Genomic DNA, 144,179 nt, shown 5'->3' with positions numbered 1-144,179 from the left:
ATAGGCCTTTTGTTTTGTTAAAATTCTGCATATCAGGAGCACAGATCTCATTGCCACATATTGGCCACAATATCCTCTTTATAGCTACAAATATCTCTTTCATAAGTATCTTCTAATTACCATTATTCTGCTTGATGAATATGTGAAAGCGGTGACACATACATTATTAGCATGCAACTGTAAAAGTTGGAAACCAATGTGCTGCTGATTTTTCCCCTCACTCCTTAGGAAGGGTCTTCTAGTTCATAGCAGCCACAAGGTGTGTATTACATATCTAAATTCTTTTGCTAATTACTAAAAAAAAAAATAAAAAAATCAACAAACAAAATACCGTGCATTAGCTAAGAAATGAAGCTGTATGTTTCAAGAATCATACAGTTCATTTAAGATACTGCTGACCCAGATTTGTATTTCTGTACTGAATTGCTTCAAGTGAGTAATGCACAGTCTATTTATAGGATCATTATTAAATCGGCACTTGCATGGTTTAAAACCCTTTTGCACTAGATTCACAAGGGAGACTCAGGCAGTCTTGCCACACAGTGGGCAGCAAGCTTGGGTTAATGTTCGCAGGAGTGGTAGTCTCAAGTAGTTTTCCAAAAGGAGTAACTGATTTTGAGATGCAGATAGAGCTTGTTCTAAAATGGAAACTCATCTGACCTATTTTGGACTTCTTTTGGGTGAGACGAAATATACCCCTAGGTGCCTCTTTTCCACATTTCATTTTCCATGGTTGGCTTATTGAAACCGTAAGTTTTCAACATTTGTAGTTAGTTTATATAAGCCCCACCCCAGGGTCCAAATAGGAGGTGGGAAGTGGCAGTGTTGCAGTGCAGTATCCTCAGTTTGTTGAAGATGGCAGTCACCAGACGTACCGGGGCATGTTTCAGTGATTATTTTAGTATATGCAGTTTTCTGCTATCTTTTAAATAATGTAATTGCTAGAGCAGTCATCATGGCAAACATGAAGGCGATCCTTCTGAGGGGCCTCTGAAGGCTGCATTCTTTGGAAATGATGGAAGCTAGGTGCTTAACTTCTCTGAAAGATTCAGTGAGTAAAATATATATTTTTAAAAAATCTAAATAACAGTGTTATTTTCACATGTAAACAACACACCTTGAAAGTTTGCCAACTTTCACTTCGAAGGCAGAAGCAAAAAAAAATCAGAGACAGCTGGCATATATAGGTTTGCCAAACTAATCTTGTGGGGCAATAGTCATAAGAAATGGAGTTAGGATGGAGTGTACTAGTCCTGGCTTGGTTTTGCTTCCATTCTTCCTTCCAACCTACTTTTGCTCATAAGCTGAAACATTGTTTGAGGCAGAGGCTGTGTTCCATGTCCATGGAGTGTGACATTATGTGTCATGGGGCTCCCATATTGACTAAAGTCTTCCAGCTGAATCATCACTTATGCAGGTAATGGTCATACATAAAATACCAGTATCTGAACAACATATTTGCTATTCTAGCTTTGCCTGTCAGTTCAAATCCGCTTTTACTTTTTGTTTTGCTATTTAATGTTACCTTTAGATTTAAGTGCATTTTTCCAGCAGCTATGCAGTGATTTCAGTGCATTAACACATTTTCAATATGAAACAGCACAAGAAGCAGATTCAGAATACATCCCTTAGAAGAAAGTACTGAGTAGGTAAATATAATTTGAGAACCTTTTTCAAGGGTTTGTCTATATCCTTGAGGGAATGAATTAAAATAAATGCCCCCTAACTCTAATGACTCCCTAACTGTATCAAGAAGAATAGGGTCAACCTTAAGTATCTTGTGCTCGAGTTGAAATTTGATTGCACTGACCTATACAGTACAGTTAACAAAAATATTTTAATTTTTATTATTGTTGGTGTTGTTATTCATGAAAGTGTTAGAGTTGTCACTTCAAAGGCAAAATGCTACTAAACACACTGAGAGCAGACAGAAATGTTGTTAACATAATGAATACACACTCAGAGGCAGCCACTTTTTACCAACATTAAATCCTTAGATGCTTTTATAACTATAAACAAAATTATTATTAATAATAGTATTAATAATTATTGTTACAATAGCTATATTTTTTGACCGTAACATCCATTTCACCAATACAGAAGAATGTGCAGAACTATGTACATTCAAGGACCTGTTTTTTGAGAGCTGAGACATTTTGAATTGAAACATCTAAGGAAGCAAATGTCAGGATGGAGAGAAAAAAAAAAACAACTAATCTGCTACAATTCAGCTTCTTCATAATTGGAAAATACGTATTCAGTGATGTCAGACATTTGTACCCGCACTGTTTTCTCTGAATGGCGAGGCTTTATTTAACATGCCCACGTATAACTGACTTGGTGAGGACCTTCTTCCCTGACCTGTGGTCTTCCAAGGCCTGAGATGGGATATCTTTAACCCTATTTAAAGGGAGCTGCATATCTGATGCAGTTTAAGTTCAGCAGAAGTCCAAGAGACAAAAATAGGTAAAATGAGATGGAAATCTTCACAGGAAAAATGTAATACCTCATGTACAAACACATCCAAATGCACTCTGAAACTTCAGTTACTGGAATTCTGGTGTCAAATGTCTTTGTATTGCTGGGAATCATATACTCTTCTGTTCAACAGCAGTCTCAGAAGAGGATGCAGAAACAAGCAACACGTATTATTAAAATACAGAGAAAGGGACTGAGTCAGTACTCCAAAGCAATGTCCATGGATGTGGTTAGAACACACCTCAGAAGTCATGTCTCCAGTCCACTCAGTCTGGAGCATCTGAAATTCCTTCTCACACTGGATGGTGTTTCAGGAAACAACAGCAAAAGGCCAGAGCTGGGTGAGACTGTGGCCATCCCAATGAGGTCTGCAGGCTGAATCCGGAGCTGCCTGGCCGAGACCAGATATGCAGCTGACATGAGTGTCCAGTTCAGCCTTCACTGCTGGAGCAATGCCAGTGCTGGTGCTTTCATTTTGGGGATTTTTTTCTCTTGAAAAAATTACAGTCACAATAAAGATAAAAAGGAGTGTTTGTTTGCCTTTGTGTGTGTGTGAATGCATGCAACTACTGAGACGGTTAAAAAGATTAGATGCAGAATAAGTAAATGTTGCCCTTTCTAAAATTTCACACATAATTTAAAGCTATAAATTTCCATGAAAAATATTTTATTCACTTTGTGAACCATAAACAATTTATACGATAATGGGTCCTCTGAAATGAAAACACTTTTTCTGTAGGTAGACTGTCACGGTGATTGTGTGATCTATATATATACAAAGTGGTTAACAAAATAAGCACACTTGTTTATCAAAACATTATGCAGAGTTATCTGCTGTAAAAGGCATTCCTGTTTTTTTTTTCTTATTTTGTGTAATAACTTAATACCAAAATATTATTAGATACATCAAAAACACCCGCAGGTACATTTTCTGCAAGTCAAGAGTATTTTAAATGCATTGTGTTGTATTTGTGAAAAGGGATGATTTCACAAACTGATGCTAAAAACATTATTTTTAAATACTGTGTCACAAAGGAAAAAATGAAGACACACATCATGACTGTGGCTGAATAATTACATTTGTGGCACAAACTTAAAGAAGTCAGAAAAGTCACAGATAGGACACACTTTTCACTTCTCACTTTTCCTGACTTGTTGGTTTCTATCTCATCCTTGATACTATCTAAATGCTGTTTCAGCCTGTGAATTGAATTTTCTTTTAATTTGAGCAGATCATATATTCATTTGTTGACACTCTATCTTCATCAACCAATGCATTATGCCAGGCAGCTTCATCTCCTCCTGAAAGATAACCTTGGATTATGTCATGGCTCAATTCTTCATTGCCCCTACAGGGATAATGAATTCGCGCATGTAAGAGGATCATTTACCAATGGGGGTGGGATGCTGTTTTGAGCATATCATTTCCATCTGCCACAGGATGATTCCATTTGCAAAAATCGATCTCCTGGAGGAGGATTTCTTAGCTATGGTAAGCACGTTGTAAGCACAGGGTAGCAGAGCGTGTCATCTGACAGGAGAGGAAGAAAGGATCACGTTGCTGCTGCTGCCCCCAGAAAATCAATGGTTTTGGGGAAAGGTTTGCATCTCTTCACACCGAGGCTGGAGAAAGAAGCAAGAACAAGATAAACAAGCCCTTCCTTCTTGTGGCAAGGGATTGCAGCTTAGCAGGGCTTAGAGGAGGAAGGTACCCACATATTGGGGTGGTACCATGCAAATACAAGCATAGTTAAATCACTTCTGACAATGTTCAGCCCCAACTGCGACAAACTCTGTTAGATGCTGAAGCAGGCACTGCTGTGAGATGACCTCTTTTAAACAGCTTTAGGATTCAGCTTAATGGCTCCCAGAAAAGAACTGAACTAGTATTTAATTAGTGTGAATAAAATTATACATTTCATCAGCTGTAAACAATAGTAATCACACATATCACAATGAAAAATTATGCACTTCAAGCAACTTGTGTGGAGTGGAGTTTGGCAAGAGGGAGTGCAGATGGATGCCTAAGTACTCTGTGGGGGTTCCCAGGGTAGACCAGGAACAGACACATCCCAGTTTGATCACTGCAAGCTTTAGATTGCCACGGGCATCAATAAACAAGGTAAAGTAGATCTTTCATATTACATCAGTTATCATACGCCAGCAAGACTAAATTATGCACAAGGCAAAAGGAATCACAGTGGTAGCTGAGCAACTTAGAGACCGTGAGTATTTGCATCTCCTAACAAAATTTGCCAGAATGGCATCCCCTCCTGTTCCACTGTTGTCCCCCACTTAGTCATGAGAGGCAAGACAGTGGTGAGTTTGCAAGAACAGGACAAGACTGACTTCTAGAGTGGCTATGGATGCATCTAGCTCAAAAGTCATGGGGTAAGAACATTTCCAAGGAACTCACCAAGTCCTGTCATTTCTATCTATTCTCAGTGCTGTGGAAAGAACTCCTTCAACATATTTGAACTCATAAACTTTATTTGCTATAAAACTGGTTCTCCACAGACCTGTAGTCAAATCCTTTGGTGCAACTGGGATCATAACTGGTCGTTCCTTTTACTCTTCCGCTCACATTAATTGTAAAAGGAGATTCAGGTGCAATCCTGGTCCTGTGACATACACATATTCATGCAATGTGAGGATAACACAGTGTTTCTGTTTGATGCAAATTACTGATTACAAGCAGACATTTTGTTCAGTGTGTTTTCATCTTCATTTTCAGAGAAACGTGTATTAGTTTTTCCCAAGGTCCACCTTTGCTTATCGCTGTTCAGTATGCATTGTGCCATAGTGTGATCGTATCATCTGTCATAAAGGATAAACTAATATGACAACTTGTGTCCTAATGCAGCTTGACAAGATGAAATTTGGAAAAAATAAACATGATTCTTGCCAATACCCACTGCTCATAATGACTTCAGGTGTACCTCCCTTAATTAATCACTAGCTAGTTATAGTTTCCTGATTAGCTGCCAGAAACTGAGCACAGTATGGGCATTGTGTATCTATGTGACTATGTATCTATATTTTGGACTGGCACACAGACTTACAGGGATATTACCTGTGTATAATGCAGTTCTTAACAGGTTGTTTTAATTATTTTTTCTTGTTCTTGCAGGTAGTAAAAGATATTAATTAACTGGAAATGCTTTTTCTTTTAAAAACACATGAATCAATCTGAATTCTTTGAAACCGCATTATTCTAAGGAGTGTTCATAAATCTTGGAGATATAATTTATTTTTCTAAAGAAATATATTTTATGAACGACAGTTTAAATTTGCACCTGAGACCGTTAAAGTTTCTATGAAGAGAGAATGGATAACAAATTGAATGGATGGACTCTTATTAAGCATAAAATTACTCAACGAGAACCATTCTGAATCAATTAATCATAATGTAACGCGACATTAATTTTCTGGCATTCTCAAAATCAAAAGTAAGTATTTGCATTATTTTTCATCATAACAAATGTAATTACTTTTGTTTACAGCTAATAAAATACATAATTCTAGTCACAGTAATTGAATACTGGCTGCACTTTTTTTCTGGGAGGCATTAAATTGAATCCTAAGGTTGTCTAAAGAAGGTTTTTCTCACAGCAGTGACCTTTCACCTTTTACTCTCCTCCCTACATGCTTTGCATGAGCATGTACGAAAAGGATCAGAAAATCCAATTTATATGACATAGCATGATACTGTGAAACATCTGCAGTTTTAAATAAGGTTTGGTTCCAGGTGCAATGAAGGGAAATAGCATAATCTCTTCTGTTTATCATACTTCATGTGTGACTGTTATAATTGGACTTGTTATTTGAACATATTATTTTGTTAATCAATGTGTTTTGGATTTGTCCCTAAGTTGTCTTATGTAACATTATCAAAACAATCTAAATTCTTGACACCTCACCTGGGTCTGCCAGCTAACAAGACAACAGATTATTCAAGGACAGGCAGGTGAATTTCCCAGGGAACATTAGTCATGATATTACAGGGGGCTGTCTTGACTCCAACAAAAGCATTTTACTTATATTGATTCACCCAGCAAGGAATGATAATTATTAGGGTAGGTAGAAAGATGGTTCCTATCTGTTGTTCCATGGAAACAAATATTTCCAAAGCCCATTTTGAAGATAATTTTCTTCATATTGTTTCAGATTCCAATTAAATTAAAATTTTGAATCATAAAATAGAGAGAGGAAAGAGTTAAAGATGCAAAACACTGAAACTAGCAATCCATTTTGAATTATATTAAAAAAAAAGGTCTGGTTTGGTCAGCTTAACTTATGCCATTTGCTGTAATAAATAACATATAGTGAACAACACAACCTACCCCCTCATGCCTGGCACACATATTGCCAAGGCAGCCTAAGAAAACACCAAAGGCAGCTCTGAGTTCTCTGACCAAAACATGATTCTAGTGCACTAAGCATTCAAAGCCCTCTAAGGTTGGAGATTGAGGCAGTTTTAATTCAAACCATGCCTGGCTTCCCAAGTAAGGGGATCTCTCTGTGCCAGTGAAGGGATCTGTTTCATTAAAGAAGTAAGGCTATCCCTTTTTGAAAGTACAGTACTGTTTTAGATAAACACACCAGTTACAGTATTCAGTGTTTGAATACTTCAGGGAATGTGACAGAAACATTATTTACTTATTTAAAGCAATCAGGAAATGAAATTTTTCTCTTCTAGTGTGGCTTGTACAATAATTCCATTTACATATTTAAATCAAGTTAATTTTCTTCCTCTTCTGTTATGGTGTAAGTTGTTTGGTTTCATTTGTTCCCATATTCTAATATTCCATTTCCCTTGTACTGTTAGTTTGTACGCATAAGTTCAATACTTGTTGCCTTTCGATAGCTCCTCAGTTTATCATAACTGGGGATCTCTTACATCACAGCCAATTTCACTGATTATATGCAATTTACAGAATAGGCAGCTCATCCAGGCTGGATTAGGCTTGGTTGTGGTAATATATCTACATGAGCACTTATTTCTCTTTGCCTCTGCTGGCTGCTTTAAGAGAAAACATATCAACTCCTCACTAGCCAAATCATAGGCTTGGACCTAACTAAACACCAAGATATGCTTTGTGCCCCTTATGATACAACTCTTTGGAGAAATATTTTAGTACACCTGGATATGGCCTAGGCAGCAAGACAATAAAAACTAATGTCTTTTAAGCTTGAGAAAGCATGAAAGAAATGCTGATGTGTACAACAGGTTAAAATTAACCCAGGTACTTACAATGCTATTCCATCAGCACAAAGTTCTTGATTTAGAAGGCCCTGAGGTAGGTGGTTAATTACTTGCTGAATCAGGGTCAGAATGCTTATGAAGAAACCTTTAGTAATTCGGCAGAGCAGAAGTTCAGGGGAAATATGTCACTAGCTTTGAAATGTGTATGAAACTTTTGACAAAATGAACAGAATAATTCCTGTATCAGTGGGAGGTCCACGTATTCATGCCTGTGGCCCACGGGTTATCAGTGGGCTTTTAAAAACGTTCACACGCTGCTCCTCCACCTTTAATTCTTACAAAGCGGGACTGTTTGTGGGAGGATAATATAGGGAGTTTACCTGCGGAGCAGGCAGGTGTGCATTTAAAAGGCGCATAGCAATTAGCTGCTGCTCATCACCAACTTGCTGCAGGTCTCAAGCTGTCTCCAGCCTGACAGGTTTTGGGGGAAGGGGGAGCTATGACATTGTTGTAGATCCCAAGACCTGTTGTGTCAGGGCTGCCCTGGATAGTCTCAGTCTTCTGAGTGGTTGTCCCAGACTGAGTATCCTTCATGATTAGTCATGTGCCAGCAGAGCCTCATCTAAGGCATCCAGCTTCCACTCTGAAGGGAGCAGCTTGGCCTCTCGTGGGGCACCAGCTGGCCCTTTGCCCAGGAGAAAGGTCACTGAGATACTTTTGTTCCATGGGAGCTCTCAAGGAGTGGTAGGGGAGAGGGAAAGGCTCTCAACCCAGGCAACCTGGGCTTTCCCTCTTGACCAAGAGCTCTCTTCCTGCATGGAGACAGCCACCAGGCTGATGGACCATAGCGGGTTATCCACAGGCTTGCTTTCAAGGAACAGTAAAATTAAAGGAATGTGGGTTTTCTGAATTAGCAGTTTTATATATCAGAGTGAAGCACTTCTCTGCAGGTAAGTGACTTGGTAAGTGAGAGAAAGGCACCAGAAAGATGTCAGGAAGAAAGGCCTGGTACACACATGTCACCTACTAGCTCCCATCACCAGTGAAGAGGTCACAGTACTGCTCCACACTGTCTTGGTCAGGAAGGAGGAACAAAGGAAAGCAGGGGAGGTGATCAAGAGCACCTTTGACCTTGCTTCAATCAATACAAGTTTGGTTGCAAAATCAAGGGAGAATTTCTTCCCTAAGGAAGCTGCGTCGGTCATATCCACTGCTCAGCTGATAACTCAGGATCCAGCAGGGTCTTATACTGATTAGCAGAAGATTTAATTTCACCCTGATTAAGAGAGCACAGATGAAGAAGGATGCTGAATAATCCTACAGGCACGTATCAACTCTTAGGCAAACATTCCTTTTAATCTATTGTGGTGAACAACCCATGCACTCAGTTTTTACTCCCTTGACATTTTTTTCTGAAGGGTTCTTTTCCATAAATCTCCAGGCTCTTGCTTTTTACAGTGACATTGGCCCAAATCCAGACAACAAACAACCTTGCTGCTGCTGTTCATTAGAACCTATATTTATTTCTTTATACCATCCAACCAGCTCTGTTTTCTTTTGTAAATTTCATACAAAAATATCCTGTAAATATGCTCTTAGTAATGACCAACTTTGATTTTTGGGAATGCAAGTCGTAAATGTTAGTCATAAAAAATATTACTGTTTTGCTAGATTTAAATAACTGTGCATATTTTAATACATTGAGTCATATACAACTGTAATTAAAAGATATATTATCTTCCTCTTGCTGGGAATAGCACTCAGAAATGAGAAGGATAACATTTTCCTCTTGTGAATAACTGTTCAAAAGATTAATTCATGTCAAATGTTGGCTTTTCTGGGGTTGCCTGCAAGAAGCTGAACTCTAACACAGCATGGCATCCATGTGTGTTTACATGTTTCCTATTCCCTAGAACAACCACTGCCACGAGAAAATCGCTGAAATACTTCTGAGCTAATATACATGTGACAGCTGCTTCCAAGGGTTATAAAGGTATGTACTAGTTTATTGAACCCTTTGTTAGATGTAGAGCTATTGTCTGAAAAGTGAAAGAACCAACAACATACAAAAATATGTGGACAGCTGCAACTGATGGAAGCTATCAGCCAAACAGCAAGTTGTTCTCATACAACATTAACATTTACTTAAATGTGGAGGCTTTAAAGATTTCTATCAAAGATTTTACATTTTGCTGAAAGCGGGCTCATAGATAGATACATAGATATATATTACATTGATACATAGATAGATATCATATGTGAGCATAATCAGAACAGTTATCCAAAGACATATTTTCTAATTACAGAGAAGTATACATAATGTAAAGAGAAAAAAATAGACTGCACAATAGGCTTTTGAAGGAATTTCATTGAAGTCCCTTTGACTTTTTATGCTTATCATCATGCTGGTTTGTAAAGAGAAGTAGTTTGGTCCAAATTTAGCACCCTTGTGTCTATTAGATACAGATATGCTTCCTGCATGTCTTAATAAAACAGTGAGGAAGACTTCCAACCTATTTGATGATGGCTACTGAAAAGCTCCAGAATATTTGGAAAAACGTTCCTAATTTCTTCCATTTACAACTATTTATTTAATTTTCCTTTTCTGTTATCAAAAGAAACATAAAACTAAGGAACACGTCCAAGTAATAAACACACACCCAATTTTTAACACCAGAAAGAGTAATATTCACTGGCTCCATGCAGGAAATCTCACTCCGGCAGATGTTTGAGTTGATTGGTAGAGTGGAGTTTTTTGTTCCTTTTTCTTCCTCTGCAACTTTTCCCTTTAACAATAGACATTTTTCCTCATTGCCTTCTTACTCAATTCCCTTCTAGATTTGTCATAGAGGAGTAGCTTGGCTGTATTCAAGGTGCCAGATCATCTGGAGTTTTTCCCAGAAAGGGAATAAAACTCAGCTCCTGACTTCAAGCAGACAGAAAAACACACCTCAATCTAAGTTTCCATCAGACCCTTTTGGGTATAAAACAGTGTGACTCCATAGCAGATGCTATCATAACACTTCTCTCCTGTTGTTTTCCAGGTGGGGAAAGAATGTGAATAAGATTCTTCAGGGAGGTTTCTTCTCAGGTAGACAAAGGGAACAAGTACATTAGCAGTGTAAAACGTTACTGCATCACCCACATTGTGCATCCCATGGTCAGGACCAAACCAAATACCTCTGGGGTCTTGAGAGAGCTCAATAGATTGAGGGCCTTCTCTAGCACAATTTCCCACGTATCTGCAAATTCAGTAAAGCTCTTTATGAGGGTCCACCTCCCTGTTTGTTTCTCCTAAGCAAGCAAAGCATTTGCAAAGACAAATTGCTGCCGGTTGGAGCACTGACGCCAGCAAGGGGTGGAGCAGCTGCTGTGGTTGTGCAAGGCTTTAGGCCATGCCAGTGACAGCAGGGACCAAGGTCACCCCCCGTTCAGCAGAGGCGAGCCCTGGGGCCAGGCCAGGACCACCAGCCAGGAGCTGCAGCCCACAGCAGGCTCTCCTTTCTGTGCTATGGGTTGGTTCAGTCATCATCTCCTCCTCCCTTCCCTCTTTTTAATTAAATACAGAGGGTGACATTTTGGCCTAAAGTCAATAGTTTTTTACCATTGATTTCAATGTGGCAAGAATTTCATCCAAACCCTTCATGCCTCAATAAGGACAATAACACAAAGAACACTATTTTGGAACAGAGAAAGGCACCATATTTGCCAGCTGCTTTGTTTATTGTGTTTGGGGGCTTCATGATGTAGTCGCCCACCCACTTCTTTATTAAATGTTAGTTTGGCATTTGGAAGTTGTATAGGCTGCAATATAATAATAATTAAAAGTTTGTATGCAATTGCCAAAGCTGGTTTTCATTCCTTAGGGAGTATTAATTCTGGTTTAATTTGTTTTTCATCTTCATTGTGCAACAAAACACAGTTTGTTTTTAAAAGGAGGATCAAACTGATACTGAAATATGCGTACATGTGTTGGCAGGCATTTCTTTAGGAGGGCTGCAGCCTATGAACTTGGACTTCAAACAACAAATGTGCAGAGCTCGCATGAACTTGAAGTTGCCCTTTTATTTGTGACATCCATAAACATTTATGATGCTTTGTTTTTAATCCCAGTAAGCCTATGTTGTTACTCTGGGTCTCTTAATAGTGTCTATTTATATTGTGAAATCATGACAACTGTGTTGTCTTCCCATAAAGCCAAAGGTCAAGGGGCTGCTACAGCAAATACTAACACATGTGAATAACTTTACTCGTACGAATAATCAGAGTGATTTTAACAGGGAGGTGTTTTTAGGGTCAGGCTCCCAATATTTTGACATACTTCCTGAAATGTTTTGTAGATAGGAGTCATTGACTTTCATATGGTGATAAAATGCTCTGAACACACACTGACACACACACGCACACACACACACACACAGACACACACACAATGACTAAAAGACAGGAATATGTTTGAAATACACTTAAAATTACAGTTTTACTTGTTAGCTTTCTTTTCCTGGATACAAATAGTGTTGGAAGAGCACTTACTCCAAAGAGATTAAATAGAATTAGTGTCAACGATTTCTATAAGTCAGTCTATATAATATTCCTGCCCTGTGTGTGGAACCACATGTTTGGAGGTCTCAGTATAGTTTTTTGCCTTCATCTTGTGGGAAAGAATGATGGAATTAATTACTATTACAACAGTGATTTATTGCATTTTATAATTTATATTGTGTACAGATCATTGCTATGATGAAATAGGCAAATGTATATGAAAGAACACTCTCTTTAATCATAAGAACAATAAAAATTCATGCTTCCTACAATAAACATTATTCTACTTTTAAGGCTATACCTAACTGTGATACATGTGCTGTGAAAGTAAATAGGAGATAGATACACAAAATTCTAAACATACAAAGTGTACATAAACTTGAAATGTTCAGAATAAGTATCTTGCCTTTTAAAGAAAATTTCTTAGTTGTCTGTTGAGATACTGTGGTGATCCTTGGAAAGGTTTTTATGAATATATTAATCCAGTTTTTCCTGTTGTTTGCACAGATTCCAGCTGTGTTAAAATGCGATTCTTGCAAAAACTTGTCTCAGAAGATCATGTCAGGAACAACTTGGCTTTCTGCTTTTTATTGGAATATTTTCAAGGGTTTGCCATGTTGCATCCTGAACCTTATTCTCAAAATACGTATTCTAAGCCTATGATTTAACTCCTACTGTTAAATTAGATAGAAGCTTTACATACGTTTATTCTTCCTATAAAGGTGGAAATGGAAGAGCTGGACTACACTTGAAAATCTATGAACATCAGTTTTGAAATTTCTAAACATAGTAGCTATTTTCTTCATATTACCTTGCTAAAATATCCTGTTTGAAACATTTCTTTAAGTAATAATGCCGCAAAACTTGCAAAGGCTTTGCAGTCTAGGTGTCATAACCTTCCTGGTAATAAAAGGAATATATTTTCCATTAACACTGATTCATGTGCATGGTCTGTCCAGTGATATGCAATGTCATTTAAGACATTCCATCATTCACTTGCTTGAGCACTCTTCTCTAATCTGATGAGGTACGCAAGGAAGAAACAATGATAGCCAAGGCATTAAAATGTAATCAAGATATGCAAATTCATATTTAAATGTGATTTGCTTGGAAAGAAAAATTAATCTAGGCATGGTCAAATAAACAGTGTGTAATATGGATAATTAATCACCAAATTAGCAACTGTAGTCCCATGAGAAGATTACGTAAATTAAAATTGCCCCCATCAACCGTCACAATTAGACTACTTAATACCAAGCTCTAAACAAAACACAGCCCCTGGTAGCATCACAAAACAAGTGAATCAAACTTAGTGGGTCCCCCTCCAAATTTCACAGACAGGTTTGGTAAGTACTTTATTTTTCCTGATTTACACAAACTTTTTTATTTTCCCACAGACATACCAGGCCCATTGAACAACCTGCAACTTTGAAATGCCATTAATGTTGCTTCACACAAGATTAAACTTCCATTCATACAGTCTAAATCAGCAGTTAAAAGAGTTAGAGGCTAGAGAGTAAATCATCAGCCCTGGGTCTCAGTTCACGTAACAGGAATGGATTCTGCCGGGATTTGTTAGGTGCCTTCCACCCACGTAGAAGTTATGTCTGGAAACTTCAGTTACTACTTTGCACTTATGTTTCAAAAACAGATCAGCTAAGTCCCTATTTTTTTTTTTAACATGGTATTTTCCCATCTATCTAATATTTCCTGAAAATATTTGTTCTACCATTTCTGAAAATAATAAAGAAATTTACTTCCCACTGGTTAATTCAAGCCAATGAGTCCAAGGGTGACTCATGGCCTAGGCTGGGATATGGTACTACCTGACCCATGACACAACATGGTCTGCCCTGAGGCTGGGCATTGCACTATCACCATGTCCCAGCCTGGAATACATAAAACATTGTCCAGCAAGGAAACCTGACTCACAGGTGAACAGAGCTATTCAGCATCTGAAGCACAGCTTCCTTAAGACACCTCAGTAGCTCAGACCTATCCAGTTTAACACCAATAGAACCCGGGGTGAAATATGTTGACTTTCCTGAATACAAATTTTAGACTTTTTTTAATCAAATAGTGTAATATACTGGCTCATGTCTTCATTTATGGTGAAAGCTATTGTTCAAATATCAAAATCAGGAAGGGGTCTGAATTTCTGTCTCCTAATGAACCCCACATCACTAGTTCCATGGGAACAGTCTGTTTGGGGAATGACCTTTCTACAATGTAGGCAAGAAATTCTCAATGCTTCCTTAGCCAAGAAAAGCAAAGCTTTTCACTTTGAGTCTCTGGTTACCTGTCAACATGAGCACTTATGGGTGGAAGACACCTTTGAAAACACAGCATTGTGACAACCTAGCTCAAGGTAGACCTGTCCTGGACTGTCATTGGGAGTGAAAAGAAGTTGAATTTGTGAGAAAGAGGAGTTTGCTGTTATTCTGAATTGTTTATGTTGCTCTGGACAATGATTGGCTTTTATTTGCTCTGTATTTGTACAGAATAAATTGCACTCCTTTTATTTTACTTGAAGTTTTAATTCCTTCTTGTGAAGCTATATGTGCACCCTTTTGGTAAGATTTTCAATAACTTCTTTAAACAGCTACATAACACTTGTGTTTTAAGGCTCTTAAAGCTGCACAATAACAATTTATTTCAGCATAGAATAGCACACCTTTCTACCAGGCAGTTAGCTGACACATTGCATGCAATAGTTTTGAGTTGTGTTATTAATGCAATGATGTACAAGCCTCTTGCAAACTTCACTGTAAGATTTTTTGCTAATATGAATTTTTTCTTTGGACCTGAGTAACTGAATCAAGAATAACCTCAAAGGGGAAACCCCAGTCACAATGTAAGATAAGGATTGTAGAAACTACCATGTAAATTTTTGTCTTCATTGATGTTTAGCCCCAACGGAGAAGTAATTCATCAGTCACATTAGTCACTATTTTCATGGTATAATTTGGCCTGCACCAGAACTTCCAACATTGCCTTGTATATTTTGCAAGCAAAATACACTCAAGGTTTCCACATGCTCCAAAGTATTCTGGAAAATTATGGGTGCACAACTTTTCTCCTGTATGCTATGGAGAAACTGCAGAAAATCAGAATACAGGGAAAAAGAAGTGTGGGACTGCAGCTGGCAAATTTATTGAGCTTTCCTGATCCTGAAGACAAGATGTGGTTTTAGATGCTGACCAAGATCTAAGACAAACAGACAAAAAAGTAAGCAATATTCTGTGATCCCTGGAAGTTCATTGGGCTTGGTATGGACTGTCCCTGGATGTTAAAGTACAGATGGCTGACAGCTATGGGCTTGAGGACTATTAACAAAAGTTATCCCTTAAAAGGCCACAAACAACTGTGAATCAGACTGGAAGGGTACAACAAGGTTTAGGAGCCCCACTTGTGAGCAGCTCCACTGAAATTGCAAAAGCTATTTGCTCAGGAAGGTTATCACCCTTTGTGGCTAAGGTTCAATACAAATCCGTTTTCCCTGAAATGGAAAATTCAGGCATTGCTGGAGCTGCAGATTTATGAGGCAATGGAAACCAATCACAAGCAAATTGTAACCCAAAGTGTTTCCTGGCCTGTACCAGCCACCCTGAATTTCCTCTTATCTGGATAACTCTTTGTCTTGCAATAAACTACATGCTGTCCATGGCTGACTTTCAAAACTAGTAATTCCAGAGGGGGAAGGCCAGGGAGTCCTGATAGAAGTCCTTCAACCACCCATCTAACATGACAGTACCCAGTGCAATTAATCAAGCAATGTCCTTTTCTCACTTAACATGCCCAGTGTTGCTGCAACTGTCACGTGCTAGCAATTACACTCTTAACTACATAGGAATATGATAACTATATGATGGGCTAAGTTATGCTCTATGTTACAACTGATTTAAGTCTGGAAGAATGCTTTTTTTAAGTGACCCTGACTGTCCACTGAGAAAGAGAACCCTTAATACACTGGTTATACAAACATCAGCAACCGATCAAGCTGAGTTATTACCTTTTATATAACTGTTTGTTATAGTTCAACAAAACATAATTCCAAATGAAATAAGAAACCTGCAATAAGGACACAAGGGAACTGGCAAAGTAGATTAACTGGTAAGACAACGATATTGACAGCATTTTCCTAAATTATTTTTAGGAAGATAATGTCATCCAGCACATCTGAGCAGTGTTTTGAGGGAAAATTACTCTAACCAGGGAAATATTTTAATTAAGATAAAATTGTTAGATTGCTCTGCAAGTCTTGAGTTGAGAGTCTTTGCCACAGTATTATTTTTCAAGTAAGAGTATATACAAGTCAAAAAAACCAACCAAACAAACCCAGCAGTAATTACTTACATGAAGAACACACTACCTTGCCAAAAGAGCACAAGTAGGAGTCAGCTGTTTAGTTTATATTTTGTATATCAGAAACACCAGCAGGAATGGGAACACACCAAGAGGAACACATTTCCAAATAGCCTGATTACTGAATCTGATTACTAATGCACATTGAGCATTTTCATCTTTCCAGTGCTCCCATTTTACAATAATAAAGCATCAATGTTGATAGGAAAAGATTGGACCCGATGTCATATCTGGAAACTAATTTAATGGGAAATTGGATAGTGACAAAGTTATGATGATTTATTTTTAACGGCAGATGCCTCATTAGTTATGATTTATTTAAATGACCTTCCTAGTCCTATGGTATTTTCTTCAATGGTATTTTCCTCCTCTCGGCACCCCACCACCTCCAAAATCCTGTACGCTCCAAAAAGAGTGGAAGTTAATACTGCTGCTCAGGTTCCTGATCCTGCAGAACTTTACTCCTGTTGCTTAGACCCACAGATTTCTATGGTCCTGCTCATGTGTGGAAAAGAGGACAAGACAGATCCCTAGATCATTATTGCAAATTTCTACATATCCCTCATAAGACACTCATTATTGGGTATCCTAAGGCAACAAAATAATTTTTGTTCCTTTTGATTCATTTTTTTTCACTTGACTTACTTGGATTTTCAGATTGGTGGTGAAAGTGACATTTTGTTGTTCCTGAAATGAGTTGAATAATCTCCCTGGCTCTCACAGGAATTAAGAATGCCATGTTTGAGTCAGTTTTTAAAGTGCATAGCTTTTGATATTTTTGGATTTCTTCTTCCAAATAAATCAAGTTAATGATTGGTTGTTTAAACAGAGAATCTAAGAAAATAGCTCAGAGAGTAATACCCAGTCTCCATTCAGCAAGAAGAAGGAAAACAAGAGCAATGACAAAAATCTCTCATCTTCATTTCAGGAGCTGGGCTAGCAGCCTCACAGGTAAGCAGGGGCAGAAAGTGTTGGCTTCTCTTCATTGATGTCCCAACTGTTTCCAGAGATATGAATCCAATCCACTGCAATTCAAAGAAGTAGCAGCTTCTAATGTCAAACTACATGACATTTTTCACAACCTGTTTTTCAAAATAAGTCTAGCTTTAATGGTGTCTTTCACCGGTTTTACCCATCTATTGGTCTATCCTGTCAAGGGAATTAAAGTGGATTGAAGTGTGATTGATTTTCCTGAGTTCCTTACACTGATTTCAGAGATGTCTCTGAGAGTGGGGATTTTTGCTATACCAGCCCTTGCATTTTTTCAAAGCTGAAACCCAAACAATATTTCAGCCTTCCTTGAGCAAGCCAGCATTAAAGTAAGTTCTCTGAAATTCATTTGGGTTCTAGTTTGGATTGCAAAAGTAGTATAGGCAAACAATTTGTAACACTTATGAGGGAATGCAGAGCTTAGCAGACAGCTCTTTCTGTACAAGTCCCAAATCTTATTTTTGCTTTTGCTTTTTTTTTTTTGTTTGTTTGTTTGGTTGGTTGGTTTCATTGCCAGTTTCTTATAAATACATTTAGTTGAACATTTTCAAACCTCAATGAGAATAAAAACCAGTTGTCACAGCATTACAAAGAGACTTATATCCCACAATGTTAACCTAATACAACCTGCTTTATGTTCCTGATCCCAGGGGTAGAATACTGATCATTGCCACAAGTCACTGCAGGCTGGAGCAAATGTCTTGCCACAGCTTTAGGTCTGGAAGCTCAAGGCTTCCTTGGCTTCACGTAGTCCCCAGTGAGCACAACTGATCACTCAGCCAATGCAATATTGAACGTGCTGCTTCGCAGTGTGCAGCTGGCTCTAGACACTGATGTACCCTAAACTCCTAATCCAGAGTGCCAGCTGGGTTTAAAGACAATCTAAGTACTTCTGTATCAGAAAGATACATACAGCCTAGAGCTGGGTGATAAGAAGAATGATGTGTCCTAAATCTTGTCTCCTCTAGTGCACTTAGTCCCTTGCCAAATGCTTCAGCAAAAGTGATTCCTGCCTGTATAAAACGATCTCCCAGATCTGCCCCTGAAAGTAGGATCATAAATTCTTCCTTTAAAAAAATGAAATAGAGATGATGTTTTCTCAAATCAGTTCTTGCAAGTTAGATTTATACAGTGGGGGCAGGAAGTCAGGATCCATTTTTTCCACTCCTACCCTGATACACCAGGTTGCAGAGCTGTGTGCTCTCACACAGTCACAGCTTCAACAGACATGATCTTCTTTCCCCATACCCTAATGCTTTGAGAAGGAGAAATCATCAGGATAACAGAAGCAAACTCAGATTTTCCTCTACCTTGGTAAATGTTTGAGCCATTATAGGAAGGAACAGAGTGCTCTAGATCTATTAAGGAAATTGCAAGTGCATTTTCTACAGGGCCTGATGGCCTTGGAATGAGGTCTCAGAGCAATCTGAGTCGAATTCCTGAAATCACATTAAAAAGACTTTGTCATTGGATTTGGACTTAGGTAGGATATAAGATGCTGGCTGCTTTCCAACTCCTTTTGACTAAGTGTCAAAACTTGCATGTGCTTCATCCAAATGTTTTCTTTTGAAAGTTTAGTTTTGACTGTTTGGCTTTGCAGACAGTTCGTCAGATCTTGCCAAAGAAAGATGACCCTTTCCAAGAGTCTAAAAAAAAAAAAGTAGAAAAATTATTACTTGGAAGTATTTATGTCCTCAAAACCTTACAGAGAAGGAATTTTTTAGGTCAAGGTGTTTGAGAACACAGACTTATGAATATTTCTGCCTATATTTATTTACCAAAACCTGAGTATCAGATTCCTTTTTTTTTTTTTCCTGTGGAACCATTGATGATAGCATCTCTTACTTTCCATGAGGTACTGGTTCAACGAGTTTCACTGTTTATCAGCAGTCCTTTTCTTTTTCTCTGCGATTGCCTGAGGTTGCCTACTTCGCATCTCAGGACTCACCTTTGCCACTGAAGAAACTCCCATGAGCAGGAAAATGAGAGTGCATCTCCCAAGCAGAAGCAACATTTGCTTAGAGTGGAGCTCCACGGACCTTTTTTAGGGGCAGTAGGCTTGTCTATGCCCTGTCCCCGACAAATGGTGTACCCCAAGGTCTCTTGCTGCAAGGCAAGTGGCATAGCACTTGCAGAACAATGACTCAGCAGGACAAGTTCCTGTGTTTCTTGAATAAACCTAGCCAAGTTACTCAGAGTGCTGCAGAAAAGATCTACTCATTTCTACATATGAATTGCTCTGGCCTTTTTTCTTAGCTACTGTTTATTAAATCCTGTTGCACAAACAGTAGTTCCGAACAGAACTCCAGTCCTTGCAGTTTTTTGGGTTGCAACAGAAGCAAAAGGAATGTTTAATAAAATTTTGCTATTTTGAGATTCAAGGTGTTGAAAGCAAAATGTGTAGGGGAAAAAAGGTAATTCCAGTGTGCATTTTTTCCAATGACTTGGTGTTAAACCCTGAAACCAAACATGAACTATCCTCTGGTAATTTAATAAGAAATAGATTTAAAGATTTAAAATATTGAAAATAATCTTACCATTCCTTATCACTACAGAAAATGGAGCAACATAATATATTTATGAAACAAAGGAAAACGAAAGGTCTGACAGCACTAATTCTAGCTGAAAAAAAAACCCAGCAGTATAATATAAAACCAACCATGTCAGACTTGAAAGCCAAATTGGTTTGCAGAGCATGCGGAACATCAACTATTAACATTTTATTTATTTATTTTTTTTACATAGAGCTACTTTTCTTGCAAATGGCAAAACCATTAGTGAGCTGCCAAACTATATTTTCCACTTAATTTCAATGTTGAAGAATCTAGACATGACAAAATTTGGGTTATCACTGGAATATATGGAAAACAGGAGCTCGAGGCTCTCATGCCATTTTTTTCCATAATCTTGTCTAATTTGAATAATTATAAACTTCACAGATCTGACAAGGTTCATGTAGGTAAATCACCATGTTATCTGCTTCATCTGTGACCAGTTGAAGCCTGAAAGGTGCACAACTGAACATCAACTTTTTGTCCATCTCCCCTCTTCTGGAAATCATTGAGTTTTGCAATTCTAAGTAAATATAACATTAAGTAAAAATAGTTGTGATGAAATCGAACAGGGGTATCTCCAACCATGAGTTTAACTTTCATACCCAAAAGATTCAGTAACAGATCTATTTGATCTCTTACAGCTTATCTTTTTTTTTTTTTAAAGGAAGAACATTTTTTGAACATGTCTTTATTTTTTGTTAGCTTTAATGAGTCTTGTCTGCAGTTAATCTATCTCCATGTCTCTCACAGTGTGGCTGTGCAGATATAATTGCTTATCTAACAAAGTCATCACACAGTTCTTTCTGTCCTTTCAGCTGGTTGTATTAGAAAGTTCAATTTATAAAATCAAAATATAATATCTTTCCACCCTCCAAAGTTCCTTGAAGAGCACATAGAACTCATCAGCCAAAAGACAGCATTCAAGATGACTTTTCAATCATGGGGAATAAGAAAACTAGCCTCAGGTTTCCTGGAGCTTAAACTGATTTGATGATTATGTTAATCTTTTGCATTACAGTAGTAGCTTAAAGACATGATCACATTTTAGGTTTTTTTAGTGCTGAATATTAGAAAAATATAAGTAAGCTTAGGAACCCTGAGGAATTTGTGCTATACATAAGAAATATCTCATTGTGTGGAAGAATGACTCTGTAAAGTCCCAAGCAGAAATGCTGATGTTTGCAGCATATTTTCTCAAAACAATTTAGCACCCCATTGAATCAGCTCTAAAATTTCCTGGAAACAGTGGGAGGACTCCCATGGACTTCAGTAGGCTGCGGCTTTCACTTCTACATGTGCAAATGCAGGTTTCACTCAAACAAAATGAATCCATAGAGACCACCACTTGCCTCAGAGGGCCCTGCCAAATATGTGTTGTTTAGCAGAGTGGGCTCAGCAGCAATTTTGTCACACTCTGAATCCCCAGAAAGAGACCTCAGTTCCAACTCCAGCTGCACCCTACATTGAGCAATGGGTCACAGCATAAGACTGGCTCCTCATCTCTCTCTAAAGGAATTGAAATGGCTGTGGGAGGGCTTCCCACACCCAAGGATGTTAGCCCGAAAAGGTCAAGTAACAACTACTACCAGATCTGCCAAGGTCCTGTAATGTTTGTCCAATTGTCTTTTGCCAATTCTTATATATTATTTTATTATATTCTGTAGAAGACCTGATTGGGTCTGGGAGGCAGAATAGGGAAAGGGAAAAATTTTATCTACAAATTCTTCTGGAACTTTTCATGTGTAGTTGTTTTTAGGAAAGAGGGTTTGACTCTTAGCAGGATGTGGTTTTCTAGAGCTTCTGAGGGAAACCAGAAGCACCTACATAGAGGGGCTGTTCCCCCACTTTGAACAGGGACATAACACAAAGCAAGCAAAATAGATATATTTCAGGCTTGCTAGTTCATCCTCCCTATCTCCCAGCAGACGTCAAACAAACACCCTTTCGGTTTTGGGAAATATTTGAAGATGAGTATTTGTTTTCATTTTAGACCTTATCCAAAAGCCTTACAGATGCTTTCCAGCTCTTGAAGGACTAATGGTCATAATGAAAGCCTTATATTCACTTCAACAGATGTAGGTCTAAGCATAGGGCAGGATTTTATTTCTAGATCGAGATGTTCATGTTAATTTCTTGTGTCTACATCATTCGGGTTCTTCTCAGGTAGCAATGATTTTGAGAGGGAACATATTACCCCATATGAACCAGTCTAGAAGTAGACTTTCTGTCTGTTTTACTTAAAATGAATCCATCAAGAACACCAAAATTATTTTCAGCATCTACTGTGCTAGGAAGGGTTAACAGTTCTTAAACAGAAACATCAGATGTACCAGGCAAGAAGGATGGGATAAAAGAGAAGGGATGACAGTCAATTCTCTCTCTGCCCAGTGTCTCCCATGAGAGATACAGTGTTTTTCCTGTAATCTGCTTTCTCTTGGGTCAGCAATTTTTCAGTAGCTTCCTGCACTGCAATAGCCACTATTTTTTCCTTCAAATCGGAGGGGAAATCTTATTTTCCTGGGAGGCTTGGCAAGGTGTTTCCTCCTTCACTTGTCTCACCCTTCACTACGAATAATTCCTCCAGCATAGGCACAATCAAGTGTAGATTCTTCTGCTTTTGGGCATCTATTTGTAAACTGGGACAACAGGACAAAGCAGTGGGAGATCGTCTCTTGCCTTTCTTTTTTGTTTTCCTTTTCAAGTGTGAAAGAAGGAGATGTCTGGAAAATAAAAGGACAATGCTTCACTTATTGTTTCTATTATTTCTCTTTATTATTTATACCATGATACTTGAATACCAGGAATTATTATTGACTGCTTGATCCATTCTTATCTGCTGCTTAATCATGCACAACTAGCTGTTGCTGGAGGTATAGAATTTTGGCAGACACTTTGTCTCATCAAATATGGACACTCATATTCATGGCTAGGATATTAGCTTCCCAGTTTTCTTGTCAATGTGTGAACATTGAAGGAACATAGGAGAAGCCAAAACAAGTTTCTACAGTGATAAAATAAAGAAATAGAGCAACTATGAATTAGAATCACAAAAATGACCCCTGGAGGTCATATGGTCCATCCCCTTGCTCAGAGAAGGGCTTTGTCATTAGGCTATATTTCTCAGGGCCTTGTCATTGCAACTTAAAACTATAGTACCACTGTAGGATTTTCCATTTCACTTTGTTTCCCCATCAGATTGAAGAGACATGTATATCAAGTGTCTGGAAATTCATTTGGGGGGTGTGTTAAGAGCATGAGTGGGATGGCTTTGCATTTGCTAGAGGGTGTAAAGGTACTTACATATTCCTTTCCTCTCACAGTTTGGACACCTTTTTTTCACTGTCCCCTTCACCGTGGTTGACATGTGGGACAAGAGTGGGTATAGACACGGAACAAGGGAAATCAGTTCACAAATAGTTATATTTTTTCTTCAAATTCCTCTTCTGCTCTTGAAGTCTTCCTGATTTGCTGTATGTGCAGTTTTAAGTGGAAATGTAGTCTTTTTAAGCCTTCCTTCAGAGAGGTTTACCTGGAATTTATTCCATCTTTCTATGGATGGCATTTTCATTTGAGTTTTTTTTACCAATGCTGCCTTTCCTGCCAAAGTCCTCTGTGTTTATATCAGCTGTTCCCATTCAAGACTGGCAAGCATCTGATTCACTGGTTTTTGTGATTTACGTCAACTGTGTTTTGTCTCTATCTTTCTGTTATGCTGGAGTCAGTAGGAATACATGGAGTGTGTGTGTCTTATGACAGCCATCATAAATATACACCCCCAGACTGACCTTTGCATTTTGATTTTTTTTTTTTTAAGTTTCTGTAGAACCAGGTTCTGAGATCTCTAAAATCCAACTCAGATTATGCAAGTGATGGGACAGACTGGACATAAAATTGATGTAGTTTAGCACTTTCCAGCTTCAAAGCACTTGAAAAATTCTAAAATCTCTGGTTTTGGCACATCAAACATCAGGAATGCTGGGAAACAGTTGTACCACTTGAGTGGTAGCAGATGGTGATGTTAAGTTTGCAGATCACACTGAGCTAGCAGTGAGCCTGATGCCAGGAACACAGAGAAAGCAATGCAGATCCAGCAGAGACAGTTCTGTTACCAGCTCAGCAGATGAGTCATTGTGCCACCAAGAGAGTGATCCACAGGATGATTTCAATTACTCCTGTCCCTGTGCAGCTAAAACAAACAAACAAAAACCTTAGGAATTAGCTTAATTTATAGCAACCCATCAAAGTCAACTGAGTTATTTGCATGTTAAATTTTTAATGATCAGCATGTACATTTTTCTGGATCAAAACTATGTGCTTTCATTTTCACACATTGTGATGTAATTTATTTTGTTTTTTGAGCACCAGTCTCTAAGAAGACCATGATGTAAATATTTGAGTCCCAGTCTCTGTCTCTTCCTCATATTTGTGAGAGAATTTGCCTTTAGCATTTGATTAGCTCAAACTATCTATCCATATTTTTAATCATAGACCTGGACTTGTTAGCTTTTTTTAAGAATATCGAACTAACCATTAACTTCAGAGTCGCAACCATTAGTTTTAAGGCAGATACAAGCTGTTCCCCTAAAATCAGTAGGACTTTCCTTGGAACAGTTAAAAGGCAGAGTTTTATCCCATGCAAGGAGTCGCTTGACAGAGACTTTGATATTGCTAGTTTATAGATGCACCTGTTGTTCTACAATGATTTTACTAATAGCTAAGTGGATATATCAAGTGCTTGCATTTTTTCTAAGAGGAAATTGTGAATTGGCATTCTAGAAATACCACAGTCGGCTCCCTTTGTGAACTAGAGATTAAATAATTCTCATAATGCATTACTAAGAACAAGCAGCTTTTAGAATAATTTTGAAATCCAGAGAAATATAACCTCTAGAAAACATGCTATAAGTCTGTAAGTATGGAAACACCCATGGACTCTTTGCTGTTCCTAAGCAAGTGTGGGTGACAAGTGTACACCTCAAAAAGATACCAATGAAATAAAAACCACACTGAGGGATGTGGGTTGATCTATGGCCCATCATTTGTTCACGTGTGTGTAGGCCTTTCCAAAGAGAGCACAAGGGAAGAAGACAGGACAGTTCTAAGGCAGAAATATATATTTTGTAGGGTGGCTTACTCAAAGACAGGGAGTGGGAAAAGATATTAGTAACTTTACCATGTTAGTAGCTCAGAGAATCAAGAATAACATAAAGATTCTTCCAAAAATCTGATGTTCAAACTGGAAATGAAGGAAGAACAGTATCTTTTTTTCCTGTATTACTCAGGACTGCTTTATTTTTAAAGGACACAGTCCACCAACATTCATGAATATATAACCTTTCTGTTCACTTCACTAGGGGTTGTAAGGTAGTAAGGTAAATGGAGACAAAATTTGGAAATAAAAATCCAATTTACTTTTCAGCAACTTATGCCATTTTTATTGTTATTCAAGAAGTGAAATGACAATGCAGCCACAAAATAAGTTAACAACAGGGAGATTTCAAAAAGCATTGTATAGGAATGTGCAGGTGTTTGAACCCAACCAGCATAGGCAGAGCAACAGGTTTTGGTCTTGCAGCCCTGCATTTCAACACTCATATTTATATATATGCATATGCAAATCAGCCTTTGCATCAACACCAGTCAGACATGCATAGACTTAACAGATACTGTTGCAACTGTGTCACAGGTACTCCAGCTTTCATGCTGTATATGGTAACAAAACAGCTTCCAGCAGGTTTTGAAAAAAAAGAAAAAAATAATAGATACAGGTCAACTCCTTGACTTGAATTTTGCATTGTGCTTTCCTGAAAAAAGTAAGACATCTGTAACTGTTATCAATGGTATACATAAAGATGCTGCAGAATGACTTCTTTCTAGATAGTATCTTGATTTTTGCACTGTGCTAAATAGGAATATTGCATAAATTCCAATTAAATGTGTTGTGCATCTGCTCAGCAACAACGTGGCCATAAGCTATTGAATCAGAAAAATAAAATCCCAGAAGAATAAACAAAAAATCTTACCAATGGATTTTTAGATTTGCCCTTACTTCAAAATTATTGCTTGACTAGCACCCTAGACAATATTTTAATAACTTCCATTTGAAATTGCTCCAGACTTTTTAATATTAGATGCATTCACTGCAGAAATGAATTAGACTGCAGAACGAGATGAGAGGTTAAAGGTTGTGATAATTTATCATATGGACACTACCATTGTGGATTGAAACTGAAAGATGCATTTGCACAAATTTCCATTTATGGTGAAACCACTAAATTCCATCAAGTACTGCATGTAATTTCTGTGCCTCTTCTTACTGAACTTGAACCATAGTATGTATTTCCAGTACTATTTTAATATTGTCCCTAGTACTAATGCAATACAATTTTGGAAAGCAAAGCAACTAGCCAGTGGAAGTATAGTGTACTTGGAGTCAAGGTTCACTTCTCAAGAAATCTAAGCTTTGAAAAACATAAGCACCCAAACAATCAGAAATCTGCTTTTGTACTTGTGATGTTAGCTGTAAAAACATTGGCCTGCTTTTCTTGTAGCAAACTTTCATCTTATCAGTGACAAAAAACACGAGCAATTTTGCTCTTACTCCTGCAGAAATTCTGTAAGTCTTGACCACTTTAAACCATATATTCTTTAAAGGAAAACAATATATTACATAAAAATACAACAAAACAACAGATGTCTTCATCTCAATAATGTAAACTTTGCTATTTGCAAAGAAAATTGGAATGGACTGAACAGTTGGAAGACTATGGTGTTGCTAGTACAAAGCATTTCTTTAGCAGAACCATAGACCTCAGTTAAAGTCAGTAAAATAAAAGGAAGATTGTTACCAAAAAGGTCTCTAAAAAGTCAAGTGATATGAAGTTCACCATTTTGGCATGTGAGTGGAAGGGACAGATGCTCAGGCATAAGCACGCTTAACATATTTGAAAGAATGTTGACCTGAAAAAGCAGAAACAAAAAAATCTTGAATCTATTAAAAACTATGCTGGATGTTTTAAATTCCATTTTTGTTTTGCAGTCCTATAAAATGAGATCTTAATATATATTTTCCTTTTTTTTTTTCTCCTAGAGATCTTGTTTAAGATGATTGTCTTCTGTTCTTCCAGCCTTGTGTCTTAGACGATATTTATATTAATTGTGTTTACTTTTTTTTTTTCAATGCCTTTGAGTCTCATCTATGAGAGCTCCCAAAGATAACGCCTAGTTGTTGAAATGCTGTTTGGTCATTTTCTGAAGAAACTTAGTCTGAAAAATCTAACTATCTTAAACATTTTTTTCATAATTCTGGCTGTATGAGGATAACTGTTCTTTTTGACATTTGTATTTAGAACTGCATATGGCTCACAGTTTGACTCTGGCAACCACAGATTTCTCTTCTTCAAACTCCCCAATGCTTATAAGTTTACTTGTGCATATTGAAGTCACCACTGTTGGTCATATGCTCTCACACAGGATTCTGATTAAATAATGCTACCCGCTATTATTTTTATTGCCTTGCTTAAATTGATAGTCACAGCCAAGCCTATTATAACGGTTTACATAAATGTTTCATTATGAAGATTGAGGAAAGTAACATTAAATACCTCATCCTTCCCTGGATCATAAGTTGTTCGTCCTCCTCTCTTTTTAAGTGGTGGACCTACATCTTCTCTCCTCAGTTTTGCATTTATGAAACTTTGATTTTCCCTTTTATTTCCTCTGCTCATGATGACCCATTTTGCAGCTTGCCCCTCACTTTATTCCCACGTGTTCCTGTTTGCAAGGAGAACTGACCGGTGGGTCATATTTGTCTTCACTGCTTTGGAAGATAGGAGGTTGGTAGTTTTTTAGTGGTCTGTGTTTTACAATGAGGTAATAAAAGCAAAGTTGTTTTATGGTACAATCTAAATGAGCATTAACTCTATAGTTATCAGGGAGGTAGTTAGACAGGATTAGTTCTATAACCATGCCCATAAGTGCCTTTGTTTATCGTATCTCCCCAATAGGATTTTACTATAACACAGGAAAATTTTGTGAGCTCTCTTACAGAAAAAAATACATCGTCTGATATTTGCCAAAAATCCTGTGCTCCCCAGGGGGACTCTACTGGTTTCCAGCAGATACAATTCCATTTTTACTCTGCCTTGGTTTCCATATGTGATAGTTAAAAAATGATGCTGTCAGATTGCTTTGGTCTCAGTGATGGTCCAAAATGTGCAGATGAACAACATTTTTCTCATTCCTACTTGCCCTCTTCCTGCACATGCTGGAATGAAGTTACCTCAAGTGGTCGCGAGAAATATGGGGTGTCCATACTGGGATAATAATAGTTTGCCTTTAAGAAAAAATCTTGAGGCCTTATTGCTGAAAGGAAGATATTTATTGAAGTTGAATTGGATAAGATCTTAAAGTCTGCAATCAAGATGAACACATTTTGCACATATATTAAAAAGCGGTATACATTAAAAATACAATACTCACCTCAGTATTTTCAAATGCTTCCTGAAAATCATGTGCTTAGCATCTGAAAAACAGAAGTGTAAGTCAGATTCTAATAGCAGTGATAATATAAAAAAGCTAATAATAAAATAATGTTTGCCCTATCAAAATAGACAATCTTCTTGTTACTTGTTATTGCAAATCTAAAATTCACAACTTGGAACTGAATTCCGTATTCAGTCTGAAGTAGAAATTACTTCCCTGGTTAAATATTAATCCTCAGTAAATAGTGTGCTACCAACAGAATAGAAATCTGGGGGACAGAAACCCAGTAACAACTGGTGTAATAGCTTTATGTAGGTCAAGAACTGGAAATGACGAGATTGTATATTACATTTGGTCTGTTCTAATAATCCCTGTGTTCTCAGACATGAAATTCACCTAAATCCTTTTTCCGAAGTAATGAATTTGACATAAGGTAGAAGAATGTCTATGTGCAAGAAGGCTTCTAAAGATAGAACTAATAGTATGACAAGAAGTTTATTTATCAGAAATGTTATTTGTGACTTTTATGGGTGCTAGTTGTTAAAAATATTCATTAATTAAAGAAATTTCTTTTTCTGCAAACCATCTGCTGTTCTTTTCCACTGTGCCAAAGAAATCATGGTACAGAAACAGCAATATCACAGGTATTCCTTTGCCAAGAGATGATACCCTCAAGATCAGATATTATGCCATCACTGAGAAGTTCAGTTAGTAAGAAAGATGCTTATTCTTATAATTTGGGTGTTTCCCACATTTTCCTACTTATTTCCTTAAAAACGAGCAGAACTTTAAACTTTTCCATAGGCACCCAGAAATGTTTTACATTGTATGTACAAAGAGGTCTCCTTAAAATTATGTAATTATGTGTGTTTACACTATCTGTTAAATTGATCTGCTATTAATGCAAACTGTGAAGCATTAGTGTCACAGGGATACTTTATAAAGAAGAAAGTTAAGAGGTAGTGCCAAAATCTCATTTTGTTTATGTGTATAAATTTGGGGTAGATCCGTTGGCTTTACCCCTATTTCAGCAGTGAAATGGTAGCAGAATTTGGCTCACAAGTTCTGCTCTGTTGCCCATGGAAGCTGCATTGAACCTCACAAACAAAACAACAGCAATTAAAGCTGCTGACTTTAGAAGTCCAGGTAAAGCAACCTCCATGGAGGAACTGCCATTTAAGGGTAGCTTTTAATAGCTATTATAAAATGTATTTCGTGAACAGAAGCAGGAGAAGCCAGCTTGCAAACCATGAGGAGACATGTCTGTTGAGCAGGTCTCATTGCTCCTTTCCATTAGGTCCCCTGAGGATTTTTTCAATATAATTTCTTTTTTTTTTTTTTTTAAAAATCTTAAAGAGGTTACTGTGAAGTCTGTTACACACTCTCCTCCATCTGACAGCAGGAAGATGAATTTTGGTGGCATATGAGAGACTTGTTTTCTTCACCTTTATAGTCATAGCATGTATCATATGAATGTATAGAGTTGCCTCTTCTTGTTCTTAGGTCATTTCTCTTGATGGCAAAAAACAGGCAGCAAAGTCCAAATCAGCTGTAAGGAAGAGTTAAAGGGTTGAAATATTTATTATGCTTATATACTTAAATTATAAAGCAGGCACATTTATATCTCAGTGCTGCTTTTTTACTTGTTTTGCTTTACGTTGTGAAGTTTTTTTCCACCTAAGTGCATGCTTTTCTGATTGACTTAAGAAGCATCTTCTTTCCTGAGCAGGCTAACTGTTTTTTACTGCTGAGTAATTCACATAAAAAGTTAATTAAGCTTTTGACCTGATGTCCCAGTTGTTTCTTGGCACAGGAGGGGTCTAGGCCACTTAGTTTCCTAGGAAACCAACAAGAAAGTTCCTGTTACTGTTCCAAAGTATTTAAATTTTGCTGATTTTGTACTGCAAAATATCTTGCTATGGTAGCCATATTATTTTCTGATGCTTATACCTTTCACACAAATGGGAAGAGAAGATTCTATTTGCTTCTTTCGCTTGGGAGGTTATAGTTAGTTCTCAGAGACAAGATAGGCCTTTACACTTCTAGTCGTTCTTTAATAGCCAAAGAAATGCTGTGTGATTTTCCTGGTTGAATAGATAATACAGCTTGTTATGCTTTTCTTTTCAATGTACCCATTGAAACAGATATCTCATATTTTGCTCAATGAATCAATCATATAGTTGAGTCAGTAAGATTTTGTATTAAAATCACTTGAACAGTTCACTTTTGAAAACCTGTGTAAAGTAGTATTTTTTGAGGCCAAATTATTTTGTGCTGCATTTTTGTGAACCTCTGAGAAGGTTACTCTGAAGTATCTTCTGCTTTAGGTGAATACTAAAGGAACTCAGCAGATTAATAACAAAAGTAGATTACAGTGTATTTTCTGTAAACTTGCTGAATCAAAACCTCAGCTGTAGCAGGCAGCACCATTGCATTTTGTGGATACCTTCAGTTTACGCTAGCTGAATTTAGCATTCTAGCATCAAAATAATAGAAGCAAGTTTTTCTGATTATCAGATGAATGGGATAATTTATACTTCTTATCTGATTACAGTAAAATTAGAACAATTAAAATAGATTTTGTTCTGGATTTCTTTTAATGCCAGACAAATAGTTAGAGACTATGACTCACCACAAAAATATCATGTAGATTCAGAGTTCTCATGTCTTTAAGATAGTCATCTAGCTCATTTTTTTTGCTAAGTCTGGCTTCAACTGGTCATACCTTTATATAGTTACTATTCATCAGCTGTATCTTGTACAGCTGCATGTCCCTTAATTAGGTTTATATCAATGATATTTGCACATACTCATAGAGAAAAGTTGTACTACATGGAAGAGTCAAGCAGTTGCCAGTAAAATGCATTTTTTAAACCATTGCATTTTAACGAGTTTCCACTTACAGCAACAAATCAGATGAACTGGCATCACTGAATACTGCTCATATGGACTTTGATCTCTTCCAGCAGATACTATTTCTTTGATTAAAGGACATAAGAGAAGGCTTTTTATCTGGATCTGATGAAATAATTAGCTGAAACTTTATTAACTCACATGCCTCAAGATTTCATGTGTTAATGCCAGAATGAAAAGAACTAGTCCTGAGGTATTTACTTTAGAATTGTAGGACTATAAATTTCCTATTGCAGTTCTATACAGTTCATCGGCAGAATAACATTCAGTTGAAAGTCTGTGTTGTAAGGAAGAACTATCGCTATTTGCTATGTTTAACCCTATTTATAATATGTTAAGTCTTTGATTTAACAGATTAGAAGATTACATATATGGAGTCTTTTTACTTGTTCAGGGTCTTTGATCAGCTATAGGCAGGTGTATAACAATGAAGACCTCTGTCTTTCTACACATGTTAGACAAAAGGAGCTGCTCAAGAATCTTTTCCCTGATTAATGACTTCAAGCGGTTCTACAATGAAATAGGCTGTACCTCTGAATGGAGACTGCCTCAATTTATTGAGATTGCAGCAGCATTTGAAAGAGAGGTGATAGGAAGGGAATCTGTGTGTTACTAGTTTTCAGGAGAGGTGATTTATTCTGCATGTAACTGTACTCATGGTCTTAGACAACTGGTGTATGTTTTTATACATAAGTGAACAGGACATGATGAACAGGACAAGTTCTGGGATCTGAATTTATGGTTTATGTTCTCAGGCGTTTTCTTTCCTCTGTGAAAGTGTCTCCCTTTCTCCTTCACTACTGTAGACTGTGTTCAGTCCTAAAATAACTTTAAAATAAGCAGGATTATTGTAGCGTTCATCTTCTGCTATAAATATATCATTCTGGGAAATAAATTCATGTGCTTTACCACCACCATGAAATCCAGGATCTTATGAAACCTCTGCTCACTTTTCCTTGTATGGTTTAAAATACTCTCAGCATGTTCTGCTTAATGAAGATATAATTTGAGGAGAAAATAGACGTCATAAGTGCATGTGTTCTTTAGACAGTGGCCTACATGAACTTTTCTTTGCTAATTGCATGTAAAATCTGCAGATGTTCTGACATTTAATCTTATAATATTCTTAGTGTTACTATTTATTTCTTCCCCTCCACCGTGAGCACCCAATTGTTGTTTTTTATTATGAAGATTCATACTCCAGTATTTATATTTTGTGTTTTATACAGAGATAAGTGGGGGTGGGATATTTTGTCTTGGTGCTGAGCCCTGTAATCCCAAACAGTTACTCAAGATTGGTCTGGCTCTGCTGCTGTCTAATCTCAATTTTAAGTTGGAATGTGAAGCAAGACCAAAAGCTTCATCTTCTCCTATTCCCCAAACACATAAACATCTTCAGCAAAGATACTAAAAAAAAAAAAACAAAAACCCCACACAGTTCTTCAGCTGTTGTTAAAGCATCATTGTCTGTTCATACCAGCAATAAGGGAAGAGTAAAAGGAAGATTAAAGGACTATTCTTCAAAATTCTCTTAAAGATTTGTAAAAGTGTTTCTGGAATGGATCCTTAATACATGCATATTAGGTATGATGATCATTTATGAAAAATCTTACCAAGCCTCTCTTTCTTCAAAAATGCAAGTGTTGAGTAAGCATTAATTTCAGTTTTGTAAAGGAAGTCATCATAATGGAAGCATGTTGAAAAAAGAATGCTGCAGGTATTTATTACCTTTCACAAAAAATGTCTAGTAATAGCTGGTGATATGTTCCCTCACAAAAAGTTTAGTTTTTTAGTCACTTGTAATTTTATTATTAACTTAAATAAACCAGATATTTAGAGGGTTGAGGGATTTTTGTTTCATTCCATTTATTTTTCTTTTCCAATTGGATGAACAACTTCCAAGTTCTGGGGTGCCAGGATAATAGAATGTGAATTTTGGCAAGAAATAAAACAATAGTAAACAGAGTTTGGACTCAGCACGAGTGATGTTGTTTAATGTCAACAGTGACTAAAACTGCCTTCCAAGTGACTGAGGCTTTGTACGTCTGTTCTCCATAAATTTATTGCTGCTTCTTGAAGTCCATTAGTTTAAATTGCATGTCATAAAATTAGTGACTCCTCCTTCTAGCTCACATCACCATTTCCAGAGCAACCTGATGATGCATATTGCAGATGGATTCCCATTTCAGGGCTATTTTCTGTTCATTTCATTTCATTATGCCTGGCCTACCCCTTTTATAACAAAGGAATCTGACAAGTTTTCACACTACTAAATCAAAACAAAAGAGACTGCTAGGTTAATTTTAGCCTCTGTGAGCGGTCTTGGTTTTGAGCACCTCATACTGCAGAGCCAGTGACTACATTTCAGATTCCACATAAGCTGAAGCCAGGGAAATAAGATACCTAGCATTTAAAAATTCAGTTAAACACCATAAATGCAGTATATACAAATACAATAACTATTTCCTTCTGATTTCCCTATTCCCATGTTTTTATAGACTGTGGAAGATGAGAGGAGGGAAAGTCAAAGCTCAGAAACAGTAACTGTAAAGAAGAAAAAGTACAGAGGTCATCTGCTCTTAATGACATGCAGAAAGTTAAGACGTCATACTCTCTTAGGCAATGCAGCTCCAGAGGTGGGGGTTGCAAAACTCTCAGATCTGCTTGGATTCCTCCTCCATTCTCAAGAGGCTTGTACAGAAACACAATCCCAGTGTTTCTCATGTATTTAGTTAAGCTTCCCTTATTGTTAGAGATTAATTTAGGATGAAATTCTGGCCTGGGTGAAGTCAGTGAAATAATTCCCATCAACTGCATGGAACAGAGTGACACAGTATGTGCGGCACAGCCCCCTCTGTTACTTTTCTCATTTTATCTTCAGCACTATCAAAATGTAAATATTTCCCTCTCTTTAATGAGCGTAACTTTCTGGTACAAGTTGTATAATAATATTTGCGCAAAAAACAATCTATAACAGAACGCAATGTGCGGGTTCAAAGACAAAGGTCTCAAAGAGTATCTCTTAATATAACTAGATATGTAAATATATTGTTACCTTAACAAGGCTTTACCTGAATAATAGGAAAAAACCTTATGTAGTGGTCCTTCTAACCTACTGAGCTTCCAGCTTCCCCACAAGGAAAAAAACCTTATGTAGTGGTCCTTCTAACCTACTGAGCTTCCAGCTTCCATGTTTAAATTTGCACAAAAGCAGCTTAAATTTGTTAGGGATCAGAAGAGAAGAACCCTCCTGAAGGCTAAAGCCTCCATGTATTATTGGTATAAAACAACACAATAAAGATGTTTTGAAAGCATACTGCAGTATTGGAAGTGTGAGATTCCACATTTCCCTAAATCCCACCTCCTATTGGGACATGAAATAGAAGTTATCTGTTTCTCCAGGTGGTATATCCAACTCTCCTGTTTCTCAAGCAGAGCAACCTGCTTTCTGCAGCTGCCACACTAGTAACTGGAGCCTCCTCAGACCAAAATTCCTTTTTCCTCAGATAAGAATGTATCTGCTTTGAGTGTAACACTACGGTTTAGAGGGGAAATCTATTGCTGAGGTTACTCTGAAGGCAGTAAATCTGTGAACCACCTGAACTGTCCCCATCTTTGTGATATCTGGGTCAGGGTTTTCCTATGCTATGCCTACCTGAAGAAAAGTTTGAGGTTTTAGGTTGTTTGGTTTTTGCTTCTCATGGCCACATATCACTTTAAACATGCTGGCAAAGTTCAGATTAAAGTTCTTGTCCACTCCAATGGTTTCATTATGCATTTGATGGTCCTATGCTCTCATGTAACCTCTGAAGTCTAACGCATATATTCTAGTGAAATTAGACTATGATTCCTGTATCAGTCAAAACATTTTGCAAGAATTAAAGTTTTCAGTTCCTAGGAGGGATCAGAAAATAACATGTTAGGCCACTCACTGCCTGTCACTATCTGATATGTTAAGGATCAAGGAATAACTTGAAATTCAGGCTTCTCCAGATAAGGCAGGCTGCTTCATGAAACAGTAGCTTCTTTCTTTCTGTGAAAAATGAATTTAATATATTGCTTTAATCTTAGACAGATGAAAGGCTGTTGTACACAGGCCCCACAAATTCAGCAGAATGAGGATAAAATATGGTATTCCCAATCCAATTAATTGAACAGCAGTCAGAGAGTAGATTAAATCAGTAGATTCCAACTGCTTCACTCCTGGATCATCTTTTGCCTTGTTTTACTTTTTTCTTCCCCTTTTAGGTAGCTCATCTACAGGAAAGCAAACTCTTTTTTATAATTTTCTTTAAATCTGACAAGGGAAATCCTGCAGTAATCTGTCATCACCCAACGAAATTACCCCCTTTTCTCTCTAAGATAACACTGAGCAGTGATAATGCATGACTGCTGTCCCACCAAAAGGCAATGCTGGAGTCTGAAGTGGACATAAAGCAGAAGTTTTCACTCAAGAAAAAAGTCTAATAGGGCTGAAAAAGACATCAAAGGTCTCTATTCCACCCACCTGGCCTGTGCCAAGGTCATCTATATCTGAGGTATTTTCATCCCCAGTAACAAAGAATCTACAGTTGTGGCAGGCTATCTTTAGTACAAATGAGTTTGATGGATTTAAGTAATAAACAGCCACATCCCTATTAACACTGTTAGCTCTACTAACATGAGCACTGATCAGCTGAAACATTATTTGCAGCAAATGGGCCCAGTAAGATATTCAAAACATGCCAAATCCTTGGCCAAAACAGCCTGATCATTCTTGGGAAGAGCATACCCTGCATTTCTGCCATTCCTGCTCGACCTGCTGAGGACACGGTTTAATTTGCTTTGCCATGTCTTCTTGCAAACCCCTGCCTTTCTGCTGTTCTTCATGCTGATGTACAACATCCCTACCTCAGGTCTCATTCTCTACTGCTGTTAGGCTGGAGCTGACATTCTGTTCATTCAACATTCATGTTGTGACCCTTAGTAGATGAAGTTTCTACTATATAGGTCATGATGCACAACTGTAAATCTGTGTGGCTTTGCCTGCCTGCAGTCCCATAGAGTTTTATGTAAAGTGTTTTTTCTCAAAAGGAGCCTCAGCCTTTTTCCTTTCACCCATGACATGAAGCTTATCCCCACATGGAAATTAATGCTTCATTGCCATAAAGATGACTCTGTTTCCCTTGGGAATTAAACTCTTAGGAAAGACAATTACAAAAAGGAGTTGCTCATTTCACTCCCAAAGAATGACCTGCAGTATCTACAAAGCCTGGCAGAAGTCCCTTCTATTGTAAACTTAGATTTAAAAAAAAAATAAAAATAAAGTGAAATTTTCAAAAGATTGTCGTTGTCTTAACTTTGTTTTGCTGAAATCAGCAGTAAAGGTCATACTAACCACAGTGAGGACAGAGCTAAGCAAACCCTGACCACTCCTGGAAATCTCATTTACAACTGTTATCACCCTGGAACAATAATGGATAGAAACCAAGCACAAAACAATGGGTTGGGAAGGAGGACACTTTGGGGACTGGAAGCCAGAACTGCGGGGACTTTTCCGCCACCAAAAAATAAAATTAAAAAAAATTCTTAGCATCTCTAGCAGTAAAATCTTCCCTGTAAGCAAAATACAAAATACAGAAGCACATATTCAGGCAGAAGGCCTTCTGAGATCAGGTGAAGTCTGATTAATTACAAACTGATTATGAACTTAAGGATATTACCTGTTGATCCTGATCAGCCTGCTTAGGTACTACACAAAGCTACAGTGTTGGGAAGTTTGAATGTCAAGCAAGAAAGGCAAATATTCTTTGCTCTGATGCAGTTAATTTCACATGCTTGTAAGTTTCCATATAGGCACTTCTAACTAGTTTTGTAATAAAATCCTGGATTTACCAATATTCTCCAAAAGAGCTAATATTTTGTATGCAGCCAATTACATCCAATATCTTTGTATTTCCTTACGATTATTATCTCTCTAATTTGGATCCCTTTCCAAGGGTCTGTGGTATGGTATGTGCAACCTGTTCGTTTTCTGCTGAGGCTGGTTAAGAGCAGCACTTGGCCTCTTTGCCTGGCAATATTTTCGCCCCTGGTCTGGTATCTCTGACAAAAAAAAACCCTGCTTGTCTATATGGCAAAAGAAGTAAATAGACTCCCCTGATTTCCCTGTTCCTCTGTCTGGATTATATGCACTTGATGCACAGGGTTTGTGACAGAAAGTGGAGAAATTCTCTGTCAGAGGATTGTCAAGTATTGATAGTACAGGATTGTTGCTATAGGGAAGAAAAAAAGCCTTGGGCACTAGTAAATCCTATGTGTTGGATTGTTCATACTTACTTTGTAACCTCAACTAACATTTTTCTGTCACTCAGGGTTTTCCTGGTAGTCTTTTTACTTTTTTTCCCTTGAAAATTTTTTGCTTAGTTGCTCTTTAAGCATTTTTTTTTCTTAGGGGAAATTAATTCTTTCTATGATCACATTACAAATTCTAATCAGTTATTATATTTTATGCTAGTTTGCCTTATTTTATGCTAAATTGCATATCTTGTGATTGTGCAGTCAGTCATTTTAAATTGAATCAGGTGCTTTGCTCACTGCCAGGGTTACCAGGCTTCACAAACTCTGAGATTTGTGGCAGGAAGACTGGATCAGCTATCTCTGCAGTCAGGCTGACTCAGGTTCAGGTCTTGGCAGGGTATGTGCTCACACCAGAATACAATATGTTGGCTTTTAGCCTAATTCTGTCCCACACAGAGGAACCCAGGCCCCTGGCAACTCAGAAACTCATGAAATATGAAATGGAAAACAAACAGATTGCCATTGCAATACAACACCAAGAAAGATCCCTAAACAGCAGTATATCCACTTCCGTACAAATGGTAGAAGAAATCTAGGAAAGAGGATTTATGGCTTCCAGTGATAGCACTGGTCAGAGAAAACTTGGTAGGGGGAAGGCAATCAACTGGACAGTATATTATGAAAGTTGCAAGGAACTGTGCCAGTGGCAGCTTAGTACAATATGCTAAGGAGAGCTTAAAGTCAAATCAAATTAGTGCTCTAGTTGCTTTGATGAAGTATGTATGGGTTCATCTGTGTGGAACACCAAATCTGTATAGATTGAAAGCTGGGGCTTCAGCAGGGACAATATAGTGCTGGTTCTATATCACTGATGGCCCAATCAGGAAAGCAGCACTGACTGTAATGTGTAAAGGCAGATCAGGTCGAAGAGGCAGCAAGGGCAGAAAATATAACTTTATTGGATTAATTCAATTACCCCATCCTTACTGGGCAAATGACACAGGGGAGCATGAAGGAGAGTTGAAATGTTTAGGTGCTCTCTGTGACTGCTGACTGAGTGCAAAAGAAGAAATAGCATTCTTAACTTGATGTCAAGATATGTCCAGGATCAGGTTCAGAAATCTGATTTTGGAGGTGTTCTTCTGTAACAGTGGGCATGAGGTTCATAGGTCACTATCCCAGTGGGGTTCTCTACACACCCACCACATCAATTCATGACTTCAAAGTCAACGATGTCAAGATGAGGGAGTTTGTTTAAAAGCACCCAAAAGGGACAATGCTAGAAGGACATGGCGCTGTTCAAGGGAGAAACAGAGGAGTATTTGAAAGGGAGATCTAGGGCTGCTTCCACAGAAGGAATAGCTAAGGACCTTTCACAGGTGGCTTAGAGGAGAAGTGGTGGAGTCAATCGAAGCATGTGTAGAACTGAGAAGGTGGAGGGATGTCAATTGTTCCTCATCTCTCCCAGTCAGGAACTACTGATGGTCAAATGGATGCAGCAGAAAACAGGTTCAAAACAAACAAAAGGATGTGGCTCTTCAGACAACAGAAAGCCACTCTGTCAACTTCCTCACCATCGAGTTTTGTGGGTACAAAAATTTAAACACAGTTAACGGGAAGACTAGTCTTGGAAGAGATAGATTTTGGGGGTTACCCAACATATAGATCGTAGTAGGTTCAGGCAATGTCCTTACCTGAATGTGACTGCAGATGGGAAAACTGTTAAGGAAAAATACCATAAAAGCTTGCTTTATTCTTAGTCTTCTCTAGGTATCTATTTATGGTTACTGTTTTTTTTCACCAGATACAATATTTATTATGCCAGGTAAAACATTACTCAGTTCAGGGAGGCTCAAGGGAGGACCAACAAGTCACAAGGAGAGTTTATCCTGCCCTGTTTTCATAAACAGAATACTGGGCTAGACAAAGGAGAGTTCACAGGGTCTGCACTGCCCCAAAACAGCATGACAATCTATTTTTCAAGCCCATAGTAAAAACTGTTTGCAAATGAATTTAACCCTGCGAATACAAGAAAGCAAATAAATTGAGTCACCTGCTTCTGTGGCTGCTGGCTGAGACCTGACCACAGCTGTTAGAGGCTTTTTGGGTGCCTGGGAGCCCTGATCAGCCCTTCACTCATCGACCCAAGGTTCTCGAGACCCAAATGATACAAAAGTCAGAGAAACAGGCAAGGCAATAGGAGAGATGAAATCCACGCATTTTTACAGGAAAAAAAAAATGTCCTTTTGATGAGTCCACAGTTCTTGTGGGAGAGAAAAGTGGGATAAAATTGCTGACCAGCTGTATGTAAGTCACTGGGCAGACTTACAGAAAGCAGAATTTCTGCAGCTTCAGCGAACTGTGAATCATACAGTGCCAGTCTCTGAATCCAGGGCAATAACATCAAAGATGTTGGTAGTCCCTCAAGAATATTTATTCAACTGGAACAGGAAACGTGAAGACTGTTTCGTGCTGTGATTCAAACCAGTTCATATCAGTATTGCTGCTTAATACAAATATGATGTATAGATCTCACTAGATTTGCCTTGAATTGACAGATATATCAGCATATGTTGTCTTATGGGCCTGACTGCCTTTGAATAGAAGTGACCTTGATAAGGCAAGTGGTCTCTATTTTGTTCTTTGCCTCAAGTATTTTTGACTAACCAAATAAATACAGTCAGCACTATTTTGCATGCAACCTAAGAATCTTAGTATAATTTTAAAAAGGATTAAACCAATAATGTTCTATAGAAATTTAATTTTTGGTTAGAGATTGAGGGCATCAGTGTCCATGCTACAGTGTTTTATATCTATCTTTAGAATTCTAAAGAAGATTATAATTTTCTATTAAGCTTAATGAGAGGGTCCAACAGTCCATAGGAAAGCTCTTTTTTCTTTTAAATTGAAACCTGTTGTGTGTTTCTGAAAAGGATTATTTTACTCAGTTTTCAAATAGCAGACCACACACTAATTTGCTTTCTCAAAAACCCATCTTGCATTGCATGGACTGATGAAACAAACACTGAAAATGAGTATCTACTGCTTGTATATTTTACTTAACTGTTTTGTAAGAAAGCAGCCTGCATAAAAGCCTGACCTTTTGAATTATTTCAAAGACTCAATGGACAAGTTTTATCTGATATTCACATACTTCTAAGAGCTCGTTTCCTTAGTAAGTTAATTATCATTCGAAGTTACAGAAGCATTCAGCAATGAGATTTGGCATGTTCTCTTGGTAATTATGTCATGAATATAATTATCAAACTCAGTGAATGCACACATTTACATTCCCCTTTATGAGAAGGCAAACATCAGTGTCTGGCCATACTTTAGAATGTTATCTGTAGAGCTCTTTTTGTTGTAGCTGTTCAATGCTGCTTTAAGTAAAAAGACCAATTATTAAAAATAATGCATGGCAATAATTGAACCTCTCAAGAAAAATACTTCTTAATTACTGTATGCCTGAACTGGAAAGAAGATAAAGAAAACAAAGCTCTAAATCTGTTTTATAGTACTTTCATCAGATGAAAGGAGTTCCTTATAAAGACTGTGGCCAAAAGTTCCTCTGTAGTCTTTATAATCTTAGCCTTCTCGGGGGCACTGGTGAAACTCACCATAAACTCAGTTACATTCCTGTCAAAATTGTGTGCCAGCAAATATGAAACTCACTTTGTAATGGCCAAAGTTACACTGATTTTGCTTATCTGTGTTTTTTAAAGTGCACTGAGTACCCAAAAGATGTTATCTTTTGCCTCCATTCCAAAGAAGAAACACATTTAGTTTTTAATATACTTTTGTATAGCACATTAGGAATAACCAGAATCCCATGGAAGTAAATGGAAGTGATTTCACTAACTTCAAAGAATTTGGACTAAGTTTGTGGTTTGACAACACTAATGTGAATGTCAAAAAAATTTCCAGCCTTGAATAATAACTTGATGCAACAAAATGGGTACAGAGTGAAAAAAAACGGACTTGTAAGGTCCAAATCCTCTCGCAGCCACTCACACTAATTAGAACCTTATTGTTGAATAGACACATTCATTTCTTTGAGACTACTCAAGCTGTTTACAGTACTCCTCAGCAATAAAGGCAGCAGAATCTCCAAATAAAATTAGTCTGGAGAAAAGAACCTGTTTTTTTGCTTTTATTGAATTAAGTTTCCATAAACATTTATATGAACAACATTTTGTTTTCAGGGATGCCGGCAGGAAGAGAGTCAGAGGAATAATCATTTGGCTAAACTGTCCTTTTACATTGGCAAATTTTGCACTACGTGAATGAACAAACGAATAACATCTATTTTGATTCAATACCAGTTCTTTCAAGGACAGAAAGGTGCATTCATGCTGAAACTACTAGATGTTTTCTCCAAATTTCATCGAATATAATGCTACAGAAAAGCTGAAATACATGTTTACTAGTGATGCGAATGCTGTCCTTCACAGATATGCATTTGTAGTGAACAGAATTTCAAAGCTTTTTTTTTTTTTCCAAAAAGCCAAGGATTTTTGCTGGTACTTATTTCACAGAGATAGCTTGAAAGCGCTTTACACTAGAACTCCAGAGGACTAGATAGGATTTAAAAGACTTAGTGTGGCTTTCAAAATTTGGCTCACAAACACCTCTTTTCCCACTGTCACTAAGGCTTGCTCATAAAAGTGTGTGTTCCTGCGAGGATGTGTACAGTCTAGAGGGATTTTCAAGGATCTATAAGCCAGCTCTGGGAGAGCTTGTACATCAGCTTGGGTCAATGTTGTGCTGTGAAGAGGCACCATAGGTTGAGTAGCTCTGCCAAGGCACCTCTTTGCCCTCAGCAGGGTTTGGTAGTTTAAGCACATGATGGGCAGGCACAGACATGCTGCTCTCAGCTGGGCACCAGTGGTTGCCAGCCTGGGGACCTCACCATCATGCTGAATGAGGTAGAGTGGACTAAGTGACATTTTTTGGGTGATGATGAAGGGCATGTGCCAGAATACATAGGCAGACTTTCTTAGGTCACTAGAGAAAAAAATAACATGTAAGTGAGCAAGGAAGAGTAAGAGAAAGAGCTCTCTGTACCCCATGTTGGCAGGGGCAAAGTGACAATGGACTTTATGAACAATAGTTGACTTGAAGCAGGATGTATCGCGTTCTCACCAGCCCATTTACTTTTAGATCTACTGTTTTCAAAAGACCTCTGTGTTCTTTGAGCTGTAAGTTTTCCATTCTTATTACAATCAGTATTTCATCTACTCAAACTCTTCTGAGCAGTTACCACAAATAAATGCTGATGGCTGCTGAAGAAAAGTCTTGTAAATGTTCATGGAGCTATGTGTTGCTGCAGGGTGTGCCACAGAAACCTAAATCACTGTGGAAAATACATGCATGCCCACACCATTTCCTTAGAGACATGGGCAATCTTGTCTGTGGGCATTTGCATTAGCTTCTTGCAGATGCAACAGTTCTGTCCACAGGGTGCATGCTGTGACATCTTCCACACCAAGTTCACTCTGCTTCTTGCAACCTCAGTCTGGTTGCTCTTCTCAGATTTTCTCTTAACATGCATTCTTGTTACTGCTTGTTTCTGTAAGGTTGTGGTTTAGTAATACAGTAATACAATCATAGAATTATCTTCTTTTATGTCTAGAACTTTCATACTTCTCTGGTTCTGCTGTGTCACCTCCCAATCGCCATTGTTTCTTCAAAGTTGAAACCAGAATTTTCGAAGAATCTTTTTCCCAATACTTAGATCTCAAATTACAAACCAAGATCTGAAATTACAGAACAAATTTGTCCAGCAGGTTACAGAGGTTTCAGAAAAGCATTTTAGTTTTTTTTTTACATGCAGCTGATACCATTCAAAACACTATCCTTTAAGGGAGTGGTATATTTTAAGGAATTCACTGTCATAAGCACAAAACTTGTCCTGGCCAAGCAGAGCTGTTTCAGGAAAAACAAAACAAAACAGAACACCCACCACTCAATTTCAGTTTTTTGCTCTTTCACTTTTTCTCACCACCTTCATTTAATCTCAGTTTTTACTCCTCCTGCTTTTATTCCTGTTTGTATTTACTGATATTTCTTAACAACATCTAGCTGATGTTCTTAGGTGGGATTTAAGAGATGTTTAAAGTAGAAACAATACCTAACGTGACTCTTTATCAAAAAGGAATTCAACAGAGAAGTAATAAAAACTCTTGTTCCACTTATCAGTGCCAGCACCAAGGAATTTTCCTAACAGCTCTTGGTTTGCGGCGAACACTTCTCATCTTACATAAGGCCTGCAAGGCTGATAAACCAATTTTTTTTTTCCGAAATTGCCATTGTAAATTTCCTAAAGATCTGATTTTCTCCTAAGGATTTTTGTGATTTACAGACCACGCGTACCCCCACCTAAAGAACACAGTTCAGTAGCCATTTTCAGAGCATGTTTAGTTCCAGACCCTGCAGCAATGCACATTTCTTCTTGGATTATGCTGAGAAAACAAGAAATGAAGAAAAAAATATAAAGTGCTATAATAACTTTCCTCATATTGACCAAATAAGGATTTCTTTTTTGTCACATAACATCTGCCTCTTTTTATGGAACAGTGACAATTATATGGCTTTTCCTTTGTCTCGACCTGGCTAGGCTATGGTGATTTGCAATGAAAGTGATGTTTATTTATTCATTTTCATTCTGAGAACAGACTGTTCCTATGGCTGAAAGAAATGTTTAAACTGCTTTTGGTTTGCTGTTATTGCTATTGTTTCTTTTATTTCCTGTGTTGTCCTTCATCTGCCACACCAGCTCACTTCTTTAGTTGTTTATTATTCTCTATATGTTTTTCCCTGATGACATACGATTTCATGTCTTATAGTCTATTTTACTACAATTTTTCTCTGTAACAGATAGATGTAAAAAGCATATTTTCTATATTCATCTTAAAGATTCTTTCATAATTTAAAAAGCTAGAAGTTTTGGGTTAAATTTAGCTTATATAGTTGATATATGTCTCTTTTTTTAGTGATGTAAATTAATCCAGTAAAAAGGGAGTGATAAGATCATTTGTTGATTCAAGTGTTAAAAATGCCTGTAACTAAAATGTTAAAAGATCTCCTCATTTGGTTTAAGGCATCTAACTTTTATGATACAGATCTGAAAAGTCAGAACACTTAGTAGGAAAAAAGTACTTACATATTTGCTGAAATATATTATATATATTATACAATATATTCATGTGTATATAATCTGTTTATATATATGTATGTGTATGTATATGGTGAAACATCCTGTTTGAGTATATGCATATGCATATCTGTGTGTATATTCTCATGCTGGGTAAGCATATTTTGGCATATTTCAAACCTGTTTGAAAAACAGACTACAGTTCCTGTACATAAATGTGCCATCTGAGACACAGAAAACAAAAACAGGTTCTGAGCTGCACTTTTTTTTTTAGAAGGAATTAATTTTCTAGTAGTTTTCTTGTCTTCGAAACACAGGCTCCTATTCATGTTATATAAATTTGAATTTAGTTCAAGTCTGGAAAAAATGACTGAAATAAAGACATTTTCTGCTTAATTTGAAACAAGATTTTTTTGTAGCCACAGATTTCTAGGGCACACACTCATGCCCACATAGTCCCAAGTTTTTGTTTATTAGTTTGTTAGGTTTTTTAATAATAGTATAACTGCACACATAAATCCATAACCATAAATATATAGAAAAGGAATATGTCTTTGAATTATGAGTGGCTGGACTTTCCTCAAAAAAAAAGGAGTTTGGAAATATTACTCGGCTGCGTTTGAAATATATTGATTAAATTAGGTATGTCAACACATTCTGAGGTATATATGCAAGTTACCAAATGCTTGTTTTGTTACTAGAAAACCTCATTACCAAAGGAATAAAATAGCTCATAAGTGAATCTCATTATTTGTCTGTCTCCTTCTGCCATGCCAATAACATTTATATTTGCAAATAACATATTCTGATGTGAGGCACGCAGCAGGTGTGTGTGTGATGGGACTACTTCTGTTGGATGTTGATTACTCTCTCTGTAATGTGAAAAGCTTCCTATTCCCACAGCTTTATACAATATATCAATGGTAATGGATTCATAATCACTATCAAGCTTGATAGAGGCTTGACTACCGTGACAGATGTCTTCTCAATTTTCCTGTTGCATATGTTCTTTTCCCTCTGGAACAATGCTTACACAAAATTCCAGTATTAATGTATCTCTTTTATGTTGTTTTGTATCAATTCTTGACTGCAGTGATCAATCTTTTAATTCAGATGAATAGGTAGTTACAACCAAACGCCAAACACATCAGCAGAAATTCAGCAACTGTCATGCAAACTATAGTGACCAGAATTATTGGTCTGTGCTAAAGATAGCACAGGGATGTTATTGCATGTTTATACACCTGAACAGTGTTTCCATTAGCAACAATAATACTCATGTGGTACTTTGTTTTAGCAAAAGGCCATAAATAAATCTATTATTTTTCATGCTTATCATGACATTAGTGGAAATGAGTGTGCAGTAGTGCTGACCAAGTGCTGTCCCATCTTCACCAGGGTAAATTTCTTTAAATACATAAAGAAAACAAAGGAGCTCAATAGTACTCTAAGTCTTTCAAGAAAAATGAAAATAAAGCAATCTCCATGTTTTCTTTCGACAACCATGTTTTTCTTCCCTGAAACCTTTATTTCTCTTTATTTCCTGTGTTGATCATTTGATACTGATTTTCCGGAACACTTCTGTGATCACAAAACAGATGCATTCTACTTAATAGAGGCTCTTTCAGTTCTTGAGCTTGATATTTTTCCCCTTTCTTCACTTTGGGCTCTATCCTTTGTGGTCCAGCTACATAGATCCCAGAGAGCTTCTGCAGGAGTTCAGGAGTTCAGAACACCCAGCTTAGCTTACAGTGTTGATATCCCTGGACGTTCTCCTGGACATGCCCCCTCATCATATGTCCACATACAATTTTTCCCCAAATTATTCACCACTTAGCTGTAGTCTAAGACACTTCTTTTATTGCAACAAACAGCTCTCCTCTGCTGAGAACCTCCTGTGACCTGTGTGGAGTATGGAAGGTTCTGCTATTCATGTTCTCTTGAAGCATGTTACAGAAAGCCTCTCCTCCTTGGGACAAAAAGGGGCTTTATGTTAACATAAGTCTACTTTAGACTAACAGAAAAGTAATGGGAGACAGAGGCTGGTGGGTTCAGCTTTCATAATGAAGGCTATTGTGTTTTTTTCAACAAGTTAAAAGTTACTTGCAAGGAGCTATCCTTTTTAATGTGAATTCATGTTTCTGTTACTCCATGCAATCATAACATCAAAGGAAAGTATGATCCCAAGAGGTTATGATCTACTGCCTTCCTCTGCTACAAAACAGGATCAGCTATACATATTCTGACATATAGTTATCTAATTAGTTAAAAACTTCTACTACTGGCATAACCACAACCTCCTTGTCATGCCTTACCATATTTTCTAATCTTTTCATGTAAGGTTTTTTAATGTCTAACTGTGGCATTTCTTGCTTCAACTTAAATTCATCCTTTCTATTTTTTACCAATTCTGTACATGGATAAATAATTATTCTCTTCCTCTTGGCAAAAAATGTTTACATTCCCTTATTTCCTGACTAGCTCCAGTCTTCTCTCCTTTAGGCTACAAAGAACCAATTATTTTAATCTTCCCCCAAATATCATGTTTATTCTATTATCTGGGAAGTAATAAAAGCACTGAAAGAAATTAAATCTGGTTTCTAAGGTTTTCTATAGCATATATTTTTTCCTTTTATGCGCTTGAATATTTCCACAAGTAACTGATCTCCGGTTATGCATACACAGATAGGTCTGCACCTTCTTTATATTAGTTTGTTCAAGATCGAGTTCCTGGATTGCTGGAAAGCACACATTTAAAGCAACTGCCTTGAAATATTTGTTTGACTGATTGTTACAGGGTTTTCCCTGGGAACTGAAATCAAGCTCATTACTCTTTAATTTCTTGACTCCTTTTAAAAGTTATACAATGTATTTATCGTCACCTAATTTTTCAATCACTTTTCAAAGACAGCAGGTTTGTGATTGTTTCAGACAATGCTTCAAATGTCCTAAAATGAAGCTGATCCAGCACAACTAATTTGAAAATTCCTAAATTATGTGGACTCCTTAACCTGTTTTTTCTTTAGTCTTCCCATCATTTCCCTGTATCAATCTGCTTTAGGTACCACTTCACTGAATTATTAAATGGGAGATTTAGACCATACATCCTCTGTTCTTTGTTTCTGGGTCATATGTACAAATCCAGATACACACCAAGAGAATTCCCAAACCGAGCAGGGAGTTGTCTAGTGAATATAAATAGCTCCAGGGCTAGGCAGTCCTGGTAAAGAGGCAGATGTTGTTCACAGGCTGGGAATTATTTGGGTTACAAGCACCTGAAATCCAGTTCATGTGAGATTTAAGTAGACTTAATCCCTGTACTTCTTTCTTCAGAAAGTCAATTTTTTAATTAAAAACAAAACAAAACCAAAAACAACAACAAATAAAACCCACAAAACAAACAAACAAACAAACAAACAAACAACAGTTTTACCAGTGATCTGTACACAGGTGTAACTTTTTTAGAAATTGTAGTCATTCCAGGGACTGGATAGATAAAAAAACTAAAATGAAAAATTATGAAAACTCTCTGCACTTGGAATGAATACAATATGTTCACTGCTGGTGAGTGTTTTATCAACATTAATTCAAATATGCTGATATTTCCAGATAACTTCAAAACTGGAGAGTCTGTAAACAATCAGGGAAGCTGGGCTTTGAAGTGAACATGGCCCTGAGGATTTTCAGGTAAGCAGGTGAGGTTTGCTATCAACAAATTTTAAGTCTCACACGCAATGAAGGGAAATCAAAGGAGAAGGAAAAGACAGAAAAATTACAATTAAACAATATCCATTTTGTGAAATCAAATTTATTTCCCATCTTTCAGCTTTTCTAGCATTGCTTTTTCGGACCACATGGAGCTGTGACCAGAGGGACCTCAATGTTTTTTGTTTTCCATAGACTCGAGGGAGCTCAAAGTGTCAAAGAACTGCTGGCAAAGCAAATTTCCTCCTGGACCTAGACTTGTCTTCAAATGGGAAAAGGAGATTCAGGCATGGGTTTCAGCTCACAGAGGCCCAGCTCAGAGACGCTGTTGCAGAACAGAAGTAGAAGGGATAGTTGCCAAGATCCAGCACCAGTGTATGACGGAAGTCTGCCAGAGGAGTGTCCAGCCTTGGCAGCTGAACTTTCTCCCCAGTGTTCATTGAGTGGTCACAGCACACCTGGAGCCACCTGAACCATGCTACAGGTCTGCTGCCACTCTAACCTCCTCCCCAATGTTCTTTAGTTACCTTCGGCAAAGTTTCAGAGTGAAACTGGTAAATACCCAAGTGGGAACTTCTCTGTTAATATCTAACCTATGTTTTATCAAGTATAATAAAAAATTTGCCTATAAACTTGAGTCAAGATCAAAGCCTTGATGTCCTTGCTACTATTCAAAGCACAATGGGTCAAATTCAAGCAAGAAGAACCTTAAAAGCTGGCCTGGCACAGTACACTTTTACATATTGAGCTGGGATTTGTAAAACACAATGGTGCCAACACTGGCAGGTCAGGAAGCAGTAAACCAAGTGCCTCTCAGGTTGGACCTACTGAATATACATGACAGACCTGATGGGCCAGTCTTCCAGACCAAAATCCTGGCCTACCAGAGACAGATCTGTCACTTGAGGAAGTGGCAAATTATTCTCAAAATTAATTCAAGTCGTTTAAAGAACTACTCAGAGGCTGCAAGGAGACTTTCCTTCCCCATAACAAGAACCCATCACAAGAGGGACTGTGCATCTGCATAACCTTCCTCCCTCTGCCTCCCCAGATAGGCAAAGTGGCTCTCAACAGGAGGAGTGTTGGTGACATCCCCTCCAGCAGTGAAAAACCAACCACTCAAGCACAAACAAGGATGCTTTCCTCCCCTGGGAATGGCTGCATTCCAGAAAGAAGATTTGAGTTCATACCACCTGAGCCTGTGCATATGTATATACACATAGGGCTACAGGTTGTGACACAGTTTTCATTTAGTTAATGAAATTACAAGCCATACAGTTAATTAAAGGAATATACTAAAAAAAAAAAAAAATCAAATGAATTTCAATGAATTATTCCTCTCATCCATAAAAAGAACATGTTCTTCATTAATACAATCAGACTTTAGTTCCTGCTCAGCTGTAAGAGGGCATGTGCTGTTCATTTCAGATTTTATTTTATCTCTCTGTGTTTCATAATCAGTAATTCATACTTCATTAAGGAATCACTGGCATATTTAAAAGAAGACAGACCAGACTTCAATGTTTGCATTGAGAAACTAGTCTGTTTCATGATTTAATCTGAAATAAGACTGGAAAAAAGTTATCAAGCATAACAGTCAAGACACCACAGACCTTCCACTTTTGCCTGCTATCAGGGATAAAAGATGATCACTGAACTTTTCTACAATGCATCAAATTTAAATTGTAATTAAACTACTGGTTTTAGAATGAGGGAAAATCTACAATGATCCAATGTTTAAGAGACTGCCATGCATGTTGGAAGTATATAAGTGCAGGCTTCCCTGAAGTCACACGCCTATTAACTGAGAGCGTAACTCTTGACACTGGATTGTCCCATTACTTCTTTGTTTCTGATTCACAGCTCCAACAGCTCTCTACATTTAGGGCCCCAACATCAAATGACATACATCAAATGGCATTTTAGAAAGCAAAGAAGGAACAAAGATGCTATGCCATAATTCTGTTACATAGTTTTAACAAGCCCACAAGTGATGTTTTTGTACCTTTCTAAGACTAGAGATTTCAGACTTAAAATGGTAGATTTATTGTCACAAACCATTTAGGATTTATTACAAAAAAAAAGAAAAAGGAAACAAATAAACAAACAAAAAGGCTTTTGGTGTTATAATGATCAGTTCTACACTGTATGAAAAGTAGGTGCCGGCTTTATGTCAAAATTCATGATGCTACATCTAGTGCCTAGGGGTATAGTTCCATGCTGCAATCTCCTTGCTGGCAAAGCTGGTTTGAGAGGTTCCCATCCTGAAAGGTTTTTTCCCACCACCACCCTCCTGAGTTTTCCTTCTTCTCAGTTGTGTTGATTAAGCTGTTTGTGAAGCTGTGCCATAAAATGGTATGAGGGATTAAGCAGTAGCACTGCCCTATAGAGAGCTGCACGTGCTCAGCTGTGGGAATGGGAGTGCAGGATTAAGGTGGGACCTTCTTTAACTAGGATTGTCCCTAATGACAGTGGGAGGGAAGACTAGAACAACAAGTGACAAGCACATGACAGGGAGAGAATTTCATGTATGATTTCATGGTCAGGAGTGTTCGGAGTTTTTTTGTTTAGTTGTTTTTTTTGTTTTTTTCTCTGAGCCTTATTTTGCAGAGATCCATTCTGTGATGTCGTTCACAGCACACCAAGAATGGTAAGGGCTTGAGGGAACAAACAGTACACCCTGATGTGTCAGGAGGAATCCCATAAGCAAATATTGCCACTGATTGTTTCATATGGGGAAACTGCAGGGTAGGCTCCCCGTGGGAAACGGGTGGTGAAGCCAACTGCCTGAGGTAAACCATCAGGAACCAGTAGCACCTCCCTACACCCCACCATCAGGATGCATGGCAGGGAGAGCCCACAGCTCATCTTATACCAGGGTCTTCTGCTTTCTGAGAGTCACCGAGGGCAACAGTGTAGTGGATCATTCTCCTGAACTCAGTTGCCCAAATCCTGCCTGTGTCATATTTTAGTGCGGAGGAGAGGGCTGGGTCTAGCTATTATCAACCTTCTGCGATATTGCCTTGCTGACACAAGCTGTAAAAGTGGTTTTCTAATACAATAGGTGGGTGTTCTTATTATTATGGTGCTTAATCACAGTTTACATGACAGTTTATTGCACTTGGAACTATTATCTCAGATCCATAATTTAAAAGTGCCATATGTTTAGAAAGATTAGATTAGCATTTCATTAAGGCAAGAGATAAGGTGTGAGAGGTTTTTTGGTTGTTTATTTGTCATTTTTAAAATTAATTTGATAAAAATGGTGAAGCAGTACTGAAAAAAAAAAAAAAAAAAGAAACAACACACAAACCTACAAATGTCCATTACAAACTACCTTTAAACCTTTATTCCTCTAACACTTCATTATGGCAAAAATAATATATCATATCATATATCCATGCATTCACCTCCTAGGAGAAAACAAATCTACCAAAAAATTCAAACATAAGAGCTTATAAATGTGTAAGTCAAAATTTTGAACAAATACAACCTAAGTTAACCTAAAAGCCAATAAAAATTGAATAAAATCTAAGAAAATTTTAATTTACATTTAGGAACAGGATGTTGGCATATGACAAATAAAATTGAAAATCCTCATCCTGTTACACTAAAGTTCTATCAAATACCCAAGAGAATAGTGATTGTCTTTCTAATCGCTATTGAAATAAAGTGACAAATCAGACAATTTAATTGATTTGTGGACTCATAATACCTCTGCTTTTCTCTGGGAATATCCAGAATCTTGCTACTTTTCCAGTGAGGTAGCTTAGCAAGATACTAACATAGATGTCACCCTAATTTTTGGAACACCTTTTTGCATACCTGACTATTTTTTTTTTTGAGGCACAGGATGTGATCTCATTAATGAAAACTGGAAAATCCTTCACTGTGAGAGTTGATGGGATACTTTTGCCAAAGATCTCTGTGGAAACAACATCACACCATATTTCACCACAGTTTTACTGAAAACTTTTAGAGGTTATATATTCTGACCTATAGAAAGAGCAATGCGCATGGTGGTACAGCAGTTCCTTCTTCAGAATCAGTCTCACAGAAGAGGGTCTCGCAAGCAGTTGGAAATATCAGCCTTATACTAACTTTCAGAATTTTCTAATGATCTTGGAAATGTCTGAAACCACATGATCCTTTTATCCCACAACTCAGCCAGTTCTGCTCAGCAAAATACTTAAATACACACTTGCCTCTCTCTTTAAAAATGTATAAAAAACACAGGATCTTGGCCTTTCAAAGTCATGGAGATTTTTCCTAGATTCACTAAATCAAGACCTCAGAGAGAATGGAGGAGGAACTAAACCAGAAAGACTTGAATATCAAATTTTCCAGGGTCAAATCTTGCAACCAAAATTCTTTCAATAATTTCAGCAACAATGCATATGGATTATCTCCATATGCACCAAATTTCAGCTTGACTGCTTATAGATTAGAGTCCTTAGGCTTCTTTCAAAGAGCCTCTGACTTGCATTGCAGTTTAATATTTTCTTGCATTAATACATTCAACAACATCTTTAAGCTATTTAAATCCAGATTAGTTTTCTCTTGATCCTTAATTGTATCCTTTCAAAACAAATTTCCATCTGTTCTTCTTTACAGTTTCCAACATCTTATCTTGGGAAAGAAACATAACAAACTGCAGTCTATTTCCTTGATAGTTAAATAAAATAAAATATAACCCCACTTTATAAAACATATCCTTTTCCAAGGTTCAGAGCAGCTGCATTTCCTCCATTATTAAGAGCTTTACAGATGGAAGGCCAAGGCCACTGTGATATTTATTAGACTCCAGTTTTGACAACAGATGAATGGGGCTTTTTCTCACACTCCTCGTTTTAGACACGTAAACTCTTTTTGTGGCTGGACCTAGACCCAAAATGAAACAGTGTCTAAATACAGCAAGCAGAATCTGCTAATTAAGAACAATTACTTATTATTATATTAGTTATTACATGAGATCAGTTAATATATTAAATAATAATTAGTTATACATGGTTCTAAGAAAAACTGTAGGAGCTGAAGAGGGAGTAACCAATACAGAAATGCTGAAGGACAAATCTTAAAGGCCTTTTCCAGCCAAAACAATTCTATGATTTTACGTAGAAGTGCTTAGGGGCAAACCTATGTGGTACAACACAATTCATTTCAGCCTCACATTAGGTTAAATGAGCTTTGATTGGACATTTTACTGACTTAGCATATTGGCTTTTAGTACTGCCGTGACCACAACGAGGAAAATATTCAGGATCCCTGCACTCTCTTGTCTGCTATAGGCTGGCATAGCATGGGTTAACAGAGGGCATAGCAGGATGGTACTGAGTAGCCTCAGCTTCCTCATTCATTTTGGTGAGGTCTTAATTCAGCTGCCCACTGATAATGATCAAAGATTAACATTTCCAGCTGTTGTAACCTAGAGGGCATGGCATGGCTCTGCACAGTTTATGGTGGGCGAAGTCTCATTTTGCTGCCAAGTAGGGAATGTTTTGGAGAGGTGCCCATCTATTATTGCCCTTCCAGGAGGCAAGCACAGAAAGTCTAGAGCACTGAGACTGACTCGGAGTCTGCAGTTTACTGTGACTGATGTCTTATTTATTATGCCTGTAAGAATTCATATTTCCATGGTAATAGGCAAAGTCATGAAAAAATAGTAGTCCTCATATTTCTCTAAGTTTTAACACAAAATTTAGGAGGCAGCAGAATTCCAGAAAAAGAACTACTGAATCTTACTGAAACTGAAAATAATTATAATTAGTATTTTTCCAGCTATCTACAGTGCTTGTCAGGTACATTGTTCTATCTGAAGTACAGATTACAGCATTTAAATAATAGCTTGTCCAATTCCAAAAATAAATGTAGACTATGTTAAATATTTGGCAGAAACCCAGGTAAAACTCATGTGGATATACTATATTCAATCATGAAATTGCATTTCTTGTCAAAAACGCAAAAATTGTGACACAAGTAATTTATTTACTGGTGAATTGATTTTTTTTTTTTTAGTTCCATTCTGAGATATAGGACATAACTGTAACAAACTCTCCATACCTCTGTTTGCCTGGTGTTCAAACCAAAGTTAGTGCTGAAAGCTCAGCAGTTGCCATTCCACTAAAGTTTACTCTGTTACAAGGCTCTGTGTGAAAGGGTGTGGTGTCTGGCTCACAAGTTAGTGAGGTATAGGTCAGTACATTTGCAGCTCAGAATAAAGCAGAAAGCGTTTTGTCATAGTCTTTGAAAACCTATAGAATGTGATGCATAATGAAAAGCAGAAAATATATATGCATAGATCTTCAGCTGATGTAAATAAGCATTTCTCAGAGGAGCTATACTGCAAAGTTTTCTGGCTTTTGTTTTATTTTTAAATTGAGCTGTCAAATGAATCCTTCCTCAAACATATTCAAGTGTTTGAAAAACTGTCTCATTGTATGATGGTCACCTACACAAAGCTCTCCTGTACTTCAAAGTTTACAAAAACTTGATTATGGCACAGATTAAGTCAGTGCTGCCATACAGTGCCAGTATGCCAGTATTGTGTAATAAAGCAGGATGTACAGATACTCAATGTAAATCATCTGGTAAAAGCAAGGACTAGTGAGGTGATAAAGGTTGCTGACGGCAAGTTATTCAGAATAATCAAATCTACAGTGAGCTGTGAAGAGCTGCAGAAAGCTTTCACATTACTAGAGAGACAGGGTGATAAAATTGCAAATGAAATTCAATGTTGATAAAAGCCATGTGCTGAGGAAAAAATAACCCTAACTCTACATTTTCTAGTGATACTTTACCTCTGCTTCACTGATACCAGCTGTCATTTTTCCGGAGATGATCTAATTGATACATATTTAACTAAACTATGAGCAATTGGTCTGTTCTTGTCTTTAGCTTTGAAAGCTGCTGTTTTTCTTTCAGATCTGAGTATCTTATGCTCTCAAGAGCTTGGTGGGTTTTTTTATTGTTTAAACTATACCAGTTGTCTAATGAATTAGTTTTGCTTACAGATCTAATTCCACTTAGCTGCATATACATAATGAGCTCTTCTTGTTATATCCCTTGAAGACATCCTTGTTTTGTCTAGACCCAATCAAGAGCCACTAATGAAATTCATGCATTAATGGTATATACATGTTTTCATAAAATATGGCTGTAAATCCGCATGTTTATATAAAATATCAAGTCTGATGTACTAGAAAGGTTCACACACAGATTTCTTAAGTGGGTTCCCAGCTGAAAATAACATTTTACCCTCTGTAAGTTAAGAATGTAAGTGTTCTGCTGAGAGGAGGAGATATTCCGGAGAAAAGGGGCAGTTAATAGTGCAGTAAAAGAAAGAACAAACTGTCTCTTGAAGCTAATGGGTGTTTCTGCAAAACACAGATTCACAATGTATTGTTCCAGAACAACCCAAGAATAAGAATACACAGTGCCATGTCAGCTGCGCAAGCCACTTAAAGGGGTGGTAATAAAGAGGGTGTTTATGGGAAAAAAGTCTTGTGTGTGCCAAAAAAGCTCTCCAGCCTTCAGCAATACAGTGGAGAGTATAATTTAACCCAAATAGTCCAGGAGAAGCTTATGACAACTCTAAATTTTATTTTACCACATTCAGAAAAGTGATGTTAACATAATTTTGAATAATTCTCTGAAAGTGCCAACTCAGTGCTCAGCAGCAGTCAGAAAGGCAGATAAAATGTTGTGAGTTATTGGGAAAGGACCAGAGGACAAAACAGAGAGCATTGTTAGGCCACTGTACAAATATCTGATGTGCCCATAGCTTGAAAACTATGCACAGTTCTGCTTATCTCATCTTTGATGTCACTCTTTAAGTACAGGGAAGGTTGTCCAGGATGATGAGGGATATGGAAAGGCTACCATTTTAGGAGCAATGAGAACTCACTGCAGAAATGTCTGAGGGAGATAAGGGTACACTGTAGACACATCCATGGAGGACAGATTAAACGTGGAACTCTGGATGCAGCCTTCAGCATGAGAAATCGTTGTATCACTAATTGCTGGAAGCACGAATGATCTTGCTGTGCTCGCCTTGGTTCACTCCTTTCCTAAGCAGACATTGCAGGTGAGTGCTGGAAATGGGCTCCAAGGCCAGGATGGCACCCTGATATTCAGCTAAGCTTTCCTTATGTTAGTGTGGACCCACACCAGTACATTTGGACACAGAGGGACAGGTTTGCTCTCATTTACAAACGGGAAAGTTTGAAATCTAGAGTGCTGGAGAGGGTTTCTGGATCTGTTTCCAGGGTGCTCTAAAAGTGAGAAGTTTAAGCCAGAGAGTACTTGGTCGAAGATCATATGCCTTTATTGCATCACTCTGGTTGGTCAGGTCTTCTTTGTGGATGGCTTTAGGACAAGTTTTGTTCCTCCTGGCTTTTTCAACTAGAAAAGGATCTCTCATGTTCCTTGGACAAAATTTTGGTGCCTTGGTGGGAAATGTTACCTCATTACTGAAGTTTAATGACAGTAGCAGGACTCCAGAAATGAAAATGAGGAGATGAGACTTAGAAACAGACTTAACCCACCTGCAATAACAACTGCCCTCGGAGTGGCCCAAGGATGAAGAGACACAAGAAATCTTTGATGATTCCTAGGAAAACAGCAAGCCTTGTTAGCTAACCAGAAGAAGAATCACTTAGCAGGTGTCTATTTAAAGTGTTGAATGTTTCTAAAAGGAAGCTATGTTTCTTCTTCATGTTAGCTTCAACAATGTGCTACTCTTCGCTACTGTCATTATTAATGTATGCTCTTTGTTCTTCCCAAAAGAGTGAGGTGGTGGGGAGAATGTTTTATATCTGCATTTCCTCCAGCTTTGTGGACTAAAATAGTCCTATTATGCATCATTAACAGACAGCTCCTGGTACACAAGAATAATACATTAACACCTGACCAAAAAAAAAAAGATACGTTAATTACACATCATCTCAGAAAAATTGTCACTGAATTTTACTGTTCGGTAATATAGATGAGCCATTTGGACAAGTAATAATATTCATGAAGTTCTGAGCTCTGTGATTTACACTGTCCCACTGGAGGGGTTTAAAATAAAACACTAAAAAAAAAAACAAACAAACAAAAAAAAAAAAACAGCAGTAATTAAGTAATTAAAGCTTCCAAATGTTGGCGTTTTATTGGTTGTACATCATAGAGAGTTCATTCATGAAACTTTTGGCACTCACATCAGTCAAACTATAGCCTGTGAAATTATTTTACATGTTACACATTTCTTGTTACATTTTTTCCAGGATTTTTGTGTTTTTCTCTTTTCTCTCTGAGGGGGAAGGGAAGCTGGGCCACTCAAGTTGTAGGATATAGGTATGCTAGAAGCATGAATGCAGGACTAACTTGCTCCCTACTCACATCACTGCTGCAATCTGACCTATATAAGGTGGTGAATCCAAGTAGAGACTTAGTTTTGCTTTGTCTGCACAGAACATTGAGACTTTAATGTATTTTACTTTTCTAAGCTTGTTGTTATTTTTTTCTTTACTTTCAAGATCGAATTACAATGAACTAATGCCTTGACTTCTTAAATTAGAAAACAGAATAGTTTCAACAGCACAAAATGCTTAGTCTATGCTAACGTATTTAGAGAGGTCACATTTGCCTGTGCTTAGTCTCTCACACTCGCATGCACATGTCTACACACATTTTGCAAGGACCCAGGAGGAAAATAAAATATTTTTAATTGTATTACCAGACAGCAGGAACAATCTTGTGTCTTTCAGACAGAGGTAAACTCCATAGGCTGACTGAGGTTGAATGGAAGAGAGCTGGCCTTTGTTATGTCTACACTAGAAGTCTGCCTTGGCACGCAACCAGCCACTTCAGGGTTGTGTTCAAACCTTTGCTCCTTTCCCATTAGGGCTGGCTGACTGGTGGGCAATTCCTGCTGTTGGCAGGGGCAGCTCTGGAGGAGGAAGACGTTAGTCACCAGCCCAGCCTGGCACACATCCTGCTGGCCCTTGACCAACAACACAGCTCTGAAGGGTGAACGAGTGGCTTCTGCACCAGCCTGCCCTAGACATCCTGTTCAAGACGAGGTCGAAGGGCTCCAGCCCTCGCCTTGAACCCGGCCACTGCCCATGTGGCAGGAGATGGTGTGTGTTTCCCATCAGCTGCTCTGACCCAGTCCTCTGGGAGTGTAACAGCTCAGGAGCACAAGTTTTAGAGACTTTTACATTTTGACACAAGCCATGCCAAGAGCTCTTGCAAGAGCTCCATGTGAACTAAGCCATCCTGTCTCCTGCCAATGCTTCTTCCAAAGTCAAATTCCCTTCAGATTTTGAAATAACTTGAGATTAAATTCTGTTCTGAATCTTCTGCAGTGAAACAACGGCAGAAATCTTTTGACGGGAAACACAGGGCCACCATTCTCAGGACTGAACTTATGGATCCTGGTCTGAGGCATACTGCTAAATCTTTATTTGCATAACGTAAGGTTCTGGTTAAAATTTAGAAAAATTAGGTAAATTGTAATTCCCAGTCTACTGACTTAAAACAATTAAGCTTTAGAACTTGGATTAACTATTCCTGCTTAAATGTGATCTATTATTACAGCTGTGCTAAGTATTAGTTCTAAAATAAGCATACTGGAATATCCTGAAAACTAATGGACAGTTAAGAATCTTGTTGCTACATAGAAGACAATTCTTATTGTTTTCCCCTTCACATTTGATGACTGAGTATATCTTATTTAAAATAATTTCTTTGGTCAAATTTCCCCAGGTAATAAATTTACCTGGTTTTAACTTCTAAGAAGGACTGCTTAAAAAATTCTTATTTGACAGATTTTTATCTACTATTGTTTTAATAAAAGAACAGGCAGTTATTTCATTCCATCTCTTTTTTCTGTTGCTATGGTGAAATTATTCTATATGACTATGGTGATTACAAGTGTATTCTCATCATAAGATTCATGATACTGCAATTTTAATTTTAAGCAGCATGGCAGTCTTCTTTTGCACCAATAACTTCTTAGTTGTAGACAGAAGAACACAGTAATCTCCTTCTCCAGACTAAAAGACAGTTGCTGACTTTTATACTGTTTATATACTGCAACTTCCCCTCCCCTTCCCAAATGTGCTACAGGATACATTGTGAGCCTTGAAAACTTTGATTTAAATGTCTATAAAGGAACAATGTTTGGAAAGAAAAAGTCTCCAAAACAAATTGCTTGGGGGACGCTAAATCAAATACCCATGGAGGTTAGTGAGAACAACTATTGTGGAGTTCAATAGGCTTTGATTCACGGGGCACAGGCCACTAGTACATGAATGAATAAATGTGGAGGTGATGAAACACATTGAATACATCTTTCTAGAGCAGGCTGAGGTTTGCTTTCAGATGTACCAGCCAGCTGGAATACCACGGAAGAGCCCTCAGGTTCTGCTCACACCCAGTGTTTTAGGAGACACCGCCCTCAGTTGTTATTAAATATACAGTCCCATGGAAGAAGCTTTTAAATGCAAGAAGATGATTAAGAGACAGATTGTGACATTTAGCTACAGGCCTAAAATGGTAACTCTGCCCTTCTCAGGATAGTTCCAGACAGAGCACGGCTGAAGTGGTGAAGTCCATGGTTTCAAGCCCTGTAGTGTGGATGAACTGGTAATCTTCCTGGCATCTGGCTGTGCTTTTTCCTACTCAGGTTTCCAAAAAAAGCAGAATTTAATGCCTTTTTTTTTTTTTCCTTTTCTTGGCTTTTATTTGTACATTGACTCCCAAAGTAAGGGATTTGAGGAATACACACACCGTTAATTCATTTTGCCTGACACAGAGGACTTTCCCCAAGTGTGTGTTGTAATGCTTCTACTGCAGTGTTGAATGGGACAGCATACAGGAGGAAGGAGTTTGTCTCTTTTATTATCAACTTCCTCCATTTTGAGCTAAAACCACAAGAGCTGATGGAATAAATCCTTAGAGCTGTCATTAGGAGAATGATGGGAGTTATTAAATATCATCATTGTCCATCCAAATGAACCACCACCAGAGACAACACCTGCAATCAATTGAACCTTGGAGAGAAAGGAGGAGATGACCAATAGGGTATTTGAGGGAAGACTATAATCTTTTGATTAGATTAATTAGGTATCTCCTAAAAAGGAGACAAGCTGTTCAGACTGCTCTTTTAGAGAGCAGGTGGAAAGAAGTAGAAAAAATTACCAGATTGGATGAAGGCATGAAAAAAATAGTCTTCCAGAAAATAGCATATGTGCTAGAGAGAGAATGTTTGTTTCCTTCCAATCTTAATCACGAGGTACAAAGGACTGTTGGAAAACCACATGTAAAGACTAAGGCATTAGTATTTTTCTTCAAAGTTATGTATGTGTTGCTTGATAAAGTTTGTAGCCTCCTTCAACTATTATGTTGGACCCCTGAACCAAGAATATCCATCATAAGAGAGCTGTGGTAAAGAGTGCTCTGTTTCTGGGAGCCAAAGGCAGGTGATAGATTATTAAAAGGCCTAAAAGAACCTTGGAAAAAAGAAAAGGAAATTAAAGAACCACAAAACTAAAGAAAAGACAGAGAAAGGGACAGAGCTGTAGCCTACTCAAGTCAAAAAAAGGTGTGAAGGTGCATGGGGGTGGGGACCCCAACTCAGTATTGTCCGGCTGAGGATTTCTAACTTATGGTTCCAAATGAAGTCTTTGCAATTCTGTTCTTGTTTCTGACTTGTAGATATATGGATATTTCTTATGTCTATAATTAGCATAGCAAAGCACATGAATGTTCCGATTTGGAGCAATGAGTCTATTTGCATGCTAAAATGCTTTATTTGACAGGGTTTATGGACCCAGTCTAGCAGTACTCGGTGAGGACAATTAAACTCTTTCCCTGACATGAATGAGTAGTGGGTTATGTCTGGTAAAGGTAACTATTTATGCTTCCAAGGCTTTTATGGGAAATAAGCACTGTCCTTTTATGAGGAGGAAGTACAATTATACCATACCAAGAAGCCATGTCCCTCAGGCTTACAGCATTCTTCCCAATGAATGAAGCCTTATAATTACCACTCCTACCTGTGAGAGCTTGCTAATATTGCATGGGTAAGACTCAGAGGTTAATATCTCCCTTTCAAAAAAGCAATAACAACAACAAATAAACCCCTGTGACCAGCCTGTGGCTTAGAAATGATGCTGTGTTCCTAATACTATTACCTTACATGCAAATATTTTCCTCTACTTGGCTGTATGTTGGTTTATTTTTTTCCTTGGTTTGCTCAGCTGCTAACATGAATATGTAGATGGCCTAACACAAACAGCTCAGCTGTCCCTGTAGGCACGTCTCACCACAGCTTCTTAGGTAACAGGATGAGAAGGGGATAAAAACAAAAGTATTTACTCTTTAACAGGCATATTGCTTCACCTGGGAAGATTGAGTAGAGGACTGAGAAACTTTCTTAGTGCTCAACCATGACACCCTTCTGTCCATTTGCCTTGGGCACACAATATTTTACCTCACTGTTTGAAACAGCTCCTTTCAGAAGAGCTACTATTGTGAATAAAGTATAATTTGCACAAACATGTAAGATATAGAATATCTCATATACTTATAGAAGTAGATAAGTGTTATGATTCTGGTCTTCCCTTCTCTTAACTGATTTAAGAGTATTGGGCTAATGCTTTACCCACCCCTCAGCCTAATGAGTAAATTCCACAGGTAGGAAGGCACATTTGGGAAGTTGAGCCAAACTCAACTCATTCTGGTGAACTTGCTTGTTTTTAAAAGCTAGGATTAGTTCTCATTTTATGCACCAGTCCAGAAAAAGCCACAAATATGTGAGAGATCCTGTTGATTTAAACTCTAGTTGTCTTGAAATCTCCAGTTGTGCTTCTCACTTACTGACAGAGACCTACTATGCATGTGCCTTCTAGTGTCACCAAACTGAATGTTTAAACTTACTTTAGAAAAGTTGTCCAGGAAAAGTGTTTTGTTGGTTTCCAAGTGAAAAGATCACAGTATCTGATGGCTGTTGTCTGTGGTAACGTCTCTCCTTTTAGCATAAATCTTCCCCAAGGTTCAAGGAAAAACTGCATTTTCTTTTCCTAGTTTGCCTTTGTCAGTGACGTTTCAGTTTGGTATGATGGTGTAGGATACAAGGCTGAGGGTAGGCATTGGCTTACCAGAAGGACAAACAGGAATGAGGCGGGAATCAGCAGATGTTTCGATGTCCATAACAATAACTGGACCTGCAAGGGCAGTTACAGGTGTGCTACCCATCATAACCCTTTACTGGGAAGTTGCAAAGGGATGAGGAGGCAGGAGACACATCTGCAGCAGCCAGTGCTGCCAGCACAGCCAAGCCCAAAGGGTTTGAGTCCAGGGAAAGGAGATGATGGCTGCTGTCAATAATTGTGATCTTTGTTTGTTCTGTCCCTGGCTTGTCCCACATTCGTCCAAGAAAGTGGATTAATGCGACTGTGCAGCATTTGGCATTTAGTTCCAGCAGGACTAGTTCAGTAAACCACACGGATTTATCAGAAGAGAGGATCAACAAATGTGCTTATAAGTCTTTATGCAGCAGCTGCAAGAGTTGCTATTGGCACCTCTAGTTTGTGATAAGAAGAGAAAAATACCAAGATGAGTCTCAAATTTTAAAAATAATTCAAATAGTATAGAGGATGAGGTCTTAAATCAAATAATCATCAGAGTAAAATGCAGAATACCTGCTCATCAGGGAGGACTGTCTGTTCTCTGGGACAGGAATTTTGTGCAAAATTATGTGTGCAGCAATGATTGCCATAGGCACAATTTAGTATTACATTAAACATTAAATTACTAGAAAACCTAGCTGTCACATTTTGACCTAACAGTGCTTGACTTTGTAACCTTGAAATTTTTAGAATTTCTTTCTGTTTCTCTACTACTGACCTGGAAAGGCCATTCATCCAGAAAAAGTACTTGCAAAAGCATTATAAACTGTTAAACCCTTTTTCAGAAAAAATGTTTTGTGAGACTTAAGTTAAATGCCCATTGCTTTCCATTGATCTGAACACACTGCAGTTTAAAATTTTTTTTTAAAGTCAGAAAATAGATTGTAGGGATAATTTATCTTCCTCATAGATGAGTGTCTTGTCATAGATTTATTTTCCTCTGTTGGGTAGGTTTTCTCCGCTTTGCAAGGTTACGAACACCCACTAAATTTTCCACATCAGTATTAGTCTTTTAAAATACTCTCTAAACCACAGTTTCAACAGCTAATCATATAGTGTCTTATGAAATACCTTCATAGGTTGTGGGAGTTTATAAAAAATCTGTGAAAACTATGAAAAGTAAGAGGCTTCCATACCAGAGGTTCTTTTCTTCCCATTGCTGGCAAACATACCTGGGAAACATAGATCTCATGAGCAAGGATTTAAGAGAGTTAGTTTGCTTCGTGAGAGAAGGTAGGATTTATTTTTTCTCCCGTTCTCGCAAAATTTCCTAGCAAGTTGGTGGCTTTAAAATATTTTTAATAATTGCACTATTAATTCCTAAATTTTATAGTATTTATTACTTTAATTACAATACTTAAATATTTTAAGGGATTTTATTCTTCTCCTGAGGATTGGTTTCTGCAGTGCATGTACCTGTGGCTCATGCAGCTCGTGCTTCAGTAGTGACACTTCATGCTACTTATTTTTCACTTACTGCCAAAGAGTTAGCATGGTGTGAATGGGAATCCCAGTGATGTGTGCCTGCTCCACCACAGTCCCAAAGGAAAGTCAGACACCTGAAAGTCCAGTCCATTTGCTGGATGCCAAATTATCTTCTCAGCCTTTATCTGAAGCAGCGGCAAACCTTCGGGGGTTTCTCTCTGTCGAACACGTGGCGTGATGAGCTAGAGATGAGGGACAAATTTATTTAGTCTGTCTTAGGAAATGCAATGGCAATACCCCAGTTAAGTGTCTCACCCATTTGCTTGCAAGTTCTGACGCTAGTTTTGTCTAAATGGTGTTTCTTTATTTGATCTTTCCTTACAAGAAAGTTTGTTATACAGAAACCATAACTATTTGCCAGTAAAAACATCATAAAACCTCTTCCAAGTGTGTGAAAAGGAGATGCTGGCAGCAATAGGAAGGCTGAAGGTGGAGACAGGCAAAATATAGGATTAAGATTTTCCTTACTGTAATTTATCTCTATGATTCCACTGACATCAATGTGTTAGCAGTAGGGCAACACCATTCCCCATCCCATGGAGCCAGCCTGGCTTTAACCAGGCTCCAGGTCCACCAGAAAAAAATATTTTTAAAGGTAACTAAGCAGAAGAAAAAACATCCCATGATTTAGGGTGAAATTCGCAGCACTGTGCTCCATCAGTGGTGGTGCTGGCAAGTGAAGCAAGCGAGGAGGGTTGATGCCAGTGCCCCAGCAGTGGGACAGGAGAGTGATGAGCTGTAGCATTGCTGAGGGCAGGACAGGCTGCAGCATGGTGCCATGGGGCATCCCTGCAGGGAGCCTCCATTCCTGCAGCCTCTTTCCTCAAGGATGGACACCCAAATCGTCTTTTGGTGGCTGTGCCCTGATTCCTCAGTCTCCCCAGCAGAAATGGATATTGGCATCCCTGTGAGACGGGCAAAAGGCACAGCGAGCTTCCTCATGTCACTTCTTTCATCACTGCAATGCATAATATGCCTTACTGCTAACTGAGCCTGGGCACAGCTTCAAGACAATCGGATTGCCTTTACAATGAGCCACAAGTAAGCAAGTGAAAACCAAAACAAAACAAAAATAAGGGCAACAAAAGCAAAAAACACCCCACAAAAACAAAACAAATAAAACAAAACACGAAACCCAAACATAAACAAACAGAATCAACCAACCCCCCCCCCCCCAAACACACACACAAAAAGTAATATTTAACCTTCCCCTCAGTCAAAACTCCTGCTTCCAGAGTTTTGCAAGGTACTCATTTTTGGGAGGAAAATAGGCGTTTTAATGAAAGGGGTTTTTTTCTAACCTCACCCCGAGAGGCAAGGTGTTACAACCTTGTAACAAAAATAGGTATTATTAGCTATTGTCTAACCCACTTGAAAGGCTCTGGTATATTCCCCCAGTGCAAAGGCTTTATTGAAGACTGCAATAAGAAAACTTTGCAGTTTAAGCATTTTCACCCTTGGGACTTAAACTTCCATTTAGGTTTTTATTTGCTACAAGCCCAAAGAGCCTACAATGTCAGTGCCTGAAGAAATGAGGTTTGAGAGGTGATTATAGTTTTATGTGGAACCAGAGCGGTTATGAATCGGAAGACAGATGCTAAAAACTGAGTCAGATAAAGGTACCTACTTTGCACTTGCAAGATAGCACAACACCTTCTGCTGCGTTGCAATCTTTTAATCTCTGTCAGCACATCTTGTACTACAAAATAAGTGTGGATCATGCATATAGATATATGGGAAATATTTATTTTAAGATGACTACAAACTGCCATACATACATGTAAAACATAATTTAAAAGTTCACCATAAAAGAAGTACTTGAGGATTGCAGAAGCTTAGCAGTCATATGCTATAACTGTCATATGCTAAAAATATCTTGCTATCTTGCTCTGGATGACTTTCTGAATTAATTGAACAGACACCAAAATATAACCTAAACACTAGTAATGTGACTTCTTCTTTCCTTTTTATTTTCTCTCAACCAGTTCCTGTAGATTTATTCAGATGTAAGTTTATCCATCTACTATATTTTGATCACAGATGTATTCAACTTCAGCACCAGGCTTCAAATTCACTACATGACCTAGGCAAGGGTAAGTTAAAAAAGAAGAAAATCTGGAGAAAGGCATGTATTGTATATAGATAATCTCAGGGGCGAGGGATGTATGGCAGCTGCAAGGAAGTCTCTTTCTCTTTGGCTTCTTTTCACATGCACTTAGTTGCAGGCCTGTCTCTCAGAGTGGGGAAACAGCCTGCAGGCAGGATGGTGTGCTCAGGGCTGTTCCGTGAGCATCGCTGTGAACTCAGCCCTCAGTGGAACAGAACCCAGTGAGACCCATGAGCTGGCACAGGGCATTTGAGAATAGGAGGTTTCTGAAGGTGCCTCTTTTAGCTCATGAGAGCTGTATGGGTGGTAAGGCATGGGATGGAAGAAGCTTTGTTCGGCTACAAGAACCCAAAGTAAACTTCCTGGGTGCAAAATTAGCTGATAAGAAGTGATATTTCTATTACTGTTTATCTGATGATCAAGTAAATGTGCTGATCAAGTAAACAGGGAGGTGAGGAGAGTGGGGGGTGTCTGCAGGCATTTCGTGCTGCTTCTACAGATCAGTTCTTTAGAATAAATCTGCATTTAATGGTTGCTGGCACCTTTACTACAAAATCATGCTTGTCCCATCTACAACAGTATTACCTTTATAGCTGATGAGATATTAGGACGTGCACATTCCACTTATCAACAGTTTCTATTTGCTACTAATCGTGTGTTCTGTGCCTCTTTGCTTCTCAGATGCACAAAGAATGCTTACAGATTTGGATGCCTAATCTGAGAAAAGTGCAATGCGTCTCAAAGGTCAGAGAGAAAGATGTCTGTAAGATGTCACCTCTTCCTGCCCACTCATAACAGAAGACAAATGAGAATAAATTAGACTCTCAATCTGGGAAATCTATCTCTGAATCCTTAATTCAAAGTGGGATCCTTCTTGCCTAACTCAAAGTGTCTTTGTCATCGGCCACACACCCTTTCTGATCCCTGGTGAGAAACAGGCATTTCCAAAGCATAGTGCATTTTCTCTTCACAGACTCATTTAAAATGGGTCACATAAATTGCCTTTTAGAAGTGCCTGTTTCTCTCTAATGACTATAAAGGGAGTCTAGACGATTAGCTCAGAGACAGAAGCCTGTGCTGTAGACTTCCAAATGCAGAGTGAGGAATCTCATCCTTGTATCTATAGGACAGTCACTGCATTGGGCAGACCTTACCTTCCATCACCTCTCTCCTCCCAGACCAATTCAGTCATGGCTGTGGATGATAAAAAACAATGGGGTTCACAGATATATATATAAAGTACCACATTATTGTATGAAAAGACCAGTGGCAGTTTACACCGGTGCACTCTGGCTTTAATAAAATATACATTCCTTTGGAGCTGAACTTGGCAAAAGTATCACTAATATGAATGTTCAGTAGCACTTTGTCACACCTTTGATCAGTAGAGTTGCAAACAAGTGTTCTTTGTCCAGAAAGAACAACTCTGTACACATTTTGGAAAAAAAAAAAATTCAATACGAACATTGTCTTTGTTTGCACTAGTATCAGTCCAGACTACTTTATTGATCTCTTACTCCTCAGTTGCAGGATTTCTACCAGGGTAGGTGGGTGTTACAAATCAGCTCTTCATTACAAGGTTCAGAGCTGGTACAAGCATTCACACTTCTGGTGATACATGTGATTTAAATAAAGGTGTTGATGCAATTAAGCATTTGATTAATAGTGTTTATTTTTAAACATACAAATAGTTTTCTGTGTTCAACAGGCATAGTCAGGAAGCATGTGAATAAATACTTTGTTCAGTTGGCATCTGTATTCCCATAAGTAAAGTTAAAAAAAATCCAGACAAGAACACAGTAACCTGGATATGTGGAATCCTTCTAGGGTAAGTTGAGCTTTAGCTAAACAACGGAAATTCATGGAAAAAGGCATTACAGGATGACCTACACACTGACACACATTGCACAGTAGACAGATAGTATATGGATCCAACCAGAGATAGTATAGGGAAGAAAAACTACTAGCTGATACTCTGATATTGTTAGAAAGAAATAGCTCCAGTGGTATGACTCACAATAATCAGTGAATTGCCAGTCTCTGCATAAGCTGTGCACCCCATGCAGATACTGGATATAAAGGAACAGCAGCAGGGATGGAAGACACGACTGAACTGTGTGCAGAGCACACCAGGAGGGTAACATGAAAGCCACAAGGGACGCAGAGTAGTAAAAATGGACCCAGCTGATGCTGTTACCCAGGAGAACACCAAAACTCAATGACAGATATTATGGGAACTAAAGGAAAACTTCTGCTCTCTTCAAGTAGATGCTTTTTGTCATCCTTGAAGAATTATTTGCAGTCAGGTGGACATGAATCATTAATTTTGAAGTGCTGTTCTTGCCAGCTTTCTCTTTCTTGACATCAGCATGTTTTTACACATGTAGGTTTGCAAATCTACTTATTTTTGGTCCCATTCCTTGTGGATTTGGAGGAACTTCTCAGGATGGTAAAGCTTAGAGGCTACAGATGTTTCCAGAACAGAGGGCTCCAGAAGAATTTTGCCATGTTTATTGACCTGCCACATGTATGTTTCAGCCTCTGTCACTTGTACTATATGCTCAGAACAGCAGTATCACTTTAGTTTTCAGAATACAAAGATCTGCAATATTTAATGTAGACCGCCTACATAAGATCTAGCCACATCCTTTCCTGTTGGTAGATGTGATGATGACAAATCAAACATTTTCACTTTCAGAAAGGAGGAATTATTCTGATTAAATAGCATAATACCTAAAAATAAATACATTGAATAGAACAGCTTTTTTTTCTTTTTTTTTTTTTCCAGGATGTTTGTGCTTGCAACCTTTCAGCATGTTGACCTACTGCTTTTGAGCCTCTCACTACACCCAGGATGCAAAGATAAATTCTCAGGTGCATGTGGTTTTTTAAGTATGTCCGGGATCTGATGCCTGCCTTATCTGTTAACTAAGGATAGCTGTGAGAAACTATATTATAACATATGCTTCCCTCCTACAGCAATGCTGACGTAGTTCTGGTGGCTGTTATTTAAGACTGTGATGTTATCACTGGGGTATGGGCGTACCCAAACAAAAGTTAGGTTGTAGCCCTGAGTACATATTTCTTGGTAGAAGCTCTTTTGGGAGTACCCAGGTCACTCATGACCCTCTACAGCCACCTCTCTTGTGTCAGCACAGCTGTTCACACAGATGTGCCGTGAACATGGGATCAGGGCAAGAAATAGGCTTCTCCACAAAGATTTCCTGGCACAATGGGGAGGAAGGGGCAGCTGGAGGGAGGCGGAAGGGCTGGAAATAGGAGAGTGAGGATTTCTTTAAAAGCTCTGTCTGGCCATAGTCTGACCTGCCAGAAGAGATTTAGGGCTTACTCCTGCTGTCACTGAATGAAAAAGGCAGCCTTAAAACTTGGTCCAGTGCTAAGTAAAACCGATCAAATTTAGCAAATTTAATGCATTCTGGATCATATTCTCTGAACAGATGAACCTTTTCTTTTTAGTAACTTGAGAAATTCTCTTTTTAAGTGTAAACAGACAACAATGCAGTGCATGAAAGGTATTTATGTCATAACTATTCTGTCTTCTAGTATTATTCCTTTTTCTCTTAGGTTGTCTCTTTTGGTGTGAAATTAAAGAGAGGCTTGTAAACAGCTGCTGATACATGCAATACGCTACATGCAGAAAGAATGCACATCATGAGTCATCCACACCCTGTTTTGTCATGTTGGTATTTTGCTCAGACTGTGCCCAGACTATATTTTCCTCCCCAACCCTCGCCCCCCACCGCCCCCCCAAAAAAAACTGCTGAAAATGTGAAGTGTTTGCTCAGGCTCTGATCCAACACAATGCTAAAACCCTTTTTAAAGTCAACTGCATCCCAAACAGCCTGTTCCTCTTGGTAATCTAGACCTTGTAATGGAAATTCTAGCAGAGCTGTGACTATTACTAATGCACTTAATACATTAGGAGCTCAATTTTGAATGCCTTGAGCACTTAGTCCCTGTGCTAAAGTGGATCAGAGCTGTGGTGGTGTAGCGTAACAGGGTCAGTCCCATAGTCTTTGTGACCTTTTGTGAGCATTTGAAAGAGATTGCATTTAATGATTTTGAAATGTCAAGGCCCATTTCAGGCAAAAAGAATGAAATCAAATTGGGTTTCTGAACTGTGTAAGCTTTTGAAATGAGTCCACAGACATCCTCAAACATAAGACACTGGGCTGAAATATCATGGAGGCTGAATATATTACATTATAGAATCAGGTCTCAGAGACAGTAATTTCAAAAGCCAGGCCTGAAGAATAATAATGTTACAGCACATGCCTGTCATAATTTGCTTTTTAGTTCATTCTGAATTACCTCAGCACAACGGAGTAATTCATCAGTGCATAAAGCATGCAGAGACTGAAGTGTGAATTATGCATGAAGGATTATTTTGCTCTGATGCTCTACTGGATGTGTATGTTTGTGCAGTGTACACTGGAAAGCTGCACTAACTGCTTGTGATGACTGGGTGTTGGTTTGTGGAATATATGGGTTCTTGTGTTTTTTGAAAGCATAGTCAACTATGATATGATGCTAGTAAGAAAACTGCATCAACAGTATAAATAAATTATAGCTTAAAATATGAATTATGCCATAAATAAATGATCTCTTCTTCCTCACATTCCGCTTCCATAGAAAGCTAGTTAACCAGATGTGTTATTCACTATCCATAGACAGCCTAACCAAACAAGGTTGTTTACTTCACTGACATGGACAGATCCACCAAAGAGTGCAAACTTGTAACGTAACCAGTAATAAAATATGTGTCGATGATAGAAATTTTTGGTTGGTTTTCGCATGCCTCAGGTTTAAATTAAGCTCTCTTGGGATTTAAATTAAAGATGCAGAATCCGACTTTTGAAGAAGGAACCCAAGTTAATCATCATAATAAAAAACAAAAACGAAAAGTCATTTCTGATGTATTATATAATAATCATGTAATAACATGTTAAGATGAAGCTAAGGCTGCGGGCAAGTATTCATTGATGTGAGTGAGTGCCTATTAACTTTTTGAGAACACTAACAATGAAAGGAATAGAAAATACAGGAAATGTAGAATTAAAATGTCACTTATTTAAAAGTTAGCTTGTCCATCTTAATCGTAGGGCTGGTTGAAGCATAGAACTATTGTATGAAATATCTTCAAAAGTTTGCAATTATTTTTATTTTATAAACTCTTTTGGAAATTATATTTTTCTATTATTTTAAAACTATATGAGTGTACTAGTTTATTTGGCAGATTTCTGGGTTTTGTTTCGTTGTCTTGCATTTCACCATTTTCACTTCCACCCTGAAAGTCAAGATGATTCACACAGAGAAGGACAAGACAGCAAATAGATTTTTCTATATTTGGTTGATAAGTGTGTTTACAAATGTGAGACGGTAATTTGCAATTAAAACCATCCTTTTTCAGAAAAGCGTCAAAACACTTTATATAATTCCAACCTTTTGATTATATCTCGAATTAAAAAAAAATCTGTTAGCTTTTCCTGTCATATTTTAAGTCATTATCTTAACCTGAGAATTGGTAATGTCAATTTTGAGGGTAAAACATCTGTGTAAATTTTAAGGAGTGGAAAAGGTTTCAATTTTAGCAGTAAACAAGTTGTGACTTTACCCATTCAGCTGCTATTTTGATTAACCTAATCTGTTTAAAAGAAAGTGATCTATTCTTTATTGAAAATGATACTGACGGCTGTATCTTTTATCTGCTGTGTAGTTTACTCCCAACATTTTAGTCCCAGATATTTATTGGGAAAAATATCCTGAGTCCAATCTATATGGTGCTGGGATCACTGCCAAAGGTAAAATTAATTCATGAAGGAATACATGAGAGATGTTGGAAAAAATAAGAACAGAAACCAGCAGCACTCCCCAGATTCCCGCCCTCAAACCTGCAAGGTGCAGGAAAAAATATCCATGTGATGTGTACCAGTCCATGATGACAACTGCCAGAAATAACTCATTGCTCACATGCTGCCCTCAGGAACACAAGTGTGTTTGAAACACAGCCATTTCCCGAAAGCTCTGGTGCAGTCTCTCACTGCAGGAATCACTGCTGAATGGTCATCCTGCCCATGAAGGTCACTCCAGACCAAGATAAACATCTCAATGCTATAGTGGTAAGGCAGATGGTCTCATACTATTGCCTCTTTCAAGAGTCAGGGTAGGGATTACAGTGAGAAAAAGGGACACAGAGATCATCCCCCACAAATACCCACATCAGCAATTGCCAGCTGTGGTGTTGACTTCCTGAATGGGGACCAGAGATAGAGACTGTTGCGCTGTTTTCACCATCACCCTCAAACTAGCTGCCAGGTCGTTTGAAAAATGCCAGACTCTTGTCTATTTTCACTTATTTAAGGCAAAGCAAGCCCCATCATTTATCATAGCCTTTTCTGGCAGGCCAAGCTACAAGCTCTGGGGTGTGATTTGTTTCACCTGCTTTTAGCTTTCTGAAAGGCATGAGGCTGGTGTGTACTAACTGCTCAGCTTCTCCCCTCCAGTCAATGAATAGAGATGGGCATATCCAGAGACTGATTCCTCCTGCTTATATTAAACATCTGTGATCAGCTGGAGGTACCCCTCTTAGCTCAGATGTGATGTCTAACATTTCCATTCCTATAGACAGGCTGGCTAAATTCCCACTCTTAAAACCCAGACTGGATTTTTAAAACAAACAAACAAAACCCAACATTAAAGCAAACAAAAACCTTCAGCTGATTGAGAGTCCTTGGAAAAACCTGTGTATCTTCTTTATTCCTTGGGTTATTATATTTTGAGAAAATTTCTAAGAATCATTCTGTTATGTAAAAGTTAATAAGTATTATACTTTTAAAAATAAACGTGGTGGAAATAATACTTTGAGTCCTACACTGCTCAGTTGGGCTCTGACAGGGTGTTGGTTATTCTCCAACAGGTCCTCCAGCAAGGACTGACATTAGATGTGGTTGCCCCAGTGCAGAGAAGTCAAGCAGTTTCCTCTTCCCCCCTGCATCTGAGGACAGAGCAATCGTTTGGTTGCAAACACAGAGGAGGTCACTGCTGCTGATTCTGATTCCCATCTGCTCTAGTTAGGCCTATGAGAGGAGCTTGTGGTTGCTCTTGCTAAAGGGATGATGTGAGCTGCTGTACGCTGTGTTCCTGTCCAGTCTCCATGTCCATAATATTTTTATCAGCCACCACTGGAGTGCACGATTCTCCAGCACTTGGGACCCTCAGCACACCAGCCCCTCCATCATTTAAATTCAGAGGTTGCAGCAGTCTTGCGAAAAGATCAATAGGTTTAATAGGTATTTCCTGATGTTTATTAAGTATCAAACAGAACTGAGACATCCACTTATTGTTTATATTTGCTGCCAATATTCCTTGCTTTTTTTTTTAATTATTAAACTGAAGCAGATGTGAGTTAGTCAATGGCAGACTTCTCATTAAAATGATGTTCACTGCCTCTTTTGTGGATTGAGTAGAAAGGCTCTGATAAACACCTCACGTTGTGTCCCCCATCAGTTGCTGTCATTGTTGATAATGAAATACTAATGCTCTGATAATGCAGTTGTAAGTCTAATCTACCTTTTAGGTTTCAACATTACTCACTGAATAAAGTACCACTCTGAGAAACCAGTGTCACTGAGCCATGACAATTTACTCCAGCTGAAGGCCTGCCCCCCCTACTCTTGAGGTAGACTTGGACTAGAAAAAGGGGCTGTCTGGCTCGTACAAGCATACTCTGTAGCCTTTGTCAAAACAGTTTTTATTCTCATCTGATGCAAACCTCAGGCATTATTACAGGGTTTCATGGAACAGATGTTCTTGAATTTGCATAATGACAGACAAACTGCCTTTTCTTTATGAAAGGTCACTAAAAACCAATGTTTCTGTTCAGTCAATCCTGCCTTCGTTAAGCAATTTCAGGACAAAACTGCTTTGTCTTCACTTACTGTTTTCATGACCACTGATTTACATACTTTAATCAAATGAAATTGAGGCCAAATCATTGGCTTATGCCACACCACATGGCTGTCTAGCTTCTCCTAATTCCTAAGCATTTGGCATTCCTGTATGATTGTTCAAATAACAGGATCAAATCCTCAGCTGCTCTAAAACAGAGTAACTGTGGTGACACTGGTGAAGCTCCCCTGCTTGATGCTGGCTAAGAGAACCAGCTTTTCAAGAGAACATCCCAAAACTGGTTGCTTGGCTTCAGTTTAAATTCATTTATTTATTTATTGGGTGAGGTTTTTTTTTTTACTAATAAAATTAAATTTACCTGAAGTTTCTAAGCAGAATCACTATTTCTCATAAAGTTGATTTCTATTTAATGGCATGTAGCCCTGTGCATAAACAAGCTGTTCTTTCCTTTGTGATTTGTATGGACACATCAAACAGCTGATGGGAAAGTTTTAAATCTTCTACGTTGAATGTCTTAATGACAGACAAATTCCATCATGGAGATCCCCAAAGAGAAATGAATGTTTGCCTTCAAGGCAAAACCTGAACTTTGCATTCTAGTCAGCATGCAGCTGGAGCACTATTGAGAAGGATGATAGACAGCAAGAGTCCTCATAGAAGAATTCCAGGAGAGGCAAAAGCAAGATAATTATGGTGCATTTCACTATGCAGTACTGTCAAATCATCCTGAGATGCCTGAGACAGGGCAGGAAAACCCTTTGCCTAAATAGAACATGGACATAAACACAGTTTCAGCCTGTGAAGTCCCTCAGATGATCGAATAATAGAAGGTGAACCACAAAATTCTATAACTTCTTTTCTAGGTAGCATGGTGTCAATTTTCAGTGAGATAAACAGTTTTCCACTACATTTTCTTTCTCTCTGAATTGAGTATTGCTTGTATATTGCTTTTGCTGTATACTACCCAGAACTAGATGATGAGGATGTTAAAAATTATCTGTTGCCTGTATTTCAGGTTGATTTATTACAACTAAAGGAACTAATGGCTGGCTTCCACACGTGCAACTGCACATACACACAGAACAAAGCACATGCTATCAGAATTGGGCAGATATTGCTCAGCCTCTTGAGAGAAGGAAAGAGCAAATTTGGTCCTTGAGTTGCTGGACACTAATTTGGAGGGAACTCTGTTTTAAGCAAAATGGGAAATTGCTGAGAAGGAGATTGAATCTGGACATGCTGTCACACTCACTTTCATCTGACAATTCAACTAGGCTGAGATGAGATGAGAGTACCTCTGCAAGCTAAAGTGGATGCTGTCCCTCAGGGTACACAAACAAAAACCAGCTCATTTTGTTCTTATATTCTTATTTTGTTCTCCACTGGGCCTGGACTTTTTTCTGCTTCTTCCACATCAACCATTGTAGTTTTGGTGATCCCAGCTGGGACAAACAGGGACAATTTGGGGATGGCAGCTGGGTCACCTTGTGCACGGAAGGAGGGGTGGGACACAGCTGCGTCCCAAGTGTAGCTCTGGAAAGGAGGAAATTCAAACAAGTTGGCTGGTTTTTTTCTCAGCCAACAGTAAAAACTGTGGCACGATTATGCATCAGTCAGAGGACTTGAAAATCATGTTCTTTGCTCAAAGACCATATTTTCTATTTTAACAACCCTTTCCATAGCTCTTCAGTTCTCAGACTTGTAAAGTTCACACCAGCAAGGCTCAGAGTGAAGCTCTCTTCCCTGAATTATGCTTTTCTCATCCTTTCACAGCCATTCTTTTCTCCTGACCATCCACCTCTGTTCAAAGAAGGCTCCAAGCAACCTTCTAATTTGATTCTAGGAATAGATGATGAATGCTGCTGAAGCCTAAAACTTTACATGGTTTAGGTTTTAAATCCCTAAAAGGCCCCCACTTCCCTCAACTTCATATCCTGACAGATCATTACAAACAATGACCTTGAATGCAGGTGAGTGATATATATATAACTGTGCGGTGAGGTGCTGCTGGCAAAATATTTTCTTAGGCCAACTTGTGAGATTAGCTCCTGTTCCGGTCCAATACACTAGAATTTGTTAACCTTCAGGAAAAGCTGCAAAGCTACTCAGAGATAAAGAACTCTAGATAATAACAGTATGCGAGACTATGAGTGATAGAGTGAAACTTCCATTGCCTTTTAGCTCCAGAAGACCATGTGAATGTAGCACAGCCATCTTACCTAAAGATGGACAGACTGCAGACAGAGTGAGCCTGACCTTCACGTTGGGAGGTGTGATGGATGCCCACAGACACCCTGCAGCAGTGGGGCTGGCAGGTGGGTAAAGCCAAAGGAGGGGTAACGAAGAGTGGAGGAGGATGGGAAATGCAAAGGAGTAGATTTGCAGCCTAGCCCTTCACAGACAATGTCCATGTCTCTACTGGAAGCGCTGTAGGAGTGACGATGTCTTCCATCCGTGTTCTTTGCACAAGCTGCCATTTATTGGCTTGGTAAGAGATCAGGCTATAGCAGTGACTGGTCAACCCATAGAAAATAATACTATAAATTACTTACACTCCGCTTTGACAAAGAGAGGTGAAGACATATCTATTTACAAGAAAATTCCCAAAATTCCTTAATTCATGCAATATGTATCTTGCTTAATAATATATAAATGCACGTTAAGCCAAGAAACTTAGTACTCAGCAGAATTTTAATATGGGATGATATATAAAGATGTTGTACTGTTTCACAGTCATTTAAGGATAATTTATACCTTTCATAAATTTGGACTGTTTATTCCTTACAGTAAGTACAGGTTGCACTTGTTCTTCAAGTACAAGTTGAATTTGTCTGTGTTACTAATAAAATAGATTCCAATAATAGATCATTGGTTTGCATGATAACACAGGAGGTGGAAAACCTCAGGATTTTCCAGTTTCTGATTTAGGAGGCTGATATAGTAAATGGGAAACTGAAATGAACTTCAAAGTTTTAGATTAAAATATCATTGCCTGTTAAATTATGAGCTACTTTCCCTCCAGTATCTGTTTCCTGATTTTTGTTTTCTATTAGAAGGTTTTTACAAAGTACAATATAGAAAACCTGTGACTACCAGTCCTCCTCACAGATAAAATATTTCATTATGCCATGTTTGCAAGTAGTATCTTCTAGTAGGTCAGCCAATGTTGTTGGAAAAAAAAGATGTGTTTCATTGTTTGGCTTGTCTGTTTTTATTTCTTTAAAACTGTGCAAGTCGACCTAGCAGTAAATGTTATCCATGTTTATAAACTTTGTCATCTTTATACCCTGGAATCCCTACCTTCACTGTAATAAAACAGACATCTCATTTCAGAAATGAAACAATGATGGGAATTAAACCTTTTTATTGATTAACCCTGGTGAACAAAAGAAGATATTCTTCTATTTTGGTGAACTCATTTACATTTATCACTAATGAATTAGTTGTTCTTTAAACATAAGCAAAATTCTCTAACAAGGTAATTTATTTCCAGCATACGGAAAATTGCCATTTTCTGTTGAGTGAAAGAAAACTGAAAGGTATAGTACAGCTAAGTAAAATATTAATCTTTACTATGATTATCATTTTCTTTTATTTCTGGTTTTTAAAAGTACCAAATATAAATGATTTTGTCGGCCTTTGACAACAGAGGAGGCAAAAGGCCAACTCCAGACAACTACACCATAAGAAAACTCTGCTCATATTGTCAGGCTGAAATCTTTCCTAAGCAGAGAAACTATTTTTTTTTTTTTTTTTCCAGGAATGTCCACATATTCTGTCATTCCTGTAATATTAGTCTCTGCCTTCTTTTGATGCCTGAAATTTGACTCTATGCTAGTTTTTAGGTTGGAAGTGCTCACTTCTGAGTGCCAGAAAAATTCTGAAGAATTTAAAAACTGCACTGTCCACTGGTAGAAGAAAATGGAAGTGAAAACAATTCTTTACATATTCACCATATGACACGTGACTTCACAAGTTCAATTTCTGTTGGGCAAATATGAATTTAATTTTCCAGGCTACAATTTTGCAGGATATTAGCTGACTGCAGGCTCCTATTTCAACTGCTGAATCTGTGCCTGTTTTCCACAATGTTGATGTCCCTTAGAAATCAAGCCCCTTTAAAATTGCTGCAAAATGAATTTTAGAAGTTTTGTTTTAGACACACACATGAAAAGTCTTAGAGTTTGCTTCTAATGCACATTAAGATCTAATTTTTAAGCGTCTTTTACAGTTACTAGGAAAAAGACTTACTGTTTCTGCACTGGGATGGGAATGGTATGTGAACGTAACTGAAGCAAAGTCTTTCACCAGTAGCTGTGGAGGCTGGGCAGGATAGATAAAAAGATTTGGCATAAACTGAAATTTGTCACTGCGCTCTTGTTGGATTTGGAGGAGAGTAATCTATGTGACAGGCTTGCCTGGTTACTCATTCTGATAACTGTGACAGCAGGTATATTCAGTCAGGAAATAAAAATGTCATGTCTTAATACTGAAGTCAGAGAGATATAAAGATCATTTTGTAGCATGGTGAAGGGAGAGAGAAAAAGGGAGAGATGTCATGCCACCTGATTAAGATGAGGTGTTTTGCTGGAATTGGTAAACAGATCAATATTGGGGGAGTAAACGGGGCGATGGTACCTGTGACTGATATAGAAATAGTGAAATTAATATACAGGTAAGAGAATTCTAACAATACCCAGGTATGACCAAAAGCACTTGATGAAGACACTCATGAACATGATCCTAGGACAGGAATGTTTCACTTCAGAGTGTTCTCAACGAAAAATCAAAAGAATGTGTATCTTCTATTTCTACGCTCATGGCTGCATTTTTTTTTCCAGGCATCTGAAAAAAAAGATGTACACAAAATATTTAGGGTTTCAGGCACTTTCCCAAAACTTGTAACATAAAAAGTTAAAACATCATTTCTAGCATGCCTGTAGACTTAAAATTATGCATATAGCAAGAAGAATTTGTCATATAATTTGATATTTGAATAAAAAGTAATTTTAAGAACTGGTTGATAGTTGAAACATTATGAAAATGAAAAACTCATATACCCTAAGTATTTGAAATTCAGAAATAAGTGTGTCTGGCAACCTCTTTGTTTATTTCATTAAGTAAGAAATGTTCTTGAATAAATAAAAATGTCAGACTAACTTCTCATGCAAAATTAAACTTAACTAAACCTGAATATACAGAGCAAAACCAGACTATAAAAGCCTCGGTGCCTAGCGTGGGAAGGTTCCATCTATAAAGGTAAAGCTTTCTGTTAATCTTGTACCCAGTGTATGAGTTGTTTGAAATCTAAAACTGGCAGCACAAATAACATTGTGGGCATGTGCTTCTTCTGCAAAAGGAGAGCCTTCCTGAGGCTACTCAGGTCATTTAAACAGAAAGAGATGCCCAAACAGCTGGGTTTTTTTCTTCTTTGAAGAAGTCTAGATTGTGGGAAAAAAAAAAAAAAAAAAAAATCAAGAAAGTCCATCTTTTTCATTTACCTCCTTCACATTTCACCTGTATATAGGTACATTTCTAATACATGTCCATAAACCCTTATTTGAAATCTACTTGTTATTTTGAAGGATGTTTAAATATATTGGTCAGGGAGTTCTTCTGACTTAAGAGATTATTTTGTCCAGTCTGCACTCAATGGCAAAACAGCACATAACAGAATTACAACCGACAATACTGAGAATGGCCAACATGTCACATTTTGTCCCCTTTTTGCTTCCCTGTCCCTGTTTCAACTGCTCTCCTTGGCTGCTGAGATTTTCTATGTTTGCTTATCACCCGAAGGTTAATATTTGTTGACTTGTCCTAAAGTCTGAATACAACCCTGTTAGTTGAAATGGTTTTGGGGAAAAATATCTGCAGTCTATAAATCTTAAAAATGAAAACAACCAACCAACCAACAACAACAACAATATAGTGCAAACAAAAATCAAAAGGCTCACCCAAGTCTTACTGGCATACAACTCAAAATAGAGAAGTGAAAAATGTTAACACTGCAACAGAACAAGCTAAAGAGCTATCTTCAGCTGAACCCTGGGGCAGAATAGTGCATGTAGAAGCAGATACTGTGTCACCTGCTAACATAGCTTTGAATTATTAATCACACTACCTATCTGGGTGCATCTTGAGTCTGTAGTTTGTACGGAAGGGAAATACCAAGATCTATCCCCTAGTCTTTTGCAAAACTGAAAGCATTAGAGAGGAAACAGTTTGCATTAATAGCAAGAACCTGCCGTGACAGCATAGCAAACAATTGCACTCTGCGTGTGAAATGAAAAGAACATCTGATGTGCAGGATTGGTTTTCATGGTTGTTAAGCATTATTTTGGTTAGATATGCTCTCCTGTCCCACAGTGAATAATGAATTTTCCAGTTCCTGATGTGTATGTATAACTAAGTCCAGAACTTCTTGCTCTTATGGTTGATTCAGCACACCAGCAGAATCCAGGTAAATGTCATACAATTTTAACAGCTTGTAGCTGGCTCACTGTGCAGGTCTGACCACACAGTCCCCATCATGGGACTCATCTGGTCATGCATTAAGAGCCTGCAATGAGTAACCTGCAAAAGGAGGTCTAATGTTATGCTGACTGGGTGAAATCATTCTATCTCTATGATGGGGACATGCATCTTTAGCGGATAACATGATACCACAAAATACCCTTAATTGCTATCTGAATATGAAGACAGAATTAATATACAGTTAGAGTGGCATAAATAATATCTGTTGAGTTTTATTGTCTTCTTTTGCACATACAGCCTGTTCCCATGTGAGCAGAGCGTGCTGCTCCAACTTTCAGCCCTAGGTCTAGGTCTGGCAGTGACACTGATTTTTCCTCTGTTGTTTCAATTAGTTTTCTCATTCTCCACCATACCTTGTTATATGGGTTTGTAGGCAACTATTTTGTTTCATGTCATGTCATCATGTTACCCTTTAGAGATGGATAGAGAGATTTTTCATTTATCATACTTCATAAATATGAGGTGATGTTCCATATGTAAAATTATTACCATCTTCTTTTAAAACAAGAGAAACAATAGCAAGATAACTATAGACAAAGGCGCAAAAATGCAACAGATAAGTGTTTTAACATATAACTCATCTTGCTATTGATCAATTGGAGTTTGACATATTAAATAGCAAAACCGAAATGTTTGTTCATGTCTTAGTGTTAACTATTGTCATTTATCAGAACAAAACCAGAAAGCCTTATATACAACGAACAGGGTAGTGATTATTCTATAGCTGTATCAAGAGGTTTGCAACATAACTAATTTAAATGCTAGTAAGGCAAGCATTTTGAAGAATTCTTTTTTTTCAAAAAAATATACAGTCATTGCAGCCATTTTGTTAAGTGAAAAAGGCAGAATGTTCTGCAAGTTACTGCAGAAGTATTTCTACTCTGAAAACAAACAAACACAAACAAACAAACAAACAAACAACAACAACCATACACACACACACACAAAAAAACACCACCAAAAAAAAAACATTCAAACAAGCAGCACTCTGTTCCTGGGCAGTGCATTCTACCCCATATATGCCGGAGTTGCACATATGTGCCTTTATAGACAGATGTACACACTGGGTTTGCAGGCATGACTGTGAATTGAGTAATTCTTCTGGAGTGACAGCAACAAAGCAGATCATTAATTTGCTAATCACAGAGCCAGAAGGTCCACAACTGTGTTCTTCAGTTATACCAAGTTTTTGTTCTTTCTAACCAAGTTCTTAAGAAAAAAAAAAAAAAAAGGCCAGAAGCTAAAAGATCAAACACTGAGGCAGAAGAGGAAAAAAATATAAAGCAGAACTAAAAAGAGGGTACAGTATAATATACTCAAAAATGCACAAGTTCAAGCAGTCCATACATACATGTATGGAACAGGCTACTATAGGTATTGTTTGCATTATGGTTAATCTTTTGAGACCCCTTTTGCTGTGAATGGCTGGTGGCCATCAGTCCCTCTGGATTCAGACTTGCAGTTGTACAGAAAGGAGCAATGTAACTTCTTAAACACAGAGGGTCACCACTTTCTTGTGACTAGTCACATAAGACAAGTGCCACAAAAGACCTGAGAATGGAAGTCTAGGATCAAAATCAAAGTTCTCAAAGCCTTCTTTAAGTTTCTGCCAGTGCTCATAGCACTTAAATACCCACATCTCTGAAGTCTGCACCACTAATATGCTTTGTAAGTATCCATACTTCTGTTACTTGGGGTTCTGTACATATTCATACAAGTCCCAACAGAGCTCGGATGTTTAATCATCTGAGTCGGTAGACACACTCTTTCCTTCTCTTAATCCTCAAATAATGGCCCAGGCTATTCATACCCCTAAGCTGGAATCCCAAGAGGATATAAACAACTTTCAAACAATGTGAAATAAATTTAAGACTTGTCCCTGCCCTCAGAATTTCTTGCTCACACAGGCTGCCTTGTTGGTGTTGTGGATTCCTCCCTGCAACACTTGGGCTTTTCTAGGGACAAGCTGGATTCTGCGTAAGAGCTGGGTGGCTCAAGGGCTTGAAGCCACTCTGGGCAACAACAGCACAGGTTAAATGTCTGGTTCCCTGAGAGAAACAGTACTTGACATAAATGACATTGTTTTATTGGGGAGAAAAATAAAAGCACATGAGATGGTGCACAGTCAGTGCCAGGGTCCAGGTAAGAATCCAGAGGCCTTTGGGGTTCAGGTCTCACTCAGGTGGTGCAGTTACATGTCTTGGTGGCCAGCATTCAAACAAGACAGTTGGCTGAGGAAATGGGTTACTGCAGGAAACAGAAGTGGCCAAGAGGAAGATATGACTCCATGGAATTACAGTATGGCTTTGGTTCAGCTTTCCAGAACTACTCAGTCTCTAACACTGCTTGTGAAGAGCATAAGGATCAGTGCTGACACCTAATTATCAAGAAATCATCATATGATACTTTCAGAGAACTAGCAGATAGACTTTGTAATCTATATCTTCAAAATGAGTACAGGTAGATGCTTAGTTAATGAAAGTTGAAGTGAGATTAGTCTTGGTATTTTTTTATCTTCCCCAAAATCTAGCTATGAAGTAATAATGAGTGGTTTTGACATTGGAAACAGACTTTATGCTCTGAGCTAGATCCTGCTGGTATTAGCATTGCTTTGCTGACTAACTGGAGCTGCATCAATTTAGTCAAACTGAAAATTTGCCTTGATGATTTAGAAAAAGAAGCAGTATCTCCTGATAATCCCTAAATATGGATTACTTGGTAAACAATTCAGTGAGTTTACCAAAAATAATTGTGTAGTTGTTGTGTACTCTGCACACAGTAGCATCTAAAACTTACATGAAATATGGTATGTTAAGGTGTTGCTCGATTATTGAAATCACAAACCATATTTAATTTATTAATGTAACATATGCAAATATGAATGCTAGAGTTTAGCAGAAGATGTAGAGCATGAGTGAGAAAAAAAGAAATCTGTCCCTATATATGTGAATTCACAGAATATATTTGAAGATGATTGTTTTCATACCTTATGAAATTTGTTTCTCACTTTAAAAAAAGATGTGCTGCAATATGCAAAAGATAAATAGGTCATAATGGTGCCTAGAGACCAACTTTGACACTCATTGCAACCTTCAGAGGCAGAAGCATACAAATGTAAGTTTCGTAGATAGAAGCTTATGTTTCTGCTCATCTACCTGAGGGATACAGCTGTCGTGAGTTTTCTTCTGTTGGAGATTTTGTGATACAGACAAAATAGAATTTGCTTTTATGATAACTAAGCTGAAAATGAAAGGTTCAATGTATTCCCTATTTGACAACATATACTTTTAGGAAGTATAAATTACCTCTGCTGAAGGATAACAAGTTGGGGAAATATCCACACTTCCAGCTGGTTGCTGCTGTCTTGCAAACTGTGTTTCTCTGGGGCTCAAAGGTCATACTGAATTGCGTTTTAATGAGGCATTTCACTTCTTATTTGGATCCTGTTGTAGGCAAGTGAAAGAATAAATTGTAATACACATATTAAAATTTAGGTATTTAACTGTGAATTGGAATTTGCTCAAGAACTGTTATAAAATAATTAATAGATTAAAAACATTTTGAAGAAGAAGAGGTTCTCACCTAATGAGCTCCTGATCTGCCTTGGGCAACAAAATACAGCTGTTCTGTAAAATGAGGTTAAAAACTACAGGGCAGAAGGCACACAAAAGGCACCAACCCACCTAGCAGAGTGCTAGGAGGAGAAACAAATGTGGAACTGCTATGTCACATTTCTTATCTTTATAACATCTCCTCTGAAGCTAAGCTCTTCTTTCCATTTGCTGTTGTGTGAATTTCAGAAATCAACATTCACAGACCAAACAAAAATGTGAATTTTAGCATATGAATCATGAATATTTAACTCTTATTTTAATTTTATTTTTCAAGAACATTTGACAATTATTTCACAAGACAGATTTTTCCCTAAGTGAAAACAAAAGCCTGCAACAGCTGAGCTCAGATATCTGATAAGATGACTGCTGACAGAAGCATTCTGGGATGCTCAGACCGCTGTGCAGAAATGCTAGAAGTGTAATTTTTCAGTTGTGATTCTGGATTCACTAAAAAGACAATTTGCAACACATAGGTACCAATGCTTATATAGTGGCATTCTTCACACATGTGTAGATACATAGGTGGAGTAAGGCACACTCCAAAGCTCTTAGAAATCTCCCCAGAATGTGTATTTTGATACAGTGAGGTGCAGAAGCTCATGGCCCAGACAGAGGTTGGATAAGGATGGGTGAAATGGGTGGATGACTCACTGCCTCACTGCTCTATATGGTCCAGTGTAGCTGAGATTCGTGTGAAAGAATTTGCAGGGGAAAACAACTACAGAGTGAAGAGAAGGTGCTGCCCCTACAGAAGACACTGCAGCAGAGCCCCTTGCTATGAACTGAGGAGTTCTTAGGCTCCTACAACACTGCTTTTTTAATTTACCAACTTTCTATTTCTTGTGGTAATTCTATTAGAAACTGAGTGTTGCATGCACTTTTAGGGATGTTTGGGAAATGTGAGCTGAAAATCCATCTCCTTGGGTTAGAAAGCTCTGGTGAGACACTGAGAGAAGTTAAAGAACATAGGAGTTGAATAAACACCTTCTATTTCTGTGCAGTGTTATAAAATACATCTGGAATTACAGGCTAGATTTTTGGTCTAGGCTTTCTGCAGCTTCAGAATGGCACTAAGGGGCTATAAAACTATATTAAAACTGGTTCAGATGAAGCGCTTTTGTAACAAACTTGGTTTTGATTTAACATGAGTAGAAATAAAACTGTCCCTCTGTTCTTTCTGATGCCCAATGGCGTAAGAGGGATGACGAGGCAGTTGGCCTAAACACCAAGGTGGGTAGGAAGAAACCTTTATAAAAGCAATTTTAGCCAGTCAAACAGGAATAATGAAAACCTTTTTGTAGGCAAAGGCTGTCTCACACTCTTGTTAGACTCAGAGACAATTAAAATGCTGTCCATACCATGCAGACAGACCAGCATCTCAGCAGCCGCAGGCAGGGCTAGCGCCTGCTGAGAAGGTACGTCAGCAGAGATCCTTTGCTGCTCCTAAAAAGGCATGTTGTTCATAAAGCTCACAAGTTCATTAGAGTCTCATTCTGGGGCCCTTGAGGTATTTCATCATAAAACCTCCTTAGTGAGCTAGAATAAGTCAATATTGTCAATAGTCATTACCTCTCCACTCCACATGATATATTAATAAGGGAGGAAACAACCGTTGCAGTCATTCAGCTTGGTCTTCTGCCTAAGGCAGGCTGTAGGACTGCCCTGAACTCCTAATATCTCTATGAGCTTTTCACCATAAAAACATAAAGCTATATCAGGCCTCCATTTGGTCAATATATTGTTATTTATTTCTATCAATGCCATATCTGGAAATCATGACTGAGGTGTCAGGCAGTGAACAACAGGGTTTGCGTCATCTCACCAAACTTTTATCTATAGTTTAACATCTGATTTAAAGTGTTGTCAATGGAAAGAGGCAGTGAGTGAGAAGAACATCCAGATAACAATTCATGTTATTCCCGTCTTAGAAAAGAAAGATGAATCATCCTCTGAAAGTGTCTCACTCTCTCTATTAAATTTACAGGGAGTCTGGTTAACTGACCGAACTGAGATTTCTCACTTTTAGAAGGCTCATGTACAGTGAAGTGAGTCTCGTCTAATTGCCTAAAAAACTTACAGTCTAAACAAGGTAGATCACAGATTAGAAGGAAAACAATTATACAAAGCTGAGTCATTATTTACCTAGAGTAATACAATTGCTTTCCCAGGTGATTCTTCCCAATAGATTGCCATCTTTTGGCCCATTCTGCACCTTTAACAGGTTTTATCAAAGAATGTCATGCAGTAAGACCCATGAAACACAGTAAAAAGACTCCTTCAATTTGTCACTTGCACAGTTGGGTAATAAGATGAATAGTTTTCAGAAACATTTTACACAATTTTCAAATATAACTTGTTCCTTTTCAGAAAAAGAAGTGGAACTGAATGAAGTATAATCATTTGTCCAATTTACAGCAATGTTGTTAAATATTTACTATTGCTATGTGGGTACTTCCAAGGCAGTTCCAGTTACATTGGAGATGATGGAAAAAGACTTAATTAATCCTGCTGGCTCTCTGCTTTCTCACAGAATATTTAAATATAAAAGTACAGATTTTTACTGCAGATGACCACCTCATTGTCTCAAGGCCTTATCTGATGTTTACTGAAGTCAAATTGCAAGAAAAAAAAGCCTCAAATTTATTTCACTGAGCTTTAGATAAGAATTTGTGATTCTTCAATAAATTAATTGTTTTCCTTATTTGAAATTAATCCCAAAACTTACAGGGCCAAACTTTCCAAACTGTTGCCTGACTCCTTAAAACATAATTAATCACTTAAATGCAACCTAATAAAAAAAAATTGCATAGACCAGCTTCTTCCTGGGATGTCAAATAAAACCTTTGCTAGACAATACAAATTTATTTGTAGAATGGTAGCGAAATCTAATACTGCTGCTGAATGTGTCATCAAACTACTTTTTTCAGGATTGATAAATAGAAGATTGAAGAAGGAATGCTGAAAAGTATTCATACAAACGTCAAAGATCCAAAATAACTTTATTCATCCACAAAGGTATCTTATCAGTCAGAATGGATGCTCCAGTAAATATGTGTGCTGAAGACATAACTCTATTAATAAAAACAAACAACTTTCAATACTATTACAAGCAAAGGAACAGAAACGTTATCGAGTGAATGATAATATTGTATAAATCAATGATGTGTCCTTGTCTGGAATACTATCATCAACAAAAGAAACTGTAGCAGGAATGGACTTGTGTGGAATACAAATAAGCAGTGTTACTGAAAACATAGAGTTTGTGTACATGAGAATAGAACGGGTATTCTAAAGATAAAATAAAAATTTAAAAATATAATAAAACACCTCAAATACATAACTAATTATTGAAAATATAAATTACTTTGCGGCTTACCTAAAACAAGAATTTGCTTCAGCTGCACTCGTATTTCTGTAACATTTGTTTTCTGTAAATCATCTAGCCACCTCATTCTTGTAAGATTTCTTGTAACAAAAGCTATTTTAATAAATTATATAAACAGAAGTAATTGAAATTATATTGAATATTAAGTTCATTAGTTTTTATCAATAATATAGCTTCAACAGGACACTTAAGAATTGTCTGCATAGTTCATAGTTTAGAGGTAGGGATGTCCAATTGTTTTTGTTTAGTTTTGTTTGGTTTTTTTTTTAAGAGAACTGGCCCTGAGTGAAAGCTTACTTATTCATTACTAGTACAATGCTGAGTGCACGTGAGAGGTCTCTGAGATCACGTAGCTGGCAAACTCATTAAGGAGTATGAAATCAGGTCATTTCAGCGCTGTTTGCTCTGGTGGTCTCTCTGGTCTGAGCATACAAAGCAGCACAATGATGTGTTTGAGTTTACACTGGTTTGCTAACATTGGCTAAATAAGTATCTGGATGTGGAAGTATCAGCATTCATTGCCTCCATCAAACTACAACCCAGGAGCAGTTTGAAGGGTGTCAGCAGCATGGAGGAATTCATTACAGTCCTCTACAATGTTCCTTCCCTCAGCAACCTGTGACGCACAGCTCCTGTTTTTATTTTCTCCTTCCCAGCAGCAAATTCAGAGATAGGCAACCTCTGACCCAAATAAAAGAAACTATTTCTAGCTGTTTGATGGCATTTAGCTACAGTCTTGTGCTGTTGCCCTTAGGCAAGAAGTCTCTCATCTCTCTAGTAAACACTCATCCCTGTCTCCTGAGCTCTCTGGCTGTTGTGTACCTGCCCTGGAGCTACCAGCAGCATCTCAGGCTTCCTCCTCCAGCATCTGATGGAGAAGTGCAGAGACATGGATGTGGGGGCAGCAACACGCCTGCAGAGTACAAAGGAGCTCAGCTGGGTGGGAGAAGCCAGAAGCATCCTCAGACTGCATGAAGTTGGTGCTGGACATCTCTTATAGTAGGTCTTGCCTTTCCAGTACTGGGGAGCAGACACCCCCTGGGAGCTGAGCTATGATTGCTGAAATACAGGTGTTTCTTATACATGCATACATATGTACTTACATACATATATACATACATGTATGACCTCAAGTTGCACCAGGGGAGGTTTAGATGGAATATGAGGAAAAATTCCTTCATGGAAAGGGTTGTCTGGCATTGGAACGGGCTGCCAAGGGAAGTGGGGGAGTCACCATCCCTCCTTTAAAAGATGCGTAGATGAGATTCTTAGGGACATGGTTTAGTGTCAGAGTTAGGTTGGACTCGATGATCTTGAGGGTCGTTTCCAACCAAAATGATTCTATGATTTCACGTGTGTATGTTTATATAGGCATAGCTATGCATTCATACTGATGTATACAAGCTAAAAATTGGGGTTTATACAGAACAGATCTGTTTGTCACCTCCTCTCACAAATCACCAAAAAGGAAGCTAGGAGAATTTAGAAATTGCCACAACATGCTGGGTTTGTTGGGCTGGTTTGAGTTGGTTGGTTGTTTTTTTTCATGAGGTGGTGATTCAGTGTTTCTTTTAGGAGGGTAATAAAGTCTTCTAAACTTGTATTTTATTTTAAAAATAAGGTTAAAACTCCAGTGTTTTAGATCAAATAAAATGTTAACTCATCAAAAAAGGCAGGGCAGCTCTCTCTTATTAGAGTGCCTGGAACACTGTGGTGCACTTTGTGAACTTCAAGGAAAAGCTCGAAGGAAAGCAATTCTCTCTCAAGGATACACAGCCTATGATGTTCACAATATACTATTTAGTTAGCTGGCAATTGGGCTTGTCCCTCAGGTAAAGAGAGCTAGCAGCCAGAGCTGGGCAAACTATGAATTTGGAGGTTCCTGTTGAATCCTTAGCCCCTGGGTATGAGGTGGACCTCTGTAAGAAGTGAGGTCCAAAGAAGGAATAGTTTTTAAGCTGATACCAACACCACCAGCTCTGTAGCGCTCAAGTTACTGTTTCAACAATATCTGAGGGCCAGCCACCTATGAATCTCAGAGCTGGAGCACTGCCTATTGTTCATCTGCTATCAGGTTTCTTTGCTGTCAGGTTTCTGAACTGCACATATGATGGTCAGTAATGATGGAAGTGAGGCTTTAAAATACCTGGTACTAAAGCAATTCATTCAGTAGCCCTATGTTGTACTGTTGTTTTTGAAAACAGTTGCTATTTATGTTTTACATCTGGCTATAAGATCTAAGGTATTCACCCAACTAGTAGCTCATTCTAGTATTGATGGCTCTCAAAAAAAAACACAAAAAACAAAAAACAAAAAACAAAAACAAAAAAAAAAACAAAAACAAAAAAAAAACCAAAACAAAACAAAAAAAACCCAACCAACCAACCAACCAAAAAACCAACAACAACAAACAAAACACCAACCTCATGGAAAAATCTGTAATAAAGGCCAGAATAATATATTATGCTGAAGCATTGTATTTAAACACATAACTGCAAAGGCAGAAACATATTTTTCATGAAGAAGTGGGGTAAACTTCTTGTCTAATACTTCTCTCAATAGTATTTCAAATACTATTTGTTGTATTTTGTGTTATTCTTTTTTCTATGTCTTTCCTAAAGTGTAATTATTTATCAGTGTTTAGAACAGCAATTAAATTGAATTATCTAACGTATTTTGGATGACTGAAGGCCTGACCTGTGTTCCAGGAGTGAGTCACCCTGAGCAGTACAGAAAGAAGGTCGTGCTAGATATAAATATACAATAATGTCATTCTCTTTCTTCCTTGTTAATACAAGCAATTGATTCACTTTTCAGGTATTAGTGTTTCATTTCTGTAGACTCTAAATGTGGTGATTTGCCCTCTTTGACTTCATGGCACTATATTCTGCTGCACAGAATATTATGAAGTATGTAAATATTTAAATGTGCAGAAGATTCTAATTTGCCTGCACTGTGTGCTGAGTGTACATCGATATTGTTATAAAGGAAGGGCAGCATTATATACTCTCACCTGCACACTACTTTGTTTTCTAAATTTTTAGTTGTTTTTTGCTTTTTTTTTAAATCCCTGTTTAATCTGAAGCAAACTCTTAATGACTGAAAGAATATGGCAAGCTGCATAACAATAGTCAGTATCCATGGCAGTTTCCAAATTTGTGTAATTCTCCTGCCACACAGATTCCTTCCTTCCTTTCTCCTCTCATCCCACCAAAATTAAATTTTAAGTACTTCTACTTAATTAAAGTTCATTTCTGAGGACTGACTGCTTGGCTCATCTTCAAAGATGTTAATACATTTAGATCAAAATCTTCCCAGCACGATGGGGATATCATTGAAAAACGAACTTTTAATAAACAAAAACACTCAACCCTTTTTCTAACTTTTGAAATGAATTTAAAAGGCAAAATTGTTCTTTTGCTAATATATATATTTTTTTTCTTTGCTTTTCTTATATTTTTCTTCTTTTTAAAAGAAAAAAAAAACAGGAGAATGCAGAGAAGGAAGGGAGATAGACTCAGGAGTAAATAACAGTTATAAACAAAAACATTTCAAAACATATTTCAGAAAAATAGGGGTGAAAAATTAAAATAAATATCTGTCTTCATTATTTATACAAATAAACAAGCAAATTTTCTGAAAAACTTAAGTGAATTTTAACCTGTTATTGAGCAACATTTCTTATTTCTTCTTGATTTTAGGTTGCTGTGACTGGAAAAGAGTCATAAATTGACCATCAACTATGTCTCCTTTCTAACACAAAACTATGTGGAAACTTGTTTAAATTTTGTTTTGAAACAAATTGAGAAGGGATCTTGATAGCCCTGGAGTGTTCCGTCTTGGCCTTTATCAGGAACAGAATGTCTGCATTTTCCACTCAAAATGACCTTGTTCCATTTTCTTTTTTTTCTTCTTTTTTTTTTTTTTTTTTTGTTTTCAGCGTCCTGCAACAGTAACCTCTGTTCTTCATCAGATCTGACTTTTCCACATCTCAGGCTGGCCAGCTCTGTTCTAAAGACCAGCTCTGCTGGATTGCAAAATTATAAACACCTATACTTGTTTGATTTTCATCTGCTAATATCCTTTTGTTTTTAAAAAGAACATGTTTCTCCTTGTATTGTTGTCTCATAATTCAGTAACTGCCTTTGGCCAGTCATGAGAGCCTTTTGTTGGTTACTTTATTTTGGCAAGGTTTAGAGATGGATGTGAGTAAGAAAGGGCTTCTGTCTCTTCATCTGTTTGCCCCACTTTTTTTTTGTAAAATAAAAGCCATCTGGATTTTATTTTGCACTGAAGAATGTACAGCATGTACAGAATTTGTTTTCCATGTGAAAGACAGCATTCAGTTACAACTGCTTGGGTCGTAAGCCTGCAAATGTTTGTGGCAAAATACCTGGCTTCAAGTTCTGCTTTCTAGAAAGAAATGTGAGCTAAGCCTGATCTTGGGGGTGAAACGGGGGGGTGAGTGGTGGGAATGCCATGTTGGAGAGCCTGAGAGTTTTATATAATCCACACTCAGCCCTGAACTTTATATGGCCCATCTTAATAACATGTAGATTACTATAACCATGTGGCAGTTCTGCTGAGAACAGATCAAAACCTCAAACAAGACATATAATGGCTTTAAGCCAGGTAAAGGAAAAGAAAAACAGCTAAAAATCAACTTGAGAAAAGTATAAATTTAGCCTGTGGTGTACTATGTACTTGACGCATGCTGTCAGAGAGGCTTGTGGTTTGTTATTGTGAATTTCCCTGCTTTGCAAAAACAACTCTCCCAGCAATCCCTGCTGTAGTAATCATCACTATCATCATCATCATCATCATCATTCAGAAAGAACATCTGGTCTCTGTGGGGAATACTGTGGAAATAATATAGGTATGATACATTTTTGTATCTGAATTGTTCTGTGCATATACTTAAGAAAACATACTCAAAAGGTTGATGGTGGGTTACATGGAAAGTGCTGCCTCTCCCCAGGATCACAGCATGGCCCAAGTGAGTAAGAAGGGAAGCATGGTCATATTCTGCCCCTTCCATCCCCAGTGTCCCTCAGCCTGGCAGGCTTTGAGGTACAAAGTGCTCAGTCCTATAAAGGCTTTTACTGAGCTAGCCTCTGCGTTTCCTAACTTTCTAGAGAAGAGACCTCGTTAATGCACCAAGGTACAAGAGTAGCTGATTGTTTGCCCTTGGAGACAGGTCAAAATTCCATTGTCCTGAAACTGAGTCTAAAAACAATTCAAGAAATTATCTGATATTCTGTGAAGTAAGGGATCAAGGTGTGCTGGAGGACCCAAGCAGTAGGCCCATGTTCAATCTGAAAGATTGCTGTATACTCAAGTGTGGCCTGGGCATTTGCATCCAAATTTACCTCTAAAATAAAGCGCTGCTTGCAAGTTTAGGTATGGGGAGGGACAGATGGTTTGACATGTTCCCTTTGTCTCTTGACCTACTTCAATGCTATCCAAGCTAACTCAGAATTAAAAAAAAAAAAAAAAAAAAAAAAGGGAAAGAAATAAAAAAGACATGCAGTTCAAAAAGAAAAATTTCAGAGGTGGAACAAAAATTTCTAAGCTATATGCATGCCTGACATATTTGGACAGACCTGAGGAGAAGCTCAGTAACAGCAGCAGTAAGAACGTGGCAGGCTGAACTCTCCTACACTTACTCCAACTCCTGCTCTACATCTACAAGTTGGGAACAACTTTTGTTTCAGCTATTTGCAGCCACTTAAAATCCAAAGGTTTGGTCTAAACTGAGTGTTTAGCTTTTCCCCTATAATCAAGAGTAAAAAAAGGCACCTCTAGGGAAGGATTCTGAGACAGGTGCCTGGACAAGACAGGGTCTGTTGCTGTCTGGATATTGTCCATAACAAAAATCTTGGCAACTGGCAAGTCCAATTTTTTGAAACACTAAGGAGGGTCCTCTCACAGAGAGATGCACAGGATGCAGGACCCACAAAAGAGTTCAGGAAGTTCAGCTGTTGTTGATTATAAGATTCCTTTTGCTTTTTTTTTTTTTTATTTATTTGTATATCAGCCAACAGCCTTTAAACCTCTTGGTTTTCTTTCAGCTACCACTTAATTGTATGTTGCTGGCACGCATGTTTCACAAACTGTTCACACAACTTGTTTTTCAAACGGCATCACTTGTAAAGCATTGCTTAGATTTCTCTCAGTCCCAGACAGAATGGAAACATTTATCCATACTTCCATTTCTCCCAGATATTATTTAATATATTAATAATCCATTATTTAATGTCATCAATAATTTAATATATATTTTATCTTTCACATATATAATCACAGCTATTATGAGGCCAAATATTTTAAAGATATGTTTGCTATGTCCCTGTGGTGGGTTTCACAAATCGATGCCAAAAAATACTGAGGCAGTTTGTGGGAAGCTACAAAAAGTTCAGCATGCACAGTCTGCTTCATTAGGTCTAAGATTATATTTTGGTTTTAAACTCGAACAGTGCTCACTGAAATGCCATCAATCAAGATAACAAATGAATTTTTAAATGCCATATGTTCTCCAAGTGGAATTTTAATGAGATATTAAAATGCACTTTAAATCTCAGGTTATACATAAATATCAATGTCAAATATCTCAGTGTCATACAAAACATTTGACTAAGTCAAATATCTATATGAGAGTTTATGGGTTGTTTTAATGGGGAATCTCTTTTCTGGTGGAAGATAAATCTAAATAGATTTATCCTTCTGAATAGGGTGTTCCCTTTGTAGAAGCCACTTGTTTTAATACTAATTCATGTCTTTTAACAGTAAACATTGACCTTACAACGACTAAGCTAGAGAGGAGTTCTGCTTTTTCTACTTTTTTTTGAGAAGTTACATGCATTATGTTGTATATAATAGGTTTTCTGTTTGTCTTAGAGCAAATTTGCCATTTATCTTATAGAAGCATCTTCATCTTCCTCAGTCTGAGTGCCAAGTAATAGTACTAACATTCCATTGCTTATTTCAAAGGTGGTGTTATTTATTCACTTGGAGTATTCAAAACCTGTCAGGGGTTGAATTTCCAGCCTGTCACAGGCCTCTCTGTACTGGCTTTGTAACGGCTGGTGGACAGATCTGCTAGTTGTCTCCATGACGTAAGATGGTGGACATGCACCAAGCACAGCTTGCACAGCAACTTGTGTCCTGCTTACAGTCATGGAGGGTGTTTAACGGGGATATCACATTTCCTTCAGTTACCAAAGAGGAGCCAACTGATGCTGTCTTTGCCACACTTATTGTAAGCTCCAATAGACAACTTTGGGAGCTGTACAGCATATTTTTGAATGCAACAACTTATCTTATGAAGACCTTGTAGAAATCATATCAGTCATGGTATTTCAAGTTGTGTTCTTCCTGAGAAATTATGAAAGTAATCATGGGAAATGTTCCAACAGAAGAGGAAATTTTCCCCACCAGCAAGTAGAGTTGGTTGCTCTTGCTCAAATTTTCTCATGTGTTCTTCAAGAGCTCAAATAATGCTGAAAATAAATCTAGGCAGGAGTTTACATGTGCATGTGTATAAAAATATAAAAACAGTATACTCTTAGAATCTGAAAATGCAGTAGTTTTGGCGAAGCTTTATTGGGAAAACTAGCTCTCAGAATCAAGCTGGAATTTCAAGTGGGAAATGAAGGCAGGAGACAAATAGGCTGAAATAATATTTACTAAAATAAAAGATAACTTGGTGCCAAGGCATTCTTTCTGGGTGTGAAAAATCCCAGTTTACATCTGTGGCCTGAATCACAGAAAATTTGCCTCTTCTTGATTGGGGGATTACTTTCTTGGTTTGATTTGGCTTAGGTTGGTTTAAGGAGGGTAAAGGTTATTGGTTTTCTTCATTGAAAACATGTAGCTAGTTGAGATTTAGTCCTAGAGCAGAATAGAAAAAAATAAAAAGAAAAAATAAAATAAAATAAAAGCCTCATACTGGAAAGTTTCATGGAACAGGAAAATTATTTCCTGCTTAGCCTGACTAGTAAGAGCTGGGAAAAGCTCCACAGCTGCTCTGGAGTGTCTCCCTGGTGCTGGGAGTTAAACACATCAGAGGGAAAGGAACGCAGCATGAGTAACAAGATGAATATTCATGCCCTGGATGTGGGTCTTGGAGTCAGCAGAAGCGAGATCCTGCCAGATGTGAGGGTTCAGTCCAGACGAAGAATACTTTCAAAGAATCCTGTGGAATATCTGTTGTGCTCCTACTGACTGAAAGAGTTCATGTCACTTCTAGCTGATGACTCAATAAAACGATTTTGCTTTATATTTGAAAGGAACACAACTGGATCTAGTGTGTGTCTGCAAGCTTGTAGAAGTGAATGAAACCAACTGGAGAGATCATGTAAATATTTTTTCTCCGTCCTCTGGGTAACTATGAAGTGCTTCAGATATCTATGGTGCTTTTTTTTTTCTGGTACTGACACAGCTAGTGCTCCTTGAAACCACTCAGTTCAGTGAAAGCTGTTTACTCGCTTTCTTTACTATGTCCTTGTTATTTATTATTAACCTGTGAGTGTTTTCAGGCTAATAAGATTGAATCTTAGTGTGCACAAAGACATCTCTGAGCAGGCCTCATGGCAGCCGAAAGGGCAGAGCCACCTCAGTCTTTCCCCTCTCCTAATTGTTTCCTGCCCCCTCCACCACCTTCCAAGTGTGTGGGCCTGGAAAGTACTGGCAGTCCCTCAGTTCATTATACATCTGGGCTACACATTATTTACATTACAGTAGCTATACGGCTTCAGTTAGGACTAAGGTTTGTTTTGTTTTGTCTTTTTCTTAGTCACTGCACAAATAAGAATGGAAAGTTTCGGGTCTAAAGAGATCACAGTTGTGAGCCATAAGAGTGGCTATGACAAAAAAAAAGCCTGGGAAAAGTAGGGGGAGATAAAAACAAGAGAGAGTCATGGAACAACTTATCCTTGGTACCATCTCAAGGCATATCAAGGATAAGAGGGTCATTAGAGGCAGTCAACATGGCTTCGCCAAGGGGAAGTCATGCTTCACCAACCTCATAGCCTTTCATGAAGACATAACCAGATGGATAGATTATGTCAAAGCACTGGATGTGGTCCATCTTGATTTCATTAAAGCATTTGACACAGTCTCCCACAGCATTCTTGCAGCTAAACTGAGGAAGTGTGGACTGCATGATCAGATAGTGAGGTGGACTGTGAACTGGCTGAAGGAAAGAAGCCAGAGAATTGTGGTCAATGGGGCAGAGTATGGTTGAACACCTGTATCTAGTGGAGTGCCTCAAGGGTCGGTACTGGGACCAGTACTATTCAATATATTCATCAATGATTTGGATGAGGGAATAGAGTGTACTATCAGCAAGTTTGCTGATGACACCAAACTGGGAGGAGTGGCTCACACGCCAGAAGGCTGTGCTGCCATCCAGAGACCTGGACAGGCTGGAAAGTTGGGTGGGGAAACATTTAATGAAATATAACAAGGGCAAATGTAGAGTATTGCATCTGGGCAGGGACAACCCCAGGTTCCAGTATAAATTGGGGAATGACCTATTAGAGAGCAGTGCAGGGGAAAGGGACCTGGTGGTCCTGCTGGACAGCAGGATAAACAGAAGCTGGCACTGTGCCCTTGTGGCCAGGAAGGCCAATGGCATCCTGGGATGTATTAGAAGGGGGGGTGGTTAGTAGATCAAGAGAGATTCTCCTTCCCCCTCCACTCTGCCCTGGTGAGACCACACTTGGAATATTGTGTCCAGTTCTGTGCCCCTCAGTGCAAGAAGGACAGGGAACTGCTGGAGAGAGTCCAGCGCAGGACAAAAAAGATTATTAAGGCAGTGGAACATCTCCCTTATGAGGAAAGGCTGAGGGAGCTGGGTCTCTTTAGCTTGGAGAAGAAGAGACTAAGGGGTGACCTCATTAATGTTTATAAATATGTAAAGAGTGAGTGTCACAAGGATGAAGCCAGGCTCTTCTCGGTGACAACCCATGATAGGACAAGGGGTAATGGGTACAAACTGGAAGACAGGAGGTTCCACTTAAGTATGAGAAGAAACGTCTTCTCAGTGAGGGTGACAGAGCACTGGAACAGGCTGCCCAGGCAGGTTGTGGAGTCTCTGGAGACATTCAAAACCCACCTGGACACATTCCTGTGTAACCTCATCTAGGTGTTCCTGCTCTGGCAGGGGGATTGGACTAGATGATTTTTTGAGGTCCCTTCTAATCCCTAACATTCTGTGATTCTGTGAAATGAACAAGTACAAGCTTGGCTTTGATCTCAGATCTACTCCTAATAGTGGGATTTTTTAACACATTTGTTAATTTTTAGCTTGCTAAGCTACTATTTTCATGTGAACTGGAATCAGCATCGATGCGAGAATCATCTGATGTGTGTCAGTGGGAGCTGTAAGCAGAACGGAGAGCCACGCTTCACCTAAAAGTGCTGCCTGTCCCATCATTTTTCTTATTCTGGCACAACTGGCAGAGAAACAATGTTTGACTAACTTGGTCTGTAATCTGTCAGACAAAGTGATCTCACGTATTAACTATCCCATTCTGTTTATCTGCATGACAAAAGCCAAAACGGATCAAAAATGTCTCAGGAAGAAGAGGTAAAAGAATTTGGCTTAATGACCTGCCCTCATAATCCTTTCAGTCATAGATAAAGGATCAGAAAAGTACAAATGTGTTCTCAAATAATGCATGGTGAAAAGCTGGTATCACAATGAAGACCTTGATTTTCTCAAATTCTACCTCCAATGCAGTCCACCTTTGAAAAATATTAAATATATCATTGTACACAGACTTTTTAAAAATTATTGGGTTTGTTTTACGACAAACTGAATGAGACTTCTAAAAAGATCCCATTGGCCACTTATTACAGGATCTAAACAGGAACAAATGAAAGTGTAGTGGTTCCATCGGCTGAAAACTTTATGTTTGTATAGACTAGTTCAAGATAAAAGAGAAAGAAATTATACTCACAACATGATTAAAAAAGTTATTTTCCTGGTATAATAAAGACTTAGTGGGATAATTAATATCCTGAAAAATTACTAAGAAGAATACATATTTTTCATTAAGGATGTGGGAAATGTGAGGAAGCGTGATTTGAAATTACAAGGCAAACTTCACGAAATAGGGTTGCCAATGGAAAGGGGAATAAACATGGGGACTACAATGAAGGAAGGGGTAGATCACCATGACTAGATGATCAAGAGGATGAAGTTTTGTGTAAGCTTTTATGCCTGCTTGAGGGATTTTAATACCCATCTTCTCACTGGGAAGAGAAAACAGCACGATCTGGAGAGATGATAATTCTGGGTGTGCGGGAAGCAGTGAGAGGGAAGAATTTGAATAAGGAAGGACTAACTGAGAATAAAAAGATGGTAGGCAACTGAGGTGAAAATCGCTGTGAAATTGCTAGGGTTCATGATCTTTACAAAAGAAGGGAAGGGAATAACAAAAATTCCCGGGAAATTCAAGGTGTAGACTTCAGACATTCAGACACTGGAAGATAAAATCCCAAAAGATACAAGAGACAATTAAAAAAAAAAATAGTAAGGAGATCCAGGACTCAAATATGAGCTATCTCAATATGGAGAGAGGATAAAAAGTATAGGTGGAGCCCTGCTGGCTAAAATCACAGGTTCTTCAATGATCTCAAATTGAATAGTGGCACAGTAAGAAAGCATAAACCAGGCAAAGTAATAAGAATGGGTATGAAAGAAGAGCAGAGGCCTGTGGGGACAAGAGAAGAAAGGGCACTAAACAGAATGTAGTAAAAGGTGAGTCATAGTCATTCAGTAATAAGATCAGTATTAAGAAGAAGAAGAAAAAAGTGACAGATGAATTAAGAAAGCTGAAATGTTTAATTCCTGTTTTGTTCCCTTCCTCAAGAAGAAGGTCAATGGCAATCATGCAGATTATCACATTTAACGTCAGTAACAAGGGAATGAGATCTCAGGTTAGACTAAGGAAAGAAAAGGTATAGAACAGACCAGGCTACAGTATTTACATAACTTGGATTGCTTTAGATCAACAAATTCTGATGAAATTTGCCCTAGGGGACTTAAGACAACTGGCTGAAACAGTCCTCAGGGACATTGTTTGTTATCTTATGTAATCTGAGGAGAGCAGGTGTGGGCCCAGAAGACTGAAAAATGCAAACTTTGAACCAGTTGTAGCTGGAAAATGAAAATAAATGACACTGTTGACCTCAATCAAACATTGGAACTGTTTCTCCAATGTCTAGCAGATTCACCATCACTTAAAATCCAATTTAAACTTAGATGCCTTTTTTGCAAGACCTGCTTCAATTGAAACAGAAATTATAGCGAAATCTGTGAAATTGAGTCTGGAGAATGGAGAATTCTTTACCTGGGAAACTATCAAATATTTGGGGTGTTGTGAAAGAGAAAAATACAAAATCAGTGCAGTTAGTCAATGCTATGAGCTCATCATCCTATCTCCGTGGAAACAACAGTGTTGAAGTAGTAGTCATATAGTACAAGGTGCATTCTAAGATACTTATCATTGTTTAATGCAAAGAAAACTGTAGTGAAGGGTGATTCATCCGAACTGGTAATGCAGTGATTTGGATATGTGGGCACAAAAATACTTAATACCCATCAGTACCTCGCTCTGTTAGAGCCCCTCTTGATTTGCAGAGTCAGTGACTGCACGTTTCTCCATACAAAACATAATAGCAGCATCAGTATCAGCAGACCTGAACTATTTTTCCAAAGAAGATAGTAGATCAACAGTAAATAATTTTTATCTTTTTGAAGATCCAGGTGTTTGCATGTCTTTCTGGTATTTCTGAAATTCCATGAGAAAAATGAAAAAGTTTTTAGAAAACCTCTATGTTTCATGAGAAAAATTTCTTTTTTTTCTCTTTCAATTTTCCAAAGAAATTATTCTTAGAGATCAAGATTGTGTTACTTTAAGAGTTGTTACTCAAAAGCATTCATGTTTTGATGTTCTATCTTTTCAGAAATAACTAGCTATCTACTTGTAGTCAGTAGAAAATCAGAACACTGAAAACCTGGGAAATTACTTCTATACCCCAGAAAACAAATAGAAGTGTTTTGAGGTTTCAGATGCATATTTTTAGCTAAAACCAAAAGATTTCACTGTATGTAACAATGCTGTTGTTCTGTTGAAATGGAAAATCATGTAGAATTTGTAAATTCCCTAGGGTTCATCTTGGGAGCTACCTGGGTGGAAGAAATTACTGTATAGAATGGAGTTGTTTTATCATCTATTTTAGGATTAGAACGGCACTAGGACAAAAAGGGAAAACTTCTGGTAGAACTGTACTATAAGAAAACTGGGTTTTAATAAGACCTTTTAAAATAAATCAGATTTTTTCTTTTTAATGTAACTATCACACAATTTTTAGCCAATCAGAAGGATGAAATGTCCTATTTGTAGAGACAATCATAAAAAAAAAATATGATGATGACGCAAAATCTATTACAGGAGGATTCTGTTATCAGATGTGATTATCTCTGGCTGTACTACAATATTATCATATTTGAAAGGGAAAAAAACAGAATTAAGATCTACATTCTGCTGAAACCATTAGAGTTGCTCATAAATGCATTATCAAATAACCCTCTAAATGGATATTATTTTCACTGGAGAAAGCTGACATGCCCAAGTGTATTGGACATATAACCACATTGTTGTTAAAACACATTATCTAGTTTATGGAGAGCTTTGCATGGTGAATGCATATGTGCTTATCAGCAAAGCATTTGCCTGTTTTCTTCAGCAGGCCTATTTTCTTTATTTGCAATACGTGTGACTAATATTCAGATCCTTTTTCCTTTCAAGCGGTTTACCAACCTGCCAAATGTTTTCTTGCCAGTTTAAGTTTATTGATCTATCATAGTTTTGAGTCCTTCAAGTTTTTTTGGCACTTGAACTGAATTTCTTCCCCTTACCTCAGACAATGCAAGCCACATGAATGCACAGAGCTGACAGAGGTGCTCATGTTTACCTCAACCTACTAAAGCACGTAAATTATTTTATTGGTTTGGGGTTTTTATTGGTCTGCAGCAGAACCATTTTAGCCAGAGAGACTGGCTGACTATACCATGTGTGGCTGAAGTAATTTCCTAAGCAGGGTAGGTCTGCTGTTTGATTATAGCCTTTCCCTGCTTGCCACCAGCAAGACAAAAGGACTGACCTGATTCTCTTTGGAGCACAGAAGCAGATGTAGAGGTCAGCGACCATAACCTACTACCCTGATTGCACATCTCTGCTTCACCCTGTGTCCCCTCTGGCAGTTCTTAGCTGCTGTTTAGTTGGGATCTGGGAATCATCTTATAAAAGCCTGGAAAGTTTCTTTGCTTTCAGAAACTGGTAAATTGTATTATTTTTCAAGCAAACATTTCCAATCATATCTTCCCACAGGCCACAATTCTGTTTCTACTCAAGGCATGGTTTAAATATGTTGTCCAAATCCAACAAACCTATCAGTGTACATTCCTACCTTTCAGCTACCACCTTTTGTTTCATGAAGTACTACTTCATAGCAGAGTTCAGATAAAATATTTAATTTGGCTTAGGTGATTTTCCAAATTATTTTTTTTAGTAATAAAGCCGTCTTGTTCTGATAAAGGCAAATGCAAAAATCTGCATGTTTGCGTGCTTAGTACTTTTTGTATGAACTTCCTTTTACTTGGCTGATGTTTGTATGGCATTATCTAATGTAACCCAAAGGGGAAAACTCCATTATGGGAGAATGCCAACAACTGTAGAGTGAGATAGCAGCTTCCTTCCAGCAGTTTGCTTTGATTCATGAAAGAAAGCTTTAATGTATACATGCTGATCGTGGAGACATCAGAAATATCTTATTCACATTCAAGGGACCACTGCATATTCATAAGAAATAACTATAAAGAAAAAGCACAAAGACGTGTACAATGCAAATGAAAATCAAACTCATAACTGCAAGATCTGCTGACCCCAACCATGGGCAACATGAACAAAATGAAGAAATTCTCATCCACCTTAAAAAACACTATCTAGAAATTCCATATTCTCAGAAGAGTTGTCATTTCCAGTCTTTCATCAGAGTGAGATAATCTATTTACAATGCCATTACACCAGAAGACTCTGTAATGTGTAAAGATTTGCAAGAGATGCAGGTATTCATAACACCCCAAAGTGCTGGATTCTCGGTTGACTTTAGCCAGGCAGGAAAGCCTGAGGCTGTTCATAATACTTAAAGAGAAGGGGAAAAAAATAGACCTGACAAGACAATCTGCATCTCAAAACAGATTCCATGTTTTTTCATCACTGGTCACATATTTCTTAGCCACAATTCCACAATTTCATGTAAGAGACCATGGATCTTTGCTGGAGACATTCTTGCTGGTTTCCAGAATCACTGAAAAGTGTTATCGATTGTTCATGTTCTGAGTGCCTTTATCTGCTCTTTTGGAGGGTTATCCAACGGGCGTAGGTAGGGAAATAGCTAACAAAGACGACTTCTCTGAGTAGTGGGGGAATGGGATTTGTGTAGAGAAGCACAAGTCCTGTGGCAATGCTCTGTTTAAGGGATGATGAGGGAAATATATGAATGACAATGTGCACTCTATTAGAAGAAGACCACCTCCAGAAACTGTCAGTCTTGGGTTAGAAGGCCAGTCTGCAAGATCTCCAGTCCCTACTCATGCCACCACACTCTTTCCCTAGAGAAAGTCCTTTGACATCTGTGCTCTACAATCTTTTGTTTCTTGACTAGACTGAAGCAGATGTTGTGGGCCTGTCAGTCAATCAGTCATTCAGATGCATCATTGCACATACAGTTTCCAACAGGCTGGTAGGCAGCTTGGTTTGTACAGGCACAGAGAGGGAGTTGGTTTCCCAGCACGGCAGGTGGGTAGTACTCACCTGAGGACTCTGAAACAGCCTTTGGAGTTGCCTTTCTCCCTAGACAGATCTCTGATGGCAATTTAAACTGCCCTAATCAACTTTGTGGGACCAGGGACTTATCTCTCAAGTATAGCAGTAATTAAATGAGACATCTAAAGGGGCAAGGGAAAATCTGGCCCAAAAACCTACTGGAGAGGAAGCCAGTATTCACATTCTCTTTATAAACTGTCACCTACTGAGTTGCCTAATTTTCTGGTAAAACAGACACTCCAGTGCTTTCCCATGAATTTACACATTTTATATTTGTAGAATTACTCAACCCCACAAGCCTCTCTGTCCCCATAGTTAGGAAGTTCTACTTGGAGGAAGAATATTCACCTGCAGACGCTACTCTTCAAACCCTGCTCTGAATCATAGTGCTCAAACTGTAGGATCAGTCCTTCACCTATTCATTGATGTGTCTGGATAACATGTCACTGTTCAGAATCTGTTTAGGCTCAAGCTGCTGTTCTTAGATTACACCAGACAGTACATAAAAAACAGTTACTTAGTAATGTAATTTGTCTGGCATACCCACACAAGCCATACTATTATGTACAGCTGCTGATGGCTGAAAACAAAATTATTGACAAATAATCACAGTCCGGATAATAGTGAGAGGTGATGATCTGTTTTCTAAAGGAAAATGTAAATCAGCCTTGTTTACATATAATCAAGCAAAGACCCAGGCTAACCACTGGGCAGTATAATTTTAGATCACCGCATTCAGAAAAACCCAAACACAGTCTTTTACGTGACCATGTCTGAATTTAAAATATAAATAGAGACAGGTATATAGTCTAGCTTTTTCTCTTTTAACCAACTAAATGAATAAATGAAGTTCTTCAGCACAATGCACATGATACCTTTCTGCTAAATGACTTACAGCCATCATAAATTGGTTTGAAACCAAGCTACTTTTTTTTACTTTCCTGAAATGGTTTATTTATTAATCTGCTTAAATATATAACTTTCCATAAAGTCAATGCAAGCATGGTAGTAAAGTGGAAACAAAGCTGTCAATACAATGAACATGGCTAAGAACCTTTACATGAATTTGGTTTTGTTATTGTATTTTCTAACAAACATGCGTTGGGTTCTTTTTGTTTGCCTTGTGGTTCTTGAGCCTTGAGGCTCATATTTTGATGCTTTCTGCAACGTGTCTGGGCAAAAATAATGCTCTAAAAGAGAAAGGCAAGAAGAAAAATTAATAAGTGGGAAGAATGAAGAGGTAAGGTGAAAAGATAGATGTTGATAGATGATTCTGATCGACCAGTGGTCCTTCTCAAAGTAAGTGCCTTTCAGGACAAATACTTCGGTAACTGAAGGCAACCTGGGTCCATAGTGCAGACTAGAGCATGAAGTATAAAAATCATAATTGTTTCTGTTCCTTGAGGAGAGCAGAGGGACTGGACTTTAAGCAAGGCCAAATGTTGGAAGAGGTTGACAGTGGGAACACAAAGTGTTGCAGACCTCTCTTGCTCAGCGCTATTGCCAAACTCTTGACATACGACTCTCTCACAAGGAGGCAGGATGCTCCCACCTCCCAGGATAAGGCTCTATGAAAGGTCCTTGGTACAAGAAAAATTAGCAAAACCCGAGCTATTTTGTGCTTCCCTGCTACTCTCAGTCAGAGAAATATTTATTCACTAAAGTTCCTGCATGCTTTCTTGTAAGCCCCTAATTCTTATTTTAGCATCAGCTTCCAAGGCCAAGAGGTCATTTAGTCCCTCCTTTTTCTTTCCCTTCATTGGCCTCCTGATCCCCTGAAAATGGCCCTTTTGCACACCAATTCAGCTTGGAAATTGCGAGAAATTAAATTTCAATCTCTCACAGAATGGCAGGTGCATCCTTTTCTACTCTGCTGGTGGAAGAATAGCAGCTGCCCTGCCAGAACAATAAAACTACTTTCCAGCTCTCTGTGACTGGCTGTCATTGAACAGCCATGCATAAATATAATCCATGGATATCCCAGGGGTGGCATTTCTAATCTCTTATCAGCTCTGCTGCACACACCAGAATTCGATAAGACACCTAGAAAGATGATTAAAGCTGCTATCAATCTGTCTAAGTAGAAATAATAAGAGCAATCATAATAATATCAATCAATTTATGGAAAATCACTGGCTATATTGTTTTGAGACAGGTTTAATTGCTCATTTCTAAAATTTTTCCTTCTTCTCCTAAAACTAAGGGTGGTTAAGATAGCAGATCTGTATTTTTATATTAACCTGACAGATTTATGTCCTTTTGTATGCCTGAAAAAAAAGCTAAAAATATATTCTAATTACTTAATTTAAAAAAGAAAAATAAAATAAAATAAAAATGAAACCAAATATTTATCCTTCAAAGTAACCTCTTGAGCCCTTTTAAACATTCACACCACTGTGTGCATGCACATCCATATCTGGCCTTTCTCATCCCAAGTGTTTGCAAAGCGGTAGTATATGTAATCCTACTGAAATTATTTTGGGACTTATTAACACTGGAATAGCCTGGTGATCTGCCTGGTTCCATATCCTTTCTCAGACAATGCTCTATGGCAGATGTTCCAGAGGAAAACATTAAATTCCCCACAGTGTACTTGACAATTGTGTAATACTACTGCTCGAGGGGAAATTCTAAACTTTCCCCAGTTGGTAATCAGCTCATATATTGAAGTGTGAGGACAGATAATTGTTGTCCTACCCAGTACAACTGCAAATGGTATTTTTATTCCTGAGCCTTCCTTTCTGAATCCTACTGATTACTTTCTTCCAGTAATAATCTGTGACTGTGAGTTCCCAGGACTAACTTCGTGTTGCATTTGGTTTTGTTCTTGAGGATCTAAATGAGCAGGTTTCAGTTTCATGCAATTTTATGTGCCTTTCTGTTTTTTGTCAGAGGTAGTGTAAAGAGGAGATTCTAGTTTTCCTCGACTATCTTTATAATACGAATCATTTTATACATCTCTATGGCATCCATTTTTACCTTTCCACTCCTCAAAGGAAAAAAGTTTGTATATTAAACAAATAGTTCTGCTCAAAAGCCACACTGTTCAATCTTTCCTTTCAAAAACACCAATAACCTGTAACTATACTTGACCATAGCCTTGCAGAAGTTTCTTTTGAGTACATGAGCAGTGCCAATTGACACTTTTGCATGTCAGATAAGCTCATTCAGAGGAGCAATAGTGGCCGAATAAACTGGTCATTGCCATATTTTCAGATACTGGTCCTATAGATGCAAGTGTTACTGTAAAGTACGCGGAGACATATGCAGCCAGTGAAGCATGTCCCTCTCACTGAAACCAGCTGGCAGCTGAAGGATCAACCTCTCTTCATTGCTGTAGTGCTCAGGGAATCATCAGCAGAGGCTTTCCTTGTACATCTGTGTGAGACTGTGTGACTGCACTATCTTAAACATAGAAGGGATGTCTGGAGCACCTCCAATGAGCCTTTCCATGCCATAAATATATAATTGCTGGTCTCAGATTTCCACATGTTGAAATCTGTTGACTGGAAAAAAGTATAATTTGAATAGATACTTCTGTGGAAAAAATGTGGCCTTCATGGACAAGCTCTAGTGATACTTGTGCAGTAAACAGAAAGTTTTTAAGCTTGGTTATCCAAATTATTCCATTTTGTTTAAGATTTTTTTTTTTAAATTATATATACAGTTCTGTTTTTTTATTATACATGTTTGATGGGAAACCAGAAAGCACAAATTCTCCCTTTCAGAAGGAGAGGAAAAAAAATGTCAGCTCTGTAGATCTTCTTGAGGTATTGAGTAAGGAAGTACGCATGAAGCTTTAAAGGTAGGAGGCATAATGAAGGACCATAGGGAATAGAAGTCAGTGGGGTGCACGGATGCTTCCTTTCAGAATGATACCAAGGGGGTTAATGTCTGGTCTGGTGATAAAATCCTGGCATCTGTTACAGAAAACACAATGAGCATTGTTGTCATTGAGAGAATGGCTCTGTTTTTCCTGGCATGAGTTGCTGTTTTAAAATAGAAAAGAAAAAAAAATCTCACTTTGAAAACTTAAAAATAAAGGGCTATGCCAGAATCGTGCTCTCCACCGTATTTCTAGGAAGTGGGGTTGGTTCATTGTTCTGACAGCATTATTTACATACCTTAAACACAATTGCTGCTGAAATTCACAGCAAACTGTACAGACTTTGACACAGACACCAGCTACTGCATTAAATGTGCATAAGCTCAGAAATACAAGCTAAGAGAAGTCTTCCCAAAGGCTGGCTGCTGGCACAGGGCAGCGGTCTTACTGGGCTTTCTCCTTTGCCAGTGAAGAGCCTGCCTTCCCCAGGGTAAGATTCAGAGCACCTAAATTCAGACTGTCCCTATACAAGCTTCTTTTTTTTTTCTTCCCCATGGGAGAATAGCCCCTAGCTAAAGTTCATCTTTGTGGAATGCCCTTCCAAAGCATGCCAAGTATTCACAGGTGAAATGGGATTACACCCTGCTCTCTTCACTAACCACTTCCCATTTTCCATGTCGTTTTTTCTCCAAAGACCTTCTAGTCCATGGACACTAACAATATATAAAATATATTCTGCTATGGCATAGCACCTCAGTTACACTCAACTAGATTCTGATTTTACTACCTCTTTTCATACCAGAGGCAGTGGAAGTAGACAGCAGGCTTTTCACTTTCCCTGCTAATCGTTCTGCTCATGCTCTGTTGCTGTCTGCTATTTGTTGGCTATCAGCTAAATGAACACAAGGAGGGAGAAAAGGTGAAAACAAACACTTCTTTGACCTTGTTTTTGATGTTGCTGATTCACCTGTTATGAAATTTCAGAAAATAATCTCTGTAGGTACAGAGTAGAGAGATAGCATATGTGACTCCCAGGCTGCATTACTTGCCTCAGAGCAATGCAAAGGCTTATGCTGACTATGAGCACAGCCTGTAATGAAAATAGTGTCTTCTTTCTTATTTCAGACAATTCTGCCAGCCTGAGCCAACTGCAGAAAATCTAAGCTGTTCAGAGGGCGCAACAAACTGAACCTTGTACATCTGGTCAATAACCAAGCATATATGAACCAGTGCAGCCCATGCTCTTTTTACTTCCTGGGAGGTGACAAAGGAACAGAGGTAATAGATGAGGTTAGGATCAGATTCAGGGCACCATAGTGGCTCTGCTATAAGCTTCTTGATCCCAGAGCAATTCAGGTGTTGATGCAGCAAAGAGTTGTTGCATTAAACCATCATGTACAACCACTCCAGCTGTAGCCAAGATATGCCCACACCTCTGGTAAATCTGTGCCTGATTCAGTCAATTCCAAGGTTCACATTGACTGCACTACAGAAAGCAGAGGACCCTTCCATGGTTTGTTGAAGCCAATATCAGACGGCTTATCTAGCTTCCAGCTTGCCTCATTGAAAAGCAATACAGTGGGCCCGATGGGTAAATCAAGAAAAGTTCATCGCATCTCCTTGAAACTGGAAAATGTACTTTTTATATTCTATCAATTCAAAACTGAAATTTCAATTAAACAAGTAATAGGATAAATAAAGAAAAAGTACATTGAGAAAACCCATTAAAAATACTATTTTATATTTCCTTCAATGATTGATTATATTGTAGGTAACAAATTTCATTAAGCTGTAATGCATTTGACAGCACAGATAAGTAACATAATGGCAGAAAGCCTAGTAGTTCAGATTATTCAAAAATAACTTTCAAAAGCCAGGAAGCTCAGAGTTATGATTAAATATAACGGAAATTTCAAATACTATCTGCTTCATCCATTTTTCAATGTACAGATGCATGAATAACCCAGCTATCCTCAAGCCTCTGTGGTTTCACCAGCATTGAAGGAATAACACAGGAGGCACACTTCAGTCCGTTAGCTGAAGGGCACATGGATACCTGAATGTGCTTTGAACAGCTTGGATTCATTTCCAAATTGTCATCTCTGGGCATCATTATTTGCCTCTGAAAACATGGAGCCTATTCCCTCCTACTCCGTGCATCCCGGGACATGCTGCTAGAAGTCAATCCTCACTTTAGTAGTAGCAGAGAACTCTCATAAAATCCCAAATTGCAGAATTCATTAGTTTCACAGTACTGGGTAGGGGATCACAGAGCCTTTGCTGGCAAGGTATGTAATATTAGTACAATATATACAGAAGTTGGTAGTACAATATATAAAGAAGTTGGCATTAGCAATGCAACCAAGGAAAGAAGCTCTTCCAGCCAAGAAGAAGCCTCAGTACATAGCTCTGTCTACCCATTACATAAGTCATGAGGAGCTGGTATCAGCCTCACACCCTATGCCACTTCCAGCACATCTTTTTTTCACAGTGGACAATTTGGAAAATACTGTTTTGGCAAAGGTATCCCCACATGAGCACTTGTGGATGTATTTCAAGCTACTCCTTGCCACCTGAGCACAGCCAGTAAGTACCACGGATCTATGGCTTGCTGCTGGCAGCAGGTCTCCAAAGCTACTACAACATGGTGGAGGTCTCCAGGAAGGTGATCCCCAGCCGAAGAGCCACAGTCAAAGCATTTACAGCATCATTTGTGTAAACAGCAGGGAAATGTCAGTCAGCTTAGTGTGAGTGATCGGCAAAGCAACTTTGATAGGGTTAAGGTGTCAGAGGACTGTGACATGTGCATGGACATTTGCTAGTGAAACACCTTTTTTCTTCCAAATGTATATTCTAATAAAACAGGTCATCACAGAATTAATAGCAAAAATCAGGGAATGTTTGCAGCAATACAGTAGTTCCATTTTCCTCTGAAAGAGGTAACTGATCTTACCTAACCACAGCCTTGCTCAGCCTAGCCATCTGTGACAGGATAGTGAGCAATAAACAATGTACCATTGCATAACGAGCACTTGAGCATTCATTGTAGCTGCACTCCGACTCCTTGCATGGATTCAAACAGCAGTAGCTTTTCAGTGATCAAGTTAGATAAAGACATTACTTTTTTAAAAACTTTTTTTTTAAATCTATGAAAACCATGAGATAGAAAGCCAGAATGGAGACAGGCCATTTTCTGCTAAAGAAAATGGACACAGAGACACCCAAAAGTCCACTCTATTTGCATATACTTTCAAGTAAAGCATTAATATTTTTTTCTTTATATAAATTTCAGTACTAGTTCCCAAACATAAATCACACTTGCTGAAAGTCTAAGTGGGTATGGAGGTCAAAAACTTCTCAGTATATTCAGTCATTGCACATTCTGAAGTCAAAAAGCCCCATAAAAATTTCACCCTCTTCCATTCCTGCCTCCCAATAGAAAAGAATTACTGCCACCAGCTGCACTGCTGGGGATCCCACAGACTGTGATAGTTTTTAGCTCTAGTTTAAGACACAAACCATCTTGACTGGCATTCTTCTGTTCGGGGGGAAAAAAACTTCATGTAAATGTTTACTGAAAGGCAGTCACTGGAATCCTCTCAATGAGAATCCCACCTCTTTGAAATGAGCCATGAGTGGTACACATCAGCAGAACACTTCCAAATATTTTAAAAACTATTCCCATATCACCATTAAGAGCAGAAGAAAGAGTAAGAGAGAGGAGGTCTCTGTCTCCACATGAGTTTAAGATTACAGTGGTTGCAATACCCCTACGTGAGCATCCAGAACAAAATTGATGCACACAAAGGAACCAGTGGCTGTAAGGCAGCACTGGCAGAGGCTCCAGTACTGCCCAGCACTTTCTCAAAGATTATTCTTGCAAGTGTGATTTTGTTTCTGTGATCCTCCTGCCAGCACAAGGAAAAGTTACTGATACCTGTGGATCATTACACATGGGTATCTATTCATGTACATATTTATGGTCCACCAGAGGCATTGAATTGCCTGCTTCTCTGTTAGCACCTAGTCCATGCATTGAGTCTGATAGGCCAAAAAAGTTCTTCTTGGCTATTGGAATGTGAATTAATAAATAGCCATCAAATGTTCTCATAGGCAGTAAGAAAACTCTCAGGCCAGGAAGATGTTACTAAACAAAAACTACAGCTTGAAGCCATATTCATATCCCCATAATTGCTCCTGCACACTAGGAAGCCCCTCCTTTGAACACAGCCTCCCTGATGGGATAGCATTAGATTTTACCTTCAGTGAGATAACCTGGAGGAAAATGTTATAGAACTGTTTTCCTGTTTATTTGATGCAGTTCTCCTTCTTTCTCTCTCATTTTTTTCATGTTCTTTGTTTACTCTTGAGGGAGGATTTGTGTGACTGTGAGGATGATTGAAGCACCGTTTTCTCAATCTTTCCCTGGATAATTTCTTTGTGCTCTGTGCCATCCTTTCTTCCTGTGGCTCTTCCCTTTGTGACAAAAAGCACTGCTAATTGCATAGGTTAGCTTCAAATCCTGGATCAAAGGTTTAGCATTTCAATTTTCTTCTCTTCAGACATTTTATTTTCTTTCTCTCTTTATGGGAAAGTTGCAAAACCACTCACTACAGAATTGAACTCATTTTCCTCTGTAAGTTGAAGAAAAAGGCTAACTGACAAAGGAGTATATTCTTATTTGACTTTATATGGTGTTTTGGGAGGTTGATATGCTGAATTGTATCATTAAAAATGCAGAATTATGGTTGTAAAGGGTGTTTATAGAACACCTCCTGCTGGAAGACACACTGCTGAGAAAGGAAAGGTTGCCACTGTGTCACTTGTACAATTAATGAAAGTGACAAAACTGAACCAACTCGAAGCACGTAGTCTGCTTATTCACCATTCGCTAGGTTAAATGAAAAGATATGTTGTGTTTCTTGCCTGTCAAAAATTTGTACATGCACTCAGAATGGACAGCTGTCATTTTGAAAAGCTGTTCCGGGCTTTTCAGAAAAAAAATTATACTTCAGCTGGCATGAGAGACCTCAATTTCAAACATCAACAAAGGACAACACTTCTGAGAGTGCCTTATTCCTGAAGGGCAGCAAGGACTGGAGTTCCCTGTGCTCTTCTCATCAAGTTCAGCCCCATTTTCTCAGGCGTTAACAGATTTTTTTTCCTTTTAAATTTAAATTTAAAAAAAAAAAAAAAAGGCAGGGGGGAGAAAATAATATTTTAAACCTGGCTTTAATTTTCTTTTGCCTTTGAAAATAAATTTCACCTTTGATTCAGTTTTGGCAGTCAATTTTGCAAAATTGCTTGCATGAATTTTGAAAAAACTGTTTAACACTATACTTTGAGATGCTGGGTTAAAACAATCCCAGATGTAATACTCCTGGAATAAATAAAGTTACACTGAGAGCAAACCCATGAATTGAAAACTGTGTACATTAAAGTAGATATTACTAATACTGTGCTTAAAACTTCATCCAAAGCAAAGAACTTGAACTTAATGACACGGGGGTGGTGAAGATGGAGGCAGATAAAAGCAGAGCTTTCCACAGCATTGTGTTGGAGTGATTTTTTTAATGTACAAACACTATAGAGTTTTCCATTCTCTTAGTACTAGCCAATCAAAAAAGTGCAAAATGGCAGATGACTAAAGCATCCTTAACAACAAGCAACACAGTGTTTGCTCAGTGTCTGCCTTAGCTAATTAAAATAGAAGCTGAAAGAATTAGAAACAGATCCATTACGTGGTTTGCTTTTATGTAAGTTTGACTTATTTGTTTTCAAGCTTAGAGATAAACAGTTAATGACTCAGGAAACTGCCTGTATGTACAGTCTGTTCATGTGATATTTTGTTTCTTGAAAGCTTTTCAAGATTAAAAAAAAAATACCCTTCCTATAGCTACATTTTATCATCAAAGACAATGGGAGTGCAGAATTACAGTTTACTCGCCCACACACTGAAGAAAATTGTATGTCATTCCTGCATCCTGATTGGCTGATGATTGCAAGGGATGGGTATGTTTTCTTTCTCCTTTCTTTTGTTTCTTGCTTTTAGGAAACCTGAATGCCCGCTTTCCTTGGTTTTTGCCACTTGTCCATCTACAACCTCCAATGGGAATTTTTACCAAAGATACTTGGTCACACTCCCAGACCATAGGAAAAGGTTTTGCTATTTTTCTGTTGTCACACAGATTTAAAAACATAAACATCTTTTTTTCTGTTTTTGCTTTTTGAGACAGTGAGTAAAAAGGGCACTGAACAAACACACAGCATTAAAGTAATAAAATATCAATTGAATTTCCTCTGTATTTCAAACTAATTATTTTTTCCACTTTGGTCATACATGAAGCATTTAAAGTGATGCAAATTAGAAGAGGGTTAATATACAAACTATAGCTTCATCTGCCCCTCTTCAAGCAGAAAATCACTCTACCCCCTCAACCACCACTTTCAAGTTCCATAGCTTAGTGTAACCATTTTTTTTTTTTTTTTCCTGCAAGGCATAAAGATAAACCATGCATGAATCAATACATGAATGAATCAGCCTCTGGTCTAGCTTACTGATGTACTCATCATTTATATCCTTGCATAATTTACAGAAATTGAAACTGTAACGGGGCTTTGCATTCAGCTGAATGTGGCTTGTTTACACAGTCCAATGGGGTTTCATGTTCCAGAAAAGCTAATTCTGTAGGGATTGCTCAAGCAGGATGAAAACATCTAAGGCTTTGTGCTAAAATAGATGCAGTTAAGTATCTCGGTGTCCCAGCATTTTAAGCCAAAGCTTGGTAAGATCACCAGCCTCTTGGCTTTGCCACATATGGTCTCATTTAATTCAAAGGGAGTTTTGGCTCCCTAGGCAAAATGTGTTTGGGCCCCAAATTCAAGTAAGCTGAAATATTGGCCACTAACTATCAGAAAGAGTCAGATTTCTCTCAGCGACCTGCAGTTGTTTAAAAATCAGGCACGAATTCTAAGTTGCTTGTCCAGGTTCCTGCAATGCACCCCCCTCACACAGCTGTTCCCCCAGCCCATGAGGTTGTACCTCAGATATCGAGGATTTCAGTCTCTGGAACCACCGCTTCTTAACTGGCTGACTCATGGATCTTAGCCCCTGCCACTAACTTTAAAGAGAATAAGATCTGAAGCCACAAAAAGCAAGTCACGGTAACTATTCTCAACATTTTTTTGAAAAGTCCCCTTTTTATCAGCATGTTCCCTTCTGCTTTCTGTATATTCTCTTGTCATATATCACAAGGACAAGGACTAATGGAAACACAATCGCTGCCAGATTCTCTGAGATCTTCTCCTCAGAGAATGGTGTTCTTCCTCCATTCTTTCCCCTTCCTCACATACACACCCCACAAATTCCCCCAGGCACCCATGGAAACTGGGGGCCCTTATAGACTATCTTCCTCTGCAGTCTCTCTTATTTTGGTTTCCATTGGCCTTTGGCAGGGCAACTCTGTTTATATCATCTCTGTTGGCTGCATTCTCCCAGGGATATGTTTTCTTTATTCTGAATTTTAAAGGATTCCAAGGAAGAATTTGTGTCTCTCAAAAATCCAGTATCTGTTTGAAGTGCTCAGATTTAGCTGTTACAATTACAAAACAGTAGAAGCCCATGTGTGAGGAAAGATTTTTTGGATTGGAAGGATATTTTCACTTTAGTTGTAACTGTCAAAGGGGATTTCACAGCTATCCACATTACATCTCACCCCTGCAGCTGACATCACAGCAACCTTTGCTGCATGAGTAAAAGGAGACTCAGTGAGATATGTTATTAAATTTTGTACAGAGAAGGAACAAAAAATGTATTGCCAGAACCAGTCTAGAGCTCCACATTGACTAACATCTGTATTTAAAGAGAAACATGGGGTTGCGGTCTTAATGAGTTATTGTTATTTCCTAAAGGCACAGATGAAGTGTTTGGTTCTGTGAAAGTCAGAAATCTCAAAACAGCCATGTCCCATTAACACAGCACATCAAACACCCCAGGCTGATTTTCAGTTCAGCTGTAGGCTGAGGATTTACACCACTGACAACAGCCCAGCATCTGGTCACATACAGTCAGGAAATTAATAACTCTGCTTGAACTGAGGAGAGCGAATGTGCAATAAAAACATATCCTGCAAAGGGATCTGCGAGGGGAAACGGGAGGAGAGCTCAGCTCACATGAGAAGAACAAAGCCTGTCTCTCACGTCCGACCACACTCTTCTGCAAAACACAGCACAGGAAAGGGCCTGAGCCTCAAAACATTGCCAGGGAGATATTTCCAGGCCTTGCAGAGTCCAGTCCTGGGCTGCAGCATACTGATGACTATGTTTGGCTTGTCAGTCACCCAAACGCCTACGGTAACTAAGAAGTCAAGACTGCTTGCTCTATGTCTGCTTGTGAAGTAAGAAACTGCACATTTTGTTTGGCCCGGCCAGGTACAGTTTTGGCATTCATTTCTGTAACCACAGATGGATTTTGGAAGCAGTTAAACAACAAGCACGCTTAGAAGGGCTGGGGGGAGAGTACAAGATCCTGAGCTCTCTTGTTATTTCTGATATTCCCAAAGTGGGAAAAAAACAAACAAAGAAAAAACACCAAAAAAAGAAAACAAACAAACAAACAAACAAACAAAAAGTGAGTCTTTTTAACACATTATAATGCAGAGTGGAGGAGCAGAAGGAGCATAAATTCTATTTTGTTTTGTCTTAGTACATTGCCCTCAATGACTTCAGTCTTGCCCACCTGAGGCAGAAAAAAACTCCCCTGAACTGCCTGGAAAGTGTGTTTCCAGAAGGGAAGCAGGACCAGTCAGTCTCCAAGTGGTTTCAACAGAAAATTTACCTACTCTTGCTTAAACATTAAACAGCTTTGCATGGTGACACTTGACTTGAGCTGTTTCAGTGACACAATATACATAGAGATACCACGAGCTTGCCCCTCATGTTTACAGAGGGATGTTTATGTGGTGCAGACATATGCCTTGCTGATATCTTTGGCCACCTGCTGTCTTGCTTTATCTGATTAATATTTTATTGATTTTTCGTGTAATCGGCATATCCATTCACATAGTAATTAAAATCATTTTGTTGTGTGGATATCTGCACTGAGTTGTGACACCTGACCTAGATGGTGATTGTGAATATCTTTTATTCATAATTTTGTGACCTAGAACTAGAATTCTTTTAAAATAATTAGCCATGACAGATGAGTAGTAAATCAGATTACAAACACACACAATAAAACATAAAATGGATTATTTTTTCTCTTACATTGCTGATAAATGGCAAGAAACTTCAGTGTGTTTGGCAGACTGCTCCACTTCCTCTTCTGTATGCTTGTGTGAAACCAAAGGTACATTTTGTATTAATGTAGATATACTGTAACTAAAAATAAATGCATTTTGATCTCACCTTCACCCAGGAGTAAATGAGAGCAAAGCTAAACTTGCGTCTTCAGAGGAATGTAGACAGTTTGCTGAAGGCAGGCAGATAGAAGAGGTGCTTGGACCACTTGGACTAATGGTGCTATTTGTAGAACAAATTCAAAGTGCTCTTAAGTCATTAACCACCTAATTCACCTTGACAGGCTTCAGATCTTTGGTTCCTGTGATAAAAGTAAGAATCTGCTCAAATTTATCTGAGAATTTCAGTTTGCATTTAAATTTCAGTAAACAAATGGTGTAGTCTATATTTTCTTGTAGGTTATCACTATATCTTTTTGTTGACAGAGGTGGGATTGTTCCTTAGATGCAGGTGAGATGTATACTTGTGTACTTTTTTTTTGAGAAATTAGATGTCAGAGTAGAATTAGGTGCTTGAAGGCTTCTAACAGTAAAAGACAGAGGTATGACACACAGCACACTGCAACAAAATCACACTGTGCATGTTTGAAAGAAGGATTTTATTGTACCTGTACAAGCAGAAATCCTTGAAATAACTTTCGAGAGGCTCAGCCTTACAACTAAATTAATGGTTCACTCTATTCCAGCTTTTTTTTAGAATACTAGATAACTATGTTGAATGCACACTTGCTTTCTATATTTGGATTTAGTCTCTGTTGCATGTGACCACACCTGTTGGGTGATCCTACCTGCTGATCCTACATGCCTTCTCACAGGAAGTGTATCTCTGGCTAGCTGACGGATCAGGAGGGAAACTGCCAACCACCACCGGGACTGGGAGCTTTGCCTGCAAGAGATGGGAAAAGCCTTTCCGACCCATGAAATGCAGCACCAAGGAGAGGAGTGGCAGCAGGGCAGAGACCTTCCCTTGCCCCAGTGCTTGGCATCACACTGCAACAGGGAGTCTCTGCCAGCCATGGGGCTGCTGGCTTCACAATAGCCCTTGTCTTCCTTGGGAGTGACAGGAACCACCCAACCACCCCTGTACAGCACAGGGGCAGTGCTCTTGAGTCATCCCGAACTCCATCCTCCCACAGTCCAAATGGTGATGGGAGCCTTGTGAGGTGCCCACAGCCATAGGTTGGAGATGCAGGAAGGTGCAGCCTCCCAAACCACCTCCCTGCTGTGGGCAATGGTGCCTACAACACTCCCTGCTCTCTGTGCAAAGTGCAGCAGACGGTGGTTGTCTGATCTAGCCTCACTGACCTTGCACTGATACGGATATGAAGCAGCCACATGGCCAGGGTGCTGGAAAAGAGGCTTAAAATCTGCTCCCAACTGTTTCCCAGAGGGTGTTTACTTCCTCCCAGCTGACAGGCATGACTGACTGTACAAACACTCCTTTGGTCCTTTGAGGACAAAGTCAAACAAGCAAACCTTCAGCAATAATTTAAGTTTGTGTGACTTTGCTCTCAGACACATTAAGAGTGATTATATGCCTAGTAACTGCCTCTTAGCTGGGAGGTGGCAACAAAGAGCTGGCAGTTCAAAGACTAGTTGGAGTCACCTATTCAGTTATGATAATAACCAGGGTTCAAATGATAACAGACTGTGAAACAGAATTGCCATTAGACTTAACAACAGATGGGTAATTGTTCCCAAATCCCTTCAATACTGAAGAGAGCACCTCAATTATTTTAGACCCAGGCAAAATAACCAGGCTTGAGCTCTTCCAGGCAGGGAGCCTCAGGTATGGATTCAGACAGAAGAGCCATATAACAGGGACCTTTCTGAGAAATGGCTTTACATAGCAGTAGCATCACCATCTGGTACCAGACCCCCCCCCCAGTAGGTCCTTTGCCTTTGTGAATGCTGAGCCCTTTTTGAAGGGGTAACAAAGATGATTAAGGGCATGAAGCATCTCCCTTATGAGGATAGGCTGAGGGAGCTGGGTCTCTTTAGCTTGGAGAAGAGGAGACTGAGGGGTGACCTCATCAATGTTTACAGATATATAAAGGGTGAGTGTCACGGGGATGGAGCCAGGCTCTTCTCGGTGACAACCAATGATAGGACAAGGGGTAATGGGTATAAACTGGAACTTCTCAGTGACGGTGATGGAGCACTGGAACAGGCTGCCCAGGGAGGTTGTCGAGTCTCCTACTCTGGAGGCATTCAAGACCTGCCAGGACACCTTCCTGTGTAGCCTCATCTGGGTGTTCCTGCTCCGTCAGGGGGATTGGACTAGATGATCTTTCGAGATCCCTTCCAATCCCTAACATTCTGTGATTCTGTGAATCACAGGGGAAAGAGGGGTGGGCTAGCCATAAAAAAGGGATCACAAAGCCTCAAAGTGGGAAAGAAATGGAAAAAGAGAGAAAGGAAGACAAGTGGAATGTGGAAGAAAAAGTTGTCCAGAAGAAGAAATAATGGTGCTTGTGGGAGGGTGGACATCTCCCTCCTGCCAGCCCATACCCCTCAGGAGGCAGGAGTGCTGCAGGGAGGAGTGGGATGACTCAGAGCATCCTCTCCATAAGCCAGGACCGAAGGGCGAGCTGCCCTGCACCGTGATGGACAACTGACTGTACAGCATGAGGTGTTGGTGCCTGGATGAGACATAGAGTCAAGGCCCTGTTTACTATGTCTACTCATCAAAACTTTTATCATTTTTATTTCAGAAGAGCAGGATGTGACACCTAGTTTCCTGCCCAGATTTTAACCGGGTCATTAATTCATTTTTCCCCTTCAGTGTAAACACTGTTTTGCTTTGTGGTGGCATTCAGTGCTGCTGGGTGCCCTGAAATGCTACACTGTTGTCCTCCCTGACAGAAGTCAGGATTGAGGAAAATAATTTTATCAAACCCAACTATTTTACTATCATATTTTGGTTGAAAGTGCTTATCCACCCTTATAGATCTACCATCTGCATCTCAGCCTCAATTCTGCAGCAAGACTTTCTGTAATCTCTCTGGTGAAGCCTTGCTACACACAAATTGAATCAAGAGAAGCTTTTATTGATGTGAAATACAATTGAGAGAACATTTCCCAGGCTATATGTCCTAATCAAACGGATTTTCCTTTCAAATTCCCAGCATGATTTAGATTTTTCACGTGTTACTCTACTGCAAAAATTGTTGTCATGCAAGACCAAACCGCATTATGCTTTCAAAACTGCCACTGTGTTGAAAGGAATATGGAATACCAACATCAGAGATAATTCAACTGTAGATAATTCTCTTTTGTGGGAGGAATCGGGTTTTGGCCACCAGTACCCACCGAGCAATCATCCATCTCTGTGATAAAACACAGGACAGTGCATGTATCTGTTTGACAGAGTTTGAACAACCAGTTCTACTTGATCGCAGTTGTTAGTAGTGTGGTGTTCCTAGGCAAATACCTGTTATCCTGTGTTTAATAACCATCAATTTATAGGCCAGATCTTTAACTGGTGCATGTCCGGAGTTCTGTGCTGAGGTTGCTACCTTGTATTACACAAGCTGCTGCCCTGACTTCCTTCATAAGATATTTCAGACAGAGAAGAATATTCATAAATACTTTGCTTGGAAAGCAGAACACTGTCTTCTTTTGACATGAGTGTATGAGAGGGGCAGGGACTGAGGGCAGATAGTGACCAATAGGAAGTATGGTGGTTTATTGTCCTGCATCCAGGCATAGCCAATACAAGCATTTTAAACTTTAAAAGTACTACTTAGCACTGACAAAAGCACCAGGTGTTACCTGACAAAAAGAGATTGGTTTAGAGCTACAGAAACAAGATATATCAAATGCCCTTTTGTTTCCTCCCTTGAAATTAAACACCTCTGGTATAATACTGGGGTTGAAAGATTAACAAAATATCTAGTTGAAGTAGCTGCTTTCGAACCAGAAGTCCATAGTCCTCTGTCTGAGGGCACAAGCCAGCCATATCGCCCAGCACCCTAAATACAGGAATGAGCCACATAGTCACCTTATATGAGTCATTCATGGGTGACTTTGCTTGTGACATTAGATAATTTTTACAAATACACCAGTTAGGACCTGTGGGGCCAGTTATTGGTACCCCTTAGCTGAGTACAGATTGCAGAGCAGGACTTGATGGGCCTGATCAACAAGTCTCTGCACTGATGTAACACCACCAACACTGCTTGTTGTGCATGGATGTACATGAAGGGGCTGCCGGGGGGCTCTGACTTGAGTCAAAAAGGTGTTCAGAAGCAATCCTAAGAAACAAGCAAGGGCTGACTATGCTCCAAGTAAAAGAAAAAGAAAAGAAATTAATGCAGCTGAAATTGTTTTGGGTTTTAAATAGATGTCATTAAATGCAAATTTAGTGATTCCTTTGTTTCCTCCAGAGTATTCAGTTTTTGAATAAACCACAGTGCTTTCTCCCCTCACATTGCTGTCAGAACACTTGTCACAGACCGTGCTGGTCAGCTGGGTCCACTTCCAACCCCTATGTACGCTACTTTATCTGATATTTTTGGGTGCCCTCTTAGCTCAGACAGGTTGCATGAGAAAGGGGGCATCGCAGTATTTCTGGGCTTTGCACCAGGTCAGTGATTTGTTAGTGTTTCAGTCATGCCAGCGTGTGAAATATTCTGTCCCTTCTTTGAGGGAAACCTTATCATAAATTCAATCAATCTGAAAAATTAACCATGGCATAATGTTTTGTAGTCAGCTACAAAGTCCCTTTGGTTAGAAAACAAACACTGAGCTTCACTGCAGGAAAATATAAGTGGTATGAGCAAATACAGTCACCTCCACGGCTCCTGTTCCCACTTGCTCTCCAGCTTTGGTGAGGGCAGGGACACAAATTCCTTCACGTTCCCATTTGCTGGGTGATAAAAGTGCTAATGACGGCAGTGTTGACAAGGCAGGGCCATTTATCAGTCTCTTGCCTGACCTCATTCAGAGCTCAGCTAGAGATGACGCACTGGATGTCACGGGGCCGCTGTCGCCTGCCCTCAGGGGCTGCCAGCTCAGAACCTCTGCAGACCCTCCAATGATTCCAGAGAGGCAGAGCTCTTTCCATGTGCCAGGCACATCAATTTGAGTTGAATATGTGTCACCCAAGCATGACGCATAGTGCTAAAAACGCTGAAGTTGTGCCTCCAACATCACTGCAGCCTTCTTCAATCCCACCTGGTCTTTGTTTTCCTGGGGAAGAAAGTCCACCCTCCTTGGGTAGCTGCAAGAAACCAAGCCCCTACTCTGCTGCTGCTGCTGCTGCTGCTTACATGGTCTTACCCCTTGCAACACAAAGGGGCACACATCAAATTTGTCCCTCTGGGCTGTGTGTAGTATAAATTAAATTAAAAGAAAAAAAGCAGATGGAGCTACTAGTACCATCAAGGTACATGGCATTACCTGACTCTTCTCATCCTAACACCCTGGTTTTCAGCTGTTTATAATTTTGTCAGGCTCTGGGGGAGAGCAGAAAGAAGTTTTCCATGCCAGGTGTCTCCCCACGACTGAGTATTTTATTTAATTATTTTATAGAGTTTCAGTAAAGTGGTTTAGCCATCTCCAAGAATGAAACTGGGGGCAGGGGAAGGAGAGAGGAATGTTGTCAAGGCAACAGTAATCCCATTATTTTCTAACTTCTGAGTGGCTGAGTAGGCAACCTTTATCTTCTTTTCATGCCATTTTTGTACATAATAATAACGTTGGAGACAATTACTCTGATCAGCTTTAAGAAAAGAGCAGGGGTAGTGAAGGGACTGTAAGATGTGCTTTTGCAAACAAAACAAAGTGGCACCTTTGTATTGTTGGCTGCTGGATCTCCTGCTGCTATTTTGAAAACAGGTTTTCAGGACTTAACCACTCTGTTAGTAACATCTCTTTAAATTGCTCTCCATCCGGACAAGATCAAGAAACTCATTTCCCCAGCTTGAAGTGCAATTGACAGCCTCCACGCGTTCTGGTATTGAAATTGTTGAGCATATGTTAGTGTTCAGTAATCATTTCCCTCCAGATTTTATGGCTCATTGTCATTTTTCACACAACAAAATGTTTTAATGAGGAGGAAGGCTCTGCTTTATGTTTTGGGGAATGTCCCTGGGGAGAGGATTTTAATTTCTGCATGATGGGGGAGACTTTTAAATCATATTGCATCAGTTACCATTTGTCAGATAAGATGTGTTCTTACTATAAAATGAGCCTACAGCACATTTGAAAAGTGCACTAAATGAAAGAAAAAAATGGGGAAAAAAAAATGCCTTTCAGGAGTCCTGCTGGATTTGCATGCTTTCCTTTCCATCCTCTAGAGCAAATGCAGCCAGTCTAAAAAATTCAGGTTTGTTTTTTTTGGTTTGGGTTTTTGCTTTGTTTTGTTTTGGTTGGTTGGGGTTGTGTGTGTGTTTTGTTGTTGTTGTGTGGTTTTGGTTTTGTTGATTGTTTGTTTGTTTTTTTCCCATTGTCAAAATCCAGGTCTGTCAATACTAGCAGCACATACAGGAATGTAGATCAGAGATTGTTTTAGGAAAAACAAGCAGAGTGGAATGTGGCAGTCACACTTGAATAGTTCATTTTGTGTTTCCATTCCATTCAGAAAAAAAAATTCCAAATGTATTTTGGTTTTTTTACATGTCTATTGTTTTTCTTTGAGTAATTTCTAGTATTTTAATGCCATTGCTCCATATTTTCATACTGCAAATTGTGGAGGCAACAATTCTGAGTAAATAGACCACTAGATTACGGCAAATGAAATTTCAATTCTGTTCAGGATTTTGCCACTGCACTTCTGGCCTGCATGACAAGCCATTTTATTTCTGTTACTCCATTCCCCAGCCCATGAAATGGGAATGATATATGATCTCACTGATTAAGCACATTGATATCTATGATAAAAGGCTCTGTGGAAAAACTGGGTTTCATTATTTGTATGTATAAAATATATATGAAAGTGTTTGGCTGTACATAAGAAATCTAATGGGCATGAGAAGAGATCAGACATGTTACAGGAGATGTCAATGTTATACATTTTGTTCTTATTCAGATCAAAATGTCTCCAAAAGCAGGAATTTTCCATGGAAAATAAGTAGTCTTTGGCTGCTGCTCATGTTGTCCACCACTCAGCACAGTCTTTAATTTGCCCTGGGTGTTGCCCTGTTGTGCTGCCTCCCACATCATAGGAGCTTGTCACCTTTCTGCTATAGGAAGCTGAGCTCACATTTCTTTTTCAAGTATGTTCTGACAACCCATGCAGCTTTGTGCCTAGATAATATGTGCGTAGGTATTGAATCCTATCCAGCACCGTACACCAATTAAGTAAACGCACTTTGAGAACAGATGTGACATTTTAAAAATCTAAGCAAAACTTATTTCAGCATAACATCAAGCAAAACATTAGCAATGCTATGAAGAATTTCCGAGAATATCAGAGATTATTTTACTACTGCAACAACAGTAACAAAAATAAACCCGTGGCAGGAACAGGAAAACACACTTGTTAAATAACAGCCAAATCGGTGTGAAAATCTGATGAGAAGTTATTGGCTGCAAAGAACTATGTGTGCACACACCACATCACTGCCACAGAGATACAGGATGTTATCAGTACAATGTGAACCTTCGCTCAGCTGTCATTAAACCACAGGCTGTGCTTGCTCTTGTTTAACTAATTCTGAGGTGCATTTCATAGAATCAGCTGTTCTGCCTTATAATTTACACCAACTGTTCTCCACCTGACAGAGTGAACTAAGCCACTTCTTGTCATGTGGCAGCACTAAAGAAACAAAGCCGCACGTGCTTCCTCCTCCTCCCCAGCCCCCTCAAGTATTGCAGTAAGTGCTTAGAGAACTTGGACCCCACACCTGCCAGTGCTTAACTGTGTACTGAATTTTACTCCAGAACTTCCCAGTTTGACCTAGTGAAGGGTTTAATCCTGCCTCTAATTAAATAAATGGCAGGATTCCCACTGGGAGGAAGTTAAATTCTTGTGCCTCTGCAGGAACAGGAATATGCCCACAGAAGTACATGTGATTTTCCTCATTAATCATGCAATAACCAAACCATCTGTTCCAAATAATAACAATAACTAAGTACATCATATTCCCAAGAGGCAGGTATAGTGGTGCAGGCAAGGGTCAGCACAGTTCATGCACTTCTAACACAGCCAGTACAGAGTTTACTTATTGCTGGGCCTGGAAAGCAAACATGGATGCTGTTCATCTGTCATTTTAATTACTAGCATGGGCATGGTGGAGAAATCCACAGCTGTGAAACAGCAGCTGGCAGCTATATTTCCTGCACTACTTCTATCTTCAAAGATGTAAAACACCTGATACTTTTCTCGCTCTTCTAGAAATATAAAGGTGCTTGGCAAAGAGTAACAACAGTCTTGTTATGGCCACACACATATATATGCACATATACTGTGACATCTCTGCAATTACTGAGAAACAGCATCAGACAAAAAATAAACTGAAGTTTTTCAAAATTAGACTGTAAGCAAAACTAGAAATGGGCCATAAATGTCTTCAGCCACAGCCTTCCTTTCTGCATTAGGACAACATTCAAACAAGAAACAACAGGAAGTGTAGCAGCATCAGGCAAGCATTATTGGACTGGAGGAGATGGGCTGTCCATGAATTCTCTTCAGTTTTTGGTCTGACAGTAATTTGCAACAGGCTGAAATGCCCTGGTGTTGCTCTCTTCAAACCTTAGCAATGTATCTGACCTTTTCATACCAATTCTTGTGCAACTTGGATAGCATTAGCTTTAACCGGGCAAGACAAATAAAAGCCAACATACATACATAATTGCAGTCACGTTATCTCTCTTGGATGCTATTGCCCAGGGATTGCCATGGCTTCATTTGCTGAATAGTGAATGAATAGCACTTTTGCAGATTTAGCCTTTGGTTCATGTTACATCTAATTTCTCTGGGTCACAAAGAGTTTATTCTCTATTCTTGAGCTCACCTGCAAAAAGCACGATTTCCTTCCTCCACCACTAAACAGGCACACGCAGGGTAGAGACAGAAGAAACACTGTTGTCATGTCTCCTTGGCTGATTTGCAGAGATCAAGCTGCTAAAAGCAACAGTGCCTCTGCCTTGTTCACACTCCTGCTGAGCAGGTACAGGCAGGGCACAGACCCAGATGTGTCTACCAGGGCACTGCTGTGCACACACAAAAACTCCTCTAGAAATTGAAGCTCTGCCAAAGGGAAACTCAAGGGTCTTTTCACAGTATCTAAGGTGGGGATTAACGCTTGCAATTGCGTGCAGTCTTTAATTTCCTTGGGGCAACATTTCTTATGCCATAAAGGCGTAATTCTGTGGTTTATTTTGCTTCTAGTTACTCAGCATACCTCTCATAAAAAGAGTAATAGAATATTATCTGACTTGCTCTTGCTGTTTTATAGGTCCTATTTTGCCAGCAATGCCTTACTCAGTCTGAAGAGGCTTTCAAAGCACTAGTCAAAAAGGACCATTTTCCACATTTTTTAACCACAAACTTCTCCTTTTGTGTTAATTTTCTAAATGTCTGACTTGGCCCAAATTTTCACATGCAATTCCCAAATCCTCTGTTGCATATCTGACAACAGAACAATTTTTTTCTGAGAATGTGTAAGGATTTTCAGAAAGTCAGGCCTCTTAAACATTGCTTACACTGGATTTAGCCAGAACTGTGATATCTCAAATAATTAAGTGGTTTTGAAAGTATGAGCAAAATTTGTGCTCTTTTTAGTGAGGCTTTTTGATGCTTAGTGCTTAAATAGTGACTTCTTCCCACTGACAGGGCCAGTGGGGTGGCACAGGCAGTAAGTTCCAGAAGAGCTCTGTTCTTGTCTCTCCTTGTTCATAGATCTAGGGCAAATCTCCCTAGATGTGATTTTTCACATCCTCATTTGTGGAGTGATTTCAAATGCATTAAAGAAAAGTGTTCCTCAAAACTGAAATATTAGAAATAGTTTGTTAGCTATGTATCCTTAATCCTTGCCTCCACCAAAAATATTTACTTCAGCTTTGTATCTTGTGACTTGTATATTTGCCCCCAGACAAGCCTCCTCTGACCCTTTCCATAGATACAGCTCAGAAAAATCACCACAGTCCAAAACCATTAGATTTTATATGTAGACACGGTGACTTGAGTAAGATGGGCCTCATCTTCTTTCCAGCAAGGCCAGAGATTGACCTGCCAGTGGCATAGCTGAGCAGGATTTTGCCCTGCACCCACACAAACAGCACCAGGGTCCAAATGTGGAGAAACGAGCAGGGCTTTCTGAGCCAGGGAGATGGCTCCCACCTGAAGCCCCTGCCCATAGAGCTCCTCATCTCTTCCCTGGCCATGTACTCTTGATTGCTCCACTCATGCGCATGCACTTTGCCGCAGATGCCAACAGGAGGATGCACTTGGGATGTCACTGCTGAGGGCCAGCTATCTCCCTGTCACCAGCTGCAGCAGGGACGGGCCGTCTCTGATGCACAGGCAGCATATGCAAGAATATGGACTTTGCTGCTGGGTAAGGGAGGGTCAGATCCAGCCAGCAAAGAGGAAAGGAAAACAAAGTGAGAGGAAGACAGGGTATCCTGGGAAACCACAAACATCGTATCGAATGGTCTCCCAGGGTCATAATACCACCCGTTTGGCCCACTGCCCCAGACATTTCTTCCAGTTGCTCTGGGTGTAATATGGCCCCAAATGCCTGCCTTCTTCTGCTGCCCTGCTGCTTGTCTGCTTTTCCATTGCAATTATTAAAGCCCCAAATTCCCAATCTTTTGTGTAGCTCTTGGGAACCGCTGCTTCATGCTGATATGTTAATTCTCTTGGAAAAAGTTTGCACCATTTAAATCTAATTGGCCTTGGCAAGGATGGACAGACACACTATTGCTGAACTGTCAGCAGCCCACATCGCAGTGACTGGTTCAAACTTCTAGGGTTTAAGTGGTAAAAAAGCTGGATAAAAAACTTTCTGGGACTGTAACAGTTTCCACTGAAACAAGCAGTGGTGGCACAAAGCCTGCTGTGCTGCTCCAAGCTGCACTCTGACTTTTGCTGTTTGACTGCTTGAAATTTTACACAGTCATTACTCAGAACATTTTTTTTTCAAATAATAATTTGAGTAACCACAATGTCTTCATCATGAATTCTTCTGTTAGACATTCACATCTAAGTGAAGCTACTGTAGCAATCTCCACTGAAGCGGAAAGTTACACACAAGTGGGGAAGTGATGCCTGGATGAGCTGAAGTAACTTCCTAAGGTTATGCGTAAAATCCGTGGCTTGATGCACGAAATGAGCTCAGATCTTGCAAGTTGTGGTCCAGTGCTTGCGCCCACACAGATAGTGGTCATGAGTCGTTCTGCCAAACGACAACACTGAACAGGAAAGGACACTTCTCAGAAACAGTGAAACCCAAGCTCAAAAAGGCAAAGAAAACCTCAGCACTGTAGAATCCTTCCATGGATGACGTGGAATTGCACTTGTGCATGCCTAGGATGAAATTCACCCTTGTGAGAATAGCGATCTCCAAGCCAGAACACCCCAGTGAGCTCTCACTGTGAACAAAGTCTCGTGGTAACTGTAGGCAGTGACAAAAAAATCCTTGGCAGCTCTAGCTGAGCTGGAGCCAGCTGTGTCTGCTCCCTTTGCAAAACAAGGGAGGAAGGCAGGGAGGATGTCTGTCAGTAGCTGGTACAGCCACCCCCTGCCCTCCTGGCAGCAGCGAGAGCAGCAAGCTGGCTCTCCACAGCACTCCCCATGTCTTGGTCCAATGTCCATCCTGCCTTTAGCTCTCTTTCTGTCAGGAACACTTTTTTTTTCTTTTTTCTTTTTTCTTTTTTTTTTTTTTTTATTTGTTATTATTATTGGCCAGCATTGCCAAGAAGCCTTGAGCTGGTTCTACAAGGCTGCATTTCAATCCCAAAGAAAGGCATAAGTCTGAGATTTATCTTAGCTTTGGCTCAGGGATAAATCTCACCTGCTGTGTCCAGATGGCCAGTTTCTGCATCCATTGGATCTACTGCAGTTTAAGACAGCATGTCCAAAGACATGTCCAAAGGTAGGATTTGGCCAAAGAGTAAACAAGAGTTCAGTTCATGCACCAGCAGAGATCTTATCTCATGCTTAACTGCCTCTGGGTGACACAAATGTCCCTGTGAAAAGCATCCTGTGCCTGGAAAGCTGCCCTGCTTGAACCCAGAGATCTTTGCTCTGAGGCCACTGTGTTGCGTTGATCCAAGAATCACAGATTTATCTCCTCGGCGTACCAATTCTTGGCAGACCTAACTAGTAAATATACAAGACATAGTATGACACTTGGACAGCTGCTCTGCCATGGACATACCTTAGAGTCATGTTACTGTTCTCTTTCTCAGCTGTGGCAAAAGTGGCCTCAGGAAGTCTAAAGAACAGTATCAGTGATGTTAGTGAGCATGGGGGCCTGCCCAAGGCCTTCAGTAGGACTCCACCCCATCACACTTACAGCAGAGTAAATGCAGTGTGTTTCAAAAAGAAGGACCCAATTTGAAATCACTATATCTTTGAAATTGGGTCCATTTTTTTTGAAACATCCTGTATTTCTCTACTAATTTCTCATCTAACATATTACACAAAAAGTAGAATGACCTCATGGCTTCGTTAGCAGCAACCAAAACAATGATTAAAAAAAAAAAGAAACAAAACAAAACAAACAACAAAAGCACCAAACCAAACAGGAAGAACACTGTAGTGGTTTGTAACTTAATTTCAATTTTAAGGTCACCTGCTATTTTCCGCTAGAGGTGTGAATACTATGAGAAATTTTATATATGAATGTCAAGCCTTTATTAATATGATTTTTATTTTTGAGACACCTTTGGCTCAGAACAATGAACTATTCTGTTTTGAACTTAATTTCCCAAATATTTCTCTAGCACATAGACATAGACCATAGACTATGACTTCTGCATCAGTGAACCATAGACTATGTAACGATATTTGCAACTGGGAGTAATGGCATGCAGATTTGTAGCTCTAGGTTTCTGCTGAGAGAGCGAGAGCTGAATAGCACTTGGCACCAGGTTGGAAATAGGAAGCTGCAAAATCTGGGGTCTTTGGCAAAAGCCTGAAAAAACATAGCAAATGTTAAGAATCCAGGTCAGCTGCACTGGTAGCTCACTGTGTTGCCTTCAGCTGGTCTCTGTCAGCAAACCCACAAGCATCTCACCTGAAATGAGTTTAGTGGTCCACAAACACATATGAACACACACACACAGTATCCAGTAATGCAGCCATAAAATTTACCTAGCAAACTCCGCAACGACTGGCAGGAGATATCTGGCTGCTGCTTGAAAGATTAATGGTAAACCACCAATATCCTTCATGCCTAGCTTCACACAGCTTTGTGTAGTATTTATTATTTATAGGGCAGCTGAGAGAAAATTCTAGCATGATCGACCTCTATTCAGTAAGTGGCACGGTGGAAAAAATTGAAAAGGCCATGTGCACTTCCTGCATGAAAAAAGCCTGTAAGCAAACAATTCGCACCCTAGTAGCTCTCATGCTGCCTATAGGATTCACACAACAGGATAGTGTGAATTTGTTTGTCCAGCAACAATGAGTTATTATCTCTTCAATTCTGACAAGTGTGAAGTGCAAGGATGGAGGTCTGGAAATGGTATCACAAGACATATTTGTGCAATGAAGATTTTAACAGGTACCCATGTGCTGGGCTACGTTACTCCTCAGGTTGCACTCCTCATCTTACACTGAGGAAAAGCAACAACCTTTCACTATGCTGCTTTGAGATTCAGGGAGATGAGGCTGGATGGCTTTTACAAAACATGGCGAATGAAAGTTAAGGACTTGCAGATAGAGTGTTGTTAACCTACCAAAATTGGGACAAATACATCATACATGAAAAAAAGAATAGGAAGGAAAATAGTCCATAAGGACTTGTCTACTCACATAGGTTATACTTATCTAGATTTTATGGAGTCATATGGTATTGTGACATCTTTCTCCTTACATTTGGATGGTTTGTGTATCACTCCTTATCATATCAAAACAATAGTGAGAATATAGGGGAAAATCTGTTGTTAGTAAAAATTTCTCAGTGTTTCCAGGAATGTTCGCCTTTCCTGGAGGGAAAAGTTCCAGCTACTATTTCAGTAACCCATCCTGTCATGCTGTCAGCTTCTTCAGTTTCTCGTTTTAAAAAAGGCAGTAAAACTAGCACTAAAACCTTCTTCAGGACAGAGAGCAGCCATACAGCATAAAACCATAACAAGTGCCTGCTGAGTCAGACCACTGGTCCATTTTGCACAGTATTCTTTTTCAACACTGAAAAAAACCTGATGGTATTTGGGAAGTGCACGTGAGTGAAAATGCATTATATTCTTCTCTCCTTTCTCTTGCTGGGAGTGCAAGAGAACTCCTCCTTGCCTATTGCCTCTAGTATTCACAAATTTGTCTTATCCCTTTCTGAATCTGGTGATAACATCTGGAGCAAGTTCCAGAAGTTTGCTGCCATATGAAAAAAGAAAGCTTTCCTTTTACTAACTTTAAGCTAATCCTCTACTAAATTAGTCAAGTAGCACAGGCCCACAGTTCCACACCATCTTCTTTTCCTCACAAACCTCAACTGTTTTTCAAACTAAACAGTCCCAGATTTTTCAGTCTCTTAAGGCAACTGCTCCATCCTCTTAATCATTGTAGGTGCCTTTCTCTGTGCCTTCTCCACTTTCACTAAATCCTTCCTGAGATGCAGAGACCAGGATCGCACATGGTTCTCAAGATAGAGGCAGATCAGGTTTTGAAGAGCAGAAAATCATGCCCCTGTTCTCAATATCTTTCCTGATTAGCCCAACATTTTGAGAGCTTATTTGGCCACGCTGCACACTGAGTTGATTTTGGCAACAGCAACTCTTAAGATCTCTTTCTTGAGTTGTAATGGCCAGTTTAAAGTTCAGCATCATGTAAGCATGACTTAGATTATTAGATTACTAATGCAAATACGGAAGCATATTTTGATACTATATCTAAAATTAAAATGGAAACCAGCCCTTTTAACAGTCCTTGGAACATGGGTTTATTTCATCCTTTGACAACTTTTATAGCCTAAAATCTGATAACTGTTTTCAACGAAAAAATTCACAAGGAGTCTTAGAAAACTAATTTTGTAAGCTTGTGCTTGGGCATCTGAAGTATAGCGGGTTACAATCAAAAGAGGTCTGCTCACTTTTCAAGACTAAAATTTAAAGCAGACCTCCTCCTAAGCTTGTCAGACTCTTAATACTATTTTTGTATTGATAACTATTGATTGATAACTATTATAAATCCGTTATAAATTTAACATTATTAAATCATTGATAATTGATTGCATTAGGCATTGTACTTCCGGTAACTCATCAGAACTGTCACCACAGATGACATATAAAACAGCTATATTCAATAAATTTTAATATTGGATGTTTTAGCTAAGTTTGACAGATAAATTTCAAGGGTAAGACCAAAACCAAAGCAGGTCATGAGATGAAATTTCCCTTGGTGCTGAAGGTTGCTGTCAAACAATATATTATGGGTCTCACTTTTAAACTATGGCATTGGAGGAAATGCCACCTATTGTAAACTGGAGCTATTTATTACTTTTGCAGATATTTTTACCAGTTCACTGGACTCTTACACATGTGTATGGAAATCGCCTGCCCCTGATTGCTTTTGCTCTGAGTGAGACTGGCAGTTTGGATAAATTTGCTTCTTGTTTTCTACCAGGATGTTTTGGAAGTGCACTAGACAGCAGCCCTGCCGATTCCTACAAAAACAGCATTTACCAGACAGAGGAACTGATGCTTATGGATTTGTGCCAAAAACAATTGACCTGGTTTTCCTGACTGGGTAAATATCACAATATCTGTTGTAAAGAGCCTGGGAGAAGTGTATTCATGTCTTGGTTCTAAACTCTTGTTCATTGGTACTTTTGCCAAAGGGAATGAAAGCTAAATACACAGAATGGTCACTGTAAAAAAACATTGAACATTTGTTCTACACTGTGTAAACTGCTGGAATATTCTTGGTCCTTGCCTCTTCATATGAATTCAGTCTACTGAAATCTCTATGAACTACAGTCACCTGTTTGAAATTGCTGCACAGGCTGGAGAGAAGATCACCCAGTTTACAGCAATGTTATTGGGTTTGATAGCCCCAAAAGGAAACACCTAATCATTTTAATTTCGTATTTCCTTAATCTTGAATAATTTCCTACTTCCCTCTGCAAGTAACAACAACTTGCCTCCTACCTCCCCTGCTGAGAGCCCAAGGAAGCCCAAGATATGTAAGCAAAACTTTGCAGGGAAATCGTCCGGCCTCTGCATCTTCTGCACTGGGACCTTGGACGCTTGTCATTTCAATACTCAAAGAAGGTCATTTTCTACAGCTGGAAACTAATTTCAAAAGCAGGCCTATGCTTGTTCAGTGTTTTCAGACATGCTAGCTTAAAGCTAAGCAGGCAAAGTATTTTTTTCCAGTCCTCTGAGCTTTGAGCTAAAGTGTTTTGCTAGCTAAAGGACTTGATATTAACCCTACCCTAAACAGCTACGAAATCTGAGATGTCTTTTGTCTCGTGATTCATGCAGATACCTGTAGCATTTTAAGCCCAGTAATCAGATTAGAAAATTGACTTGATTGAGATAAAAATGTTGTTTTATTTACCAAAACTGAACTAGGTATCAAAGAGCTGAGTAAAGTTGAAAAGGTAAAGCAAATTACTGCTAAAAGAAGGGTAAAGAACAAAATGTCATTGCAACTCTCTCTTGTATAAATAGAGGGGAAAATGTGAATCCTTCCTGATTTCTGTCTCATCACCTGAGGAGAGGCAGCCATGCTCAGAGCTGTGCTGGATGGCAGCACTCCTTGCTGCTGCTATCATAACAGCATCACTTGCATCAATTCTGCTGTGTGCAAATCTGAGCACACGCGTGCTCTGAAATGACACAAGTGTAATGCCGTCACACTTGATACCCAGGACAAATAGTTCCCTAAGTATTAGCAGGAAAACTTTCATGAGTGAAGGGAAAAAGATTTGGTCAATGTTCATATACTTCAAATGAAGTTTCTTCCCACATATGTAGGTATAGAAACATAGACCTTCTCCCTCCTTCCCAGGAAATTAGCATCTGTGTTCATCACTTTCCACATTCTCAGTTTTCAGGTGTAATCCAGCTACAACCATAGCCTTTGGCTTTTAATTTCCAGAGCGTGCAGACTTTCAGGCCCTCACAGCCTTCCTCCTAACACATCATCACTGCCTGTCAGAGCAGAACCAAACCTACTGTATCAGCCTGGCATTGTTCTCTGTCACTGCACACTTGGCAGGAGGGGAGGAGGAAGGAAGGGAGAGCAGGGAGCTCTGCTGAGGTTGTAGCTGTATGAATATAAAAACCTGAAATCTTCATCTCTCCTAGACTTTGATGGAAAAATGGTTTCTTCTTAGCTCAGGGTTGTCTTCAGCTGGAATTTAAGATGTAGAGACCAGAAAAACAGATCAGGTTTTAAGAAAACAGTTAAAAGACTTAAATGTCATCTGTATTTTAAATATCATGAAGGTGCATCTGCCATTCCCTTCCCTGTCCAGCCCAGTTAACATCTCAGAGTAATTTCTGTGGATTTCATCATGCCAGGATACCTGGTTGTTACGGCTCCTGTTGATGTTTTACCAGCAGGCTGCTGACAGTCAGCTTGTGTTTCTGCCCTGCACAACAATGAAAGCAGATGGTTTGTGGGAATAAAGGACACTGATAGGAAAGCAGCTGTTTAAACATTTGGTATCTGAATAGTTCCTGACTGGGAGCTAATTTTTAACAGTCTTGGTGGACATGGGTAGACAGGAGCAAAAGATTGGAGCCATACATTTATAATTCCAGTCTGCAGACAGAAATGTTGGACATGTAACATATTTATCTTCTGATAGGAAGAAGCCTTTCAGTTAAAGAACAACAGGTCTACTTAGTCCTGAGCCACTCCTGAGTAAGGGCCAAGTTCTGTTCCATCCGAGGAAATTTTGGAAGGGGCCACGAAAGTACTGCCACATGTGCTGGTGCAGAGCAGGGGCAAATATTTCTTCTTAGGTTCAGGCAAGGAGCACGTTCTCAGGGGAATAGCAAATGCTCATTCTGCAGCCAGAAAGAGAGAAACAGGCTGATGGTTTAAGCAGACTCTCCCTTCCCAGCAACAGCATTTGCAGGAAGATTGTGGACTTTTTACATGAAGGTGTGTGGCAGATGAATCCATGCAGTTAAACAGTAACTATCTTATTTTGGGCAAACCATCCCTCCTCTCCTTCTCTTCCCATCTACCACCACTAGCAGCCTCGCCACATGGTTTTAAAGCAAACAGTGGCCCCTCAGTAACCACACCTCTCACTGGGGAGAGAAAGAGCCTTCATCATTGTAGGGCACACTGCTGTGCCAAACAGGCCACAGTGTAATTTGAAGCAGTTGTGGTATCTGAAGCAAGCTCAGTGACTGCCACGGCTGCCTCCAAGGGGGCATGGAGCAGGTACCTAGCTGGGATCACCAAGGGTGCCCTACTGCCCGGTTGGCTGAAGAAGAACCAACCTGTGGGCCTCTCCCACAGGTGACCCATGTCCCACCCTGCCCCGGTCCATACCCGGAAAATCCTTCAGTTGGTATCTCACCAAAAGTAGCAGTTTGTGCCAGACCCAGCTCTGCCTTGCTTCCTCCCTCCCCTTCCTCCCCACCTTTAACACTCCTGACCATCAGTAGGCCCAGCTCTAGCTTAGATGTTATGCTGCAACTTTCTTTTGGTAGAAGGTGGTTTCCTGCTGCAGGAAGTCACAGTTCCTCTTCAACTTCACCAAAGTAAATTACCTCTTGTCCTTCACCTGCATTTTCAACAAAACAGATAAGTTATAATCTGTGGGTATTTTGCTTAGCCAAAATGATAGATAAAAATGCTCCCCTTTCATCAGGCTCTTTTATCTCCTGTGTCATGTGCATGGCAGAAAGAGGAAAGCCCAGAAACTCATCAAAAGAAGAGAATAGTTTGACTTTTCACCATCTGTGGTGCTCCACAAGTGATATGGCAGCTACCACCCCACTGCGAGAGAGAGCAAGCCCACTCAGTATGGGTAAATGCAATAAGGGACTGAAACAACTTATTCTATCTCAAGTGTACAATCCACTTTTTGTTTGTTTTGATTTCATATAGTCTCACATCCCAGAAGTTTAAGCTTGAGCTTCACATTCAGATAATCCCTCAGAATATCTACATGAAATTTGGCATTAAATGATCAAATGTATACACTTTCTCCTCATCTGGTTCCATTAATCTCTCCATGGCCACAGTTTTACCCAAAAGTTTTGCAAGCTTTTCAATAAATCTAGATTTTATTTTTTTTTTATTTCTAGTGAGCATGCCTGGTTTTCACTTTGGTAAAATGTGCTGCACATGCTGCGAGCTGCAATGTCTTCACTGCAGCTTTGCAGCCCTGGGAATGGCACCCAAGGGCAGGTCCCAAGAGCCCACTGGCTGACTGCAGGAGAGAGCAATTTTTAGAAATACAGTGGAATAGCCCAGTCTGAAGCATTAGAGTTCCCCTCCAAAACTGAAAGCAAGTAGCTGTCATAAGAACTATAAAAAGATGTACTACCGTGTTATGTCCACATTAGCTTTATTACATGCAAAACTAACAATCTTCTAAGACCAATCAAGTGCCCAAAAATGACCAAGTCAAAATATATCATACAGCAGAAGTCTTCTTACCCCGAAGTTGCCCCAAAATCTTTCAGAGAGCCCCAGACAAGGGCACCATAGTTCACTGCTCAACTGTGACTTCTCTTGCCAGAAACATTGACATGAGCAGGTAAGTAGTGCCCTCTGTACCCTTTTGGATGCAGCAGTTTTGTCCTGAGAAAGTTGTTCTCAGCTCTTTCCTATCTGTAGCCCAACTCAGTCTCTGCCAGGAGCATGCAACCACATTTTAGATGTGTCAGTGTCAGGGAATGTGACATCTGGGGTAGGGAGACAGGATGGGGAAAGTATTGCACAGCACCACAATACTGTGGCTATTCAGTTGAAACATGTGCCAACTTTGGCGGTTTCATTGAGCTGTTTACCCAAAAAAGGGAAGATGAAGAGATAAATATATGAACTTTATTCATGTCTGTAGCATGGATGTTGTGTAAGGAAGAGATTTTATGAAGAGACTGTAAAACACTGTGTTCTAAAGAGTACCAAGCAATGGTTTATAACATCACACATGAGTGCTCCAAGGGGAGCAAAGATACTGAGCAGACAAGAGCAGGGGGACTCCTCCATAGCCAGGCATATAAACAGCTGTTAGCAAAAGTGCAGAGGTAGTGCAGTCCTTGGGAAAACAAATTAAAAGGGCACCCAAAACAAAAGCATCACTCCGTACCATGAAAGTGTTTTTCATTCTCACAAGCATGAAAGCGAAGGGGCCAAGAGTGGGAGTTTACAGCCAAGGACATGGAGCAGCTTCACAGCACCCTGTGATGGAGCCAGGATGAATCTCCCTGGAAGCCTTTACGAGGTTACTCTAATGTTTGTTTCAGACAGAATACTCATCTGCTCTTCTGGTGGTATGGAGTGTGACAGCATAACATGGAAAAGTCATGGACTAATTTAGCTCGATCTTCAAAACTGAGCTAAAATAATCCATTCAAAAACATACCTGCAATAGCACTGTGGGTATTACACCAGTCTAAAAGAAAAAAAATCATTAGCCACAGAGGGAAGGAATTAAAGATGTAGAGAATGAGAACAGGGAAGTCTTAGGGTGCCAATTGTAAAGCATGTAAAATTTACAGTTCAGACTTCCTTCATTACTGTGAGCACCCTTTAACCCTAAAAAATGTGAAGTAACATAAATTATCTCAACCCACATTCACTGAAGTTTGGGCAACAGTATGTACACTTGCCTTGGATGTGACTCAGAACATGCATGTATACATTTAGTGCAGCAATGATGAACAGTAAATTAAGATGCAGTATTTGGATTGAGAGTCATTGGCTTTAGAGTGAAAATAAATTGGTAAGATTGAAAAGCTCAGTAAAAGAAGGCTACTGGGTATGCATGGAGGAAATGGAGCAGTTGGAGGATTGGGAGGAATCCCCACAAGTGAATAAACACAGCATCCTCTAAGAAGGAAAAGACAGAGAAGATGGATGCTGAGGAAAGCACAGGAAGGAGGTCTTCCCAAATATTGCAGTCCTTGCAGAAGTCATCTACCCATCATAAGAGCAAGAAAGAAGCTTTGAGGAAGAAGGTAAGGCATACCAACAAGCCATAGAGACTGTACGCAAAAGATGTAGCAAGACAGAAAGGTGGAGGTGCTAGACAAAAGAAAGCAAGACACTGTTGGATTCCTGCACTATCTCTAGACTGTTCTCAGTGTATGTACATACAACCCTGTAAACACACCTTTGGGGCACAAGGTTTTCAGCTTGGCCATGGAGTATTTCAGCCCATACGCTTGCCCTTCTCCCCAGGTTCCCATAGCTTTGAAAAGCTCTAATTAAACATTGGCATGAGCCTGGCACAAAGCAGGTGACAGTTTTAGCAGGTTAGTTCACACGGCTTCACAAGACTAGGAGGAACCTTCTCCAATCTTAACACCGTTTCTCAACTCCCTAAACGCTATGGGATCCCAGGTGTTGTGCTGCCAGCACTCTCTTTGTTGCACCTCGTACCCACTGCCCTTCCCGCAGCAGGAGCAGCCAAGCCCTGTGGTTGAGCAAACGATGGAGGCAGGCAAGAAGAGCAACCACTGCATGTGCAGCAGCCAATGTCCAGAATTTGGTGCATGAAATGACATTATTCCCTAAATATGTGATGTAATCACATCAGCATGTATCTGACTGCCAGAATCTCATCCAGTTCTTACAGGTCTTAATGTTGTCAGCACTGGATGCCAGCTTACAGTTGCTGTGATAAATGCCCAAGGAAGGACTTCTGATAAGGTAGTGGTATTCACCCACCAGAAGTGGGAAAGAGGCTTTCTAGCTTTTAGACTGCAGTTATTGCTTCACCCTTGTTTACCCTATTCTTTCTTGTCAGTTGAATAGGAATTTAAAAGCAGAACTGAATTTTTTTTATATATAAACATTTGTGGTAAGCACTGAGCCACAACAGTGTCGCAACCAAAACACAGTTGCTCAACGGCACCTGTTAGTGCAATTACTTTGACATAAAATGTGTTCTTTACTGTTGTCTAGAGGGAAAACCAGCAACAGGCTGTTACCCTGCAGCTCCAGCTGGCAACAAAATTTGTTACCTTGATCTTGCATAATTTTGCAGATGAAAATAACATAATTCCAGTGATCAAACTTGTTTTTCACTTTTTACCAAGTGCAAGCTATACCCTGCAACTAGATAACCTTGAGAAACAAGACTAAACCACACTGCTTATTTACAGATAAATATTTTCATGGGACCTGTATTTATATGCATCAAGGAAAGCACACCTGAGGGCATATTTTCCCTTTATTTTTCTCCATGGCTGAGTTAGTGTTACAAAGAAGGCAGTGTCTCAACAACAGTCATCTATTTTTTTGTATATTCTCACAAATCCTTCCACAGTCCTAAATAGGGGGAGGCTCCAAAGTAGTGGCTAAAGGCAAAATAGCAACAATATAATTAAGATCTGATCAGAACTTCTGTGATGTTTCTCCTAAAACAACTGTCCTTATAGAGCGCACAGTGCAGATGTTACCCATACATTTAGCGTTAAGGGTTTTTACGGTTGTTAAAGACTATTTCAAAGAAGTATGTTAAAGATAACTGAAGTGAGCAAGAGCAAGCTGGGGAGATTCTAGTTCACCATAACAGGACACGTACTCCTGGTGGGAAAGGTGTACAGTTTCATAAACTTAAAAAAAGATGAAACTGCATTAGCCAGTGTGGAAGGTCAGAGAGACATATCTTCTTAACAGGTCTACAGGGAGTCTGATCCATAGGTCCCTGGGGAACCATGTGAAGTTTGGACATTTCCTGACAGTGGGCCCTTGGAGCATATTTTTGTACATCTATGTGCAAGATGCAACACAGGGAAATAGTATGGCAGGCATGGGCTGTCCAAGGCCTTCTGGAGGGCCCAGGATTGGCATAGCTCTCTATCTTTTATGCAGAGCTATAGTACAAATACAAAAATTTGGCTCTGAAGGTGTCTAAACAGTTTTGACACCATTATGGAAATGCAGAGTGCCTTACAGACAAGTCTATACAGTCATGCTAAAGCCAACTTTGTTGGAATAAAAAGGCAGAAAAAAGTTGGGAAGCAAGCAGATGGAAGGACAGAAAAATTCAACTATCTGTGAAATGAAAGAGCATGAGATATTTGCTAAAGTTATCATGAACAGTTTTCATTATCAAGATATGAATTCAGGCTGATGGATCAAATACTGAGCATCAATACTCAGCATAAGCATGGATTGAGGGCTCCTCTCACAGAACATGCTCAATGGCCTGCAGGATAAGGTCTCATTTTATGAGTTATGAGGGAGTGGGGTCTGCAGAGAAAGGGCTCATCCCACAATTTAATGAAGGTGCTGGGAGCTGGGAAAATTTACATTGCACCCCACAGAGCCAAGGAAAACAGTGGGAAAGTGGGGCCCTGTAACAGACATAAAGGGGGCTCAAGAAGAAATGGAATTTGAGAAACCTGAAAGTGGACCCACAAACCTATGTTTAGCATCTATTCACAGCAATGAGTAGCAGACTGGGAAAGGTCTCTAAGCTTGTTGTTCATTTTTCTATTTTTATATGTTCTTTTTACCTTTAAAACTGGAAAAGAAAGAATCTCAGAAAATGAGCAAAAGAACACAAAAGGACACCTGGGGGAAAAAGGTTGTTCTTTATAACTTGCAATGCTAACATTGTATAACAACAGAAGGAATAAATGTCAAAAAAACATTGTGTAGAGTGCTGGCAAAAGGGCATTACTCATAGCCTGATATAAACAACTAACAACTCCCATCTGGCAACAAAAGTCTTTGCAAAGGGAAATACACTGAAACTCCTGCCGTTGATAACAGAGGCCTGTTATGGGAAATGCCTGCAGGATCCAACTGTGATTGCAGCAGAGGGAAGGGAAATGACATGCTCATGTCCAAAATAGCTTGAAGTCCGACAGCATTTGAGGCACTTCAAGATAGCACACATTCAGAAGTGAAAAGCAAGTAAAAGTGTACAGTGGGTACAGAGAAGTTCAGGCAGCTCAGCTCCTTGCCCCTGATGGTTTCATGATGGATCATCCATGTTACCATCAGCCCTAACATCCCATTTGCCAGGCAGCAGTGGTTCAAACTGTAAAATATAGATGAAACTCTTTGGGAAAAGAAAAACAGAAACTTAATATAAATGAAGAATTTTTGATAATTCCAGAGAAGAAACTGTCATTCATATAGAGCTTAAGCCAGAGCCCACCAAAGCCAAAAAGAGCCTTGCTGTGAGATTCAGTGGGCTTTGGCTCATGTCCATAGGCTAAACGCTTTCTCTGGCAAGTCTACAGAGTGATTCAGCCCCAAACCACTCAGCACAGCCAAATTCAAAAGCCCTATTCATATTCTAAAAAAGGCAACTGGACATCATTCCATGGTCCCAGTTGCACAATTGTCTTCAAACAGGTGGCAGAAACAACATCCGCCACCAGCCAGAAAATCAAAGAGAAAGTCAGGAGCCTGTGCTAGAGCAAGATTTTACATGTAACACTCGTACTGTGGAACCAATTTAACATTTTCCATTGAGATTACTGTTCTTAAAACCACTGAAAGCACTGGTCAGGCTTTTCCTTTTTTCTTCTTTTTTTTTTTTTTCTTTTTTTGCTAATTTCACTGTAGAATTCATATATTCATCTGCTCTTACAGGAAATCACATTAGCATGTGGAACTGAAACAGCAAACAGTAGCAGGCATGGTAAGATACTTGAGGGGCTTTCCATTATTGCAGGAAGCAAGATACCTAGAAATTAAATTTGCATTTTTCGATAAAAGTATTAGTATTAGTATTTTGGAAAAAGGAAATTGGAGAAGAGTACATCTCACAGAACAGGAATTTCTGGTGGGAAGAGAGCAGCTATTTTTACAGATTACCCAGGAAGGATGCAAATCAGTAGGAATAAAGATACATTATTGGGCCTACCTTTTGTAAATAGAGCTTTTCAAAAGCTCATAGTTTCCAGGCTTAATAAGACTAATATCCTAAACAAAGGGTAGTGGTCATCAGCTCAACGTTCAGCTGGAGACTGGTGACAAGTGGTGCCCCTCAGGAGTCCATGTTGAAAACAGTACTATTAAATATCTTCATCAATGACATTGTGAAATCAAGTGCACCCTCAGCAAGTTTGCAGATGACACCAAGCTGACCAGTGCAGTTGGCATGCCTGAGGGATGGGATGCCATCTGGAAGGATGTGTAGAAGCTTAAGAAGTGGGCCCATGCAAGCCCCATGAGGTTCAACAAGGCCAAGTGCAAGGTCCTGCACCTGAGTTCGGGCACCCCTGGTATCAATACAAACTGGGGAATGAAAGGATTGAGAGAAGCCCTGCAGAGAAGGACTTGGGGGTACTGGTGGATGAAAGATTGGACATGAGCTGGCAATGTGCTCTTGCACTCAGAAGGCAAATCATATGTTGGGCTGTATCAAAAGGGGCATGGCCAGCAGGCCAAGGGAGGTGATTCTGCCCCTCTGCTCTGGTGAGATCCCACCCGGAGTCCTGTGTCCAGCTCTGGAGCCCTCAGTATGGGAAAGACATGGACCTGTTGGAGATGATCCAGAGGAGGCCACTGAGATGATCAGAGGGATGGAATATCTCTCCTGTGAGGACAGGCTGAGAGAGTCAGGGTTGTTCAGCTTGAAGAAGAGAAGGCTCCACGGAAATCTTATGGAAACCTTTCAGTATTTAAAGGGAGCTTACAAGAAAAATTGGGACAGACATTTTAGCAGGGCCTGTTGTGACAGGTAAGGGGTAATGGTTTTAAACTAAAGGAGGGGAGATTCAGACTAGATATAAGGAAGAAATTTTTTACAATGAGGGTGTTAAAACACCAGAATAGGTTGCCCAGAGAGGTGGTAGATGCCCCATCTCTGGAAACATTCCAGGCCAGGCTGGATGGGGCTCTGAGCAACCTGATCTAGTTGAAGATGTCCCTGCTCATTGCAGGGGGGTTATACTAGACGACCTTTGAAGGTCACTTCTAACCCAAACTGTTCTAAATCCCAAATTACACCAAAATGAGCATCCACACTCTGGGGAAGAATGCAGCAAGAATGGAAGGAAGCAGCAAGTCAGTCACCCAAACCTCTGCCAAGGTTTTCCACTCTAAGTAAGAGAAGGTTGCATTGTATGCAAGCAGCACCAGCTTATGACGTGAAGAGCTTAAAATGCAAATAATAAATCCCATGCTTTGCAATACCCAATCAGAAGATGCTTTAATGATTATTTAGTTTTATAGCTGGACCAAGTACTTGTGATGAATTTGTTTTTGTCTCCCCACAACTCCAAGGGAATTTAAGGGGAAAAAAAAAAAAGTAATAAAGGTTTTACCTATCTGATAAGAGGAGAGACTAAAAAGTGATAGGAAAACATTTAAATAATGACTATTGACTTTTCCATTTTGACATTTTTAAAACTGAAAAGACTGTTTGAAAGAGGTGAAATGGTTATGTCAGTATTTTTCTAAATGAAATTTTTACTTCTCCTTTCAAAATATCATTTTTTTTGCTTTAAAACAATCCAGCTGGCAAGAAAAAAGGTGTTGAAGATCCCACAAATTTAATAAAAGGTTTTGAATTTAGCTTCATATTTGAAGCTTCTCTTCTGCTTGACTCAAACTCTTCACTCCTCACACTCCCCTTTAGCTTTTCAGATTTTGGCCAATGAAGAAAAACATCTATGATTTGCATTTTGTTTGTACAACAACATAGGGTGAGTCTGCAATATAGTGATGCTCTAAGAGGACGGGCAATATTTGGCAAGGGAAGAAGAGCTCCTTACGAGAATAATACTGCTGCTTTGTGCTTGTTGTAAACAGTTCATGCAGGGTCAGTGCCTGTAGTGCACCTCCAGTCCCTTAAGGCAATATTCTTTACCCATTTGTAACTGCTGAAAGTAGCTACAGGACAATACACTATCAGGCCCTGTGGGTCTGCATCATAATTAAATATTGGACGGTGCTGCAGCAAGAAGTTGTTCTAGAAATCTCTTGATGAGAGAAAGCAAATAAAACTACCTTTCCAAATAATGAGAAAGCCAGG

The 144,179-nt window shown here is 38.9% G+C and overlaps 2 long non-coding RNA genes across 2 annotated transcripts; one reads left to right on the top strand and one right to left on the bottom strand.

Annotated features, from left to right (window-relative positions):
- The first annotated feature begins 76,585 nt into the window (after positions 1-76,585).
- LOC309437771 lies at positions 76,586-79,847 on the top strand. Its single transcript, XR_014183619.1, has 2 exons — positions 76,586-76,680; positions 77,859-79,847. It is a non-coding gene; the product is annotated as an uncharacterized lncRNA (long non-coding RNA).
- LOC309437766 lies at positions 77,713-129,289 on the bottom strand. Its single transcript, XR_014183618.1, has 3 exons — positions 129,252-129,289; positions 84,208-84,345; positions 77,713-79,210 (listed from the first exon to the last, which is right to left on the bottom strand). It is a non-coding gene; the product is annotated as an uncharacterized lncRNA (long non-coding RNA).
- Between the last annotated feature and the right edge of the window lie 14,890 nt (positions 129,290-144,179).

This window comes from Streptopelia decaocto (assembly GCF_964273445.1).
Source record: "Streptopelia decaocto genome assembly, chromosome: 1".
Lineage (NCBI taxonomy): Eukaryota > Metazoa > Chordata > Aves > Columbiformes > Columbidae > Streptopelia > Streptopelia decaocto.
This window is presented reverse-complemented; position numbering and strand designations above follow the sequence as displayed.